We start from the raw sequence: 144,179 nt of genomic DNA on the forward strand, positions 1-144,179 counted from the left end.
TAAAATCACAATTAACAGAAATAAAGGCTTTGAAAAATCATCAGTCTGTGTTAATGTATATAATATAAATAGTGAATTGAGTTACTGAAATAAATTACCCTCTTAAAAATGTTCTAATTTATTGCATGTGACTGCATGTAGATACTGGAGATGTTTTCCATGAAGAAGTGGTCCCCCACCATTCTTAGACTTAGACAACTTTATTTGTCATCCTGCATACACAGAGTGTGTACAGAACGAAAATTTGTTTGCATACAGCTTGGAAAATCACGGTAAAATGCAGTAAATTTCAGTAAATTACAGTGTCCATTTTGTGGCTTCAGCAGTTCAGAGTCCATTTTTTCGCTTCAGCAGTTCAACGGTCTGATGGTATATGTGCAAATGTGCAATATGCGAATGTGGTACAGAGTCCATTTTGCATTTTGCGGCTTTAGCAGTTCAGAGTCCATTTTGTGGCTTCAGCAATTTCGGAAGTTCAACAGTCTGATGGCAACGGGGAAAAAGCTTTTACAGAGCCTGGAGGACCTGCAGCGAATGCTGCGGAACCTCTTCCCAGAAGGTAGCAGGGAGAACAGTCGATGGAGGGGGTGTGAGGGGTCCCCGATGATGTTACGGGCTCGGGACACACAGCGCTGTGATGAAAGGTCCTTGATGGAGGGAAGAGGAGCCCCGATGATCCCTTCTGCTGTCCTCACCACTCTCCTCACGTTCTTCCAGTCGAGGCACTGCAGCCTCCACACCACACAGAGAGACAACTGGTCAGAATGCTCTCTATGATGCTTCTGTAGAAGGTCTTGAAGTACGAAGTACAGTCGTTTCTGTGCCCTCTTCACCAGTGATGTGGTGTTCACAGACCAGGTGAGGTTGTCCCTGATGTGCACCCCCAGGAACTTGGTGCTGCTGACCACCTCCACAGCTGAGCTGTTGATGAGCAGTGGAGTGTGGTGGGGGCGGTTCTTCCTGAAGTTGACGATTAGCTCCTTCGTCTTCTCCACGTTCAGGATCAGGCTGTTGTCTCTGCACCAGCCCACCAGTTGCTCCACCTCCTCTCTGTAGTCCTGGTCGTTGTCTCTGATCAGGCCCACCACCGTTGTGTCGTCTGCAAACTTCACGATGTGATTGGTGGTGAACCTGGGAGCGCAGTCGTGTGTCATCAGGGTGAATAGGATGGGGCTCAGGACTCAGCCCTGAGGGGGAGCCCGTGCTGAGGGTGATGACATTCTGCACGGTTTTCTACCTGCTTTGTTTTATTTTTACCCGCTGACACTTGTCGGGCTCCGTATTATTACAACCAAAAGTGTATTTATTTATTTTTACAAGAGAAAACTATTGTGTCGTCTACAAACATGATAAACTTAGATAAATTAGAAATGTGACAAATGTCATCAGTAAAGAATAATGAAGAGTTTTGGGCCAATCACAGAGCCCTGTGGTGTTCTACGTTATAGTCCTAAATCCAATAATGTTGTAGATTTTACAGGTAACATTTTACCAAAGAATGAACAGTTCCTCTTATTGCGTATTTATCAAGTTTTTTTTCCCAATAACTATTCTGGTCAATAATATCAAAATCTTTTTTTTTATGAGGATTCATCTTTATCTAGGGCAGTGGATAAAGATGAATAATCCTCTATCATGTTTAATAAGGTAAATATTGTGGTTTGATTTTTCCTAAAACCATTTTTTGTTGACGTATAACTTATCTTTAAAAAAAACAACAACTAACTGTTCAACAAAAAGTTGTTTCAAAATGTTTGAAAATGACTGTAGAAGAGAGGCGGGGCTATAGTTTCAAATATTGTATTTATCACCATTATTACATATTTGAGCCAGAGCCTTAGCAAAAAGCTAAAAACCTTTCATTATCATTTCCATGTCAATAGGATTTATTTTAGTTCATCTTTTACTTGGAAATGCTTTAACAGTCTGAATAACATCTGTTTCAATAACCCCAGCTAGAAACAAGGATTTCTTATTTATGCTTATGGTGTTTTTATAAAGACATTATTTTCTATGTTTTCACTATAGTACTTTTTATCTGCTAGTCTGGGTCCATTATTTGCAAAACAGCTATTAAATTCCACAACTATAGATTCTAGATTTTCTAATTTTGTTATTTATAAAACAACTTGAAATCTCAGTTTTAGGTCATCAGTTTGTTAAAACTTGATTCATAATCTTTCAAGTCAATTTTAAGTTATTTTTAAACTTGATTGTAATAAATTTTCTTTTGTCTTCTAAAAATAGAAATCAATTTGTTCTCATAAACCATACAGCTACTTTCATTTTTCACTGTTTCTATTTTTTAAATGCTTCACATGAAGTCAACACTTCAGGCTTCATGCAGGCCTTTTGTCATCCATGGCTTTCCTGGACTTGCATGTTTTTGACAGATTCTTTTTTACTGGCCGATGATTGTTGTGGCATTGCTGCCAATTGGACAAAAAGGCCTCATTTGGTTCTTCTGCATACACTCCATCCCAGTCGCAATACAAATTTTCAGTTTTAAATGTCTCAATTCTTTCATGTGCCTTTAGCCGTACTGGTTAACGTGCAGGCTCTTGAAAAAAGCTTCTTTCTTGTTTATACTTAGAATATTCATAAAAATTGGGAAATAGTCCCTTTTGTCAATGAACAGAAAGCAACTTGTTGTTTTTTTATGCATGTTTGTGAAAATGTTGTCAACAAGAGTGGTGCATAATTGAGTTGTCCAACTTGGTTTATCAGTTATAGGTCTTGATCCATATGTAAACATGTGAATTATAAAATGATCTGTTAATTTCTGTGTCCTCCATCTTATTAAAATGATATTCAAATCCCTACATACAAAAACTGATTCTATAAACGGTTTCTATTAACACGACACAGAAATATATAGTGTAATCTTTGTCAGTGTGTGTCTGAAGGGTCAAGCTCTCCATCACATCATCTATGACTAAACCATGGATAACCTTATGAATAATTGTTTTTTGCATAAAATTTTTCACCACCATCTATTAAACATTCTCTGTTTATATTAAAGGAATCATATCCTTCTAACATAAACTGATCACCGGTTCCCCCAGTTAACCATGTTTCTGTTATTGCAATAAGTTGGTATACAGATGTTCGAGAATTTATTGTTTGTTTTTTTGCTCAAGGTTTGTTCTGAGACTCCGACTGTTGAAATGAAAGTGGAAAACCATCCAAAGATTCACTTTCACTGAGTAATATGCAGCATTGAGATTATGTTCTGTAAGTAAATATGTTTCAGGATGGATATCATTATCAATATTCAATGGTTTAAATCCTGTTAAATCCAAATAATTTAGTGTTTTACTATCTTTTTCAGCAGAACTATCTTCATACTGTGTGAAATCAATACTGTCCTCAGCATCAGTACAGAAAAGTGACTCATTACTGTTCATGCTCTAAGAAAATAAGAGAAAAAGATTACTATATCTTTCCAAACCAATTAAAATTGGTATACTTTTTACCATTGTCTGTATCTGTGTGCATCTTTCACTTTGCTGCCTGGATTTCCCCACTGAGGAACAGAAAAAGATATTTCTTCTATTTCTTTGGGGCCTGCTTGGTTTGGAAAACTTTGTTGTTGGTAAATGCACCGTTTAAAAACGATTTATTTCCCACTCAGGTTATCTCCGTCTGACAATAATTGTATTTGATGATCTGAAACTTTTGTGTGTCACCAGTAATGAAAACAGAAAGAATAAATCTGTGAGGGGGCAGATTCCTTTTAAATGTGCTTCAGAACCAGCCGACTTTGTTATTTTTATTAAAGTATTTTTGTTGTTCTTTTACTTTAGCATGATTTAATTTTAAGAATAAAAAAATGTATATTTTCCTCAGCACCAATCAATAAAACTAAATTATTTTCTTTTAGGTGTAAAGTAGGTTGAGAGGCTAAAGGGAAAAGTGACGAAACATTTTCCCGTTTTCACAGATAAAATGCATCATTTCAAGCTTATTTTCACTAAAAGATTGAACACAAATTTTAAGAAGAATGGAAAAAGCATCTGTTCACATTTATCTTCTTCTTTATTGAGACTTTGTTTTATTTGTGTTGGTATATTGATTATTTTATTAGATTTTTCCCTAAATAAATCAGTTTAAAGCAGGATGAGACCTTGTGTTTCAGTGAGATTTACTGGAATAAATGAAGGTAAAAACCAGTCTATATTACAGATTTAAAACAAAAGCTCCAAACATTAAGATAATTTTTATGTTTTATTGTTTTTCTTGAAAGACACAGTAGTAACAATCTCAGTGACAAGCAAATAAATACATTTTTTCTGCATTTCTCTCTCTCCAAAAAAAACAAAACATCAGAGGATAACTAATATAAAAAAACTCTGATATTCCAAAAATGAATATCTTACAAAACATTTCTTGAAATGTACTAAAATGCAAAAAAATGCAGCAAATTCTGATTTTTTTTAAAGATCACATGTGAAACCATGTTATATACGTATTTTATGTCACTGACATGTTTGTTTCCGTTTCAATTACATTTTTCAATAAAAATAACATTTCTATTTTTACATGGTGTATGTGATTATATCCCCGATACATTAAAAAGACAACATATAAATAAATACACCGATAAATAGCAAAGCGGGGGATCTTTCACTGCCTCTGGTTCTGGACACATGTGCATGCAACAGGCAGCTCGTAGGGACACCTGCACCAGTCGTGGTCCGTCCCGTTGCGTACCCTCTCGAAAACCCATATCTTAATAAAGATGGGCTTGGCAACCATTTTTTCCACGCTGCACGTTCCGCACTTAGCCCCTTTTAAAGGGTGGAGGTGATTGTCAGATTGTGTCCTAAAAAAGCAACAAAAAAAGCAGAAGATCCATGAATGTAATGACAGAGTGAAGCTTAAAGCTGAAGCAACCGAGAGCATCCTCAGTGCCAGACGGTTATCTTTAAAGATTGCATTTATAGATCGGCCCAGATCAGATGAAACCATTTGTCCTACATCCACATCTTCCAATCATTTTCTACAGCATCTATAACTTACAGCCTAGCTACATAAGGAAGAGTGTGTTTTTTTCTTCTTACATGTGCTCAAGTGTCCAGGGCGCAACAGAAGCGGTGTTTAGGTCAGACACATGCGTGATGCACGAGATGGCATGCTTTGCTTTAGTGCAGCCTTGCCGACAGACAGGACTGCCGGCTGTCCCCATCAGCCCCACAACCACCTGGAACGACAAACAACATCCCGTCACAGCCTGCTCACTCACACTGAATGACATTTAGACATTTGACAGATTTCCCCTCTCCTCTCCAGAGGACAGCACGCAGCAGCACTCACCAGGAAAGCAGGCAGGATCATTCTGAACAGCATGGCAGCAGCAGAAGTCAGGGTGAAAACAGGAACTCCTTCTGTTATCAGGGAGAGCCCTCTTGTTATCTTGCAGAGGATGCCTAGAATGTAGCCCTGTAGGCTCTCTCGGCTTTTATCCTGTCAGCGGTGATGTAAGAGTCCATTTGCATGACGAGGAAACACCGGAGGCGTGCGCTGGGAGGGTTCCACGGTTATTTTTGGCATCATTTCAGGTGCTCTAGCAGACGGGATTGAATGTGTATGTAGGTGTCGATTTATATATATATATATATATATATATATATATATATATATATATATATATATATATATATATATATATATATACATAAACGTTCAAAAGTTTGGGGTCACCCAAACAACTTTGTGTTTTCCATGAAAAGTCACACTTATTCACCACCTTACGTTGTGAAATGAATAGAAAATAGAGTCAAGACATTGACAAGGTTAGAAATAATGATTTGTATTTGAAATAAGATTTTTTTTTTTTTACATCAAACTTTGCGTTTGTCAAAGAATCCTCCATTTGCAGCAATTACAGCATTGCAGACCTTTGGCATTCTAGCTGTTAATTTGTTGAGGTAATCTGGAGAAATTGCACCCCACGCTTCCAGAAGCAGCTCCCACAAGTTGGATTGGTTGGATGGGCACTTCTTGCGTACCATATGGTCAAACTGCTCCCACAACAGCTCAATGGGATTCAGATCTGGTGACTGCGATGGCCACTCCATTACCGATAGAATAACACCTGCTTGCTTCTGCTCTAAATAGTTCTTGCACAATTTGGAGGTGTGTTTAGGGTCATTGTCCTGTTGTAGGATGAAATTGGCTCCAATCAAGCGCTGTCCACTGGGTATGGCATGGCGTTGCAAATTGGAGTGATAGCCTTCCTTATTCAGAATCCCTTTTACCCTGTACAAATCTCCCACCTTACCAGCACCAAAGCAAACCCAGACCATCACATTACCTCCACCATGCTTAACAGATGGCGTCAGGCATTCTTCCAGCATCTTTTCATTTGTTCTGCATCTCACAAGCGTTCTTCTGTGTGATCCAAACACCTCAAACTTGGATTCATCCATCCACAACACTTTCTTCCAGTCTTCCTCTGTCCAATGTCTGTGTTCTTTTTTGCCCATCTTAATCTTTTTCTTTTATTGGCCAATCTCATATATGGCTTTTTCTTTGCTACTCTGCCCTGAAGCCCAGAATCCCGCAGCCACCTCTTCACTGTAGATGTTGACACTGGTGTTTTGTGGGTACTATTTAATAAAGATGCCAGTTGGGGACCTGTGAGGCGTCTGTTTCTCAAACTAGAGACTCTAATGTACTTATCTTCTTGCTCAGTTGTGCAACGCGGCCTCCCACTTTTTTTTCTACTCTGGTTAGAGCCTGTTTGTGCTGTCCTCTGAAGGGAGTAGTACACATCATTGTAGGAAATCTTCAATTTCTTAGCAATTTCTCGCATGCAATAGCCTTCATTTCTAAGAACAAGAATAGACTGTCGAGTGTCAGATGAAAGTTCTCTTTTTCTGGCCATTTTGAGCGTTTAATTAACCCCACAAATGTGATGCTCCAAAAACTCAATCTGCTCAAAGGAAGGTCAGTTTTGTAGCTGAAAACAGCTCAACTGTTTTCAGATGTGTGAACATGATTGCACAAGGGTTTTCTGATCATCAATTAGCCTTCTGAGCCAATGGGCAAACACGTTGTACCATTAGAACACTGGAGGGATAGTTGCTGGAAATGGGCCTCTATACACCTATGTATTTCTTCAATGGTAAGACTAGTTTAAAGTTATCTTTATTGAAAAATACAGTGCTTTTCCTTCAAAAATAAGGACATTTCAATGTGACCCCAAACTTTTGAACGGTAGTGTATATATATATATATATATATATATATATATATATATATATATATATATATATATATATATATATATATATATATATATATATATAAACACACTAATAAATATCCGTTGTTTAAAATCATTGTTTAAAATTGTTTTTTTTTAAATGGTTAAATGGAAATAAAAGTGGGAGTTTGACATTGTGCATGATTAAATCTTTTAATAGAATGATCCGCTCTGTTTGAAATATTATTATTTTTTTTGTATTTTATTTTCTGTGTTCATAGAAGTGTAAAAAAAAGAATAAAACAAGGTTTATATGCTGGCCGGTATTGTAGGTTATGGCCGTGTGTTAACGCATACTGCAGAGCATGGTGACAGCTTTTCCTGAAGGTGTGGCCGAGGACACCGGGATACCACCCCTGCACGTCACATTGAAACCTGCACAGCTTCCCATGAACTTGTTTGGGGAAGCCCAGCTCTGACGACTCCCCCGCAGTGGAGAAGGCGGGGCGAGCAGACATGCCTTACACTCCTACATCCCACGCCCAAATTATGTTTACGCTGCTGACTTTTTCTCTCTCTCTGGGTTATTATTATGCTTTCAAAGGACCGCAGGAATTTAATCCTAACCGCGATTAGTAGGATATACACACTTTGAAAGCAATGCACCATGCTGAAGAATTTATTTTATGTTAGGGGACATCGGGTAGTGGCGGCTGCACGGTGGAACAGACGGCGGTTGCCTTGCAGCAAAGAAGGTTCTGGGTCCCTGGGGTCTTTCTGCATTAACTTTTCTTGTTCTTCTAGAACAGGTGTGGGCAAAAAACATGACTGTTGGGTTGAATATAGCCTCTTGCTCACTTAGGTAAGAGTGTGTGCATGCATGGTTGTTTGTCCTGTATGTCTCTGTGCTGCCCTGTGATGGACTGACGACCTGTCAAGGAAGTACCAGATAGTCGGGTATAGACAAACGGTGGATCCTTGGATGAATCAGATATTACCTCTAATAGCACTAAAAATATCCTCAAGTTTCATTGCATCACCCTTAAAAGTGCAGGTTGTTATTGAAATGTCAGAGGCATGTTGCAGTGATGCAAACCGGGATGACATCTCTGTCCTGCTGACTCACCCGAGGCAGGGTGAATCAGTATTTACAGTCTGTAATTCATTCCTTGATAACTGCCAAAACAGATCTGAACTTGCCAGATTTGGCTTGAAGATATTAAAACTATTTTAAGCAACCACTGCACGGTAGTCGTAGTAGTAGTAGGAGATAATTGATCAACTTTGACATTTGCTCTTGCTGATGTTTTGGTTTCTGTGTTGCAATCGCATCTTTCTGCAGCTGTTCAGCTGAAACTCCTTCAGCTGCAGATTACAGGTAAGAAGTATGGTTAAAGAAATAATAATAATAAAATTACACACCCTTGGTTGTTTTTTTTGTTTTTGTTTTTAGAGAATTTGCATAGCTTAAGTAAATAATAAAAATCCAAGAGGGAAAATAGTAGCCAGCTGCTGCAGATTAAATTAATTGATTAATTTATCAATTGTCATGAGATGACATGTATTATGAATTGGCGCTATATAAATAAAATTGAATTTAATTATAAGAAGTGTGGCCACGTCCATGAAGCAAGAGTTTTGTTAGTTTGCAGGTCTTTATTATCAGAGGCCAAGTTAATGCCATCCAGATTAAGTGATTGATTAAGAAGTTTATATTTTGAGGACTCTGGTCCAAAGATTACAACTTCTGTCTTGTCAGAATTTAAAAGCAGTAAATTTAAAGTCATTCAGCTTTTGGTGTCATCAAGCCATGCCTGTAGTCGAAGTAACTGATTGGATTCATCAAGATTTATGGATAAAAATAGCTCAGTGTCATCAGTATAACAGTGGAAATTAATCCCATGCTGTCTGATAATTTTACCAATCAGAAGTATGTATATAGTAAAGAGAATTGGCCCAAGGACTGAACCCTGTGGTACTCCACAGGTGACCCTAGAGTTTGAAATCGATTTATTATTAACATGAACAAACTGCAATCTGTCAGACAGAAAAGATTTTACTGCCCATCTATCTGGGAAGGGCTCCCTCCAATTCCAAATCACATAAAGTTAATCATTGTGCCGATATTCAATGAATTTTCAGCTTTGCAGACCATGTAAGATAGATGGACTCTGCTTCTAGAAATTGCAGCAAATTTCGTCCATGTTTAGAGTTTGACCAAAATACCCACGAGCCCCACATCAAACTCCAAAAAAGGAAGGGCTACAGGAGATAACCTTTCCTTAAAAACAGAACACAACTTGGGTTTGCAAAGTTATCTCTGAATGAACCACGACACATGGACACAAACACCCCGTCCCAGCTGCCAAGCTAGGTAGAATCACAACAGCAGTCTTGGCAAATTCTCAGTTATCCAGGTCAGAGCTAAAGCGCAAGCAGACGGAATAGACAAAGACCCTTGGAGAGGTTTTTAAAGTTTAAAAAATAAACTGAGCTAAGATCTGCCTGAATCTGATTTAAGTCTGTTTGCTGTTGACTTCTTTGATGTTTGGCACATGAAATCTTAAGGTCAAAATAATTTATATCCATCATAACTGTAGTTCATGGAAAGGCTTCCAGTAAAGCAGGACTGTATGCAATCCTTCTGTTAAAGGTGATTCATGAATTCCAGAGGAAGACTTCTGCTCGACTATTAGTAGTAAACGAAGCAGGTCCAGACAGGCAGTAGAAGAAAGATAAAACCTGATTGGAAAACATGAACTGCAGGGTTACTGTTTTTCAGCCTTTTACCGGTTAAATGTAAATTGCATCGCTCATGATGGAATGAACATAACCCACCTGACTTTTTATTTCAGATACTAAATTCACATGCATGCAGAGAAATTAACAAAGCATATACCATAATTAACTGTTGGGCTCCTAATGAAAAAGGTCTCTGACCAGGCTGGTGTTCCGATTTGAGAAGCAAAAGTAAGCGGATTTAATGATAGTCGTTGTCCATAATAAGTTATGCACAACAAAATAAAATGCATCATTCTGACCAGTTCAAGATCAGCAAGAAATGGTTGATAAATTAAGTTTGTATCTACGTTTAACTAGGATCTTTACCTGACTTTTAAGGAACATATTCAGTATAATTTAACAAACTTTAAACTTTTTTTTCTCCTTACAGAAACAAGACTTGTTTTTTTTGTTACTGTAAAAGAGAAATGAGTGGATACAACATTTAGGATACAACTTTTTCTGTCAACATTAACTTTAGCATGCTTGGTAAAGTCAGCACAGGGGGATTGTGGGATGCTGTCTACAAGATATGAATAGTTTATGCGGCACGAGTCCAGGAAAAGTGCCACTGATCCCACCCACCCAGGCAAAGCACTGTTTGTCCCTCTTCCACCAGGGAGATGTTTCAAGAACATTAAATCAAAAACTAACATACTCAAAAACAGCTTCTTTCCAAAAGCTGTGAAGGCTATCGCTCCCTGATGAGAATTTATGGTCTGTTACATGCGAACGCTACTGGAAATGAAGTTTAGACCAAGGTCCAAGATGGAAGACTCACTCCCTGCGCACCTGCATCCACTGATCGCCTCGTACAGTGTCCACACACCAGCCAATCAGCATCAAGTCCTCATCCTACCATCCCACAAGACTCTGCTTACAAGGCTCTCCACCCATGGATTCTCCTGCTCTTCAGCTGAGCTTTGACCCTCATCCACTCTCACAAGCTACACCTGACTACTTCTCCCCTACGGCCTCCACCACCAGTGTCCGGACCCCGGGGGAAGACTTCACTAATCCTAATCTTAAAATAAACATCCAAGCTCTGAAACATTTGCAGCTTTCAAGTCTTCTGCCAGGGTCAGAGCACCAAAGAGCTTCTCTAATTTATGTTAATAAATCTTTCTAATTGCTTATTTTTGTCTGTGTGAATCTCTCAAAATTAAAATGCCTATTTGCACACTTTAGTTTCTAAGGGAATGTCTGGCTGGACATCTATCTATGCAGGTTGCACAGTTCTGTAAAATGAAGGTTTAAAATTATTGCACGGTATTTACTGTGTGCATGGGTGGTTCATCGAGGGAGCGTTGGGTGATTTATTCATGCAACAACACAGTAATTCATATCGTTCGCAAAGGGACTGATATTTGACTTTTTGGTCTTGTATATGAGTCTTACCAGACCCCAAAGACTATCTGCATGCTTCAAGCTTCGCAGGAAGCCTGCTGGTCAGTGCAATCAACTAATTTTATAAAAAAATACAAAAAATTAGATGAATATATCATGTCATTTTTACTGCATATGTAATCTGTGTGCTTCCTGAGCTGGTGTCTGTCTTCAAGAAAATTTCACAATGCTAACACATGGTGACAATAAAGACGCGTAATTCTTAACTAGAGTATATATGATGTGTACGTGTATGTGTATTTTCATGGAAGTTATATAGTATGATGTAAATATGCTTGCCATCCATTCAGTCATTTTCGCTAGAATCTATCTGAATGAGGTTAATCCCACCTGAAGTTGCACAGTGACAGATAAAGAAGTTGAGTCATGAACTATTAAAAGGTGAGAGAAACTACACTTTAATCCCCTTTGATTGCAAGAACTGCAAAAATGAGGCAAGATTGGATAACAGGCAAGACTGGTTTATTTTCATCTGCCTGTACGTGACGTAGAAACTCCTACTTAGGTAGGACATTAAATGCCAGTCTGTCCTGTCTTGCCCTGAGAAAGTGTCACTGTAATTAAGACTTTTGTGCGGTTTGGGAATATGTGGTTGCAATTAGGCCTGAGAAAAGTGAAGACCTGTCGGGATCGCATGGTTTCTTTTCTTTCTTTTTTTTTTTTGCCTTTTAGAACAGAGGCCTAGATATGCATGAAAACTCACCAAACTATACCAAAAGACCTTCAGCACTCTCCTCTCTCCAGAAAGTTGTGTTAATTTCAATGAGGTGAGTTGTGCTTACTCGTCTTGTGATGCGAAGGAATGTGGGATTCCTTAAAGTTTTTTAGGCTATGGCTCAAAATGCAGCATTGTTTTTTGTAGACTCTAATTATTGCTTATGGGCAACATGATTTCTAATAGGAAGAGAGGTTAAATATCCAGGGAATTTGAAGCAGGGACTTACTTAGCCTTCAAAAAAGTGCAATGTGTCTCTGTAACCTGCTAAGGGAGATTTATTATAGTATCTGTGGGAGTGTATGTCTGTATGCATGACATTCACCATGTGTATTTAAGAAAATTCACCATAAATTCAAATGTTTGCATTTATTTCTTGTTTCAAAAAGGTGATTGCAGTTGTTTGCATCATAATCATTCCACCCAGCTAAAGGAATAGTTAAACTAAATCCCTAAAACCCCTAATTAAATGTGATATTCATGACTATGATGAAAACCTCTCATTGACAATGTAAACAGGTAGAATATCATAATCAATAGCTATCTGAGCAAGACCCTCAACCTCAGATTGCGCCCCTAGGGCGCAATCTGAGGTCTTATTTGGTATTTATTTTACCAAATAAATAGCTTAATTTGAGGTGTATGAAATAATTTTTCAGGTCAACATACAGAAGTTGGCGCTTATAGATGCTTATCATTCAACTGGCTACAGTCTCCACCACTATTGATGCATTAGCGAGAGAACACGGTCTAACTTTAATATTTATAACTTTCTTATCTCAGAAGACATTACGCCTCTAAACAAAAGGCCTGCGCAGTCGCAGCAGTAGATGCTTTTTCTCTTTTCGTCAGCATGTGCACAACACTGCTGTCATTTCAATTTATCACCAGAGGGGGCAGACGTCTGCTAAAATCCTGGAACTCATACTATGCTACTTTAATGGTAGTTGTGCTGACATATCAACAGTAAGGTTACTCAACTCAACTCAACTCAAACTTTATTTATAAAGCACATTTAAAACAACCGGGGTTGACCAAAGTGCTGTACAGATAAAAGATAAAAACTGAATGCTAAAATACATAAACACAATGCAAAAAGAAAAATTGAATGCAGATAAAAATATAATAGGATAAATGTTTCAATTTAAATAAAATATTAAAATAAATTATAATTTGCCAAATGTCCACCTAGCCTTGATTAAAAGCCAAGTCTAGGTGGACATCATATCAAACACAGTTACAATATGTTTGATATGAAGCACCCCATAAATAAGCACCCAGACTACAGATGATGTTAGTATTAGTTCATTATTAATTATTAATATAAAAATCATGTTAGAAAAGATGATAAATGCAGCAGTATAGACTTAGACAGACTTAGACAACTTTATTTGTCATTTTGTATGCACAGAGTGCGTACAGAACGTAACTTCGTTTGCATACAGCTTGAAAAATCAAAGTAAATTGCAGTAAATTACAGGATAAGGTGCAGCGATGATTTATGTAAACAATTGAAATGGTATTTGTTTAACACAGACTGTTAAACAACTGTGGTAAGTTTGAGAAAGACAAGGCTGAACGTCATTAAGACTTTTTAAAACTTAAATTCTTAAATTCATGGTTTTAGCTCATGGACATTGACTGAAGGTTTGCTTCCAACCTACATTTTCTCATTTCTAGCCAGAGAAAGAGGAAAAGGTTGGCATGTGGGACATTCTCTCTACTAAACGTGATTTAAAGGAAATTTCTCTTGACAATTGTACCTCATTTAAATATTTACAGCAGTTCTTCTTTATGCAGAGGTGGAAGAAGTAGCCAAAAATTGTTCTCAAGTAAGAGTAACACTACTTCAGTGTTATGCCATCGCGCCATGGCAAAGTTCAGAGGGAATTTTGAACATGTGACATGGGGAAGGAATCAAAATGGATTGTGAGCAAGGAAGTTCACACCCATGCCAAGACAGCCCCTCACAGCAGGGATTCCCTGCTATGAGTCTAGACCACTCCTCACTCTCTATCCACTTCTTCCTGGAGCTCTTGAGGAGAGAGAGAGTCCCCCTGGACAAAGCATCCAGGCATGGGGCCTCATGGGGCCCGAAGACCCACAAGCCAGCACAGGGGAGAAATCTCTCTTCGTCCGGAGGACCTGACAGGGCGAATCAGAGTTAAGTCTGCTGTCTTAACTTTTATGAGAAATTTTACTTAAGTAAGAGTATCGATACTTAAATCATATTCACTAAAGTAAAAGTGAAAAGTACAGTGCAGTAAAACTACTCCTAAAAGTACATTTTCTCAAAAAGTTACCCAAGTAAATGTAACTAGTTACTACCCACCTCTTCCTTTATGATGTTTTAAAGTCTACAGACCACTCAAACAATGAGGCTGCTTTTATTTCTGACTTTTTTCTCTTTGTTGTCCACACAAAGTATCCCAGAATCATTATTGTAGGTGGCTAAAATTACATAAATATAAGAAAAAAATAAGCAATGTATCAATCCATTTTATATATATATATATATATATATATATATATATATATATATATATATATATATATATATATATATATATATATATATATATATATATATATATATATATATCTACACCTACTGGTAGCACTGGTGTTGGTAGCACTGTTGCCTTGCAACAAGGAGGTACTGGGTTCTTTCTGCATGTTCTCCCGTTGCATGAGTGAGTTCTTTCCAGGTGCTCTGGCTTCCTCCCACAGTCCAAAAACATGACTGTTAGGTTAATTGGTAACTCTAAATAGCCCTTAGGTATGAGTGAGTGTGTGTGTGGTGTTTTGTCCTGGTTGTCTCTGGGTTGCCCTGTAGCAGACTGGTGAGCTGTCCAGGGTGGACCCCGCCCCTTTTCAACTGACTTCTGGAGATACTATATATATATATATATATATATATATATATAAGATAATAGATATATAGATATCGAGAATATAAATATAATATATATAAATCTAGAATATATCTATCTCTAGATAGAGATATATATATATAGATCTAGATATCTATATATCTACTATCTATATATATCTCTAATCTCCTCTCTCTATATCTAATATATATATCTATCTCTATATATATATATATATATATATATATATATAGTATATATATATATATATATATATCATCGGGATGCCTAACAAGAGTTTGCAGAAACTACAGTGTATTCAGAACAGTGCTGCAAGGATCCTGATGAGAGTCCGAAAGTATGACCACATCACACCCATTCTCCACTCCCTTCACTGGCTTCCTGTTTCTGCAAGAATTCAATACAAGATCTCAATTCTTACCCACCACTGCATCTATGGAAATGCCCCACTATACCTGAAGGAACACTCAAACACTGAACCAAGCACTCAAACCAAGCACTCCAACCACCACCTCCTCCCCAAGACTAAGCTTAGCACCATGGGGGGCCGTGCCTTCTGCTCTGCGGCTCCTCGGACCTAGAATGCCCCACAGACTATTCAGACTTTTAAAAAAGGATTAAAAACATTTCTTTTTAGCAGGACATATGACTTTGAACATTTCACAATTATGCTATTGATTTTATTCATAAGTGTTTTAAAGCGATGCTAAGTTTTACATTTTGATTTTACCCTTCTATGATGATTTTACCTGCAGCAGTTTGAGATTTTTCTTAAATGTAAAGAGTGCACTACAAATAAAATGTATTTGTAATGCAAATACAATGTAATGTAATGTAAAATGTAATATATATATATATATATATATATATATATATATATATATATATATATATATATATATATATATATATATATATATATATATATATATATATCCACCCTTATCTCCAGAAGTCAGTTGAAAAGGGGCGGGGTCCACCCTGGACAGCTCACCTGTCTGCTACAGGGCAACCCAGAGACAACCAGGACAAAATAAACCTAATAGTCATGTTTTTGGACTGTGGGAGGAAGCCAGAGCACCTGGAAAGAACTCATTCATGCAACGGAAGAACATGCAGAAAAAACCCAGTACCTCCTTGTTGCAAGGCAACAGTGCTACCAACTGCGCCTCTGTGCAGCTCTGTCAGCAATTTAAATAATCTGAATTTCTAAACCGGTCAAATTTCATTAACTTTGTCGAGGATGTTTGTTAACCGATCACAACAGAGGCCACTGCCACTCGTTATAATCCACAGTTTATCTGTTAACATCTCCTTCATCCCAGATGTTGGCCTCTCAGGTCGTTGTTGTGTCAATGAGTGATCTGCTTTTTTCACTTTTTAGTTTACCTTTTTTTGTATAAATGGACATTGAAAATTACATACATAAATAATGTAACTAAAATTGGGAAAACAAGAAAAAAATAAACACTGAACAAACAAAGAAAAGAGAAGAAAAGACACAGTTCATATACATGTACAGCTTTTAAACAAACAAAATGACTGTCTTAATAAATATACAAAGCAGCAATGCTTCAGAACAGAATTGTCTGAGACTTACAACAATCCGCTTCATCAAATTTCTAAATGCATTTCAATATTATGCCACCTTTGGTCAAATAATTCTGTATCCGTTATAGAATGACTGATCTGCTTGGCTGCATTTCCTCAGTTCTTCACCATCTATGATAAATAGATTTATCTCTCACTTTTAATTCTTGAATGTTTTATTATCAATATCATTATTATGTCTTGTTTACTCTGTATGAAACGTGCAGTACAAATCAAGTTTGATTGATTGATATGCGGGATGACCTCAGAGACATGGCTAACCTTTGCACTTTTCTCCTCTTTGGTGGGCGTTCGATAAACAAGCAGCCCAGGCAGGTGTTAAAGGTGTTTCTTAGTCACGTTAAATGCCGTTTGCATCACATTTTAAAACAAACACAGCCAGCATCACACACTCTATGACTCAACATTTGAGGAGTGTCCTATGTGGGAGAGTGAAACTTCTATTGCTTTGATCTTAGCTATCATGCAAGCAAGCTGAATGCACAAAAGGGAAATTTTAAATGAATCAAGGTAAACAAAAGGGAATATAATAAGTGGTATCGCCACTATTTTACTCCCTTATTCTTCTGCCGAGCCTCCTGGAGAAAAATGCTAAACCAAGAATGCCAGTCAGACAGCTAAGCAAGTTCCAACAGGCTTCTTGATTTATTGCTTGGATCAGCTGTTAACTGGCATTTTTAAGAAGCTGTTGATGAAAAAGCTGCAGTGCACTGGATGTACGGACATTGGCAGTGTGAATGCGAAATAAAGCATGAGATTTAAGCTGTCGAGTATTGCCACAGTTTGCAAACCACATGGCGGCTGATAATTTACATTAAAGGATTTCCGAAATGTCCTGATATGATGCGTACGGCCAGCTGTAAACACAGAGGCACTATTAGGAAATTCCTTTGCCCTGGAATATCTTTATCCAAAATAAAGAATTGAAATCCATTTCCAGATTATGTAATCAGCATTTCATGCATCCAGCTGAATATTATTATTTCTTTTTTTGTTGACTGCAGGTAGAATCAGGACAGAGGAGCAAATCAAAACAGAAAGTTTATAACTGTGTTAGTCTCTACATGTCATTACAGGTCTACAAACAACTTTTCACTTTCCAGAAGTGAAAGTAGCAAAAACCATCTTAACATTTCCTTTCACCTGCTCTTTTTCCAGGGTGGAATGATGGTTTAATGTAAAACTTTAGTGATTTGCTAAAATTCTTCCAATCCGTTGGCTGTAGCTACTGTCTAAATGGATCCTGAAAAGGCCTTTAATAGGGTCCAGATCGACTTTTTACAATCAACCTTACACGTTTGGTTTTGGTCATGGTTTTATTAAATGGTCAAACAAACTGCGTAGCAAACCCAAACTGACTCTTTTTAATCTCTCCAGAGGAGCACAGCAGGGCTGCTGACTCGCTCCACTCCTGCTTCTAATTGCCGCGGGGCCGTTATGTGTGGCCATAAGAGGAGTGAGCATAAACTCATGTTTTATGCTGATTATATTCTTTGTTTTACCTGCTAAATCCCCAGGGTGAATACAGCCAATGAATATCAAGAATCATGTGACGAGATGGACACCGGCTCAAGATGCACACAGATTACAATCTTTATAATGTGTTAAAGGGGAAGTTCGGTCAACAAGGAAAAATATAGGGGACCATCAGCTATAACTAAAACTAATACGTTTGTGGTTATTTAATGAACTTATCTTTAATCAATAAGAAAATAAAAACATAAATTGTCATCTGGATCACTGTGTATGGGGGCGGCCATTACTGCCCATATTTGGGCAGTAAGGGGCGTTTGACATCACATCCTGCGACGTGGAAAAGCGAAGCGGCGTCAACATTTCTTCACGCTTTCCAAGCAAAGTCAATAGGAGCTGTTCTACACAGCTGCGATCAGAAACAATTTTTTCGGATTTCCAGAGGACTTCACCGCTGACATTCGCAAGAGCTATTGTTACAGCAACAATGCCCACGTGCATGGCCATTGGATGTTCCAACACAACTGGTAAAAGTAGAATAAAACATTGCTTATTTCAACTTTCTGATTCATGAGCCACCGGGCTCGTTGCTGGATTGCCAACTTGAACAGAGCGGATTTGCCATCTAACTTCTGGCCAGAGAGAAAACATGTCAGATGCAGTGACCATTTCGAAGAAGAATGTTTTGAACATGACATGAGAGCGAGGATTTTCGATAAGTTATTTTTTAATTTAGAATCATTATAACATCCGCTTTTCCAATTTCACATTTAACACACAGAGCAAACAAAATGGGCGTGGGGAGGGGGGGGGGGGGTCTGGCCTTACATATTCATTATAATGTACATTAAGAAGTGTTGATAAAGTGTAACCCCATGGAACCCGGACAGACAGAACAAGTAAATCAAGAACCCAACCATCTCCTAAGACATAATCATATAAAGTCTTTATGGTTTTACGTAGTCTATTTAGACCGAATCAGGTAAAATGTACCGGTATACAGTTGCAGCTTAAGTGAGAAGGAAAGCTTTCCATAATGTAAATGTCAATCCAGTCATCAGCAGTGATGACTTTAACAACTTCTGATTTTAACAACTTTCTGGTAATTACTTTTTTACTGGCGACTAACAATAAATAGCAGTTTTCTATCAAGAGCATTCCAATTTTCAAGAATCAATAAAAGACTTCCATTAAAAGGGAATATCTGAACAAAATATATTATTAATATGTTTATGAATATCAGTCCAGTAATGTTGAATAATTCAGAAACTCCAGAAAATGTGATAATGGTTAGCTTTAGCGAATCCACAGCGTCTTTAACATGCATCTCCAGAGTCTCGATTTCTTGTTTGAACTGGTGTCACAACAAATCTTACTACATTTTCCCATCCAAACTCTCGCCAAACCACTGACCCAGTTGACTTCCATTACTGAACTAAATCTAAGGGAAATGTCAGTATGCTGGTGAAGATTCTCAGTTATCCAGGTCATGGTCATTCCAAAAAAAGTAAAAAACAAAGCAACTGGACTTGTTTTTTGTAGTTGAAGACGTTTTGCTTCCTCTACAGGAAGCTTTCAAAAAGTCTGGAGCAATGTGGAGTAACAAGCTTTATACTACTCCCTAATAAAGGCCTTGTAATGGCTTAGATAACATGCAAATTCAACAGAAACAGGTCCACCCCTTAGTAATGGGCAGTTAAAGTCATTAAGCCAGCAGATTGAACCGAAACTGGTCCACTCCTCTGTAACGAGGAGTCGTTAGAGTTGTTATTGGCCTGGCTTAAAGGAACAATGTTTTGATCACCCGTATGAGGATGAGAATTGAGGTGATGATTGGCTGGAATTAATCCTATAGCTGCATTATAGGTATTTGAGAGTTGGAACCTAAGGCCTCCTCCTCTGTTTAAGGTTGGTCTTTCTCTCTTAACGTAGATGGCTTCCTTCACACCCCTTTCAAAGCATCTGTCTTCTTTGTCCAAAATGTGAACATTTTGGTCCTCAAAAGAGTGACCTTTGTCCTTAAGGTGTAGGTGGACAGCAGAGTCCTGTCCTGAGGAGGTAGCTCTCCTGTGTTGAGCCATGCATCTGTGGAGAGGTTGTTTGGTTTCTCCAATATAAAGATCAGAACATTCCTCACTGCACTGAACTGCATACACCATTCCGCTCATCTTAGGTTTGGGGGTTCTGTCCTTGGGAGGCACCAGCCTCTGTCTGAGGGTCCTGTTTGGTTTGAAATGTTCTGGGATTTTGTGTTTGGAGAAAATCCTCTTGAGCTTTTCAGAGACTCCAGCAACACATGGGATGACGATGTTTTTGCAAAATCATTTGAAAAGGCAAAGACAGTGGAACAGGGTCAGGTTTGGAGTGCGTTTCCATAGAGAATACTCTAACCACACGATTTAATTCTATAAATCTGATATTCCAACATCTGAATGGTAAGAAGAGAGAGGTAAATCCAGTCCTTAGTACTCCTGTGAGGTCTGGGCAAAGGTTCAATGTGCCTCACTCTGGTTCAGGCCAGAAGAAAAATAGAAATGCAGAGGGCGTTAATGCTGGCTAGATCATGAAGATATATGGTAGAGAATCTATATAAACATGCCATTAACTGAACTAATTCAAAAATACAACCTACAATAGAAAGGTAATGTTTCAAAATGACTGCAAGTTAGAAACTACGTTGTTGAGAAGCTTCAGTCAGGCTGAGTAGGTCTCCTGATTATTGCTTGTCTGCAAAACCCTCGTAATCAAAAGGTGTCTACATTTCATAAAGCCAGAGTCTTTCCAACTAGCGACATTTGCCTGTGGGAGACCCTGTGGTGAAACTGCCAGAGACCAAACAGACTTCGTTAACCTTAGATTAATAAATACCAACACCCACTGGAAATGACTCACTAGAGCCTTGGGCAGAAACTCGAACATGGCTGAGTGTTCCAAGAAGCAAACCGTGTTCATGTTTATAAGAGGAAGAGGAAGGGCTCAGTAGAAAGAAATAAGACCGGAGTGGATTTGGGAGATTTTTTTCACATAGTCCCCCTGAAGAGAGGAAGAGCAGATAAGAAGGTCTTGCGCATGCGCAGTCATTCAAAAAGCAACTCGGGGAAACTTCCGGAAAAATTGCTGACCCTAGCTTTAAATATTGTGTCATGTGTTATTCAATTCAATTCAATTTTATTTATATAGCGCCAAATCATGAAACATGTCATCTCAAGGCACTTTACAAAGGGAAGTTCAATCATATTATACAGATTGGTCAAAATTTTCTATATAAGGAAACCAGTTGATTGCATCAAAGTCCCGACAAGCAGCATTTACTCCTGGAGAAGCGTAGAGCTACAGAGAGAGTCGTCTGCATTGTCCATGGCTTTGCTGCAATCCCTCATACTGAGCAAGCATGAAGCGACAGTGGGAAGAAAAACTCCTCATTAACGGGAAAGAAAAACCTCCGGCAGAACCGGGCTCAGTATGAACAGTCATCTGCCTCGACCGACTGGTGGTTACAGAAGACAGAACAGAGACACAACAAGAGAAACAAAAAAGCACAGAAGCACACATTGATCCAGTAATCTGTTCTACATTAGATGGTAATAGCGGGTGATCTGTCTTCCCTGGATGATGTCACAGTTAACAGAGTGGCTCATGTTACTCTGAGCTACCTTTATAGTTTTACTGCTATAGGCTTAGGTTACTGGAGGACATCAGGGCCTATTTTTCTCACTCTATAGAGTTCTACTGTTCTTCAATTATGCATTACATGTTGCCATTTCAGCTTTTAACTTTTAGCTCTCTCTCTTTTTTTCTTCATAGTAGGTACACCTAGTCTGACGTTCTGTTAACTTGGACATCATCCAGAGAAGACAGATCACCCGCTATCACCATCTAATGTAGAAGAGATTACTGGGTCAATGTGTGCTTCTGTGCTTTCTGTGTCTCTGCTCTGTCTTCTCTAAGCCCCAGTCGGTTGAGGCAGACGAGCGTTCACACTGAGCCTGGTTCTGCTGGAGGTTTTTCATTCCCGTTAACGAGGAGTTTTTCTTTCCACTGTCACTTCATGCTTGCTCAGTATGAGGGATTACTGCAAAGCCATGTACAATGCAGACGACTCTCCCTGTAGCTCTACGCTTCTCCAAGAGTGAATGCTGCTTGGAGAGACTTTGAAGCAATCAACTGGTTCCCTTATATAGGAAATTTCTGACCAATCTGTATAATATGATTGAGTTTGACTCGAGATGACATGTTTCATGAATTGGCGCTATATAAATAAAGTTGAATTGAGTTGAATTTTATGTTCTGTGAGAACAATAAACACAAATTGGAAACAATCATTTTAGGGATGTACAGAATTTGATGCTTGAATTATAACTAAAAAGTTCCTGGAGGAAGTGGTCCACTCTTGGATTGGATTTGGTCAGGTTTGCTTTGTGGGTGTGATATTTCCCGAGGAGCAGCAACAGTCTTTGTCCATGACTTTGTCACTTAAGTGGATCATAATGTTTCTCCCATTAGGTGTGATCCTCTGCTCGGTTTTCTGTTGCATATGGTGTTGCAAATCAGTCCAAAAATATTCCTCTGTAGGTACAATGAAAAAATAAATGTGAATTTGTTTCTATGTGTGATTCACTGCAAGAACAAGAGTTGCCAATGCTGATGTTAAATTAGCTGTGAGAGGAAGCATAAGGCTCCTTTTCCTACTTCCTCCCTTACCAGCTGCACTATTCCTCAAACGTTTTACATTTGAATGAGCAACAAACAGAGGTGATCTCAATATGTTGGCCCAGTTATTACAAATCTGGGATTTAAGATGAATGCTGATCATAAACCTGAAAGATTAGGGCTGTTGTTAAATCGAGCCATTTTCATTTGAGGCAGCTAGCTAAAGTAAAGCCATTTATATCAAGGCAGCTTTTTGAAACAGTGATTCATGCATTTGTTTCATCTAGGCTGGATTATTGTAACTCGCTCTATCTTGGGGTTAGTGATGCATCCATCACGCGCCTGCAGGTTGTGCGAAACGCTGCAGCACGACTTTTAACTGGAACAAAAAGGTCTGAGCACAATACCTAAATCATAAACTCCCTTCATTAGTTGCCTGTATGTTTTAGGTCCGTTTTAAAGTTCTCTTATTTGCTTTTAAATCTCTTAATGGTTTGCCCATCTACATTTCTGTGCTGCTTCACTCCCATACACCTGCCGCTCCCTCAGGTCTGCCAACCAGCAGCTCCTTATTGACCCTAAATCAAAGCGGAGACTAAGAGATCGTTCCTTCGCTGCAGCGGCTCCACAGTTGAGGAACAATCTGCCCTTGGATGTCAGAAAAAAAAAGAAAAAAAAACAAGCTAAATTAAAATGTAATTTTTTTTTATATATCATCCTCATGTCCTCTTTTCAATGCCAACCGAGAAAACTTATGACCCCTCATGGTATTTAACAAAAACTGCCACTTGAGAAGATAGGAGGCATATCTGTAACATCAAAAGGAGGAGACATTGTTTTTGTTTTTAGAAACCAGCAATGTGGCATTGTGATTTATCTTTTTTTACTGTGGTTTGAACTTTTTTTAATTTGGTGAACGGACGTCAGGAAGGTGAAGATCCCCTGCTAATACCGGTTTAAACGCTCCAGTTTGATGATTTCCGGGCTACAAACGAGAATGTATGATAGATTTGTTCGATCAGACCTGGGATTTCTTTAGAAAGGTCTAAAGATGAAATCATGTGGTCATGATAAAAAGTCCAACAGGAAGACCAGATATAAAACGTTCAAAGCTTCATCAGATATGTCCAATGGCTACACCATGATGCTCACTTAAGTTTCCCCTTCTGGATGTTGTCCATCAATCCATCCCCACAGGGTAGCTGGCACTTTGTTTGCTTGTATTTGCTTTGACTCAGAGAAACCAGCCACATATTCTGGTGTTATATTTACTCTGAACTTTCCACATATCCATGAAACTAATCTGCCTCCCTCATTTGCCAGTTCTCTTTCACTTCTGTACAACTCCATCATTGATGACTGTTTTTTTTTTCTAGCAATGTGACTGATTTCCTCATTCAATTGTTTCAACAGGAGCAAAAATAAAGTTACATTCCTTTCTTTTTTTTTTAAACGCAGTACAACTTTTCTAACCTGTAATATTTTTTAGATATGGCTCACCTTACCTGGTCAGATCTTCCTATGAACTGCAGCAGACTTTGCATCTACTGTGCTTGAGCAAACACCACAAAGGAGGCAATGTGCAATTTCATGCATGTGTTTGCATGGCAGTATTTTTGAAAATGAAACTGCATCGTGGACATGTGTGCATTAAGAGAACACTTTCACTCATCCTGCTGTTGCAGGGCAGGTTTGACACAATAAGATTTGATTTAAAGTTAGTGTAACAGAGTAATCCAATGTGACCTGTCACAGTACCAATATAACCTTTGGGCCCATTATGTTCCAGGGTTTGAAGTTGGTCTGAGAGCTGACCACAGGTTTACACAGGGTGCTCAAAGGCTGCCTCCTGCTCCATAAGGGACGGGTAAACACAGAGGACAGATGTTGCTGTTCGCCTTGTGCAGGATCAGTGTGTACGTTTTTAACTTGTTAAGCCCTGACGGTGCTCCGGGATCTTACGTGGCCTGTGCCATCGTGGTTGAGTTGCTGTTGCTCCCCGTCACTTTGACTTCATCATAAAACCTCCAACATGTGACTATGGAATACTTAGCAGTGGGTAAATGTCACGAGTGGACTAACTGTTATTATATTATTATTAACTGGACAGGTGGGCATGTTGTGACGGTACCGCGCAGGACTCCAATGAGCTCCTGAGAGGAGCAGAACGGTTCCACCGTTTGTAGACCCGAAGTTATTACAACCCCATCATTCACTCTCATCGATGGGTGAGCAAATACCTTCAGCCATTTAGGGTTAATAGATATTTATGACATTTTGGGCCCTTTTCTGTGTGTTAAATCGACAGTTTCTTGAAATTCTGGCCAATTCTTCCGTTTCCTTCATCACAGTTCTCAGCAGTTTTTAAAAATAAGCACAGCAAACAAAACATGAAGTTGCAATACTATTGGTTAAAAATTGTATTATACTTGCGTACGACTTGAATCCGTTTAAACGTTGGTTACCTTTATTTTACCTTCATCCAACGATGACAGATGTAGAATAATGTACTGATCGACTCCGTACGGTACTTGGGTCTGACCCTGACAGGACACTCAGCAGATCCTGCTTAAGACAAGTAAACTAGAAGACCCGTGTAGAGCAATCTCCGTGAAAAGTCGTGTTTTTAAGAACAGATTCTGTGTTAACTTTTTTTTCTCTTCTTTATGAACATTTTTGAGAGCTACCCGCTCAACCTTGTCCAGAACGGGTCACGGTTCGGTAAAGCTTCATCTCACTTTGGTGGAACCCCGCGGTGAAGTGAAAGTGCAAAAGTCTCTGAATTAAAACACGAAGGCCAGCGTCAAGTTGTAGCCGTTTTAATCCCCCAGCCTGTCACAACACGAGGAGAACCAGAGAGAACATCGTACTTACAGACATGACAGATGGTGTTCTGTTCACCTTCCTGTCACAGAAGGAACAAAAGGACAATAAGAAGAAGATTAAAGGAAAAAGAAACAGGAATAAAACTTGGTTCAACTTCTTTTTCTATTGTGATAAAAGCTACAAAATCTAACAATGTGTAAATCTTTTTGAGAAGATACAGAATTATAATACAGAAACACTACATCTTTATAATTTGCCCCCACATTACTCCTGAAGCCGAGGGCAGTAGGACCAAAGATGAACAAACATCAAGATCTGTACAGAGATACGAGGAGACGGCTCCACCGAGACCAGAACCTTCTTAGGAGAGCAGCAAACTACTTTCTGCTCCTGCAGCGCCGAGCTGCACGATCCTGAGAACGTCCGGCATCATGAACCCATCTGGCTGCCATGACACGCGTGGTTTACCCTTCACCCGAACAGATAAAAGTCTTTCACCGTCTTCCAGCTTGGTAACTTATTTTCTGAAAGCCTTAAGAAGGCTTTCTAGACCAGGTAAGGAGTGCACAGTTTACCAGCTTCATTGTCATTGCAATAAATCTAAAACAACTCCGAAGACGGTTGTTTTTAAATCGGTCCCACCCTTTTCTATTGAACAAAACCGGATCCCCCCCACCAGACACAAAAGCTCTTGTCCAAACATGACTAAAACGCATCTCATTAAATGTTGTTTTGTACTTGCATGGTAGGAATCAAGTACAAAAACTACTTTGATCATTTATGTAATCCCAGAGATTTGCCCGAGTGTGTTTGGGTTTAAAAAATGTGCAATGTGTGTAAATCTATGAGAAAATTTGTTTTTGCTTGAATCAGATTTAGAAAGAATGCGGACTGATGACAGATGATCCAAACGAAGGGAGACTTTTTTGTAACTTGATACGTACTCCAAACACTATTTAGTTATTTTACTCAGTTTTCATTTTCCCAACAGGCTTAATGCACATTAAGGAGAGTTAATATGCAGTTTTTTTTCTTCATGTTAAATTGATAATTTCTTAAAATTCTGGCCAACTCTGGGTTGCAGAACCAACAAGTAGCAACATGTGTTAATATGTGGTTTAACTTCTAGTCCAGTAGTAGAAATCCTTCACAGGGAGATCTGCTTTACTCTAAGAAGCGTCGGGTTCACATTCCCAGCAGGAAACAGGCCCAATTAGACGTTTTGTTTTAGCTCAACTTGCTGCTTCAACCTTTTTGTACTTTTTGTAAAGAGTGTTTTGTTTTTTTTAAAATAAGAAATCCTTTAAAAAAAAGTAACAAGTTTAGCAAAGAGACTGCAACTGTCTGCTTGTCTTCTAAGCCCTTAATTTATTTCCAAGAGCAAGATCCTCTGAAGCTATTTTCTTTATGTCGACTAAGATTACTCGCTGACATTTTTGAGGGAGAAACAAAAAGGTGAAAATATTACCAACTTGAGGAAAATCAAAAGAAAAACAAAGTGTACATATTTGGTCGTCGTGTGTGGCTTAAAATAAATCAGTTCAACACTAAATGGCAGACACTATAACAATCCTAATGGGTTTGTGAATAATAATAATAATAAATAATAATGCAGGAACATTTAAGTTAAATATGTATATGGTCAGATGCACTCCCTCCCCCAACAACAACTGCTTGTGTCTGACTAACTGGGACAACAGAGATTACATCATTACTTACAACAAAATCTGAATGTTTTTTTCCTAATAACACAAACACAGGGTGGATGATGGTGAGATGAACTGCTTTACGTCTTTAGTGGGCTTCCACACCAAAAGCAATACGACCAGGAAGAAATCCACAGCGTGGCACAATCACAGTAAACGGTGAGAGCGGGCCTGTGGTCCAGACTGAACACTACGAATGACCGCAGAGACTGAATCAGCTGCTACAGATGCAGCGCATTCAGACGATTCAGTTATGTTTGGCTGCACAGCGTCAGCTCAAGGCAGGGCCGGTTCTGGTAAAATGCACTAAACGCTAATCTAACGCTAAAATGGTCTTAATATAGGTTTGGATTGAATAAATTAAAGTCATAGCAGGAGATCTGAGTTAATACAATGTCAGTGAAAAACTAAAAAGAAACAAGCTGCGTTTTTAAGGGTTTCTCAACTTATTCTATTAGTTAACTTGTTAAGCTTGTTGGGCAGGAGTTTGGAAATGAGTCATGATATATGGGTTTTCTCTTCATTTTACTGATTTATGCTGCGTATAATGGTACATGATGATGAAACACGAGGTAAATCTTATTACTAAAGACTTTGTCATGTGCAGAAGGAGTCCTACAATGGAAATCAGTATTTGACCTGCTTCACTTTCATAAAATGAAAAAAATAATTTGTTTTACAGTTTTGGCATGTTTTGGTGAACTGTGCCAAAATCACAGGTCCTGCTGACACACTGCCCACTCAGACCTTTGGAGCAAATCTGGACTGAATCAGCTGAAGCATGTTCGTTTCACAGTTATAGTCAAGATGTGGATTTATAAAGTCTGAGGCTTTTCTAAAGGGTTTTCATGTAGTTCTAGTTTTAAAAATATTTAGGCCCTAGTTTTTCTTTTTTTTAGTTAAAGCACGTTTAAATTAGACATCGCGGCATTTGCAATAGTGGTTCCACTTGAAAAATATCCTTCACACAAATATAATAATTATTTTTTTTTTACATTTACACTTTATAACTTCGGAGCTGTACTTAATTTATATCACATATGTAATTTCAGGTGGAAATTGCTCCTGAAACCCTCTGGGCTTAAAGAGTTTTGTCTAAGTTCTTTAGTTAATTTAAAACATTTTTCTATGTCACCAGTTGATTCCAATAAATCAGTGTAAATTAACAAAAACGGACATGGTACTAAGATTTTGTTTTTATACATTCTTAATGTGGGGATTATGATGTTTGCAGATAATATTGTGATTTACTGTTGGAAGAGTCCACAGAGCTGTTGAAAGAGGAATGAAACGCAGAGGTAGCATGCATGTTTGGAGAAAGCGGCAAATATGTAATGAAGGACAACACGAAGAGAGCTGGTTAAAGGTTAAAGGATCGGCAGAAAGAACAAAAGTGTTTCAGCAATAAAGGATGAAATACCAGTTTTTAAATAGCTTTGATATTAATCCACTCTCACTGTTGTCCACCTGAACTAAACCAATATCTACAGCAGTCACAATCTTTTTATAGTTATTGCTTTTGGTGTGGATAACTCACTATTACAGCTGCAGGAATAAATAAAACAAAGCAACCCTAAAAACAATTTCTGTTTAAAAAAAAAAAGGCATTTTTTTCTCTTTTTACAGCATAAGCAACCTAAATAACAACAATCTTTAAAGTAATCTGCAGTAACACACTGTAAAGACATTCCTTGATCCAAGAAAGGGACTGGTCTGATGGATGTGTTTCGTTACACGTCGTCACATACATTTGGTAAATGGATTTACCGTTTACATACATTTGATTCCTGTGCTTCTTAAAACCTCCAAACAAGATAACCAGCTGCCAACCAATAATGCCACGCGGCAGACAGGCAGCAGCGGACTGAAACAGAAAAATGCTTTCCCATCAGCTGGACCTTAAGGGAATGAAAACTGTATTTACATGCAAACGAGCAACAAACTGAGAAAAATTTCTATAAAGTCCCTGAAAAGAACCTGCCTGGTTGTTACTGTAAAAATTTACACTTTGAGTTACTTTGCTTCAGTTAAGGGGAAAAAAAGAGCAAAAACACGTAATATCCTCAGACTATTGTACATAAAAAAACAATAACTTTCCTTCATATTTATCAGCTGAAAAATTGTCTGTTTTTGCTTTGATGAAACAAAAATAAAGAAGAACAAACTAGATTATTAATCTGAGAATCTGATCCTGATGGGTCAGATTTAGTGTCTGAGGTGACATCAGTAATAGTACAAGGGGGGGAGCAAATAAATCCATTACATTTACAGCTGCAGTTCAGTGTCTGTACAGTTTATTCTGGCTGGTGGCAGCAGTTTTAAGACAATTATGCATTTTTTTATTTTTTAAGTATCTAAAATCTTTTTTTTTTTTTTTAAACAAACATTTTAACCAAGCTGTAGGTTGGAGGTGCTTGTACATTCTTCCGATGCTGTCCCACTTGTGAGAAGTGATTTCTTTGACAAAAATCCCAAAGTTTTGTCCTTGGTTAAAAAAAAAAAAAATCCCATGTTCACCTTTGTGTTTATACCTCAGGGCATTTTGGACAAAAAAAGAAAAAAGAAAGCGAGTGCAGTTTTGGTGCGTTGGGTTCCATGAGCAGGTAGTCGTGTCCAGACGGACCTCAGGAGGCGACGTTGAGCGTTTCGTCACACAGCTGACCAAAAGTGTTTTTAAGCAGCGTCATCTCCATCAGGAACTAAGAGGTCTGTAGGGAAGACCAGAGAAGACACGTGGAAATGTTAAACATTGCTTTTTCATGCCCAAGGTGAATAAAATAAACACTTTGGCCAGATTTACAAACACAGCAGCAAAGGGCTGCAGCAGCTATTGATCACGTGGCCATTAGAGCCACGGTGGGCTCTGGAGCTGCAAAGTGGGTCCCAGAGAGTTTATTAACCAACTTCTGAATGACTCTGGAGAGGAATGGAAGGATGGAAACAGGCCTTAATAGGCTCGACACACGGGGAGTGAAATCAAATCAAATTTTATTGGTTATGAAATTGGAGGGCTTTTGATATTTTTAAAGCAGTCCGTGACCGACAGGAATGAAGAGTCAGAAGATTTTGCTGGAATTCAGTGAAATTCTTGCTTTCATGTCTACTCTACAAAAGAAAAAAAACACCCCTGGGTTCATCCTATGTTACAGACAAGGAATCAGCCTGGAGAATATCAGCATTTTCAGGGCTGATCCAGATAAATGGCTGTAGAATCAACCACCGTAACAAAAGTTTAACGTTGTTCGCGTCACAAGCTGGCCTGTGCACGTTCACGTGTACGAGCTCAAATTTCCCCACTCGCAGATTTCTCCGGTCGCTTGGCTAACCCCATGTGTCGAGTCTAAAGTGTCACCCTCCTTAAAGTAGGGAAAACGCTGTACGATGACAGCCGAACATTTCTAATCTGGGTGGAATTTGTGGGTTTTTAGACAGATTAAAATCTTTTTTATTGCTGATCTGATACAGCTAAACCCAAAACGATTCAGATTTAGACTTGAAGTGATCTTTTCATTTGACCAACATGTCTCTTATGACTGGAAGTGAGATTAATGGCTCTAGAGATTCCCGACTTGAATCTGTGGAAAGATTAGGGTGATGGCCAGGAGGCCTTCCGACCTTAGAGTTGAGGATCGTCTAAGTTTTCGATTGCTGTTAACGGCAATAACAGCTTTTCCGTTGATCAAGACTAAAACCTTTAACACGGCGTTTTAAATGACATCATGTGCATCACCTCATTATTATGTTTTGGCCATGTTTTGGTTGTCTCCAAAGAGAAAAACCAACAGGTTCATTGCGACTATTTTCCTGCATTCATTCCATGGTTTCAGCTCATCATGCGAATCATTGTTTTGCATAGTTTTGTCCTGAATTCAAACACCTGCTTTGTGTTTTTTATTGCGAGCAGCTTCATGACAGGTCGACATTTGCCTACCTGACTCCTGTCAACAGACTGCTGGAATAATGGAATATATGTACTTTGGAGTGGGAGAGGAAAGTTCCCATCATTATAGCAGTCACTATTTGTTAGGGTGAGGGTTATGCAAAGGTTAAAAAAAATAAACAATCATAGTGAGAAGCCTTTCCCAAAGGTTATATTCAGCATAGATCTGGAATCAGCTGATAAGTTTATTCTGACTCAAACAGATCTGCATCAGTTTGGGTCAACTTGCAATGAAATGGAAAACTCTTTTCAGATCTATTGTGTAAAAATAGAAATACCGAAATCATAATTAAGCCATCTGATTTTTTAGTTAGAAACATAATTTACTGGTTACACTAAAAAGTTAAACACCCATAATATTATTTCGACTCCCTATCTATTGTAATTTTTCTATAATGTTTCATCTAACGTTGTGTAACCCCCCTCCCCCAGAAAATAAATCCCTCGGTTAGCATCTAGAAGATAAAGATACATTTGTAATAGGGCTGGGTGACATGGCTTAGGAACAAAATCTGATTTTATTACACATAATCCGATTAATCAATATTTCTTCACCTTCATTTTTCCCAAAAGGGTAAGAAGTAATTTTAAAATCTTGCTTTTATGTCAAGCATTTCATGTGGGAGTTCCCTGCCGTTGTAAACAATGAAAATATAACTAAATGTTTACTGCTAGTGGTTTTACAGAATGAGCTGAGAACAGGATTTACTTCCCTTGTGTAACTTCAAACTAACTTAAAACAAAGTAAATTAGTAAATTGAAATGCCTCATTTTATGGTAAAAGAGTTTCCTCTTTACAATATATTTAAACTATGTTTTCCTAAACATATATTCAGCGTTGCTGCTGTTCTCTTGGACTCAGATCCATGGCCAGACAGGACGGTACGTTAGTTTTAAAACAGGAAAAATTAGAGTTTTTCTCTCAACTTTGAGCTTTTCAGTGCTGAAAAGGAAAATCAGTTCATACAGAAAAAAAAGCTATAAATATTAAACTACTGATTTTCTTATTTTGAGATAAAAGCAAGGAGAAATCTATTTATAGATGCATGGATCAGCCTTTACCGGGCGGAAATGATTTCTGTTTTCGTTTACATCATAACTGCCAGTTGACATCGTTTTAATCCTGAAGTGCCTCCAGGCGACGTTTGCTGCCAACTGCCGCTCTATAAATAAACTGAGCTGAAAATAATTTGTGACAGCAATACCGATTGAACAGGTTACTTGACAGAAATGAAAACAGAACTTAGAAATACATATATTGCTTGTATTTTTGCACTTCAGTTTTCATTCAGTTGATGAATACAAAAACTAATTATTTTACATTTTAACTGTTTATCACTGATCAGAGCCGACCAGCGAGAATCGGCTGATTGACTGCATCTCTAGATTTATCGTTACTTTCTAAAAAAAAAAAACCTTTCCACTAGTATGTGGACTCTGGCTTTATGTAAAGAGGTGCACTGTAATCCGGGTCACAGCAGTGATCGTTGGTGCTACTTTCAGAAAGTCTGGCAGGAGTAGAAGGCTGACCTCTGCACTCTGTCTTTGCATTTTGTTCACAGAGCAGGACGCCGGCTCTTCCTCCCCCGACCCTTCACGTTCCGACTCGCGTTCTCGCTTTCCTGTGATGCTGCCCCTGGTGTGCAGGAGGAGGCCTGGAAGTCCCAGAAGGGAAAAGAGAAACACCGTCATGGTCAGAGAGACTGAGAGGAACGACGTGAGTTCATTTAAACAGGAGCTTCTAAATGTGTGCGGCCTCCAAACAGAAACGAATGACTTACTGAGCCGTGGACTAAAGTAAACCTTTATTGACCATTTAACTCTGATGTGTTGACGCTGGGACACATGGAAAGCCTGCATTATAGCTACGGGTTCACAGCCAGGAGCCGGGCACTAGTGTAACTGTGTCGCCCCCTTGAGGCAAAGATGTCTACTTACAATAGAGTAGCAATGTTTCTTCTTCTTACTGAGACGTCCCTTATTAAATGTAGCATCAGTCAGAAACAGAATCCTGTTTAATCCCAGCTCAGCTTTATTATAAAACGCTTCAGGCGAGGTTCTCACCCGGGTGTTGAGGCACAGCAAACTCGTGATAGAGTCGGCTGCTGGTGATGTTCTGGCTGGCGTCTGGCACTGAGTGGTATCCTGCAGAAGACACGGTACAGTTTGGTTTGCTTGTGAGGACATTAACGATCTCAGGTTGGTTCGTTCTGATGTTTAAATTCAGGAAGAATCTAGACTGTTGCATGAATGAACCTCAGGTCTACAAGTACCCAAAGGTTCCACCTTAAATGTTACTGACATCCCGTACAAGTCAATAGAAAGAGAACAATAAATCTTTTAGGAGTGAAAATGTGAAATAAAGTTCAAAAGATGAAATGACCTGCACACTTTGAAACAGCATTAGATTGAATTTCAGGATCCACTGCTCTTTGGGTTAGTTCTGCAGATCCACATCACACCGTGTGGGTTCCTCAGGTTTATAGCCCTCTACATGTTACTCTACAGATCTGATGTACAATTCCATTGCTGCGTTCACACCAAACGCTTCTGAGCGTCAAAATGGCGTCCAGCGCCTCAACTTGGACGCTTGTGCACATAAAAGTCAGACGCGCTGACGTCTAGCGTTGGGAGGAGCTACCCAGTGCCTAAAAAGTGGATCAGACAGCTGCAGCTGATCCAGAACGCTGCTGCCCGCGTCCTCACTAAGACTAAGAAAGTAGAGCACATCACCCCAGTTCTAAAGTCCTTCCATGGCTCACTGGATTTTAGAGAATAGACTTTAAAATCCTTCTGTTAGTCTATAAATCCCTGAATTAGCACCTAAATCCATCACAGACTTGTTATCAGGGCATCAACCCTCCAGACCACTAAGGTCTTCTGGCTCCAGCCTGCTCTGCAGAACCAGAACCAGAACCAGACATGGAGAAGCAGCATTTAGTTCCTATGCTCCACTTATCTGGAACAAACTTCCAGAAAATTGTAAAGGTACGGAAAGCCTGAGTTCTTTTAAATCAAGATTAAAAACACATTTGTTTAAGATTGCCTTCAACTGTTCTAGTTAACTGAATCACCACTTTTTTATTCTTTTTTCTATCTACATTTTATTCCTACTTGCTTTTATTCTGTTTTATTTTGCTATATTTTAATCATGTAAAGCACTTTGCATTGTCTTTGTACTGAATTGTGCTATATAAATAAATTAACCTTGCCTTGCCTGTTCTTTTCCACTGCCGGGCGCTTTGGAAAGTTGCGGATGAAATCGAGGGAGTGTCTGGATTCACCAGATAATTCAGAGGCGTTTTGAGTTTAGTGATTCTCACCACCTACTGCAGAGACGAGGGTTTGGCCGAGCCTTGGTCTGTCTTCTTAAATTTCAAAGCATTTTCTTTATATTTTCAGATATTTGTCAAAATACGGAAATACTTTTATTTTTGCCTGGTTTCACGTACAACAAAGTATTTTAGAAGCTGCATACTTATGCTAACAGATTATTGCATCCTTTATTTTTGCTCCATTTTTCCCTTCTCACAGATTTTTTCTCACATGTGTCTTGTAGTGAGGGTTAGCGGGTGTTTGTGAGTGTGGAAATTAGATCAATTTTGATTTAGGAAGTCAAAACAGCAGTCAGCCATGTTGCGTGTGGCATACTGACATCTGGGTTGATCGGTTCTTACTCTGATGCCAGTTCTGAGCTTCATAATAGGGCTGAACAATTAATCGCATTTTCAATATAATCGCGATTTTAAAAAAACGCAATTTCCACATCGCAGAGGTCTGCAATTTTTGGCTATGTAACAATTAGGGAATAAGACACTTCCATTAGGTGTCAGTAAAATGTTTGAAGTGGGTTTGCTCCACATGGAAGGGAAGACAGTTGCAGCAGTGAGAAAATCTAATTTTATTACTTGTTTTAGACTTTATATAATCATACATAGCATTAAGTACAGGTCAATCAGTTTAATACATAGACTTGCTTGTTTGTTGCACTTTATGTTCAACAAGGATTGATGTCCAAATCAATTAAAAGCCGTTCTCTTGAATAATATTCTGATCAATAGAAACATTAAAAGTTCATGTTTAAAATAGTCCTTGTTTACAAACATCTTTATTTAGAGGCCATTTTTGTTGCTTGTGGTTAATGCGGAGAAAAGTCAAAATTGCAATTTTGGTTGAAATATATTGTAGGCAGAACGCAATCATTACTGCTCTGAGTTGTTTGCATATATTTTAAAACACATGATAAATTAAACTGGAGAAAAAGGTTGCATTAAATCGCAATATTAAGAAAAAAAAAAAAAAAAAAAAAAATCGCAATTAGATTATTTTCCAAAATCGTTCAGCCCTACTTCATAAGGAACTCGCCGACGTCGAAATTGATCTCACGGACCGTATGGAGGCAGATCAGCCCAGGGCAGCAGTGTTTCTTCTCTAAGGAGGAGGGTCTGACCCACAGGTTGGTGACTTACCGTGATGTTGCTGTTGTTGGTTCTGTGGCGGTGTGTGAAGTCGCTGCTGTTGCTGCTGTCCAACATTGCTAGGCCCCGTCTGTTCTTCGCTGTCAAAGTTAAATAAGATGCTCCTACTGCCGTTCCCGGTGGTCACTGAGCTTCCTGAAGCTCCAGGCACTACAAAATATACGAGGAAAATATTAAATAATGTTTTTATATAGATGGTAATCAATACTGAAAAATGGGAACTGCTTAGATTTTTACTTACAATGTGAATTGTTGCCGTTGGTCCCCGACTGCTGCTCTCCAGGAGAGTAGGCCATCATTCCTCCGTTGCCATTCCCGTTTGTGGATGGGACAGATGCTAACAGGCCTAGACGACAGAAACGCTGAGTCATCTTTCTGATAGAGGTTACATTTGCAGAAATGCAGTCATTGGCAAAAAAAAAGAAAGTGTTTCAATATCAGAGTTTTACATATCAGGATATAAAAACGATCTATGTCTGCCTGGTTCTAAAATGATTTCAATCTGACTGGTCCGCCACATAAAGAAAGATAATGATATCTATACTGTTGTTCTGTTTTTCTTTTTTTAAACAAAGATGAAGCGGAAATGGAAAACCTGTGTGTGAAAAGCCAGGCCTTTTAATGGTTCTATGAGAATTTACAGTATGTGCAGAATTACTATATAAGGTGTATTTTTGAGGATTATTACTGTCATTGAACAACTGCAGAGCTCTCAGTTAACATATGATAATAAACCTTAGACTTTAATATTTGGGAAAGTAACAGGAAAGTTTTGACTTTTAGGTGACTACATGGGCAAAATTAATAGGAAACGGTTAGTGTATAAATATTTAAGACGGCAGCGTGTTCTCCAGGGAGTTTGAATATAACAGTAAATTAGGACTAAAGGAACATTTCAACTGTCCAACATGGTAGTCAGGGTTTCTGCTACATGTAATTGATCGTGGCGCACCACCATGCCGAAATAAAACCCGCCACACCTTCAGAATTCATTAAAAAATATGTCAAAACATTGTAAAGCGTGTGATATAGCATAGCTACTGTATATTTGTGCACTTATTCTGATCATAATCAGAGTTTAAAATGAATTTACATATCATGAAATATCAAAATTTACTTTATTTTGGAAAAATCAACACCTCCGGCTCGCTGCTAGTGAATGAAGCTACTGGTGGCTACTGCACTACTCTCGGTAGTGAAGGAAATAGAGACAACAGTCCAGTGTTGACAACTTAGCGACTCTGGCCCTATATCTGGGGACTTTTCAGACCCTTCTAGCAACTTTTATTCAAAAAAGAAAGTAGAAACAAATCTATTGGCTTTTCGGCGATTTAGCAGCTTCACGTGAAAACAGCAATCTTTCTACCATTACTGTCTCACAACAGCAGCTAGACTAGAGCTGCGTGACGTCTCCCTGTTCCCTCAGCGCTGTCTCTCAGGCACATACAGTTTCCCTGAGACACCTCTACTTCCCTCAGCGCTGTCTCTCAGGCACAGGCAGCTGCCGTGAGACAACTGTCTCATCCAGTAAGCCCAGCATGCAGTCAGAGCAAAGACAGCAGAGAGGAGAGCCGCTCCGTTTCCACATTGCAAATTTATAAAGCTAAGCTGTCGGTAAATCTTCACTGGATTACCAAAGCGGGATATAAATATAATGTAAATATAGTTTTTAATGTAGTCTCTTTTTTCCTCTGTAACTGTTGCACTACAATAATTACCCGATTACCACACAGCTTGAATCACTTATTCACGTCGTTCAATGCGTGTGCCTCTGATTACTGCATATTTGGTTAAATTAGACGTATGCAGTGTGGATTCAGGCACACTATATTTTCATAAAGTAATTATGAAAATATAGTGAAAACATATAAAATAATTTATATTTTTCATAAAGTAATGTTAACCGACATTTAAACAGTGACGCCCCCCGTAGACCACCACTATAGTTAAAAAAAAACATCCTAGAGGAAACCCTGGTTGTGCAGAACTGCTGATGTGGGCTTGTTTAAAATGACAGCACCATGGAACCTTGAAAGTAAGGAGTTGACTAAGGCACCTCTAAAATACCATGACAGTCTGTATTTTGCTGTGTCTGATACTTTTTCACAATGACTGCATAACATCCCCACCAGCATGTTTATGAAACAACAAATTGGTTTCACATTATACTGCGTCATTTATCCCTCACCCAGTCCTCTATATCGACTCAGCTGCTGGTAGATCTGCTTCATCCTTTCGATGTTGAGCCGGCTGGCCTCCGCGTGGTGCACCATGGGTTTTGGGTAATGGACTCCTATGATACACTTGGCTGCCGCCTGCACGGATTCGGGAGCGTTCCAAGGGTCGTAGATGAACTTGGCGGGGAAACCTCGGAGGACAGGTAAGTATCGCCTGGGAGCACAAGGAAACATTAGAAGCTCTGGCATTTGCCAACAGGAAGTAGGAGAGAAGCAGTTTTATATAAGGAGTGCATAAAACAAGTAAATTAATGCAAATTCTTAATTATTAAACAGAACCTGTGTTTTCATTGTATGTTTGTAGCTAAAAAATGTATGAATACAGAAAAATGCATTTATATTTTAATTTTGCAGCCCATCAGTGTCCTCTAGTTAAGAGCAGGCTGGCCATCATGCTCACAGGTTAAATAGCTGCTACAAAATGAACGGTACAATCACAACACTGCACGATATGGCTACGGTACAAGAGACTTTGAGCAGAAAACTATTTCCTTCCATTCTGAAGCTCATTAATGAACATTCTTGGCACTGAAGTGAGATACGATGACAGTGCGCAGTGAGAGCTACAGCTTCAAACGTGGCGGAAATCGAGGGGCTGTGGTCCTGAACAAATTTACTGTAAGTTACTGCGACAACAGCCACGCAACTGACAAAGAGTTTAATCCTCCAAGAGATGAAACCAAAAAAATCAACTTCTCGCAATACCAACATCACTGAGCTGCCAGGAGTTGCTCAGCGTGACAAAGAGAGGTCACCTACCTACTGGACTTGGTCCAACCTTACCTATTCCCAGGAGGGGAGACTGACAGGACAGAAGGAGGGAGGGGGGGCGAGTGGAACTGTGGGAAGCAGCACAGTGCAGAGAGGGGTGGGGGGCTGGTGTGGTCCGGCCCTGTGGGCCGACATGCACGCACGAGACGGACGGCGCTCCGCTTGCTACGGAGATCGCACCATCACTCGAGAGAGAAAGAGAGACCACTGCCGACTGAGCAGAAGTTGCTAGGAGACGTCTACTGTAACACGCGGTTAGAAAGCAGAGAGCATTGACCCCCCCCCCCCGCAGCCCCCCCCCCCCCCCCCCACCCTGACCAGAGCGGGTGTATGTTGGGAAAGCTCTGCCATCGCAAAAAAAAAAAAAAATATCTGTTTTCCTCCTTGTCCTGTCTTCACAGCTAGAAAATCAAGTCGTTTTGAACTGCTTGGTGTTCAGCGTCCTTCTGACCTGCTGTTTATTAAATTAAGAATTAAACGAGATCAACAGTGGCTACGAGATGAAAAAAAGATACGTTACCAACAATCTGAATATTTATGAGGAACAGCTACATAAATGTGTCCTAAAGCTTCATAGGAGAGTAATGCTCCTTGTCGATGACAGAAGTTTCCCATCATACCTCACAGCTTCAGGCTTCACCCCCCCCCCCCCCCCCCCCCACACCCCCCTTCCCACCTTCCCCATGATCAGACAGTGGTGGACTGAGAAAAGAGCTCACACATGTTCCCGATCCCCCAGACTGTGGTGGTAACTTTTAAGTGGGCAGTGGTGACTGTCCCCTCCCCACAGCCACAGCACCACACTCTGGGCCGGCCCACTAGGGAGCCCCCTCATTTCACCAAAAAGGACCACAACCCTTTTGCCAGGAAGATCCGCAACCGGCCAGCAGTCCTGGAAGGGAGCAGCGGGCGGTGTTGTGAGAGGAACCTTCACTGAAAGACTGCGCTCTTTGGTTTATTTCAGGAGCACACGATGATACAAGGCAAGATTTCACATCCCCATTTTTAAGAAGACCAAAACACAACACTAATTAAAATTAATAAAGGTTTCAATCAGGTTACAAATTATTATCAGTAATATTATAAGAAGTAGAGCTGGGTTTCATCTGTGCTACAGAAAAGCTGAATATAGTTGCCAAAAAAATGGATTATGGGGTGAATTATAAAATGGAGTGACCCGAGGACTAAGCCCTGGGGAACGCCAAAACATATTTCAAAAGATTTTAAGAAATGTTTTTTTTTTTTTTTTATAATAAATCATCATAATCATGTATTGTAAATTTCGAGTTGGGTACAAATTTATTTTGGCTGCTACAGAATAAAACAATAAATAAAAATTCTACAATAACAATAATAATAGTTAAAGTTTCACATTTCTAGCATATTTGTTCTATTCTACAGTTTTTTAACTTGTTTTACTTTTTTAATTTGCTTCACTTGTTTTTTGCATGTAGTGAGTTTAAAAAAAAAGTTCAAATGAAGAAGGATCTCGTAATATTTCAAACAGTTTGGGGAAGTTGAACCGTGTGCGTTAGTTGGATGAACTAATACGTGTCACACGTGTTATATGTACGTCTGCTAGGGCTGAACGATTTTGGAAAATAATCTAATTGCGATTTTTTTTTCTTAATATTGTGATTTAATGCGATTTTTTTTCCAGTTTAATTTATCATGTCTTTTTAAACATATACAAACAACAAATCATTTTGTTTCCTCGCTGTGCAGATTAGTTGCTAAAAGACCCACAGCATCTAAACTCAGAGCAGAAATGATTGCGTTCTGCCTACAATATATTTCAACCAAAATTGCAATTTTGACTTTTCTCTGCGTTAACCACAAGCAACAAAAATGGCGTCTAAATAAAGATGTTTGTAAACAAGGACTATTCAAAACAAGAACTTTTAATGTTTCTATTAATCAAAATATTATTCAAGAGAACAGCTTTTAGTTGCTTTGGACATCAATCCTTGTTGAACATAAAGTGCAACCAATAAGCAAGTCTATGTATTAAACTAATTGACCAGTACTTAATGCTATGCATGATTATATAAACTCTAAAACAAGTAATAAAATTAGATTATCTCACTGCTGCAACTGTCTTCCCTTCCATGTGGAGGCAAACCCACTTTAAACATTTTACCAACACCTAATGGACGTGTCTAATTCCCTAATTGTTACATAGCCAAAAATTGCAGACTCTGCGATTTGGAAATTGCGTTTTTTAAAATCGCGATTATATTGAAAATGCGATTAATTGTTCAGCCCTAACGTCTGCTGTCAGTTTCTCTACACATGCACACCCGGCCGCTGCTCCAGGCCCCCCTGAACCAACAAGGCGGCATTCGGATGAGCAGAACGCCACTGAACATTTCACAAAGGGCCGGATGAGGGGCTTTGCCCAGCGCCTGGACAACGGACCGGTTCGCGTGGCACCGCGCTGGTAGCGAGTACCAGCGACACCCGTGCAACACTGCGATGGCAGAGCTACAGCTGGTCCAACGCCTCTCTGCACTACCCTCCGGGAAATGCTTCACAGAGCTCTACTTAACGAATGCACGCAAGGCCTTTGCATTTCCCTACCAAGCGATCAGAGTCCCTTTTGACGAAATGAGACGCTACCGAGTCACAAACCTGCCCAGAGGGTGCTGCTGGGGCGTGAGCAAGTGCCCTCCCTCAGGGTTTCACAGGTAAAATAAGAACTAACGGCCACCGATTTCTCAGCTGGATCCACAACTTCTATCCAAGGCGGTCCTGAGGCCCGAAGGCCCAGAGTGCACCTGGGTGGAAGGAGGAGAGCTGGAGAACGGCCAATATACTTAAAAGCAATCAGCTACAATCTAGACAGGGGAGAGGGACAGCTGAACTTTTCCCCCAATCCCCCCCATAAAAAAAACAACAACAAGAACAACTGATGAGCCAAAACACAAACAGGGAGCTACATCCAGAAGAAGAGAGGAAATAATCTGTTTCTGCAGTGAGAGTCATTAAACCTACAGATATACAGCATACGTGTGCACAATCACCAACATTCACAGAAGATTAAAGTTGCACTGTGAGAACTCAGGTGGTTAGAAAAAGACACGCCTGACGTCCCAGTGACTACAAACTGAAGCTGGAACAGACCAAAAGACGGAATGATGGTAAAACGAGAAAACAGTCAGAAGTTTAAGGATTCTTATTCTACCTCATCACTTACCCAGGGATCTGGAGGCCCCGCCATTTATCCCCCCCCCCATCTCTCTCTCTCTGTATCTACTTCTGTTTGGTCAGAAAAAACTTAAGATCCTGTGGGAGCTTCGTGTGCATAAATGAATGAAATAAATGCTAAACTGAGCCTCAGTTTGTATAATATGCACGATTACCAACCAATAAGGTTGGAAAGCTTTCCAAACACTGGGAACATTTTCACATTAGCTGTTTGACAAATGAGTTCATAAGGAGAAATAAAACGTATTCTTCTTGTTTCCTGCACTAATCTACATGGGCATGGTAGCTGAGCTGGTTCCTGAGGCTAGAGGAACATGTTTAAGCTCTTCCTGCGTTCAATAATCTCACATCTAGTCGAGGAGAGAGAGAGAGAGAGGGACGGAGGGAAGGAGGGCAGCATCCACGCAGATGGAATCAGCTGTTGGCACCAAGGGGCGATGACAGGAAAGGTACCCACCTGATGAAGTCCCCGTTGGGGTCGGTGCGCCGGCCGAAGCCCACAGGGCAGTAGCAGTGGAAAAACTGCTGAAAGAATGAACTGCAGGACAGCCACATCCAGCTGCCCGCGTTCACACTCCAGTCCGCGTCCAGAAGCAGCTCCTCGAAAACCTGAAACCACCACAGGATGCATTAAAACGGATGCAGCGGTTCCCGCCGCAGGGTGATGCGCCCCGCCAAGAGTCCAGCACCCTCACCTTCATCCCCTCCTCCCAGCTGATCCACAGGTCCCCTCTGGTGAGGAAGCAGGCCACGGCGTGCCTGGCGAGGTGATGGATCCAGCCCTCCTGTCTCAGCTGAGTCATGATGGCGTCTATCCAAGGGAAGCCCGTCTTGGCCTCTGCCCACTTGGCGAGCGCTTCGGGATTCCTGTCCCACGGGATGCGGACGCAGATGGGGTTTCCTTCCATCTTGTCGAAGCGTGGGTTGTTGGTTGCCGCCGTGTAGAAGAACTCGCGCCACAGCAGCTGGCCGTAGAGGGAGAGGGGAGGAGAGCTGTTCTTCTTTACCTGGAGGGGATTTAGACGGGAATAAAAACATGGAGGGATGTCCAATAAGGCGGTGAAAGTCACCGGCAGGGAGCAGGCCTGTTACTGGTGTACTGTTTGGTGCACTTGGGTGTAGATTTTAAAATGCAAGATCAGGGATGAAACTGTAACAGGGTGCTTGCTCTTTTTCCAAATTAAAATTCCAGACTTTTTTAAAACTGATATTTTTTTTCCCAAGACCTTAACTTTATGTACTTGTATACTTGTGTGCCTACTGCCTACTTCATTGGTTGAGATTGTACAAACTGTTTATTAGAAATGATAATTTTTATAGGCTAGTATTCAATGAACAAATGCATTATTCACAGTAAATTATGCTTTTACTGATGAAAACGTTTCAAAACATGAAAATCACAAGTACACGAATTTCACATCAAACAAGTGTTTGATTCCATTAGGCTAATACAGTACGTGACCAGTTAGTAAAATTATAGTTTTATAGCCTACCTTCCTATTTCTCGTTTCACAATGCCTTTGAGCATACTGTAAAATTCTACCATACATTTTTTTACCATACTTTATTAAGACATTCACACAAAATTCAAAACTTTTCAAGGTCTGGAAAACGGTGTTTCAAAATTCCATACTTATTAAGACTTTCAAGACTTGCGCAAGCACCCTGTGTAAAAAAATTATTGGGATATTTAGCTATTTTTCTACTTTGCTATAATCTGTTTTGCTTCCTGCAGGATCTTCTGCACTTTAAATTTTTTTTGTCCATTTCAACTGAACTTTGGGGTAGTTCTAGTAAACCTTCCCAAAAATAATGGCTAAATGAGTCGTTGTGCAGACCTTGCGGTAGAGGTCAGTGAGTTTGAAGTAGAACAGGCGGCAGGAGAGGCAGCCGAAGCGCAGGTAGGGGCTGAGGCCCGTCGGGCTGGCTAGCAGCGAGTTGGCGTTCATCCGGGGACGCTCAAAGTTCGCCACCCATGCCTGGAGAGAGAGAAGAGGAAAGGAGAAAGAGACGTGACGATGAGGAAAATAAAAGCTTTTTAATTGAAGAACCTCAGATTCCTTAAACCCTCACTTTTCTAAGCAGATAAAAGTAGCTCTGAATGTTATAAATAACAGGTTTTTATCGCCATGTCTACTAATCAGAAATTAACTTTACCGTCAGAAACCAATTAAAAAGATTCAACATGAAGTCTTTTCATCCCCTAGAGTGATAATATTAAATGACTATTACAATTTGGAGTTAATAAATGAAGGATAATAAACCAAATCATCCATTTGGCCTGCAACCATAACCAGAGGGTGTAATACTGACCTTTCTCTCCAGATGGCGCTCTATCCTAGTCAGAGCTTCGGTCTCTCCTCCCGGCCACACCGCTGAAGGGAGGCCCTCAGTGTCGAAACCTGGAAAAGATTTAATTAGATCAGCGTCTTCTTCATCTTGTAAAGGACATCCAGCCTTTAAATGCTGGAGAAGCTTCCAGCAGCCACAAATATATTATTCCTTTCTTCATTACTACAGTCAATCAGCCAGCGACCCTTACTGCATTTTTTAATCAAACAAGTTTAGTTGAAAAAAAGTTTTCATGTCATAAGTCAACATTTTTCAGACGTGAATTTTATATTTCTTTTAAAAAGAACTTCACAAGTAGAGAATAAAACATTGCTATAAAGGTTGATTTCACACCTTTTTGTGGTATATGAATAAATTTAGATCACTTCTGCTTGAATATCTACAAGAAACGTGTAGAAAAACTGGAGTGGATTATGCTACGTTGAACATGGCTCCTTGAAATCAATGGTCAACGGTACATGGGTCGTTTGGTAGCACAGAAATAATAAATAACATTATTTCTGTTAGATTTATTATCCGAGTGGCACATTTTTAATTTTATTTATAAAACTAGACGCTTTCTGTCAGTTTAAGATGGATGAATGTTTCTCTCACGTCAACAGACCTGGTGGTTAACGTGCTGCTAAGGCCAAGAAGCCGTGAGCTATTGGTGAACAACTGATCCGCCACTAAAGACACTTCCTGTGAGGAGAGGTTGCCTAGAGACGCTTTTAGTACGTGAGGATTGTTGCAATAAGAGAAAGTTAAATTACTGAGCAGAGGACATAAACACACTTTGGGTTTATGGTTAGAAACCCGTCTGTGGCGTAAAAATGGATTTGGACCATTTTGTTTAAATCAGGGGTTCCCCAGTTTCTGCCCAAAATAACAGTGCCAGATACTAGCCACCCCATTTTGTCGAGCGGAATTTTTCCTCTTTTTTGTGTGGAAATTACGAGAACAAAGTCATATTTTTGTAAGAACTCTTACAAAAAAGTGAAGCCATACCTGTGTGTTAGAATGAGGAATGTGGGGGAATAAGTGATCCTTTGATATCAGTTTCACAAAGAAGGAAATGCTAAATCTTTTTATCACATCAGCATCAAATTAATGCTTTTAAACATTTAAATCAAAGTAAAAAAACACTTTACTTTTAGAAAATTCTGATTTTCATCAGTGCTGGAATGAGAAATAAAGTCCAAGTGGTCACACCAATATTTTCCAGGCTAAAATAATTTCCCCCCCAATAATTTTCAAGGACTGGAAAGCATAGATTTCTACATTTTTCCTTTTTTTTCACAAATCCGTTAACACCATTTTCTTTTTTTTTTTTTTTTCTTTTTTTTTCTTCTGTTAACACCATTTTCAAGTGCTGGGCCCCAACATCTGGACAGAAGCGTGACATGTGCTACAGTGTGTTAATAAAGATGTTAACATATAAAACATGGCTTCTTTAGGCTGCATGTTTTAAACAGCGTGCAGGTGGCAAGGCTTAGAGTTGCACCTACGTTATCTAGAGAAAAAACACGGGAGTTTTAAACTAGATGATACCTTAATACACAACAAAAAGGCATGTTTCCGATCTGCCAGCGATCCAGCAGCTGCTAGCGGCAGATGGAGGCGGCATCTGAAGAGGACGGGCCCTGGCACTCTGAGTGGAAAAACGCAACGTGTGGACTGCGTCGGGATGAGAAGGTTAGACGCGGCCTCTGGCTAATTTATGGGATAAATAACAGCTCGTGTGGAACAAACTGCTACAGATGGGAAACCAGCTATATTTAGAGAGTTAAAAGCTTAAAGGCCTCATGGATCAGTGAAAGAGTTGGCTTGTGCAGATGGCTGCAGCGCATCCAGATACATGAATGGACTAAGAGTCGGTGAATGGAAAGCAGACATCTGAACGGTGCCTCTAAGTAGCTGAGCTGAATAAGCCAACAGGAAAGAATTAGAGGAGCTTTAAATAGAGAAACTGGACAAACAAACTAAAGGCGGCTAATTCTAAAACGATTTATTAAAAGGTTTGTTGTTGTAGCTGCTAATGGGTTTATCTAAATGTTTAGTGATACGAGACTAGAACATGTGTTGCAACTTTTCAGTGTCTACCACATTCAGATTTTAGTGTTTTAGTCCTTGTCAAACCAAACTACATAGGTGAAACCTGGGCCAATCAGCAGCTGCCCCCATGTTTCTGGATTTCATGGTTGTGAGTTGGTTTCCTCACCCAGCTCCTCTAAGGATGGGACGCCGTACTTTTCCCCGTGGTCATCAGAGACGGGGGTGATGCAGCCGCCCATTAGTGACTCCGACAGCGTCTCTACGGGCATCTCAGGCGGGTCCAGGCGACTTATCAGGGTCTGGAACCGCTTGTAGGTGAGAGGAGGCTGGCCGCCGTTCAGCTCGATGATCCTTTAGGGGTTCAGAGCATTAAATATGCATGAATAAAAACAAGGAAATACCCCAATGTTTCAGAAGAAAATCCTTTAAAAATAAATAAATAAATAAAGTTCATCTGACCAGATTATTTACAGAACTGAATAATTTATAAAATCTCTTTTAAAAAAGTACTGTTATGGAAAAATAAGGACACTCATTAAATACATTAAATATGAAATCTCTCGGTATTTGTGCGTTCACAAACATGAGAATCCATCTTGTGCCGCTCCGGCTTCAACCGTTTGAACCATTTTTGGTTCGAGTGTGTCCGAACCAAAAATGGCTGGGGCCAATCACGTTGCAGTGTTGTGGCGGGACATACCGGTGCAACAAAAGCAAGAGCGGTTGAGCTGACCCAACATAAACACGGCAGTGCATGAGGACACAGGCGTAGCTGCTGCTACCACATCTGATTGGTAAAAATCCACAATTTCTTCTTTGATAGTAGAACAAGAAGTGCCTTGACTAGCTTAGCTTGCTGTGGTTTCTCATGGCGTCTGCTGCTTAAGTTTTAATATGACACCGTGATTGGCTAAAACCAACCTTTGGTAGGCGGGCACTAGGTGTCGCTTCTCCAGATCAGCTCAGAGAGTTCTGCTGAATGTCCCTTCTTTTCCCTAAACAGATTCAGTGGGAGCAGAACCAGACTGATAATGTGCAGAACTAGTGCTACACTTTTTCAATGACTGAAGGGCCAGACCTCGGCATGTGGGCAGTTCTTTTGAATTTTCTCCACTTATAGACTGATTTCAAATAGTTTTGAGGACTCTTTAGATCCCTTACTAGACTTGCCACAAGCTTCTCTCCATTTTTCAGTTTTTTTCTTTTCTTAAAATCCACATTCAAGATATGATATTGTTACTGTAAGAAAAACTTCAGCATTGTATTCGTCAAATTGCTGATGTTTAAATGGTTGTTTTCTTATCGTTTTCCATCTTGTGTTGCTAATTTTCTTGGCAAGGTCACCCTTGATCTGAATGGATTTTATCTGGCTTAAAAAATGTTTAATAAGAAATAATCATTTAAAAAGTAAAAATTATTTTTTTAAAGCCAGGTTGACACATTTTCTGTTAGCCGTCTTACTTGTCCAGGTCGTAGAGCGTGTGGGATATCTTGACGATGACCTCCACCCCTGCCTCCATCGCCAGTTTCTTGATGGCGGCGTCTCGCTCCTTCCCAAACGGTTCCGAGTCGTACTCGAAGGTCAGTCGAGAGATCTTCCACTCCTGAGTCGCAGAGACGAGAATCAACACCACAACACGGGCCGCGCGTGTCCGTTTAAAAACAGCTTTAGAGGCCTGGAGGAAGGCTGACCTTAAAGAGGCGCGGGAACACATTTGCTGGTTGGCCCCTGATGACAAAAAGGCGGGAGTTGAGCTTTCGGAGACTTGCATCCAGGTCCTCTAAACACTGCAGCAGAAACCTGAAGATGGGACAGAGAAACAAACCTGGGCTTTAACAGCAGGAAGTGCAGTGCAAAGCGCGGTGCACGTGAAGCAAAGTTCACTCATGACTTCTTGTTTGTTACTTCATTAGAGAACGTGAAGGAAACATTTTGGCTCCACCTTGGTTCTTTTTCATGTCTTTCATTTTATTTTTACAGTGCTGGTATTTTTTTTTTTTTTTTTACCTTAAGACAAGTTACATATTGCAACATTTCCAGGTTTCTTATATTGTAAATATGCTCCAAAAGAAACATTAACCACAGATTAGACAAAAAGAGCCTGATGGCGGACAATCACAGGTGTGGAAAAAAACAAAATCAATTCAACATGAGCTTCATTTTCACATTTTAGTTAAGTTTACAGCATCTTGTTATACTCTACAGTTTTAGAGCACTTTTTAAGCAGTGTAATAAAAGCGTTATTGTACATCTGTGGTCCACTCCCCCTGCTCTTTATATTCAGATATTAAACAGCCAATATCTTAAAAATATCTTACAAATAGCTCTCCATCAGCTTTACTGCTGTTCTTGCCTAATCTTCAGCCCGGTGCAGCACTTTTACATTTATGAATGTATATTTATTGCTTGTTGAACCAATGAAGTGTGAATCATTTGGACCTTATAAGGCCACTAAACTAAAAGGAAGAACCTGTGCTGGGTCTACTGATAACTTAACGAGATCTTTGCAGGATTATTTTCTATTTTCTATGAAAACAGTAACTGTTCACCTTCAACAGACGAGTTTTTCTGTTGACCCTGTTCAGCATCCAAATTAGTGTAAAGTGGACAATAACCAGATCGCTTTAAAAAGAGAAAGAAAGTCCATCTCATTGGATGCAAAATATAAAGGAATAAAACGTTTGCATGATGCTGTAGTTACATCATGATGTCCAGGGTGAAAAACGTTTTTTGGAGACTCATTAGGAGTGTTTGGAGGGGGTTTGTTTGGAGGACTAGTTTCTAGGGCAGTCAGTGTTAAAATAAATGGGACCATTGAAAAAAAGGAAAGATAACAGGAATTTAACAGGCATCTTTACACCAGAAGAAAATAATCAAAATGGAAAGCGCCGTCAGCAGACGTGTGGGTTTATCTAAGAACGTAATAAAAACACCAACGTCTGGGTGTCGCTTACTGTGAAGGCCAACTGTGACGCACACTTCCGCCGGCCTACAACGTCAGCCTTCGGCCAGGAACTATCTGCGAGAGGTCACCGACGCTGCTGTACGGTGTCAGAAAGCGACACCTTGAACTGAGCCGACCTCTCCGTCTCTGAGGAGGAATGACGACTAACAGCTGGAGCTGAATGAGAGGCAACGTGAGCTGCAGCTCCAAGGCCTGACAGCTGCAAAACGTGCTTCATGTGCATAAGAGACTCACTGCTAATCATCTGAGCTGCTGTTATTCTACCACATTGTGGCGTTGAGCCGCCTCCAGGCAGAGTAAACCGGGACAAATGTTCCAATCCAGACCTACTGGTTGGGTGAGAAGAGGTTCTTTGGTGGTACTTTCAGTTCAGATATGGGATGAGGCAGTTATGAGGGTTTGTTCTGTGTTTAAGATATAAAAAAAAATTTTTTTTTGAATCTCAGCTGGGACTTTTCGGTGTCCAACTTATTTGTTCTGGCTGTACGCATAAAATAAACGTTGGTGAGATTATATGTGCATATATGTTCTTTGCAACTTAAGTCCTTTGATTTCTGCTTTAGAATGAATTATTCTTAAAAAAGAAGAAGATATTTTTGGTCAACCTGAGGATTGTGGAACAGTGCTGCGTTTATAACATTGGTTGTTTTATTCAGGTTGGAAAACATACATACAGAATCACGCAGCGTCAGACTGTCATACTTCATCTATGCAGAGACATGCTGGACTAAAGAATACTGAAACTAGTTTATCGGGACTAAGTTGAACTCTGGTACAACAAGCTAACCCAAGTTTTATGCCTTTTCATTTCTGCAACCCAAGCAACCAAAATCTGCTTGAAATGTTTCACCTCTGAGGAAATGGCGTCTGTGGACCTTTAAAGGTGGCTCACAATTAAATTTTGAGCAAACATTTAGAGGAAAATTAGTACTCGTTTAATTCTCAAAAGGAAAACATATTTTAGAATTTTGATGCAGTAAAGATGTTTTTTTTGTAGAAGAAAAGGATATGGATTGGGACTGATCTACATTTTCCTGACTCCCACGTTTTTCTGTGACCTCCAGCATCTCGGCCGTAACTAAAAATATACAGCCGGCGTGAATCAAGGGCAGAGAGACCACCTCACTGGCCAAATATATCACTGGGGTGGGAATGCACAGCACGTGAGATATGACCATTGCATTTAAGCAGCCCTCTGCTTTGATGACCGATTTAATGAATTATATCATGCAGTTCTAACCCTAAATGTGCTTAAAATCATGCTGTTTCGCGCTGTTTTAATTCAGAACACTACTTTAAACTGTAAAACATTTGAACAGGTGTTGGTTCAAAAGCAATATGTAATATAAGAGGTAAAATAATATGATGTGAATAAGCTGCAGGTTGCAATTGATACCATCTCGGTGAATTTGGCTCAGATTATCCAGTCTAAAGCTTCTAGTTGCCTTTTCCGTTCCTGATTATATTCTTTATGTCTCTTTTTTTATACACTGCTTCAAGGTAAATTTAACAGTAAGTGAAGTTTTAGTTTTGGTTGTTATCGTTTGCTAAATGATAACCTATGATTTGTAGGGAAAAACATAAAAAAGGGGCCTAAATTGATGAAAACCAACGTCTTTAAGTCGACCATTTCTGGGACGAGCAGGAATCTGCAATAAACCAACGAGTTTTTTGTTTGAAAAGGTCGTCTGCCGGCTGAGGAGAAGTTCACCTGACTGGAAAAGTCATTTCAGCGTCTGCTTCAGCAGCACACAGCTGCCTGTAGACATGACTACAGGCGGGAGCGCAGCATCGTATCTGTCCAGTGAAAAGACGTCACGACTGGCCGGACATTAGATCGGAGTTTCCATCCTGCAGTGACGCACTGTGTCGGGGTTCATGGACACTGAAACAAAACGAATTAAGGTTTCCCAGGATCTAAATGACTGGGCCACACTGCAAAAACGGAACTAAAAATTTGTAATATTTTCTTAAAATTTGTGTTTTTGTCCTTGATTTGAGCAGGTAAATAAGATGATCTGCCAGTAGAATAAGACTTTTGAACTTAAAATAGGAACAACTCATCTCCATCATCTTATTTCAAGTGCAGGATGTCTAATTATCTTACTTTAGGGGTCAAAATACTCATTCCATTGGCAGATAACATTATTTACCTGCTCAAATCTAGGACAAAAACACAAATTTTAAGAACATTTTACTTATTTTCAGATCAGTTTTTGCAGTGCACCTCCTTTTTCTCTATATTACTTTGTGCAATCAGTTTGTACGCTTTATTTTACACTACTTAAATAAAATGAATACAAAAAGCAGTTAAAGCTGAGAGTATAATGGAAAACTAAACCTTGACAAGGCATTCAGAACTTCTGTCCAGCTTTATAGCCATTTTTCTTCAATTAATCTATATTTCTACTATATGAGGTTAAATGCTTCGCCTCTGCAGCCTAGACTGACCTGTCCTGATCCTGCAGGGTTATATACGGAGAAGACGATGTAGCCACATGGAGCTCAGCTAACTTCTGCTGCCTCCTGTCTAACTTCTGGTCTAATCACTGAACCGGAGCAGCCTCTGCTCGCAGCCAAAGCTCCATTTGCTCCCAATCCTCACGCAGACGGACAGAGCTGGGAGACAAAGTGTTGCACACAATAAAAGGCACGTGCCTGCCTGTTCATGACCCAGACGCAGCACGCTACCAGACAAAAAACATTTATGGGAACAGCTCAGACACTTTTCATAGCATCCAGAAACGATGATCCCAGTCCCAGTGTTTTGAGACAAAGTTTAAAAACGAAGAGGCTGGACAAAGAAGCCTGCAATGTGGTGCAGTGGGAAATGAAACAGTCATCTGCATAAAAATGTTATTTTTTTCCTGGAAAACAGATCAAATTGGCCAGCAATAATACTTTGTGGTGCCCTCCTGGGGGACGTGGCAGACTTGGAACATAAAGTAATCTCTCAGTCAAGTCTAGAGATTCAACAATCAGTCTGTGTCGTGACAGAAATTTGAACAATTCAGATTTTTCTTTCCAAAGCACTCCTGAAATAAATAAATACCTAAAACTGGAAAAAACAGAAACGATAAGCTGAACGATAAGGAGAAGCTGAAACAGGAGCAGAGAACAAAAAAGTAGAGGAGGAAAATCCTTGAAAACCACATTTAAACTCAAATAGGCTGTTCATCAGCTGATCAAAGAAAGACTTAAACAGTCTAAATCTTATTTATACCGTGCACCTTCATGATGCCTCTGATGGCCTTCTGTCTTTCAGCGTTGCAGGATTGCTGCGCTGCACAAGCTGAGCCTCTTTGGACAGAGTAAAACCAGCCAGAGGAAAATTACTGGCAATGCTGAGCTTCCTCTTTACAGGAAAGTAATTGGGTTAGGGTCTCATGGAGCTCAGGAAGTTACAATAGCTGTGTTTCCATCAGGTTCTCATGCGAACTTTTAAAATGTTGGAAAAAATAAAATAAAATGCGAATGCGACGCGTTTCCATTTACTGGTTTGTAGCTCATTAACCAGGCGATGCACAGCGTAATGAAGAAACAGGAAGTAGCAGTTGCTAACTGACCACGGATCAGTAATGGAGTGAGGTTTTAATGAATGTGCTAATTTTCTTCCCCCCATGGATGAGACTAAGAAATACTCGAGTCTCTAGTTTAAGTTTATGCTTAGTTCAACCAGGTTTCAATAGTAATGTCAACAGGTTAACCAGACAGTCAGGAGCATCTAAGCAGGATTCCCTGTTTAGATGCCTTTCTGAAGGTTTATTGTGCAGTTTTCTTTCCGCCTTTATACAACAGCTCTGGCCTACATCTGATGGAGCGGACACATACAGCTTCAGCTTCAGCATAACAAGCCCTCAGCCCAGTAACCTCATTCCTGCTTGTGCACACACACGCACAAGAAGCCTGAGAAGGGCATAGTCAGATTTTTATTCGCCCTCTCTCTGAAGCTGACTGAATAATGGCAAAAAAAACAAAAAAAAAAACAAACAAAAAAACAAAACTGTAGAGTTGAACTAAAGAGCAGAAAAACTCAATTTTTTATATAAATCTGTCAGTAACTAACCAGAGCCCATGTTTTTGGTTTTAGGTTTCATAACAATGCAGTTTTGCTATCTGGATCAGTCTTATATTAAGGTCTAATATTAAAAGACATTTAAACAAACAGAAGCAATGGTGGAATAAATAAATAAATCAGCTTAAATAAACTCAGTTTACCTGAAGACAGGAAGATGGAAAATATTTTCCTGAAACTTTTAAGACAATTAACATTTCCTGGCATGTGATTCAGATCTAAAGCATATTTATGGCCTATGAAAAGCTATTTATTTAGCAAAAGTAGAAAAAAGATGTTCTGTGGTACCAAAAGTAAGGGTTCAGGGCCCAGTGCGGGTCGGGAAACGTCCAGTTGTGGGACATGTTTCACAATAAATAAGAAATGATTAAAACAAGATTTTTAGTTTTTTGGCAATAACTATAAAAATAGATTAACACTGAAACTATAATTAGGCTGAATTCATGGAGGTTCACTTGTAACTTTGGAGACAGAGATTAGGGTTGTCACGATACTAAAATTTCAAACTCCATATCAATACCCAGGAAAATATTCAATACCACAGGGATAAAAAAAATTACAATTAAAAAGGCATAAAAAGTATTTTCTTAACATGAAAAAATCTTTTCCAGTCTCAACATGGAGCACACCTTCTCAACAGAATCATAGATGCTAGTTAAATTGTTGCAAATTAATACTAAATAACATTCCTAGCAGCATGCTAGCCACAGCCAATCACACAACAGTAATGCAGAACACCGGTCGCAATAACACAAGTAATATTTTAATATATTAAATTATTAACAGGAACTTTAATTCATTAAGCTGTAGGAATTCATCATGAAGGCCAGCGTGTCGGTCCTTAAACATGTTTAGCCAAGTTTGTTGAGCTGCTTTGTTGTCGACACGTTAAAGCACCGTTTGCTCACAGGCTTTTTGAGATCTTTGGGTTTCCCCTCATTCGTTTGCCTAATATGCTAAAATATTTAGCATCCATACCATGCCAAGTTAGTATTGTATCCAGATACAGCGTTTGAGTATCGTTACTTTTCAGAGTAGGGATACTTTTGACACCCCTAACAGAGACAGTGTTGAAACGTTGGTTTCTGTGCCAAAGCTGAAAACTGATTTTTTTTTTTTACATTTCTACGCTTGTTACAACTTTGATTGTGAGTCTGAACTGTGTTAATAAGCTGGTATTTATCCCAAAGGACATCCAGCCCACTGCAGAACGACCAACATCTGCAAACATCCACGTTGTCTCTGTGTGCGGCACGAACGCGTCTTCACATCTGGGAGCTCTGAAGCTCTCAGGATTCAGGACGACCTGCTGCTCTTTGACACGAGAATGCAACGACGTCAGGGACGTCAGGCGGCGTGCTCAGCGGACCCTGTGCATTTCTGGCGGTAATAAACGGCGACGTGTTTTGTTTTGTGTCAGCGAGGGTTATGAGAAGCTCACAGAGCTGCACGCTGCTTTTACCTGCGCTGCAGCGTGGCGTATCCGTTGGGTAACTGGCCACACAGGAAGAGCCTCGCCACAAGTAGGTCACGATCACATAACCGCTCCATGCACTGACACAGTGACCTATATTACACTGATTGCACATACGTTTCTCTTTGTTAGTGGAAAAACGGCGTATTATTTACACCTCTGAGGACTTACTAGTTTTCACCTCAGAATAATAGATATCCCCAGAGAGGTAATGAAGGGTAAAGCCTCCATCTGTTCGCCAGATTCCTCTTACGTGCATCAGATTGTCAGACTAATTTAACGTTTGATGAGCTTTGGCGTACAAATGTTAGTTTGGGTTGTAGGGAAACTGCCAGGCCCCTCTGTGAAAAGAGATTTTAATCTCAACAAGGCTTTACCTGATTAAATAAAGGTCTAAAACATTTGCTCTTCAGTCACAAAAGCAGCTTCCAGCTCAGTGACTTCTGGTTTCTGCAGATTGTTACCAAAAAAGGAAGATAAAAAAACAAAAATAAAAAAATAAAAAAGACGTTTAAATTTGAAACAGCAAACTCCTGCACAAGCAGTAAATCAGAAAACAGACTGGTCAGATACAATAAAAAAACCCGATTCTACCTTCAACCTAAATGCGTCTGCATGAAAACAAACAAATGTGCATTTTAAGTCGCCTTTACAGTAAAATCCCCAAAGCTAATTGGATGATGTTTCTGCCGCTCACAGGTGTCAGAACAGCTCGGCGCAGGTAAGAGTTCAAGCTGCTCGGCGAGTCTTAAAACACGTGTTAAAGATTCGCTTTCTGCAGATTTTACTGAGAAAAAACAAAAACAGCCACCACAATGTCATTAATAATAAAAATGAACTATAAAAACTTTAGTGTTATGAAGGTGCTTGTCAGCCGCATTTACATGTGAACCATAAGAGTTTTTTTTATAAATTAAGCTTCAGAATCTGCCCTTTGTTTCATTGTCTAACGTTTCCTACAGGAACCACAGGTGACCCTCCATCATTATCAGACCTCCTCATCAGCTGGACTGTACTGGGCCGCAGACATCATTGATTTCTGCTGTAATCAGCTAAAAATAGACACATGGAGACACAAACCAGAAAGGCCAGTGACCTCTGAGAGCCCCCCCCCCCTGCAGACTGCACACTCACGTGAACCAACATGCCTGGTTGAGCGTTACATCTACCTGCAGGCTGACCTCCACAATGAGGATTAGCTGAAAGCAGATTTAAACCAAAGGCACCTTGAAGCTGAACGGCTCCTCCAGCTCACAGCCTGTGATATCCGACTTGCGTTTTTAGTTATTTTATGCCGAAACATCACAAAAACTCGAACAATTGTTTTCTACAAACATGTTTAGTTTCTCTGTGGCACTTAAAAGAAAAAAATTAAAGCACTGACTAGTGGAAAAACAAGTAAAAAATAAAAATATTAATTCCAGCAATTAATTTAACTCTTGTGTTTGCCGTGTTTCACCGATTTCTCCCCAACTCTCCATTTCTGATCCCTAACAGTCAGACGAAGCTTGTAAATCAGAGAAATGCTGACATCATGCTGCCAGACGGAGAACTGCAGCCTCCTGGTTCTGGTTCCCAGCTGAAATCTGCTGCAGGATTTACAGTCCTCGTTTCCACATGCAACGCGCCCGATCAGAGCAGATACCACTTTAAGGTTCTAATTTCAGTGGTCTAATTAAATGGTCTAATTTCAGCGTAATTTTGACAACTTTCAGTGTAACGATATGCTGAAATGTGCTGGATAAAACTTTGCTGGGTAGGAGTTGCTAATTTACCCCATTCATCCTCCCAGGTATGTTCCATGTTATTCTGCCAGTTCTGTATGCAGCTGTGTAATTTAATAAGTTGATTTACCAGATTAAATGTCAGTTTTTAGTCTTGGATTGTGTGAAATAAATGTCTGAATAAATGTGTATAGTCCAGTGTGACTTATGTATGTTTTTTCCTCTTTATGATGCATTTTTTGACTCATACGATTTATATTCTGGAACAATTTATAATCCGAAAAATATATTTGTTCCAATTTCTAATTTTTAAGATGAAAGGGATGGTCCATGTGGGACTTAAAATTCTTTTTTAGTTTTTAATAGTTTCAATAAGCTGTTGCGTCTAATTTTTCCAACAGCATGCTATTTATCATTATAAGTCCTTTTGCCCATCTTTAGCATCCATACCCCTCCAACACACAGCCACCGTTCTGCGGGCCTGAACAGGTCGTAGTTCCAACAGTTTGACCATTTTTAATGGATATTTTCCCAAAACACAGCGCTTATACTTTTAAAAGTAATTTTATGCTTTTTTTTATTTGAAACTATGTGCTTCACATTTTTTGATTGGATGTGCATCTTTCTACATTTCCACATTTATAGAAAGTGCTCACTCGCCAGGTATCATTTTACAAAATTAATTTTTTTTCCCCCTTTGTAAAAGTTCTATTTTGTTTTGCAACCTGAAAATATAAAAATATTTTTTTTTGTTTCATTCCCGTTGCTTTCAAAATAAAAGGTTTTATTTAGCATGTTTATAAAACCCTTTTCACTTTCCAATAGGTTGCAGATCCCTGCATTAAACACATCTAAAGGCACCCATGACGGCCATTTTCCTTGCAAAAAACATTACAAATGAGCAAAACATGTTTAACTTTCCCGCAGTTCACTTTATGAGAGAGTGAGAAGCCACTGAGCGAGTGTTTGGAGCCCGAGGTACACGATGCTCAAACTGGGTTCTTACCTCCACCTGTTGACTCCGACATTAGAGGAGCCTGCAAACCACGGGTCCAGGAAGTAAACGCAGCGCACGGTGCCGGCGCCCCGGACCGCCTCCCGTAGTGCGGGGTTGTCGTGGAGACGCAGTCCCTTACGGAACCAGTGGATGGAATTTGGGGCCATCTTGTTCTGGAGAGGAGGAACGAAAACTGTCAAGCGTCTGTGCCCAGAAGGAGCAAACCTGAGACGAAACAGATGAGCTGAGACAGAGACATCGTTTTATCATTGGCCTTCAAAGTATCCAGCAGGTAGTTCAACAGGTGACACTAAGGGATGCACCCACAGTCATGATGTCATTAGATGTTCCTGGAGAGTGAGAACACAACTTAGACCTGCCCCAGTTCTGCTTACCTAACATAAAACATATATAAATCCCCCCCATTTAGCATCAAAACTGCCTCAGACGCAGGAACCGGCTGCAGGGAATGGTGCAGCAGGACGAGCCGTTTCCTGAACCGCTACAGCAGCCACCAGTGCAGAGCTTGCTCCACGCTGCCAGAAGGCTCATTTGAAATTACATTTTGGTGAAAACTTTTGGGCTTTTGGACAAGAAGTCACCAGAAACCGTTAAGGACAGGCTGAGATTGTGCAGGAACCGTGAGGATGGACTGGGGCAGAGCTCCTTCTCTGACCAACTCTCCTTCCGGTGGTCTGGGACGTCTGGGAAACGGTTTGCCCAGAGAAGTAAAGGTCAAAGCTTAAAAAATAAGATACTAAAAAAAGAGAAGCCTAACTTTTGCTGCAGATCTAAAAGCTTCTCCTAAAAGTTGCCAAGTGAAGCCTTTTTTGTCGGAGGAGGAAGCCAGCCTCAGGAAAGCCATTCATGAGCTCATCTCCTGATCCTTGGCTGGCACACAGGAACACAAACAGATCGCTCCCGCCTTTCTGGAGGCATCGCTACAGAAAAGCCCGTCAGAACCAAAGCTGGTATTTTCCCCCGTCTGACCAAAAATATTCAAAGCCCACAGACGGCGGGAGACCGCGGGCTGGAAGCCGGCCGTTGAACTGAACAGCTGAAGGCGGAGGAAGTCGAACAGAACGTCGATGGCAGACGTGCTAATTAGAAACGGCTCATCCATCGGAAGCCAAGCTGCTGCTTGGCTCGTCCTGCAGGTTCTCCTGCCGGCCGGGTTTCTCAATGGAGTTACCAGTCGGTCTAAATCCCACAGTACGCGGCAACTAAGACACGGTACCACATTACTTCCTGCCAGATAGGGCTGGACGATATAGGAAAAAAGCATATCACTAATATAGAAATCATATTGATCGATATCGATAATTATCAACAAATTCATAACATATTTTATGCTGTTGCTTTATTATCTATTTTAGATACAGAACACACAAACACTGAATTCATATTCAAACCGTTATTCAAACAACTTTTTAGCAAAACTGCAAGATTTTTAAAAAGAAAGCTATCTGAACTCTTTAAAGGGGCGGAGCTTGGTTCCTTGGTCTGCGTTGTGATTGGTTGGGAGGATGTAACGACTGGAATATTAACCTATAATGACAGGCTAGAATGCAAAAGGAAGGAAAATTGTTATTCTATTTAACTTTTTATTCACCTTTTTTCTATCGATCGCTACATATTGTTATCGAATTATCGTCCAGCCCTATTGCCAGACACTGAAAATGGGTTTCCACTTTATTTTATTCATTTTGAGATAAAAGGTAAAAAAAAAAAAAAAAACATCTTGTTTAAAGGTTTGTCATTAAAAAAGCCATCAACGACCCCGCGGGCAGAATACGGGACACAGCAGCAACCTCCTTCAGCTCGCAGCAGGGTTCATGACGCTGCCGCGGAGGTGTGCTCCACCTCAGGAGCTTTCTACACCCGCTGCCAAGCAGTTAACAGACGGACTGGGATTACTCATGAAAGGCTGAGAAGATAAAATAATATTAAAACGGCATTACAGGACGCTGGCTCCCGACGAGCCCGGCCGTTCTACTCTTCATTTATACTTCACACACACAAACGCAGCTCTTTCACACAGACGTCGTCGTTTTTCCTGTGTTAAAAAGTCGTTTACTACGCAAACATACTGATTCTGGAGCAACCGTGATTAATTAAATTAATTTATACTGCATCACTTCAACACAAAGTAATGACAACGCACTTTAAAGTAAAAACAGGTAGAGATTGGACTCAAATTAAATTAAATTCACTTGATTTTAATTTAAAACAATCAGATATGTTTTCAACTTAACTCATTCACTCTAAATCCATCAGATTCAATATAAAAACACTAAGATTACATTAATTACTACATTAATTTACCAATCCAGCTTAGTCCAATTCAATAAAACTCTGTCTAATGGCTACAGAATCCAATTCATCCAACAAATTACACACAGTTCATTCTCACACAGTCAGATTTCATTCATATCCTTTTAGTGAGTCAAAACAAATTTGAGTCATTCAAAAATATTCTTACACAGTTTAGCAACATACAGACTGAAATCTTAATTAATCACCCCAAATTCATCCACATAGATTTATTTCAGACAGTTTCATTTATTTACAATCAGAAAACCTTCAATTAAAGTTCATTGATCCATTTAATACGATTAGGTTAATCCAGTCCAATTTCAAGTTCAATCCAGTTTTTCAACCCTAATTAATCCAAATCAATCCATCAAATAATCAAATAATAATTCAAACGTTTTACTATGATTTTAGATATAAATACATCATATTCATTCCAATGTAATACAGTTAGATTCAAATCAAAGTATGTGTAAATTCATTCTGTTCAACCCATTTGACTTTAATACACTTCAATTTAATGCAGATTCAAGTCAGAAATATTAAATTAAATCAATTCTGCTACAATTTAGAATACCTAATCAACTTTATTTATCAGACACTTTAAAAACTACTAATACTTTATTTTAAAAGTATTAAAACAAACTATATAACTCAAAATGAGAATAACACAAGGCTGAATAAGAAGAATTTGCATTTAATAAGTGAAAATCCATTCATTCATAATCAGAAAACCTTTATTTTTAAAAACTTATTTGACTGTTTCAAATTTCACTTTATCATCCATCTCAAGCTTTATTAAAATGTTAATACTGTAACAGAACTTCGTGGATTATTATTACAGGTTTGACCAAAATGACGCCTAGAAAACACATCCTCTTAAAATAGTTTGCGATAATTTTTGATAATAATTGTTGCTAAGGGTAATTACTTTCTTACAAACTATATAAAAAAAGTTAAAAAGCTGCGTTTTGATCATAAAAACAGGCGCTTCCTTCCAACACTAACAGGTCAGCGACTCCGACTCCGAGGAATAGAAATTAGGTCACATCGACTGTTCTGAATGGGGCCTGAAATCTTGCAATATACCTTATATCAACTCGAAAATTACAATTATTATTAAACTAAACATAGATAATAGCTCAATCCCCCGTGTTGACACCAATAACCTTGAAAACAGATGTCAATTTAAGCAGGAGGAAGTTTAGTTTACTTGTCTGCTAGGAAACCGCATTAAGTCGGCCAAAACGGGGTCACCGGAGCGGAGCTTATGTAACCTGTTTCTATCCAGCTGCTTTTTAGCGTCGACTAAAACACACAAAGCACGAATTCCTCCTCGCCTTACCTTGTGCTGGCTCCCCGGGGGTGATATTTATGTCAAGCCCAGAGAAAGAAGCATTTCTTCAGCGTGCAGGTTAACAGCCGTCGCCTGAGAAGCCCACCGTGTACTGTCTGTGCTCCACTTGTCCACTGTGTTTCATAACGGTTGACGCCACTGCGCATGTTCGGCTCAATTTTATACCGGCTTCACGGTGCATTCATGGTCCGTGGGTTTTTACAGGAGAGGCGTCCCCACCCCGCGACCAGCTTTTAGTTTATGAACCGTTGAAAATAAGAAAATAACACATTTTAAACTCTTATTTGTCCACAACTGAATGTTTACATTTTGAACAAAATTCATTTTTAAATATCAAGCAATTTTGCAAAATGTTGCATGACGTTGTGGGTTGAAGCGGGGATTTTTGTGAAGAAACAATATGAATACTACTGGTATAATAAAATGTTTTTGCTTGTTCGTCAGACGGTGTGATTTTGTTTGTTAAGATAACTTAAGGGATGGCAGACTCGGTCTTTTGCTTTACAAGAATAAAATATTTCAATTTAATTTATTTTATTTTTACCTTTTTTTGTATATTGTGCTTAAATGTCTTTAATAAGTGGGACTGAACTAAAAATTGTTGTTGTATGAAGCAACTTAGCGATCAAAACTGGTTCTGATGTCTGCGATTCCGTTTAAACATCTATTAATTCTAACGGTATTAAATGCAACACGAGCCCAATCAAACGTGAACTCGGACGTGTTTTTCAGAGAGACGACGCCACTGGTCGATATGTCGTCACGTGTGTCGTGCCGGTCACGTTTAAGAAGCATGGGAATGCGGAAGTTCTCTCTCACGCTGTATTTGCCGGGTGGCTGTCTCCGGTAGTCGGTAACCTTGGTGGCTAATAAATAAATAAAATAAAAACAAAACAGGTAGTCCCGTTATTGTAACTATAACGTAATGCATTATATGTTTACACTGAAAGAAAACATATTGACTTTCTCTGGGAGATTATTGAAGATTAAGGTTAAAAATTTGATAAATGCCCCTTATTCCAGAGAAGACGTTTAAATCTAAAAAGTAATTTGTTCTAAAATTAATATCATAAGGATTCCTGTAAGAACACCCCTTATAAAATAGATGATTTAGATATGCATTGACTCATAAATGCAATATGGAATCTCAATAACTGTTGCATCAATCAGTCGTAGTCAAATGGTACGTTCTACTGTATCTATTTAGCAAATTTTAATTTGGATCAACACGTTTTTTTAGTGCTCAGAGTGCCAGGTATAGTCCCAAATGCGAATACTGATAAGAAATCAAAATATTTACACGTTCTGTATTCTGTATTGATGTGTTTTTTTGTGTTGTAGAGAAACAAACTGTGCAAAACATTGATCAAAACCATAATAAGATTTACAATAAAAACAAAAATACAATATGACTGCTGATAACAATAAATAAGGTAATTATGTACAAATACAAAAGGGTAACTACTCTAAATAACCAAAATTAGGCGCAATTATGATAAAAGGTAGTTAATGATAACACTATTACTGCACCAACTACTACTCTACCACTAACAATAAAAAAAACTATAGTAGTAGTGTTATTATAGATCAGTTATGTGACAATAAAACTGCATTTAAAGCATCTTCTTTGTATGTAAAAAATTTGTATTACTGTGCTAACAAAAACTAAACAATAACAATAACTGTGGAGATGCTGTTATTCTAATAGTGAACATGGGCTGAAAGGCCACTTAGAGAGGATGACGCCATTACTCCAAAAACAACACTGAAATACAGATCATAGTCTGGAATTTAACACAGGAACCAAGACTCTAATGGGACTAAAATTAAAATATCTGCCATAACGACTTTTCTTACATTTGAGAGAAGGCTGCTAGTCCAAGAACACCATCATAACTGCAAAGTACGGTACTGGCAGCATCAAATTATAGGGTTTTTTTTACTGCAGGAGGGAATGGTGCACTTCCCAAAGCAGATGACATCATAACAGATTGGTTACAACTGAGTCTAACAAATGGACAAAGACCCTGGCGTACAGGCAAATACGTTACAAAGCCAGTTAAGAACAACGGCACTGTTTTGGAGTGGCCTTTGCAAAGCCATGATCTCAGTCCCCAAGAAATTTTGTGAAAGGTGCGTCTAAGGAAAGTGGCCTGCAAAGTTGAGACTGTTACACCAGTTCTGTCAGGATGAATAAAGAAAGTTATACTAATGAATAATATAAATAATGTAAAAACTATTACTGCTATTATTTGGGCATTAAGCAAATATAAATTCTTTTGGGAACCCTGACCGACCCAAACAGGAAAAGTTTAGTCTGATTCAATGTTAGACAGTGAGGTGAAAAAAAGGTCACGTGTGTTTGGTTACAGTGTCTGCAAACATCGGCTTTCAACTTTTTTCAGCTCTGTATATTATAACACCTTCGTAAAAAGTAGATGTCAGATATGTTCACTGAATTAGAAAAACATCTAACGCTTTTATTTATATACAAATATGAATAATATCTCAGAAACCTTCCTGAGTGTCATAAGAAAATGAGTTATGTTCTGAAATGATTTGTTTTACAATAACACAAACAGAAACTTGCCTAGATGTTTATGGATACTGTCAATGAATTCTTCAATTCCGTACCATCTTTTCCGTTTTTTCTCCAGAGTCTTGTAAAAAAAGCCTTATTATATAGGCCACCTATTATCAATAAATGGAATATGGCCCAAAATTACCTTTCAGAAAATAATAATAAATAGAAATCTAAGAAAATAAAATCTGAGAAGAGATGCATTAAATATTTTGGTAAACACATTTTTCACATGTTCTTTATTTTATAGCACATTGTCATAAGAGCCTAATAAGGCTCTTTTAACAATAGCCAGCACACAGACAACATAGCGCAGCCTGGACATGGTTTATTTCTGTCTAATGGACCAGATCCAGTCCTTTTGCCCCTTTGTTTCTACAATCTGACAGTCAGCAGATGGTGACGGATCAGGCTGGAGATGAGCGCTGAAACAAACAGTCCCTGCTTACGCCACTGCCATCAGATACTGTGTCATCTAACGTCTCATTTCCGTCAAGATGCGTAAATATTGATCAAATTATGATGCAGAAAATTACTTAGACCTCCACGGTAATGTCACAGGAAAAGAGATAATAAATGACAACCAGCACCACAGAAGAATAAAACACACACAAAATAAGCGGGTCAGTAAAAAAACAACATAACAAATGCAGGTCTTAACTTTATTCCCACTTTCATTTTCAAGAATCTCCAGATAATTCCCCTCTTTTTAAATCAAAAACATAGTGTATCTGTGAATGTCCCTCACGTAAACTATGATGCAGTTGCCTGATTTTGTTGTGTTTGCTCTGGTGGCTCATTGGTTAAAGACGGAGAACACCCTCCCACCCTGAGCGGCTGTGAAGGTGCTGCTGCCGCGCTGACGTCTTGTCTCAAGGCCATGTGGAGCACTGATGTCAGCGCTGCGGCCCAGAGAGCTCATCTGCTGGACTTCCCTCACATACGGATGCATCCATTATCTCCTTCCAACTGCTGTGGCATCATAGGTCAAGATTCCTTTTGCCTAATAACCCTTGATCTGCGTTTGTGTAGTACAGATGCGTTGGCTACTTTTCTCAGGCGCGTCATTAAGTTCCTCAGCAGCACTTAATCACTTCTGTTTTCCTGCAGCGTCACACTCAACTACTTTTCTTGATCCTACTTTTCAAATCAATTCCAGCTGTTTAAACACTCCGGAAAAAAGTTTATTGGTGAAAGTCCTTGAATTGAGAGATTCAATTAAAATTTAACAGGTTACTTTGTTTGAAGTGATACTTGTAGTTAATAACCATTAAAGAAACACCATTACAGTTTCTCCACGAAACAATTAAAATGTGTGTAATTCAATTATATACTCCTTTTAGCCGATGCAAAACGACTACATCCCTCAGTGAGCAAAGACTTTCTCTGAGAGAGAGACTACTAGAAATGAACCATAGATGCTTTTTTTTTTGATAGCATAATGAAACATTGAAACTTTGTTTTTATGTGATAGACCGACAGGACGTTGTGAAGCAAAAAGAAAAACAATACATGTGTTTCATATGTTTCTACGAATAGAAATTTCAAAGGTATGATCTGTATCTGTATTCAGACCTATTCCAAATACAGTCTACTTCAACCAACACTTCCAGAAGTCATCCTGTGCAGCTGCTCTGCCATGGCCTTGAAGGTTTATAGAAGACAGAAGTTCACAAAGAGCACTAGAAGCCCAGGGAACATGTTAGACAGCTCAGGGACAGAGTGCTGAAGAAGTTCAGCAGTGTAAGTTCATAAAACAGCATCCTGAGCTTTAATAACCCTAGAGGCGCATGGTCACTCCGAAGAAGCTGTGGAGATTCACAGCTCAGGCGGCAGAAAATGTCAACAGGATAGCTATGAATCGTGTGCTTATCAAATCAGGGCTTTATAGAAGAGTGGCAAGAAGAAAGCCGTACAAAGTCCTGCTTGCACTTTGCTGAAAGCTCCCGAAGGTGACTGAAAATGGTGGCTGCAGCACCATTCTGTGTGTGTGTGTGTGTGTGTGTGTGGGTGCCAGAGCATCCTAATTTCAGGCAATACTGGGACTGGGGCACAGGTTCACCTTCCAGCAGGACAATGACCCCGAACAGAACAGCCAGAGTTACAATGGATTACTTCAGATAAAAAGCGTGATCGTGTGTGAGACTGGCCCAGTCAAAGTCCAGACATGCATCTAAATGGGAAAAGTGTGGAAACACTTGAACATTGCTGCTAAGATACGATCTCCATCCAGTCTAACTGAGCTGGAGGCATTCTACAGCGGTCAAAACAATCTTTACACGTGGAGAGCTGTTAGACCTGGGGCCAAAAGGCCTGCAGCTGCAGCAAAGCAGGGTTCTGTAAAGGAATATTTCAGGCTGCGTGAATAGACATGCACAAACTTTTTTCAGATCTTTATTGGTAAAAAGGTTAAAAAACATTTTTAAATTGTCCTTCCACTTCACATTATTGCACTACTTTGTGTTGGTCTATTGCATAAAATCCAGATGAGTTTAAAGCTTTTGGCTGTTAGAAGACAGAAGGGGTAAAAAAGGGGTGTTCTCACAGAAAATGAACGGAGAGTGAAATTATAAGGTGAACAAAACTTTACCAGTCCTAGTTTTGTTGTAAGGGGTCTAGATATTAAAAAGCAGACTGAGGCCAGTAGACCTCAATCTGCATATTACATATTTTCTAAAACACATTTTTTTCATTTGATCTGTTAGCCTACTTCTAAAAAAGCCCCCATTCTGTTGGGGTCTATCTGACTTATGAAATTCATTCAACATAAAACAAATGGACCAATATTAAATGTGACTGATTATTAAAATATCTGGATCATTTATAAAACACGTCACAAATACAGCGAGGAACGATGATCCGCTGTGTAAAACCTTGAGTTGGACTGAAATGGTGACAGCTGTCGTTACGCAGATGGAGCCGGTTCTTCCATTTCTGGGACGTTTCCTAAGCGTGGTGAGAAAAAGACACTGAAAAAGGCAGTCAGTGAGCGAGGCTGCCGACACGATCAGGTGGGTGGGGTCCGTGGTGACGAAGCAGCGACGTGGAGAAAATAGGTGGGCTGGTGTAAGATCCCAGCGTCATCATTCATTCTGTGTACAGTAAAGCAAAGTGCATTTAAAGCTTCTTTATTCTTCGCATGTTTTTTTTTATTACTGATTCCAATGACTGGATTTTTTTAAGTATCCATTTTTAAAACTTAAAAAAAAATAAAGTCAAAATGTTTTTCTAACAAGTGACTGAATCAGTATGGCTACCTGTAAGGTTAGGCTGAAGTCTAAGTAAGAAACTCGTATATGTGAAAAATGGTATTTGAAATATGAGCTGAGGATAGCACCGTCGCTTTAGGCCAAAAAGGTCTTGGCTTCAAATTTCAGCCGATGTTTTTCTGCATGTATGAGTTGGTTTTTTTCCATGTTCACTCTGACTTCCCCTCACAGCTCAAAAACATGCATGCCTGGTTACCTGTTAAAATGCCAACATGCCTGTTAAAAATTTCCACCCATACTGTTCTTATGCATTAAACAAAAAATACTGCTATAGAAATAGTATGTATCAACATATTTATTCAGATTTTTTAAACAGTTGCCATTCTGAATCTTAGTTCTCTTATTTATTTGACAGAGAAATGGGATATTAATCAACAAGTAAAGCAAATGTTCCAGAATTTGCCAAATGCTGTTTTAAAGTCTCCCTAAAATACAACAACATGTAACAGGTAGTGTAAGTAAGCTATAGTAAATCTAAAACTCCATCAACATTTTAAACCTTAAACCTGCTAAAATAACACAAATGAAAAATGAAGTTAAAATAAAATAAGATTCTTTTAGTTCAATGTGGGTTGACCCCGGGATCTGTTTACCGTCTTGGAGCAAAGGTAAATGGCTTGCACTTGTATAGCTAGTCCTTTTTCTTTGAGACAATATAAATAGTTATTTAAAAAGAAAGAAAAAAAGTCGTTTGGGGTGAAGAAATTCTGCAAAAAAAAAAAAGAGAAAAACTTTTTTTTATGTCTGAGTAAGAAAATATTAGAGATGACAATTCAGATATATCCCTGTTTATTATTATTCTGCCAGTTTGTGTATCAGTGATTGTGACCATGAAGAATGTGACAGCTGAGCAGAGCTTCTCCAGCCCCCAATGACTGAAAACCTCGTTCTGGTCGTTGGAGGTAATAATGACATAATAACTATAAAAAAATTATAACATAAATGGATTCAATTACATTAAAATTCAGTTTTATTTATGTAGCTCAAATTCTCAACACATGTCATTTCTTTACAAAGTCAATTCTAATCCAATCCTCCAGGCTGGTGAGAAAGTTTCCTCTCTAAGGAAACCCAGCAGGTTGCATCAAGTCTCTCCAAGCAGCATTCACTCCTCCTGATAGAGCGTAGAAAAAGGCTGACCAATGTTCACCCTTTTGTTCCGCTTGAATCTGAGAAATGTAACGCAGAGAAGAAGCCAATAACAGATCTGGCAACGCCAGAACTCCGCCTCATGTCACTTTACCCTACTATCCCTATTGGTGCTGGATCCTTTGGCGTCTTTGGCATTGTAACCAGAAGTAAATATCTTTATATTTTGGACTCTTCAAAATTTATAAAACATTTAATTCTATACTATATACTTATTTTTCAGCAAAATGATACTGCACAACTCTTTTTGAAAGACCTTTGAACTATGACCTTTAAACATGCAAAATTAATTCTCTTCAATAAGCACTTAAACTACTAGATGTGTGTTTATTCTGTGTTTTTTACTGAGGTCTTTATATAGTAATCTGAACAACAACAAATAATTGATGATTATTTTTGGATCTTGTTGCAGGGTCCTGCTGGGAGGCCCTTCAGTGACCTGAATCCTCATATTAATGCCAGTTAGAGGCAACAAAAGGACACGATTCTCCTTCACAAAAAACTCAAGGAACACGAGAGCGACACGGCGAGGTGCTTCATAGCTCGTCTACGGATAACAGCGGGTCGGAGCCCTGAATTTCAGGTTGCAACACAGGTTGGATGCTTCGTTAGTGTGAGGTGGCAGCTGCCAGATCGGCTGTGCTGAGAAAATGCACCAAAAGGCACCATTTTACAGTTGGTTTCTAGGTTCCCATCGGCGTCAGAAAATGAGCATGTTACATCAGACTAATAAAAACGGATGTTTTTTTAAGCCCTAGCTGCCCGGTACCGGTCCTGGAGGGCGATGCACATTTTTCGTCTTCTCTAAAAGTAGCTCATACCTTTTCCCCCAACAATACCTATATGGAGGAGGCTTTAACATTTCTAAAACAAGTCGCTAAAATAGTTTTTTCACAAATACATTCGCCATTTACCGCATTCTAAACACAGAAGATGCCATTTAAAGGTGTATCGTACGTGGCGAACTCTTCCAGAAACAGGCTTCAGGACAGGGGGGCGGCGGGACCAGAGTGCGAAATATGGGGGGGTCCGGGGGGGTCCGGGGGGGCTCGACCCCCCCGATTAACCCATGAGACCCCCTGAAAGCCTCAAAAGCAAAATTTAAAGGGGGTCCTAAATTGTGTCAAAAAATTTAAAATCAAATATTTTTTGTCACTAATGGTCACTAAAATGTTTTTAAGCTCAACATGTCCAGTATTCAATTACATTTTTTTTTTCACAAATATGTTCTGTTTTTTGCCAAGTGGAACCAGCCAATCCTGTTTGCGTATGCAAATTAGCCATGTGCGCGCGCAAAACAGAAGAAAGACGTAACGTTGACAACAATTAATACTAAAAATGTTTAAATTTTAGTATTAGGGACTGATCTTATCTGTTGTGCCTGTGCACTTTATCTGTTTCACTGTTGGTGAATGAGAAACATCCTCTCGAATCCTTGTATGTCTGGTAAATGTGAAGAATTGACATTAAAGCGGACTTTGGTTTTGACATTATAATGTTATAGGCCTACTGCATATTGAGAAAATTTAGATCGGTATTGCGCAACAATTGGGAGATGAGGACCCCCCCCAAACATTGACAGGTATTTCGCACACTGGGCAGGACCGTAGTGGATGATAGCGCACCGCCCTCCCTAAGGAGTTTATTTCGCCGTTCTAAGTCTTGTCCAATCAGCAGGCTGAATATCGTTGTGACCTTCAGCAGCCACTTCCAACTAGAAGCTCCTCCACATGGGGGCAACTTTAGTCACTTTGAAAATGGTCCCAGGCGCTCCCACACAGTAAGAGTCTTTTTCTCACATTTTGGACACACCAGTTTATCTCTACAGGCTCCGGTGAGACGTGATTTCGTCACACACGGTTGCACGGTAGACCGATACGTACAACGCATATCTGATCTTACAAAAGTACAAAAGTACTGTACAGTATGTGCAAGTCATGTGTTCTGTTGCCATGTAGTGGCTGAACAAGAAACCACATTAAACATTGTAATGTAACAGTGTACAGTTAGCTGTATGACTTTTATTTATTAGTATTTTACCAATGAAACGGGTCATCTTGGCATTCATCATAATACAGCCATGAGGATACCTGACGGCTCTATCCTTGGCAACCAGACAGTCACACCTTTCCTATCGCACGTCTTTTTCTGACGTTGTCAGGTGATGTTTGGTGCTAACAGGGGATATAAAAGTTGTAGTTACTTTAAAAATCGGCATGCTTTACACACGGTTCGCTTTATGAACTGATCTGGGCACAGTTGATGATATACAGCGCAAATTTTGTGAGCAAAGGCTCTGATTTATGCAGGAGTCCATCATTTGATCCATTTTCTACACCTGCCTGTCTGTGCAGGGCTGTGGAGGGAATGGTGCTCATCAGCGGTTCATGGATGAGAGGCGGGGTTGCAGAAGGAGTCCTACAATGAAAAACAGCTCTTTTATTTGACCAGATTTCCTTTTATGAGGTGAAAAACACATTTGGCTAAATTGAGCCAAAATCACAGCTCTGCCTGGCACACTGCCCATTTAAACCTTCGTGAAACAAATATGCCTCAATTGATTCCATCCAGATTTTCTGCAGCTACAGTCAAGATGTGGATCTATGAACGCTGAGGCTTCTCCTGTATTTTCAAAATGGTTTTAATGGTGTTTTGCACGAGGTTATAACGTCTTCTTTGTTTAATGACCTATAAATCAGACGCAGTGACATCTGCAATTGTGTTTCAACTGGAAATAATGTTCTTTAATGCCGTACCTTCACACAGATGCCAAAATGTTGCATTTACACTTTATAGCTGTGGAGCTGTACTTCATTTGTATCAGGTATGTAGTTTCCAGAGGATATTGCTGCTAAACTCCTCGGGGGTGAAGGGAAATGTGATGCTGTGACTGTCATGACCTACATTTTCAGGTGAAAAACTGCTGACATGAAAGCACTCCAACAGACAGTAAAGTCACAGCTTTACAAGGAGTGCTGCATCCAAGCATATTAATAGAGAGTTGAGTGGAGGGACAAATGTGCACAGCCTTCAGAGGATTGTGAAGTTCAACAGTCTGGGAATTATTCACAAAATGTGGTCTGCAACTGAGGTCGGAGCTTCATTGCCCACCGCACTCAGGCCCCGTCCAGACAAAGCCCTGTTCGAATAACTTCTTGGTCACATGGGGTTCCATCTAGACGAAGCTTCATGAAGCGGCCTTGAAACTGACTATATATTAAACCTGCTTCCACGGTGGATAAGTCTTAAACCACCTCTATGTCGTCCCACACTGATGGAGCAATTAATGGAAAAGGAACCCTGATCAGGTATTGAATGCATATACCGTGCTGCACAGAGCAAAAAGACACTTTTTTAGTAAGTCCACATTTCCCGTTTTATTGTAGTCAAGTAAAATGACGTTTTCTGAGAAACAGATGTTTGGGTTCGTCAGCATTTACGACCAACTGGGGTCTGTTGAGGGACACCAACATACAGAACGCTACAGCAATCAGTTCTTGATCTGATAAAAGAGATCATGGCCTTCTCAAGACCAGCACGCTCTGTCACCAAGCTCCGCCCCCTTCAGAGAGTTCAGAGAGCACATATTGTTTTTTCTTTTTTTTTTAAACTTGCAGTTTTGGTAAAAAGTTGGTTAAATAAAGTGTTGGGTTTGAATTCCCTGTTTGTGTCTTTATCTAAAAATAGGTTGGAAAGCAACAGCATAAAATGTCCATCGCTGCACTTAAAATATATGTTTTGAATAAATATAAATAAACTGAATTGAGTATTTTCTCTAAAAGGCATTGGGTAGGATGGAATGTGATGGGATGGGTGGATTTTTTTTTATCTAAGGTATTCCATATTCCACTCAAAACTGCAACCGCTACTTTTCAAGGACGCCTGCAGTTTACTCCCGTTGAAATTCGTTAAATAAAGTGTTCCTCAAGTCAAAAGTTGAAAAGGAAAAATATGATGATGTGGAAATGAAAGTGACCAGTGGATCAAAGAAAACATTAAATAATCTACCTACTGTCTGCTTAGATTGTGAAGATAAAACTGATGTCTGTGTGGAGAACCACGAGGCGTTCAAGCAAGAGCAAAGTTAAATCTGGTTTGGTCCATTTTAGGGGGGCCTGAAATCCAATTCAGCCATCTTTGGCACCTATTACTGATAAATATATGAGATTTAGGTTTTACCCCTGTTTTCTAAAGGTCCTAATTTGATCCGTTTTAATTAATAAAATAGATAAAATCTTTCCTCTGAGTAATTTGCACGATGACGCTCTCTATAAAAACCTCCAGCATCACAGGTCATGCCTACCTAAGGCACATGCATATCCATGTGCCTGTGTCATAAGCGCTCACAAACACCCAGCAACACCTACTCATCATTTGCCTTGTTGGCGAGCTCGGCACTTCCACACACAGGCCTGGTTTTAGCACGAGGACGTCATGCGTCTGAGTGACTCAGTGCGTTAGATGAGAAGCGCTCCTCCTCTCCATCCACTCACCCACAGGCCTTTCCAACAGGAAGCCGTCACAGAACCTTCCTCTGATCATTCTGCTTCTTACCTCTGGTTTCTGATCTTTGCTCATCTTCTTTTCAAGCACTATAAAAATCTTTGACTGAGGATATTTCTCTGGTCTGGTTGGGTGGGGAAAAAACCCCAACAACTATCCAAGACTGTTTCATAAAAACAAAAAAACACAAAAACAAACATTAGCCTGCAGCTTTAGTCCAAACATCATGGAGAACAAAGACTTACGTAGATGAACCAGAAGAGGTACAGATTCAGGTAAAAAGACTGAATTCAGAGTCAAAAATAAGGGAACATGCTTAGTGTCCAGTGGTAAGAAAAGGTAGTTGCTACCTTTCAGATTTCTTCTGTTTAGGCTTTTTTTTGCCACATTTAAATGTTTTAATTATCTGTTTTTAGGGAGAAAAGGGGAAAAGGTCGTCCAAGTAGATCAATGTGGAGCAGCTTTGTCCAACTGTTCTTTGCAGAATTGGTTTAATTCAGCCACATTGGAGGGCTTTCTGCCATGAACAGCTTGTTTAAGCTCATGTCACAGCATCCTAATCAGATTAAAATTAAAACTTTGACTAGGCCGCTCCATATCCTCAATTTTCCCTTCGTTGGACAACCCAGATGCAGTTGAACTTACGGTTGGCAGCTGATGGCCGTTTTTCTGGCCTTTATGATCTCTTTCATCTAAAGTGACTTCCACCTTGAAACTCTCCCATCAAGGCCATTTTTAAGTATCTTTTTCTTAAAGTTAATTATGGCCTCTGACCTTGAGTGAGGCAGAAGAGGTCTGCAGAGTTAGAGATGTTACTCAGGTTTGTTTTGTGACCTCCTGGAGGAGTGGTAGATGTTCTGGATTTAGTCCTTAATGTTTTTCCCATAATTCAATTCAATTCAATTCAATTCAATTCAATTCAATTCAATTCAATTCAATTATATTTATTTAGTGCCAATTCATGAAACATGTCATCTCGAGGCACTGTACAAAGTCAAAATCAATCATATTATACATATCATAATCATAATGTAGATAAATGATTCTTATTGTGGTTCACTGGAGGCTGGACACCTTAGAGATGAGTTTGTAACCCTTTCCATGTTGATAGATTTCAACGTGTTTCTGTTCTTGAATTTCTTTAGATCAGCTCCAAATGTTGCTGAAAAAGTTACATTTTCATTTAATTAGAAATTAATCAAAAACTAATTAGGAATAGGAGCTGTGTAGCTGAATATTAAACGCTTTTTAGATTGCAAGGCTTTCATATTCATTTAGCAAAGGCCATTTTTGTCATACAGTAACAGAAAATCTAATTAAAACTTTAAGAAAGCCCCACTGGAAATACGCCTTTTGCTTCATGAGTAAGTTTTTTTGTTTGGCTAGTGTTTTTGGTGATATAGTTATAATGGTTTTATGAATTACAAAAGGACACGTTTGGAATGCCTTTGTTGTATTTGTAGCGTGCAGCTTCCAAATCAATCCATCCATCCACATTATCTATAGCCGCTTATGCATGCAGGTTGTATGTCCAGCAGTGTTATAAGAATTATTATATCATTAGGGGGTCTCCAGTCAATCACAGGACAAACAGCCACGCACACACTCACACCTAAAGGAACAATTTTTGGACCATAGGGGGAAGCCAGAGAACCCACACATGCAAACTCCATGCAGCCATCTTCCAAATACAGTTAAACAGTATTTCAGGTACAAAGGTGATGTATGAACTGCAGATTTAGCATTTTATTTATTTGAACTACAGTGGCTTGCACACTGTATAATTCCAGCCAAATGAAACCAAAGTGGTGCTGCCACTTAGAAAAACCTGTAACTTGACCTTAAACTACTCTGAATTACTTGCTTCCATCGTAAGGAGTTGCTATGAACTTGTATCAGTCGATAAAAACGGTTGTTGCCTCAGCAGCAGCCGGATCCTGCACTGTTGCTGAGTTCTGACTCCTGCTCTGGGTCAACACGGTCGTCACGTTTGGGTTCCAGCGGATTCCAACCGGACTGAATAGATAAAATCTCCTTCACCAGCCTCCTGAAACACAACAGAGTTACAGAACAATGATTGTGTGTGTCTCTAAATGTATGTAGAGAAGCTGAAATCTGCTTAGCCCCAGAATGCACTGCTCTGCAGCAGCTCTCTGCATCCCTAAGGGACGAGTTAAATGCAGAAGATATTTCATTGCAAAGCATATTGCTGGCAATAAAAATGAAAGATGGCTATTTATATTAATGAAGCATGACGAGAGGAAAGATATGGGAAATAAAGAAATCAATGAAAAAAAATTTAGAAATTTGAGGACAGCACAATGGACACAGCCTTTAAAAAATTAGATAGGAGAAGTTAATATTTTTCTATATTCTATTTTCTCTTTCTATATTTTCTCTATTTTCTCCATTCTTGCCCAGACTCCATAGCATCCGTGTAGATTTGATCCGATTGTCTTGTACAGTACATCTGAGATCACTTTTTTGTGAATTGGTGCTGCATGAATGAACCGGATCAAGTTGAATTTAAAACATCTCCAGTTGTTGCTATTGCTGCTAAATAAAATGAGCGTTGAAAAAAATTAAATAATTGACAGCCTATTTTATTATAATTTATTAAGAAACCATGTCATTGTAGCTTATGTCAAGTACATCGAAACTATTGAAGACTTTTTTTACATTTGATGAATGCTTAAATTATTTAGCAGCCATGTATTAGCATTTGCCCTCAGAGTTTTGCAGATTCCATCAGATTGGTGTAAGATGAGTGCTGGTAGCTGCCTTGTAGCACCATACAAACACGGCATGGTACCTCATAGCCTCTGCAATGTTCTTGTTGTCTTTGACAGAAGTTTCCATCCATGTGACGAAGCCATTGGCTCTGCAGAACTTCTCTATGCTTTCTGCTGACACCTCCCAACGAGAAAGATCACACTGCAGGGGAGTAGATGGAGCAGAAGACACAAGATAAACAGGATTAGTCACTTAGAAAGTAAAATACAGAGTTCAGTTTTTATACAGAATGAACATTTTTAAAGAATTAACCCTGGAAGAGTCAGTAATGGTCCTTCAGATATCTAGTATTAACCTTTCTCTCTTTAAAAACGTAAATTTTCTGTCATTCTTCAGGGGACACCACAGACTCCAAACATACCAGCAAATTCATTCTTGAAGTGGCTTAAGGAGAGCAAAGGCAACATTTTGGACCGACGCATCTTAGTCCCGTGCAGAATTGGTGCACAGCACTAAGAAAGGGTTTTTGTGAGCTGGGCGGCCTGCAGATCGTCCACAGTTAAACTAGTTCTGCTTTAAAATTAATTTCACATTGTAATGAAGACGTCTTCATTACTGGGACTGTTTTTATAAAAGTAATTTTTATTACACTTTAAATTGCTCCAGAAAACTGTAAAAGGGCAGAAGGCCTGAGTTCCTTTAAATCAAGATTAAAAACACATTTGTTCAGGATTGCCTTTGACTGTTCAAGTTAAACTGTTTTACTGAAATACCATTAGTTTAACTTTGTTGTCCAACTGTTTTTAATATTTGCTTTTAGTTTCTATTTTCCCATGTTCTATTTTGTTTCTACATTTTATTCCAACTTGCTTTTATTCTGTTTTATTTTCCTATATTTTAATCATATAAAGCACTTTTCGTTGTCTCTGTACTGAAATGTGCTAAATAAATAAACTTGCCTTGCCTTGCCTTAAAAGTACGTTTGCATTTTAAACTTGCACTTTAACTAGTACTTTATTCAGCACAGCACTTTGAGAATGGATTTGCACAGCAATGACCATTTGCACACAAGAAGTTTTAACTATTTATCGAATATTTATTGGATATTTCAAAAATTAGCATGTAGCCTTTTGTTTCAGGCTCTGCACAGCTGCTCCTCATTAGGAAATGGGGTGGATGTCTGTGGAAAACCATTTATAGGTTCCGGGAAAAACCACGGGAAAACAGGAAGAACGTTTGCACATTTATTTTAAGGTTTTAAGTGAATGTCTAAAATATAGAATATTTATAAAAATAGGTGGGCATGTGTATATGTATATGTTGTTTAATAATACTATATGTTATAGGTGCAAGCAGTAAATTGTCTGCTGCAGAATGGTTTAGCCCTTAAAGAGCTTTAAACATATTTAAGGATGTGATTGTGTTTTTGAAGGAAGTGGAGTTGGTTGTTGTTCGTGAGGCTATTAGGCTGAATGCTGCTGCCCACAAATAAATGTGGTGCTGATTCCACATGATTCTGCCTCCATCATCATCATTATTCAATTCAATTTTATTTATATAGCGCCAAATCATGAAACATGTCATCTCAAGGCACTTTACAAAGTCAAGTTCAATCATATTATACAGATTGGGTCAGATTATACAGATTGGTCAAAAATGTCCTATATAAGGGAACCAGTTGATTGCATCAAAGTCCCGACAAGCAGCATTCACTCCTGGGGAACCGTAGAGCCACAGGAAGAGTCATCTGCATTGTCCATGGCTCTGCAGCAATCCCTCATACTGAGCAAGCATGAAACGACAGTGGGAAGAAAAACTCCCCATTATTGGGAAGGAAAACCTCCGGCAGAACCGGGCTCAGTATGAGGTCATCTGCCTCGACCGACTGGGGGTTACAGAAGACAGAACAGAGACACAACAAGAGAAACAAAAAAGCACAGAAGCACACATTGATCCAGTAATCTGTTCTACATTAGATGGTAGTAGCGGGTGAGCCGTCTTCTCTGGATGATGTCACAGTTAACAGAACGCCAGACCAGGTGTACCTACTATGAAGAGAAAAGAGAGAGAACAGAAAGTTAAAGCAGAAATGACAACACATAATGCATAATTGAAGAACAGTAGAACTCTATAGAGTAAGAAATTAGACCCTGGTGTCCTCCAGCAGCCTAAGCCTATAGCAGCATAACTACAGAGATAGCTCAGGGTAACATGAGCCACTCTGACTAGAAGCTTTGTCAAAAAGGAAAGTTTTAAGATTAGTCTTAAAAGTAGACGGGGTGTCTGCCTCACGGACCAAAACTGGGAGTTGGTTCCACAGGAGAGGAGCCTGATAGCTAAAGGATCTGCCTCCCATTCTACTTTTAGAGACTCTAGGAACCACCAGCAGACCTGCAGTCTGAGAGCGAAGTGCTCTGTTAGGAACATACGGGGTAATCAGAGCTCTGATATATGATGGAGCTTGATTATTAAGGGCTTTATACGTTAGAAGAAGAATTTTAAATTCTATTCTAGATTTAACAGGAAGCCAATGAAGGGAAGCTAAAATTGGAGAAATATGGTCCCTCTTGTTGATTTTCATCAGAACTCTTGCTGCAGCATTTTGGATCACCTGAAGGCTTTGAACTGCATTTTGTGGACTTCCTGATAGTAAAGAATTACAATAGTCCAGCCTTGAAGTAACAAATGCATGGACTAGTTTTTCAGCATCACTCCTGGACAGAATGTTTCTAATTTTGGTGATATTCCTGAGGTGAAAAAAGGAAACTCTGGAAACCTATTTAATATGGGATTTAAATGACATGTCTTGGTCAAAAATAACACCAAGATTTTTTACTTTATTACCAGAGGCCAAGTTTATGCCACCCAGATTAAGTGATTGGTTAAGAACTTATTTATTTTACTGGGCTCTCTTATTGTCTTAAAGTTCGGTCTTAAAGTTCAAACTCTTGATAAACGAGAGCAGGAAGTGGCTCATTAAATCAATCTCCTGTGAATCACTTGCTTTAATTTGAAAGCTTTTTCTCATGCAGCTCTTTAAGAAACATCAGGTGGGGGGGATACTCATTCATCACAGTTCTAAGCCTGCGCGGTCTTTTAACGCATCATGCAGTAACTAAAATGCGCTGAATCACCTTGTTTGCCAGCAGGATGCAGGGGATGGAGCCTCCATTGGGCAGCATGGCCTTGTTGTCCAGGTCTTGTTTCCACAGGCGACAGTTGAGGAAGCTGGATGAGTTTGTGACGTCAAACATGACAACGCAGCCGACTGCACCCTTATAATACAGCCTGGTCATGGAAATGAAGCGTTCCTGGCCTGGAAGGACAGACAGTTCACACTGCCCCAATCTGCTTTTCAATATCAATTTTAATTCAGCGTATTTACGTATAAAGCCAACTCACAACACTTTACAGAGCAGTCCAGTCAAATCATCCAGACAGATTAGTTAAAAGGTTTTCTATCTAAGGAAACCCAGCAGATTGCATGGAGCCAGTGAGCAGCAGCGTTCATTCCTCCTCCACGGAGCCACAGTGGGCCATTGCTGACATTTTATTAACTTTGCAGCAATCCCTACCCAGCGTGCTCATTTCCATTCCTTTCATCCAAATATCCATCCACCTTTGCTCTGAAACTCACTTTTAACAAATGTTTCATACCTGCGATATCCCAAAGCTGAACATTCACCTTTTCTCTGTCAGACCAGTGCAGCATCTTAATGGAGAAATCCACTGGAGAAGTAAATAAAATCCACATCAGGAGCCAATATTAAGTCAGACAGGGAAAAACACAGGTTTACAAAGCACAATGAAAATGTTTTTCTTTCTTTAAACAGAAAGATCAGTGCATGAAAATCCATCCATCTATCGTCTTCTTGCTTATCCAGAACTGGTTTGAAAGGAGAACCGATTCATTGGTGATTCCCAGACATTCTCTCCCGGTGATCCTTCTAGTCATTTCTGGGCCAGAAGGGACACATAGTTCCTCTAATAAATAAAGCATTAGTGTTTTATTGTTTTCTCCACATCGTATGTGCTTGGAAGCCAAAGGAAAGCCAGCACCTCATTGTGATGCTGAGAAGCACTACTGCTCTAAACTGCTCATGGATGGCTTGAGATCCTCACATCATCTATAAGGAGCTCTCCTACACGACCTGGAGACATAGAGACAGACTTGATAGATCCTGTTTTATCCAGCAACTGTTGCTTTAGATGAAGGGTCAGAGCATAGACCGGTAAATCAAGAGCTTCACTGTTTTTCACAGATTCTTCTTCTTCTTCTTCACCACAGGAGACCAAAACAAAGCTGAATTACCGCAGGAGAGGCCCCCATACTCATCTCCTCCGTCTGGTTGATGGAGGACATGTTCAGGTTGAGAACAGTTGCCTCCGATGTAGAAGAGCTGACTTTCATCCCAGTCTTTTCACACTCGGTTTCACACTGGGAACCACATCATGTGTAGAGATGAAAGACAGGAACAAACCGTTCCCCCGCTAAGATCATGTGGCCAAAGTCTCATGACCCAATCAGCCATTAGAGTAAAGGTGTGGTTCCAGGCCGCTACTGTGTGGTGTGGTTTCACTCCCAACCTCAGGAGCTTAGCTGTGTGTCTTCCCCACGTTCTCTCTGCCTCTTTCCTGCCTTGTAGTGACACACAATTATTCAAAAGACAAACTCGCTTCCACAGCCAGGACAAACGTCACGCCGCTCCTCTTGAACTCAATTTTTGACGATAGGTCTGTTTCTCCTTTTTCAGCAGCTGTGGACATGGAGAACTGTGATCTTTCGTTAGTGCGTGCAACATTTGTCAGTGTTCTTCTCTGGCCGGGTTTATTGCAACGGACCATTGTACTTCAAAATCAGCGCTTTGCAAAAAGTCCCATTTCTCCAACATTCAGCGGTGCCAGGAGTATCCAACAGTATGTACACACATCAGAACAGATAAAGAGTTTATAAAACCGTCATTTTTCAGAACCATGAGACATACCTCCTACCGTCATCTTGTAGGATTTGTTGAACTGTCCACTGACATATCGGTGCACAAAGGAAGACTTCCCCACATTCCCATCGCCTACAATCAGTATTTTCAGCAAGTACTCTGTCATTTCTCTGCTCAGTCAAAGAAGCGGAGGGACAGTTCTGCAGAAAGGCTCAAAGTTCAAACCGGAAATATGATTTGGTAAACATGTAAAGTTGTTCTACCTTTATATGGAGCCATAAACATTGGGATCACATAAACATTTTATTGAGATTAACTCAAACTTTGCTTTTGGAAAGCATCACTGGTTTTAAATTGCATGTTATAACGGCTGTGAATGCAGAACATTTGTAACTTTTTTTTAATCAAGCATTTTTTTCACTTAATATGAAAAAGGAATACAAAAAAAAATCTATTTTGTTGAGAAGAGCTCCCTCGGAGCTGCAGCCGTGATGTGGTATTCTCCTTTATAAAGTAGTTTATAAAATAGTTTAGCAGCATGAACCTCACCTTCATGCAACTGAAACCCAGCAGTGAAAGCAAGGCAGCCTGCATGGAGAGCATGGTTTCTGTCTCTATTAATTATAGGCTGCCTTTCTGATCCATTTCTGTATATTAAAAGAAAATGTATCTCTGAGAGGCTTTTCTAAAATAAATCAACAGAGCCAGCGCTGCACCGCTGCTTCACGGCATGAGGAGCCAGACCTCTGCAGGAAGTCAGGGTTAGACTCCAGCTCCTTTGCACCGGCATCGTGCACAAACACACGGGATAAATGAGCAATGTTAACTTTTTGAGATTTTTTTATGAACTTGAACTGAGCGCAGTGTTTAATTCAGGAGAAAATGGCTGCTCTGATAGACCTTTTGAACCAACCTCAGGTATCTGGGCATCTGCAGTTTGTACATATCGTCAAGAACAAACTAATCTTTTAGCTCATGTGTTGTTGAAAGTGTATTACCGTGAACTATTTCTTTAATTTGTTCCATCTTCATTTTAAAACAGAATGTATACTTTCATCAATATTGTGTTGTTGTTTTTTTAAGGATGGAGTGGGGTCAATAATTGTCTAATATCAAAGAAGAAAACATGAAATATTTTTCTAAAACTGACAGCTCTCATATCGCAGGTTCACTGTTGGTTGTTCAGGTTTCTAAAAGTAGAGAGGTTCCTATAAACCTGTAAAACCAGCTCACAGCTTTTTTATTAGTCCGTCAGTCAAACACCCTTTAGGTCTAAGCCTGTCCAGTTCAGATATGCTGCTAAAGGCTTGGTTTCTGGTCATACTGACAGCTTGACTTTCCTGGCTTTTGTTACTGATAGAAAGTGCTCCTGGCTCAGTGCCGATGCGTTTCTCTTAATCCCACCTAATGGCGGCTCACTCTGAGTCTTTGTTCTGTTCTGCAGGAGATTTTCTTCCTGTCATCCAGTGATTCCTCTTAACGAGAGAGCAGCAAATGGAAAACTGGACCTGGATCAGAATTTGCATGAATTGGTTTGATTGTTGGTGAAATTAACTTGGTTAAACTGAAAGAACTGGGTCTGAGTTATTATCCTGTAAGGATGGAGACATTTATTGTGAATTGTTGTTGTTTAAATGAACTAAGCTGTACTGATTTAAATGGAAATTAGCTGAGTTTGTCTGCATGCCTGGTTCTGTTGTCAGAGGCCTGCTCTTACGCAGAGAAACACCAAACTGTGCGCTTTTTTTGATTTCTAACAAATCTTCTTCCTTCATGACTGTTGCTCATAATAAAATGTCTGTTTTTCAGCATTAATAAGGGTTAGGGAGAATAACGCTGACAAAAGCCTGCTGTTACCTGCACCAGATTCAAATCCATTCAGTTTTCTCCTTTTTTTCTTTTATTCTGTTTTGCATCAAATGCTTCAGTAATCCTCTCACAATCATCTTGTGCTTAACATCTTTCATGATCATACAGTGCCTTGTAAAAATCCCCCTTCCCACGGCATTTTTCATGATTTGTTGCCTTGTCACCTTTTTATTGTGGTATTATGTGTTTACCTTGACAATGATGGAGCTCCCAGGGAACACTATATAAGACTATATAACCCCACTTTTATTTGTTCTTCTCAACAACTTTGTCCCTGACTTGTTTGGAGAGCTCTGCTCCGAAGTCCCCTGGAGCCCGGGGAGAGCAATTCAAGCATTGTCATTACAAGCAGAATGCTAGGCAAGGCCTATTTATTTGTATAGCACAATTCAATACAAAGACAATGCAAAGTGCTTTACATGATTAAAATATAGCACAATAAAACAGAATAAAAGCAAGTAGGAGCAAAATGCAGATAGAAAAAAAAGAACAAAAAAGTGGTGATTCTGTTAACTAGAACAGTTGAAGGCAATCTTAAACAAATGTGTTTTTAATCTTGATTTAAAGGAACTCAGGCTTTCCGCATCTTTACAATTTTCTGGAAGTTTGTTCCAGATAAGTGGAGCATAGGAACTAAATGCTGCTTCTCCTTGTTTAGTTCTGGTTCTGGTTCTGCAGAGTAGGCTGGAGCCAGAAGACCTGAGTGGTCTGGAGGGTTGATGCCCTGATAACAAGTCTGTGATGGATTTAGTTGCTTCTCTATTATAGTGATTTATAGACTAACAGAAATATTTTAAAGTTTATTCTCTGAGATACAGGGAGCCAGTGGAAGGACTTCAGAACCGGGTCCATGTTCTCTACGTTCTTAGTCTTAGTGGAAGGACTTCAGAACCGGGTCCATGTTCTCTACTTTCTTAGTATTAGTGAGGACTTCAGAACCGGGTCCATGTTCTCTACGTTCTTAGTCTTAGTGAGGACTTCAGAACCGGGTCCATGTTCTCTACGTTCTTAGTCTTAGTGAGGACTTCAGAACCGGGTCCATGTTCTCTACGTTCTTAGTCTTAGTGTAAGGACTTTAGAACTGGGTCCATGTTCTCTACTTTTTTTAGTCTTAGTGAGGACGCGGGCAGCAGCGTTCTGGATCAGCTGCAGCTGTCTGAGCCACTTTTTGGGAAGTCCTGTGAAAACACCGTTGCAGTGATCAATTCGACTAAATATAAAAGTGTGGATTAGTTTTTCCAGATCCTTCTGAAACATCAGTCCTTTAATCCTGGAAATGTTCCTCAGGTGATAGAAAGCCGACCTTGTAATTGTCTTTAGGTGCTTTTGGAGGTTCAGGTCTGAGTCCATCACTACTCCCAGATTTCGGGCCTGATCAGTGGTTTCTAGCTGAAGCGACTGAATGCTGTTTGAAAGGGATTAGCTCAACTCAAATGAAAGGTTGAAATGACAAATCTGCTTCCTGGTTTGGTGCAGAAAGAGTGGTTTGTATCCGATATTTAAATAAAACAGTACATTTTATTAGGATTATATAAAAACAATTATATAAAGTGGAGCAAGAGGGTAATTAGTCAGTCACTGGTTGTGCAAGTTCTCCTACGTAGAAAGATGAGAGAGTTCTGTAATTTTAGGCAAACGTCATCTATGAGAGACAAAATGAGAAAAAAACAATCCAGGAATTCACATTGTGGGATTTTTAAAGAATTGATTTGTAAATTATGGTGGAAAATAAATATTTGTTGACCCACAAACAAGCTCGATGTCTGGCCCTCACAGACCTGTAACTCCTTCTTTAAGAAGCTCTTCTGTCCTCCACTCCTTACCTGTACTAATGGCACCTGTTTGAACTCGTTATCGGTATAAAGACACCTGTCCACAGCCTCAGTCAGACTCCAAACTCAACCCAGGCCAACAGCTGTTAAAGGACACCAAGAAGAACATTGTAGAACCTGCAGCAGGCTGGGAAGAGTGAATCTCTAGTAGGCAGCAGGTTGGTGTGAATAAATCAACTGTGGGAGAAATTGTAGGAAATGGAAGACATACAATATAATCTCCCTCCATCTGGGAGGAAGATCTCCTTCCGTAGGGTCAAAATGATCCTGAGAACGGTGAGATAACCCCCAGAACTACATGAAGAGACCTGATGAATGACCTGCAGAGAGGTTGGACCAGAGTACCAAAGGCTGCCATCAGTGACACACTACGCTGAGAAGGACTCAGACCCTGCAGCACCAGGCGTGTCCCTCTGCTGAAGCCAGAACATGTCCACGCCTGTCTGAAGTTTGCCAGAGAGCAGACGGATGATCCAGAAGAGGATTAGGAGAACATCGTGTGTTTAGAGGAAGGAGAATGCTGAGTTGCATCCCAAGAACACCAAACATACATCAATGAAGGAAAATTAGAATAATCCAAGGTTTCTTTTTAGTACACATGGCAAACTTATACAGAGTCATAGTTCTCCCTCAGCTTTCAACAGTAATGACTTTAAGGGATTCATTATTAATGAAATCATTTTATTAAAAATAAGATTATAGTATCCTCCTGAACCTGATTGCTACATCTCAGTGGGACAGCAATGCACTGCAAAAATAGAACTAAAAATAAGTAGAAGTTTCTTGAAATGAATGTATTTGCCCTTGATTTGAGCAGGTAAATAAGATTATCTGCCAATGGAATTAATATTTTTAACCCCTAAAATAAGATAATTAGATATATTGCACTTAAAATAAGATGATAAAGATGAATTGTTCCTATTTTAAGAGCAAAAATCTTATTCTATTGGCAAATAATCTTATTTACCTGCTCAAATCAAGGAAAAGTACTCTAATTTCAAGAAAATGTTTCTCATTTTTAGTTCTATTTTTGCAGTGTGGAGGCAACTCTAGAATCTGATCTCTGATTGGTCTGTCTTGATCCCATTCAGCTTTCTGAGTTATCCAGAATATTGTTCATCTAAACCTTCAACCTGTATGTTAGACCTACTCTCAACCAAAATTATTTAAGGAAGTTTTCCTTTTGATCACAGCCCCCATTTTAGATATGATTAATATATTGTTTGTAAATGGATATGTACCACAGGATTTAAGGTAGTTGCCATGACACCTTTACTTAAGAAACCTTCTCTGAATAAAGAAAATTTGAAGGTCCTGGAGCGGCCTAGCCAGCTTCCAGACCTCAACCCTGTAGAAAATTTGTGTTGATCACTTTTGTTACTGACCATATACTTATTATCCACCATAATTTACAAATAAATTCTTTAAAAACTTTCCTGGATTTTTTTGCATCATTTTGTCCCTCATAGTTGAGGTCAACCTATGAGGGAAATTATAAATCTAAGCAGGACAACTTGGCTGACTAAATACTTTTTATGCCCCACAGTAATTTGTGGCTAATCTTTATTTACACCATTTAACTTTGACAAACCTCTGGTTATTAACGTTCTTTTTCCTACGATTGCGGTTGTGGAGCTCAATCCGGACCAGAAATCTGGGGCTGTTCCGTAGTTCGAGGGTGAACGACGGTATTCATATGGAACGTGAATCCATTCTCATTAATTAACGTAACAATTTTAACATAGTTGCTCCGTCAGTCAGACGTGAACGGAGCAATCACGGAGGACGTTTAATCAGCAGGTTAGATGGCACACATGGACTTCATTTCACTACTTAACTAAAATTTCAAGGTTATTGGTTGCATCAGAACTTTTATTGGCTTAATAGCAATTTGGATACATACTATACATATGACCCAATTTTTTATTTTTTTAAATAATTTTTTATTGATATATTTTCTCATATCACCTCGCCGCCTTTGGCTATTTTGTGCTGATCCATCACATAAAATAAGATTAAAAAGCATTTCAATCACTGGTTGGAATGTATCAAAATACATAAGAAGCCAAGGGGGTGAATACTTTTGCAAGACACTTTAGTCATAGTTGCTCACGGAGACATTTTGTGATGAAGGTTTTGCAAAACTTCCTCCCATCACCTTTTTGGGTTTTTACATATTACACAGAGGCAGCTGCATCTTTAACAGATAGATCCTCATCACATCTTATACTGATCAGAAAACTAAATAAAGAGAAATTATTACATAAAACCTCGTATGGAAGCCTTAGGATGTCAGGTTAAGGCCCTACATTCACTGATATACTCATTTATGTGCGGTTCTGGGTGTTCCCTTCAGTTTTTATCCATTTGGTCCATATTGTGAGTCCTCCTGAGCTGCCAAGCAGTTCTTGGCGTCATCGCTCCACTTCGCTGCGTCATCCTCCTGACTCAGTCTGTGAGAGGCTTTCCTGTTTGTGCGGGTCGTCGTGTCTTGGTCCTCTTCCCGACAGCAGATGGAGTACTCTTCAGAATTTATAAATAACTTTTTGGACAGAACCAGATCCAAATGGTGTCATTGTGTGTGAGCCAGCCTGAAAAAAAAAACAGGAGCTTTGCAAAGTGTTTTTCCAGAAAAGGGCCTCTTGTCCTTAAGTAGTTAAGCATTTTACAAACAGGACTACACCATGAAGGATTTAATTTTTTCTTCAGACAGGATGAAGAAGGGATTGTTTCCAAAATACTGTTTACCTTTCAGAGCAACGTAGGAAAGGTTTGAATCTCGCCTCACCTTTCATCCCACAGTCCCATGTTAGGTCACCAATGACTGTAGGCAGCAGGGTGAGTGTGTTTATGCTTATTTGTCCTGAGTGACTCTGGGTTGCACGGCCATGAGCCAGTCTACGATCTACACTTCCTCTTTCCAAGTGACCAATGGGAAAGGCTCAAACAAACCCATCTGCAAATCCAGCCAACCGCCCAGCCTCTCTAGGTGTGATAGAAATGGACGAATGGGTGGATTAAGAGCTGACAAGGAATTTATATATATATATATATATATATATATATATATATATATATATATATATATATATATATATATATATATATATATATATATGCATTCTTAGGAGAATATCTCTGGATAGAAAATTATTGGGAAATTATATTGTGCTCCCATCTCCCTTGTTTTATTTAATATGTTAAAAAAAACAGCTCAATCTTTACGAATAAATACTTCTTATATTTGTTATATTGCTCTCTCCCTTTTTTTCTCTTCTACCTTCCTGTTTCAGGGTCTATTTAACATGAAATAGTCATAAAGCTTCTTGCATATAGAAACCAAGCAGAGTACTATGGTTAAAGCAGTAAGGCTCCACCTGTGAAAGTAAAATCTGTTGGGCTCTTTTTGGCATTAAGATAATTCTTAATGCCACATGGCCAGACAGGACACAGAAAAAACAAAAAAACAAAAAAATACCTGTGATGCTAAAAACAAATCTCTGATTAACGAGGCCCCCCTTCTTTTCACATCATGCAACGTGTCAGCTTCCTGATCTGTTGAAGACCGATGTTTTGAGCAGCGACCACAGCGTCTCAGATGCTGTTCGGACAGGAGAAGTGTTTCCTCCACTTTAATTCAGGCCCACAAGTTCTCTACAGGGTTCAGGTCATTATTCTGTTACCATCAAGGCTTTTACTGGACGAGTACTTGGATGCTTCGTCCAGCAGAAAAAAATCATGAAACCTTGAAGATGCAAACTCCTTCCTGAACGTGTCGTCTCAAAACTGGCCGTTGGTGTGGGAGTCGAAAAGGCCAGATTAACTAATATCAGAACCCCGCCTTCACTTGAATCAAGGTGGAGTGCCATGCTGCATCCCTTTTTACAATTTTTCACTGATACTCAGTTAAATCGAGGAATAGAGAGGGCGTCTAATTGATATGCAGACCTTGATGGCTGGTGTTGGCCTTCTTAGGCAACGCCATCGCTCATTACGCAAATATGCATCACCTCATATGCTTTAAAGCCAATGAGCCATGTTTATAGAGCTTAGAGTCTGAAAATGTGAATAAAAAAGGTGGCATTCAAATTACCATTGACTAACAACTATGTGCATGGTGTAATTTCTTTTAATTCAATTAAATTCTATTTATATTGCACCAGTTGACAACCCCTGTCATCTCAAGACACTTCACAAAGTGAAATTAAAATAAATCACACAGTAACATCATGCTCTGCATCTTTATTGTTATTATTTTATTATTTGTAAAACATCTTTGAGTATCCAAAAAAGTACGTTTGATGTATTATTATGATAATAATAATAATAATAATAATAATAATAATAATAATAATAATAATAATGATTATTATTATTATAAATATTATTATTATTATTATTATGATTATGATTATTATAATTATTATTATTATTATTATTATTTTACGCCTTTGCTGTGTCTTAGCTTCTTTTATGTTGAATGTTTGTGAGAGAATTATGGATATGATGGGTTACTGTCAGATCTCAAACGTTCAAGCGTCGAAGTTCCTTTGTGTGCTTGCCTGACCTCTGGTGGCCAACCTGCAGCATTACACACTCCCGGAAGAATTTAAACGTATTTTCTTCTACGTGAACAACTTTGGCAAAGCGGAGGCTGACCCCCCCCCCCCCCCCCCCCCTATTATTTTCCAAAGCTGGAAGAGGTTCTCTTTTTGGAACATATGTTTAATCCTGTTTCCAGTGATAATGTTCTGCAGCGACAGTTGCCACAGCAAAGCGTGAAGTCAAAAAATGCAGCGGTTTGGTCATTGTGTCTATGTGGCTTCCCGGTGAAGGTGAGTTTATGTCCAGTTAAACTTTGATTAAAGGCATCAGATGAACTTTGCTGACAATTTTAGTTTCCGTTTGTCTACAGTTGAAATCAGAGATAGACATACTCTTCATAAAAAGACATCACACTTTCCCCTGACGGTCAATTCCTTTACTGAAACTGAATCAGAGGAACGTTTTTTCCTGTTTTAGACCAGGTTTGTGCTAGCAGGTGTGCAAGTCAACCAAAAGAGAGGAAAAAAAAAAAACAACTGAAATTGTTGTTGTCATTATAACATCATCTTACTTTTTTTAACCAGATAAACCATCAAGCATCAGGATGCATAGCGGCACCGTGCTGCGTGGTTTCCTGCTCCTCTTGCCTCTTCTCCTCCCTGCAGACATGGCGGAGGAGGAGAAAGTGCCACTAGAGGTCATCACCGACAGCTCTCCCTGCAGCGTAACCTGCGGCCTGGGGGTTAAAACCCAAACTCTGTGTTTGCTGAAGGACAGTAAGACAGCGATGGAAGAGAATGTGAGTAAAGACGCAAACAAGGGTTCCAGTGAAACTAATTTCCTTTTTGTTTAGGAATAAAACACTGATTGGCTAAAAAAGTGTTGGAGCTTAATTAATATTGAGTAAGAAAGGACTGCCCAGCGTCGCTGCACAGCTTCAATGTCAGAATACGCCTTTGATTAGCAGCTGTTACCCTCAGTGCTGCAGCTAAAGCTGTCATCAAAGCTGTGCCTTTATTAAAAATGCAACAGAGAGCTGCTACAGAATACATTTGGAGCTCTGCGGGGATTGCCTTTGTTGGTTTTCATGTTTACTCTTAGCTCCTGAATCTGTCTCTTCAGTTCCTTACATATACATCCTCCCACCTTTCTATCATTAATCCTCTCTCTGATCCATAAACAGTCTCTACCTGCACACAGGTTGACCACACGGCAGGGACTGGGTAACCGGCCTGGCGGGGACCTGGGTTTGCTGATTCCTGGCCTAAAGAACAACAAATGTCACATTAAAGCCGCAGAGAGGGAATATAGTTACAGTTTAGGGTTTATTGATGCTAAATGGAGATATTTGGGCTAGCTTCCACTTTCGCTCTGCAACCAAACTCCCAGGGAGGATCCAGAGTGATTATGAGTGAGAATGGCCCAGAAGGAAATGCCTCGGGTCGGTGGTTCCTACAAACCCTTTCTCAGATGATTGACATCTACGGTCATTTATGGCTGACACTGGTTCACTCTTTCTTCTTCGCTGCATTTTCACGTCACGTTTGTTTCTCTTTCACCTGAAAACAGGGATCTTGGTTCACTTAACCAAGTCCTGTCAGAGCATGTCATCATCTCTCACGCTCGCCGTCTGGCTGCACGGTGGACATGACGGAGAGCTTGCTGGGGGGGGGAGTGAACGTGAAGCTGAATAATTACTATTCCTCTCAGGATGTCAGCCCGCCAGACGTGTCACAGAAGTGCAGGGTCCAAAAGGCGACGTGTGCGGACTCGTGGCAGTGCGGCCTCAGGACGATCACCGTGACATCTGGAGAGAGAGTGGAGATCGACTGTTTGGGAGAAGTCATGGAGGCGATGGGAAGGTTCACCTGGAGGTAAAGACTGGAACAACATCGTGTTTTCATCACTTCATGTTCACATTAAAATAAGAAGCTGTCTCTTTAAAGGTTATTTGAATATTAACTACTAACTATTAAGTCTATTATTGAGGCGGAGAACCAGCATTTAGTTCCTATGCTCCACTGATCTGGAACAAACTTCCAGAAAACTGTAAAAGTGCTGAAAGCCTGAGTTCCTTTAAATCAAGATTAAAAACACATTTGTTTAGGATTTTAACTGTTCTAGTTAAACTGTTTTACTGAAACATCATTAGTTTAAGTTTGTAGTCCAGCTGTTTTTAATGTTTGCTTTTAGTTTCTATTTACCATGCTCTATTTTGTTTCTACATTTTATTCCTACATGCTTTTATTCTGTTTTCCCCCCCTGTATTTTAATCATGTAAAGCACTTTGCATTGTCTCTGTACTGAAATGTGCTATACCGATAAATTTGTCTTGAGGGTTTTTTTTCTTTCTGCTATTCTGGAAATGTTTTAAACCAAAAAAACAAAATCTCGAGTTTCTGCTTCTCATCGCTCAGGGTTTCGTGGCGCTACGCTCGAGGAATAATCAGTTCAGATGATTCTCTGTTTGATCGCTGGGAGGCTCCTCTGTTGGACCGAGTGGTTCTGGACCCTGTCAGAGAGGAGGATGCAGGTAAACACACCTGTGCAGGTGTTCAGGCTCAAAACGGCTCCCTTTCACATGCTGCCGCTTTAAAGTCATCTTTTTAACTAACCAACATAGGTTGTCACTGGGAAGCATATAGAAATGTCAAAATACGATACTTGATGTGCTTTACTATTCAGCAGAAATATAAAAAAACAGAGTTTTGAACTTAAAATAAAATAACATGTAGGAGAAATATTGATGTCCGTTACCATTGGGAGAGTCCATAATGCAAGGTTCTCCAATCTGACAGAATTCAGTTTATTTATGTCACAAACGGCGTCCTGATGCACTTTGCAAAACAAAACCAATATGTATACCAGAATTTTATAGTCAGATTCAGACTTAATGACAGATTTAATGTCAGTTATTCCAATTCAGTCCTGGTTCTGCAACACTGCTGTCAAGTTTAGTTTATTTTGCCAATTGTCAATTTTGTATGCACAGAGTGCGTACAGAACGAAATTTCGTTGCATACAGCTTGTAAATTGCAGTAAAATGAAATTACAGTATAAGGTGCAGCAGTGATTTAAAAGTAAACAATTTAAATGTAGACAATGCAGGAGAAGTCACAGTGTACAGGTGAGTATGGAAACCCAGCTGATTGCACCAAGTGCGTGTTTTAACAGCTGAGAGGAAAAGTGCTCTTAGCTAAACCATTTTAATTAGTCCTGTTCTAAAGCCTCCTGATTACCCAGTAATAACGAACCAGCGTAAATAAATAAAGTGAATCATCAACCTTACCGTCCAAATCATTTTCAGGTACATATCGCTGTGACGTGCAGGACACCAGCTATCGCAGAGTGAAGAGGGCCTACTGGGGCGTCCGGGTTCTGCCCGCCGGGGTTGTCAACCTGGATTACCACAGCTCCCTGACCCAGTGGGAAGTGACCGAAAGCCCAGAAAACCTGGGCGTGCTGCACCTGGCCACCGGGAGAGTTCTTCTCCACGCGGTACGGTTGGTATTATTTTATAATTAACTCGCCGAGACGTTGTGCAATCCATCATAGACCCTGCTGATTGAATTCTCACTGTAAAATGTGCTATAACTATAGACTAAGGCATGACCCAACGTTATTCCTTTTTGAGGATACAATTCAACAACTTTTTCTCAAAACCGTGCACCTGTAACTACCTGCCTCTGTACGCTGTCTGGAACATCTGTTTGACTCATAGTCTAATGGTTGTAGTATAAATTAAATACCATCCAGATGTGCATCCCTTCAGCAATGGATTTCATGCCATCGTTGTCCCGTCCTGTGGCTGAGAGTAAGGCCAAACCTGCAGGTACTGAGCTTGTATACCTCAGTAAATGTCCAGAAGACAGACATGAAAGACCGTATGACGTATCCCTCCCCCGTCCCCTTCGGTCCAGTCTAGGAAGAAGCTGACACCGGGGACAGAAGGCATGAAAGCAGACACCATAAATGGCGTCAACCAATCAGAGCCGCAGCCCGAATGCGGACACTGCAGATGCTCGTTTGCTACTAGCATTACAAACAGCACTGAGCGCAGGCATTTCAGGGTCCAGTGAGTTCCCTGAAGGCAAACACTCAGGACAAACACTGTTGCAGAAGGACAAAATGGCCCCTGAATAAACGGGTCAGACGATCATCCAAATTACAAAGTAACCAGAGGAGGTGTGATACAATAGCCACAGAACCTTGGGCTGGTTTTCATCATGTTACCTTCCCAGACTCCCAACTTGTTAGCCAGCTAAAATGGCCTCAGAGAATCGCCGCCACTGAAATTAGACCAAACACCTTTCTAAACGGACTTTTCCAATAACATAAAGACCAGCGGCTTGACAGCTGCCTGCAGTGCAGGAGAGAAGTTTCTTTGTTCAAACTCAAGGACTGAGTATGAGGAATGAGCCATCATGGGTCCTGCGTGGCTGAGGTCCGGATCAACAGTTCATCTAAACAGGCCAGGATGTTTAGGCAGATGTAACAAGGTGAAATCCTCTAAAATAAGAAACATCACACAGCCTAACGCTGTCTTTATAAGGCTTACAGTGTTCCTGTACAGAGGCAGGCTAATTGGCTGCCACCAAAGGCACACGTGTAAAATAAACTCATTTTAATGCAGGTGCAACATCTCACGAAGAAACCAAAAGAAATATATGTTTAATTTGAAGATATTTATTTAGTAGGGAAAATGTAAAAAATAACCTGGTGCCACATTAATTAATACAATTTCTGTAAATAGATTTAAATTAAGGTTTTTAAATGCATAATTTTTTTTTTCAATGTTGTTCTCAACATCAGGGATACAGGGGCCTGCAAAGGTCACTGTCACTGGTGAGCAGAGATCTTCACGTCTAGCCACAGATTCTCAATTAGATTGAGGTCTGGGCTTTGACTAGGCCATTCCAGCACATTTAGATGTTTCACCTTAAACCACTCCAGTGTTGCTTTAGCAGGAAGCTTTGGGTCGTTGTCCTGCTGGGAGGTAAACCTCCGTCCCGGTCTGACTGACACCGGTTCTGCTCCAGAACATTCCTGTATTCAGCACCATTTATCTTTCCCTCCACTGCTGAAAACATGGTGGCGTCAGCATCATGTTTCACTGTGGTGGTGGTGTTCTTAGGGTGACGTGTTTGGTTTGAGCCACACAGCGTTTTCATTGGAGACCAGCGCACCTACCTCCATGCATTTGAGGAGTTGTCCATCTACCTTTAGTCAAACTCAAAACCCGTCTTCTTGTTTTTAACACTAAGTAATGGCTTTTTTCTGGACATCCTTCCCAAAAGCCCATATTTTAGTGGTCCTATAAACAGATCCTCCAGTCTCTGCTGTGGACCTCTGCAGCTCCATCAGGGTGTCTCTGTGCTGCCTCTCTGATTAAAGCCCTCTTGGCCCGGGCTGGGAGTTCTGGTGGACGGCCGTCTCTTAGCAGGTTCCTTGTGGTACCAAATGTTTTCCATTTGAAGACGATGGATCTGATGAGGCTCTGGGAAACATCAAACATTTGGATTTTTTTACAACTCCACTCCGACTTGTTCTCCTTAACATCTTTGTCCCTGACTTGTCTGGAGGTCTTTGGTCTTCATGGTGTTTCTGCTTCAGGAAAGGTGTGTTTATACTGACAGGTCATGTGACACGTAGATCGCACACACAGGTGGACTTCATTTGACCAATCAAACCTTTACACATGCCAATGTTCAGTTTTCAATATTATTATTAGATATGTATTTTTACAAATTTCATGTAGATCAATTAAATAAAAATTATTTAAAAAATCCTCATACATTAAAAGTGAGCTGGCGTATTTTACACGTCTGGTCCCAGGACTGTGGACCATCCAGATAGATTTTACAAAGAGGAGTGACCAAAGAGCCCTCTCTCTCTGTACAAAACAACCAATTCTGCACATGCATCGTTTTAAACCACCTCAATTTAAATCTACATATTGTATTTTTTACCATGAAATAATATTTCTGCATTAAAAGAAGAATTTGTATTTAGCCTTTTTTTGTTGCTCATCCTTATCAGGGTTGCCAATAAGTGTGAAGAACATTCATTGGTGTCCTGTTTTTGAAAGGGGGGTTATGCAAAATATCAGCAGCGGTCCAATTGGTCCAACATTAAGGAAAAATTCATTCTGTTGGCATAAGATGTCCTCATTACATAGAAGTCCTTCGAATTCTCCATACCCGATTGTGTAACTGCGATCAAGTCTGACTTTATTTGAAGTTGCTTTGCTACAACATCTCTGACAGGAATGCCAGCCGTTCTGGAGGATGCTGTATCTATATTCTGCTCAGCTGCAAACGGTTGGACAGGAGACAGTTTAGACTAGATTTTGACACTTGGCCAAGATCTGGCACAAATTACCGCTGGGAGGGAGACAGACGGCGTTTTGAAGGAGCTAAGGCAGATGCACTGAAGTGATGGAATGACAACTATTGAGTCCAAATATAGTTAAGATGCCTACAGTCTGGTTTAGAGCGAGGAAAGGAGAAAGATGGATTTAAAGATAGAGAGAGTAACATATTTAAGGTCGACAATTTGCACATTTTAAGATTAATCTACTACTGTGGTTTAGAGAAGATGAAAATAAGTCATGATTGTTAGATTGTTGTAACTGTCAATGGTTGTAACAGAGTAAAATAATGGTTTAACTTAGTGGTGGTGTCATCTTTATGTCTATGCAGATGGTGATTAGTTTCATCCTGACAAGCCTCTGGGTCGGCCTGCTGTTCCTCTACAGGACGTTACGCCGGAGACGAAGAGACAAATCAAATAAGACACATGAAAATAGCTTTCAATAATCTCTAAAGTAAGTTCTGGGACAATAAAAACAAGCCATTAAAAAAGATCTTCTTAAAGTGATTCAATTCTATGTACATATAAGCATATAACTTGTGATATACTGGGTAAAATATTGAAGAAGTTGTCGGTGAATAATTGTAAATTGTAAGTTCACTGTCTTGTCCACTAGATGGCAGTGTTGTCTAATGGGAGCGCGTGACCACAGAGACCAATTATCGCCACCCACGTCATAACCACAGCGCACAACGCGACCCAGCTGCCACGCCGGAGTCAGGTTATTAAAGAGGAGAATACAGAAAAGCTTCTTCTCCAAACCAACATGAGGCTCTTTAATGGACTTATATAACACAGCAGAACGTCCCGGAAATGGACACGCCACATGTTTTAGACTTGTTTAAGAAAGGATCAAACGTCTGTGGCTCTGTGAGTCACGAAGAGGCACAAACAGGAGAAATGCTATCAAAAGTCATCTTTATTTGTCATTGCAAAATACATTCCAATGAAATGTGTCCTCTGCATTTAACCCTTCCCCTAGGTAGCAGTGGGCTGCCACTGTGCGGCCCCCGGGGCCATTTTGGGTCTAACCCCATAATTCAACATCCTCAGCTTCCTTATAAAATGGCTCGGGCTCAGTCAGATTGGATGAAAAGCATCTTTGAACATGACTTTTTAAAAAGTTCTCAATTAAACATAGCTCTGGACTTTGACTAGGCCGTTCTAGTGTCCGTTCGGAGCCAGACTGCCTCTTTGAGTCCGTGAAAAGCAAAGCCCACTACATCCGCGGTTACTCCGTCTGGCTCCGCTCCAAAATACTTTGGCACCGTCATTACAAGCAGAATGCAAATCTGTTTGGATTAGTTTGATGTTTAAAACGAAATGCTAAAAAGACAAATCCGCTTCTTTATTTTGCACAAAAACAGTGGTATGCATCCAATATTGAAATAAAACAGTTAATTTCACGGAGAATATATTGATAAAGTTTTTTCATTTGGATCTCTATTTACAGTTTAACTTTGACTTTGTTGCCGTTCTTATGCCAGGGATAGTAAATTGGAGTTTCTCCGTGAACATTTGGAGTAGTCACGGATAATGTGGAACCATTTAATAATAATCAATTGGACGTGAGTGCTGCCCTGAATTTAGCTCCATCCATCCTCACATCGGGTTCGACCAGCTGCTCTCTCCTTACCGGAGAAAAACACCCCATAGCATGATGCTGCTGCCTCCATGTTTCACCATGGGAAGGGTGAGGGTTTGTTCTGGGTCCGATGCAGTACTAGTTTTCCAACACATACGATGCTTTTCATGTAGACCAATAATAATAAAAAAGGTTCAAGAGGAAATCTGCTAGACAGACCCCAGCAGAGTTTGATAGTCATTGCATTTTGGGTTTGCATGAAGCAGAACAGCAGAGAAATAGCTATGTTCCTGCCTAAAACCATCAGAAAGAACAAACCTATCATTTACTTAAAAACCCTCCACCTCAGATAGGGTCAGAAATATCCTTAGACCCATAGAAGTGACAAAGCAACAGGCTGCCGTAGCCAGACAAGGAGAATAGTTAGTAGTTAGTTAGTTTATCAGATATCCCATGTCAGCGTCGTCCAGACCTAAACATGAAGAGCGATTCAGAGGCCATTACGGCTTCATGATCGACGTGTTTGAGGTATTCTGGGCGGAGCTTCAGTGAATGAAGGACTCTGGGGAAATAACAGCAAAGCAATCACGGTGATATCCTCATGATGGCACCCTTATTTACTCGTGGATGCTGCCGTGCCCGGTCCCGACCAACGCCATTTCCCCGTGTGTGCTTAGTTAAAACATCACTTTATCAGACCTAATCGCTTTCCAGGGCAATTTAATCACTGTTGCACCGCAGCATTAAACCACACATGATCCTTACACATGCTGATGTTGCTTTTCAGTCGATATTTGGCTGATGCAGCCGCATGAGCCCCTCGGAAGCCATTTTGGATGATAACGAGGAGCTCATAAGTTAGATATTTAGCAAGAGCACCATAAGCTCTTGGGAAATGAGGGCATCAATTCTTATTATTGTCACTCTGAAAATGAAAGCTAATTTAATACCAGGCTGAGGGGTCACAGCGTTCAGTTGCCGTCTATCCACAGATTAATCTTAACTATGTGTTTTACTGTTTAGTGTATTAACCCTTCGTCTGACGTGATATCTGACTGGAAGGAAGTTGTTTCAAGTCTTTTTTGAAGAATATATGCAAATATCTGGTTTCATCATATTTTTCTATTAATCGGGTTTAATATAACCTTGTTTGGCGCTGAGAAGTCGCCATGAGTTATGACAAGCTTAAATAGTTCTTGTTGAATGCGTTCAGCTGTTCAGATGACTCTCTCGTCTTTGCAGTGACTAAGAAGTTAGTCACACAGGAAGCTCAGCATCCAAAGACATTTGCAATTTTGACAGCGATGACTAAAGCATCCTGATCCCAGGCAAAAAAAAAATAAAATTTAAATACCGTTTCAAACGGCAGGCTCACCAGATGGCAGAAAACCTTGATCTCTGTGCGCTCACGTGTTCTAAACCTTCGAGTCTTGCACTGCTTTGAGGATGAAGAGCCACCAGGATGATGTAAGTTGTGTCGCTGATGGGTAACACTGCACCTGTGACTAACTCTGCTGACCTGGTTTCCTCGCTGCTCCGACACATCCCACAGCAAACACCACCTCATTCGCCTCAAAACAGGCTTACATTGTGAAAGCCAACGGCTGCAATGAGGAAACAGAAAGCGCACGAGCTACAGTGGTCATTGTTTTGGTGTCGGTCTCGTTCCATCCTGTGCTGAAATGTTCACATATTATATATATTTATATAAATATATGTAGGTATCGCCAGATTCATTAAATTACAATGTGCATTCTGATGAGCAATGGATTCAAAGTAGCTTTTAAGCCCATATCTGTATTAAAAATACATTTTTTTCATTGGTCTTATGTAAAGACCAATAAAATGAAAAGATAAGTTTGTGTGATCTATGTAACGTGTTACTTTAATTTTTGTCTACCTTACCCCCACAGCATGGAGCTCGGCAAAACGTCTTGCAGCTTGACAGCTTGATCTCCCTGAGTGATTTTAAAGCTAGATTGATGCTCTTGAAGATGACTTTAAATTGTCAGCGTTTTTAATTCTGTCTGATGTAATATTTTATCCATCCATCTATTTTCTTACACGTCTAACCCTGCTGGTGCCTATCTCCAGCCTTCAGTGGGCGAGGTGTAATGTTTTGTAACTGTTTTTATTTTTATTTGCTTTTATGCCAGGTCTCCCTTGAAAAAGAGATTATTAATCTAAATGGTTACTTTCTGAGTTAAATAAAAGTTTAATAAAAAATTTAAAAGTACTTAGTGCATTGAGTTACTGAAATTAATGAACTTTTCAACAATATTCAAATTTATTGACTGTCGCCGCACACATACATGCATGCATTTGTACGTACGCACATATCAGATAAACCCGAAAACAATAAACAGCCCGTAGTTTATGAGATTAAGCTAAAGTATACTTGGTTTATGTGGCAGAATGATCCAAGGCACTATAACAAGCTCACGTCTGAACCGAGGTGGTTCAGAAAGTAAAAAGCCGGTCCAGAGACCAGCGCCAACCATTTGAATTTCCATCTCCACAGCACCTGTTAAGTGGACAGGATGAAGGAAAACCAGGCTGGGTTTTTACTTCCTGAAGGTGGATTTATCCAGCTCTGCATCTGAATGGCTTACAAAAGAAGATTTTAAAGCAGCCTTGTCAAAGTCTGGACTTAAATCTGATTTAGAAACCATGGGATGACTTTTATCTGGCCATTCTGCTTAAAAATACAACAAATCTGCAAAGAGAAGTTGGTCAAAATGTCAAAGGCTGGTCTTACTGGTGGTGTGGCTATAAGCCGGTTGCAGGTTTAATGACAACGAACAAGAATAAAGCAATTAAGCGCTTTTCTCAAAAAAAAATTCCATCTTTTCTCTAACCTGAATAAAAAAAAACATCAATGGATCAATAACATCTATAGATGATTCACTGCAATCCACAAAGAAAAATACTGGACATGACTCTAGACCAAAGTGTGTTACGAGACTGTTTGCACTAATAATTAACCCTATTAAAGCGCCTCCATTCATCATGTGTACATTTTACTGGAGCAACGTTGAGAGCATCCGGCGTCATCTCTTCATGGGGCGGGAGGACCGCAACAGGAGAAACCCTGCAGTGCATAGTGAACACAACCGGAGGGATCATTGGCGCTCCACTCCCCTCCCCGCAAGACTCATACATCACTGGCGGCTGCCGCAAAACGACTATGATGGTGAACAATGTCCTGCCCTCTGGGAGAAGGCGACTTCCACATTCACAAACAGCTTCATTCGCCAGACCCTGATGAAGCTGAACTCTCTCCCCCCCTAACACTCTGACCCACAGGAGGACCGTCTTTGTGCACTAATACAACACGTCACACAGAAACGTTCAGTGACCAACACTGACTGTCTGTTGCATGTTTAAAGAACCCTACATCATACAGAAAAAAGCCAATTTTACTGCTTTGCATATATATATATATATATATATATATATATATATATATATATATATATATATATATATATATATATATATATATACTGTTAACTCTTTATTTTCTTTTAAGTATGTCATTGCTTTTAATTCTGTTAAATGTCTTCACTTCAGTTGTTGCTCAGTGTTAGGATAATGTCTGTCTTTATCTGTTGTGCCTGGGCGCTTTACCTCTTCCCCGGGGGGTAGGATAAGAAACGTTTTTTTTTTGTATGTCTGGTACACAGGAGGAAATGGACAGTAAAGGTGACTTTGACTTTGATTAATGGCTAAAAGGTCCCTCTCACATTCAGCTGAGGAAGTGAAGTAGCTCCGTCTGGTTGTCCAACACTAGTTTATTTTCACTGCGTCCTTTTGCTCAAACCTTTAAAAAGTCCGACCAAAGTGCCGTGACGATTTTTCATCCCGTGTTTTTCTTTGCAGGCTGGATTTTAATCATCCCCTGGATTTACAGGAGTGTTTCTCAACTGCTCGAGGACCCTCTTCCAACATAATGGCACAGAAATAGCATGCACTGTTTTTCACGCCATCCTGGTTGATATGTGTTCCAGCAGCTTCCTTTCATGCCGGTGACATCTCAAAGGGAACGCTCATCGCTGGAGTATTTTAACACCACCTTGTACTGTGGCGTCTTCTCTCGTTTCGGTTTCTCTTCGCTGTGATTGCAAAGGTGGGTTCAATATATTTTCTTGTGCGGGTTGTCCGTTTGAAATGCTTGAAATAGTTGAGATGTTACACCCGCCTACTGTTTGAAACAGATTTTCCAATAAATCACGTGAAAAGACGGAAATAAGGACGTAAAAGAGAATGTCACTGATTCCAGGAAGTTTCCTGACCCAAATGCAGAGTCAGACTCAGAGTTTAGAATAACGTCTCAGAAAAGAAGTTTTATTTCCAATCAGTATGACGATAACAGGGCTGTGATGGAGGTTACTGTGGACGTTTTTAAAGTCGTCTAAGTAAAGGGGGCAAAGAGAGGCGTGTTTAGATGGAGTGGAGAAGGAGTTGAGTAAAAGTATAATACTGACCGTGTTACAAATCACACAGAAGACCCAGAAATTCAGCCACAACCTAGGAATGTAAGGCACAATTAAAACAGGGTTGTTGCAGCTGAAGCAATAAGGCAGTTCAGGGAATGGCTCGTCATGCAAGCCTCTGATGAACAAGAGAACAGGCTGGTGATTGGGATAACTTTATGAAAAAAGGATCTTGAAATGTTCACTTCCACTAACTTGCAGAGCTTTCCAGCAGGAGGAGCATCAGCCGGGCTGACGTCAGCGTAGGTGGGCGACTGGGAGCCATCAGAGTATGTTCAGTCACATGGTGGTATTCAGCGCTCCTCTTCAGTCTGTGAGGCTTGACGGGAGAGGCGACGCTGACACTGATGATCCTTGTAAACATATCTGTTTTCCACCAATCAAAAGCGAGGGGCACTCTCACAAACACATACAGGTGCTTGTGTTCAGGTGCTTACAGATTCACTTCTATACAGAAAACCCCTGTTATTGTCTTCAGCTGTCACTTTATGCATTTCATATTAATTAATACTGTATATTCCTCAGTGATGGTATCAAGGCGTTGGTTGTTTTTACCTGTAATACCTTATCAGTTTGTTCTGCTGTTCTTTTTATATCTCTCTTTGTTTCTCTACTTTTTTTTCCTCTTCTATCTTCCTATTTCTGTGTCCATTTAACATGAAATAGTCCCAACATAAATTCTAATAAAGCTTCTTGTATATATAAATCAAGTGGCGCACAATGGCGAAAGCAGGAAGGCTCCGCTTGTGAAAGTAAAATCTGTTGGGCTCCATTAAGACAGCAATTCTTATTGCTAAAAAAAAGCGATTTAAATGTTCAGACTCTGGTCCTTCACAGAAATGCAGACAAGGCAATACTATTCGGAGGGTTAAGGCAACGGTCAGTAGTTTAGAGGCAGAGTTACGGTTGGTTTACAGATATTAGATGATCAGTAGAGATCCATCATGGGCAAGGCAGAGGGGTACATCTGTGGTCATAGAATAACAAAAGGCGCACGAGAACATGGAAAGTAAACGCTGGACTTCTCCTGGCACGATGTGGTCAATAATCTGGCAAAGAGACAGCAGCTGTGAAGTGCTTAAGTAGTACAGTACACAGGTGAAGCAGGGAGGCAATCAGGTATGGCACATATGGACTAGATGAGATTGATTACAGCAGGGGGAAGGCGTGAGATGTGGTAGCACCAACGTACACACCTGGCATAAGGAAACGCGAATGAGGCTGACAGGAATAGAGGGGCTTACTGTGTTGCTCTGGGTGGTTGGTTCTGGGGAGCGATCAAGATCCTGATGGTGGCGTGGGAGTGAGGAGGCTTTACGAAGATCTGAGTTCCAGAAAGGGTTTCATTCTGAGCAGAGCAGACACGGTTTGCAAACCAAACAGACAGGTGTCTGTTAGGACACTTGAGCTGCAGAGGGAAACCGTGGAAGGAATTCTGGAGAGATCAGTAACTCGGAGGACAGTAGAGACGGCTCAGGAATGGCAGGAGGCCAACAGGAAAGGTACAGCTGAGAAGGATGAGTATTAGGCGAAGAATGATCGTACAGCTACGACTTAAATCCAAAGAGCCTGATGAGGAGATTGCTGACAGGTGGGCATGTGTGATCGTGGGCCACGCCCTCCAGCAGGGATCCTGCCACTCAAAGTCACTCTCTCATCAGGACAGGATAAACTCAGCAGTTTGCATTGAGTCAGTAGCTACGTTTACACGGACATGTAGTCGGAAATAAAGGACTGATGGGAATAACGTGATCAGATTAAGTTTAATTGGAATTAAATGTGACTCAGAATGAGATGGGTAGTTTATGCTGATCCTTTCTCTGAACACTTCTTCCACTCGTGTCATTTGGATCTGGGCAAACTGCGCTGACTGTGCATGTGGGCCCTGTGTCAGCGTGATGTATTCCTGCCGTCAGCGGCCAGATGTCACGTCGGGGAAGCAAAATGTTAAATTACTCCTACTCTCTCATACTGTAATGCAGGAACACGGAAAAGATGTGTTGCTGAGCTGGCACCGTCATCAGGGAGGTGCAGTAAGGCCTCTGCTGTACGGCCTCTTCTGTGTTTTTGGGGGGAAATGTCACAACTGTGCTTCTATACTGAATAAAGCCTGATGCATGTAAACACACGCCATGTAAATGATGTATTCGGATTACTTTTTCAATCCAAACACAATTCAACCTGAATAAGGAATTTCTGCCAATGTAGAGTGATTAATTACGTCAAGACGCCTTTCCTTCAGTCATTCGCCATCAGCCAGGACGTGTGTCATCAGGTGGTTATCATCAGGCATGGAGATCTTTGACCCTTAACCATAACATCAGCAGTATTGGCCAGCCACTACTCACTCCCTTCTGGTTGCTAGCTCAACTCCTCCCTGCTGTTCCATGGCCAACAGGAGACTCTCTCTGCTGTCAGGCCCACTGCTCGTTTTCTCTCACTTCCCATCAACCCCGCTGCTGTCAACACCTTCCAAGCTGACTGAGCCGGGAAACCTCTACATTCAACCTCCACTGGGTTTTAGGAGCTCCTTTACTCCTTGCCGTTCCTCAGCGTTACTTACTTTGAACCTTCTGTTGAGGCTTGAGAGTTTCTCTGTGTCAGTGCCGACCTTTTTTTCCGTTCTCCCAAATCGTTCTCTCGTGAGGCGGTATGTAATCACTGCTAGAACAAGAACTTACCCGTTCTGCTGTGTCCATTAAGGTAGATTCAAGGATGTTTTCCAGGTCATTGTTAAACCAGTCCCACTCCTTGCTATCAGCCATCTTAGGTCGCTTGACTCTAAACTCACTGCATCCATAGCAAAGTCCGCTTGGCTTATGGGGCCCCTGTCCTGGCCAGAACCATCTAATCCATCCCACCCCCTTAAGCTTAAAGGTATAAACTAATAAAGCAACCCCTAGAAAACACAAACCACAAGAAAACAATGAAAACAGAGACCAAAAAACTGCCTAAGGACCATGACAGCCCTGAATAACAGTTTTTGGATGCAGCCGCAAATCACCTACAGCAGCCTCACTGAAAGGCAGAAGTCTGTTAATTGTGCATTCATGTAAATAAAGAATTAATTAAAACAAGAACGTCTAAATCAGGTGGGGACGTGAGGCGTGAGGATAAACAAAGGTAAGGTAAAAACGTTCCCCGGGCTCCGAGCATTACAGGGGGAGAACAAAACCAATTTTTGTTCCGCTACGACTCCAATGAACCATGTATATTTGTTGTCTATATATTGATAGATTTGATGTGACTGAGCGTTAAAGCAGCAGAACGCCCCTGAGAGCTGTGCAACTGTACTGGGCTTTAGTTTGACTTTGAGGTAGATTAAAAGAAAACACTGAAGATTGGTGCTGAAATTGAGGGCAGATTGGGAACACACACACACACACACACACACACACACACACACACACACACACACACACACACACACACACACACACGTCACATGGTGATTGACCTTTTCTTAAAGACCTGTTCAGGTGCACCTGCTCAGTAATTGGAGACAGGCACAGAGGGGAGTCTCCCTGCGCCCATTTGTGTGTGTCCCACAGTCATGGCCGAGCACTTTAAATTAATTTCATTTGAGCTCTGACATTTATATATTGGAGCTACTGCTGCGAGCTGATCGTTTCAGTGAGACCGTGTTCATACGTACAAAGAAGAAAAAATATATAAAGATGCAGGTAAATATCTCCACTAACCTTTAGGGTTACACATCTACATTTTCTTCCTCTGAAGACAAATTTATTATTAACCGGAAGTGCTGCTTGTTTTGTTACTAAGTTGTTCACAGTTGACATTTCACTGAAACACTAACGTCTGCCATAAATGCATACAGAACATTACTCACCACATATTTAATTTATTTGCAAGTTGCCTTTTTTTTTACTGGTCTAGTATGTTTCATTTTAGCACACAGAAGTAAGAAAACGTGTTTGCCCCCTACAGGTTTCTCCTGCTTTTGCCTTTTTTCATCACACCTAAATATTTCAGATCCTGCAAATATTGATTCAAGACATAGATAACCTGAGTAAATACAAAATGAGGCGTTCAAAGTTCACTTGATCCTGTGCCAAAGGTTATTTACTTCTTTTTAAATCATGAATTACACCGTGAATTAAAGACTTCATAAATGTTGAGCTTTATGATTCTGAGAATATATATGGAGATGTTTCTGTCTTGCTATATTTGCGCTATTTTAGCCAGGAAAGTGGTCCTCTTCATGCAAACGGCTCAGTTAAGTCAGATCCAGTGTACCCAGCACTAAACACTAAACAACAGATTATTTAGAAAAAAACTAACTCAGGCCTGCAAATACAATAAAAACTTAAATGAGATCTCAAAAAGCAACATAATCTAAAACAAATTTAAATAGTAGAAAAACAAAGTCATTGACATCTATTAGTCTGGAAAGGGTTTAACAGCCATTTTGAAGACTTTGTGATATAAACAAACCAAAGTGAGAACCATGATGCACAACTGAAGAAAACATCTAACAGCAAAGTCGCCTGTAATTCATTCAGGGCCCCACTAGATTGTGCGCCTTGTTTTTGTCCAGAGCGTAAATCTTAGCTTTAATGAAAGCTTGTGACACTCTTTCTGTTCTGTCAAGTATAATGGACCAATGTGATGTTAGGTGTTGCCAAACAAACTTTTTAAGTCAGTTCTTTAGAAGAAAGCAGAGTTTAGATACTTGAAAAACAACAAAGTTGCAGACTAGATAGTTTAAAAAAACAAAAACTCTATTATTTTTGGTTTAAAACTTTATGAAGTACAAGACTCTCCTACCCCATGAGTCAGACGAAACAGTTAATTTTCTACCATGTTGATTTTGCAATTGTGAAAAGGTGGGTTCTGCTGCGCATATAGCAGTAACACTGCATGGATTTCCAGCCTGACAGGCGAACGTTTATTCATTAGAACAGACTGATTAACCAGAGCAGCTGCGGCTTCACCTACACCCTGAGTTTATCTCCCCGATCTCTTCCCCAAACACCTGAGCCAAAACGGTCAGTATGTGAACGCTGCTTTAAAAAGAAGTCTGACAATGAAATTGTTTCTCATTCCCCAACACTGCCGGCGGTGAATCCCTGGTTCCTCTCTGATCTCTCCTCAGCATTTGTAATGGCAACGTAAAAGCAACATACATTTAAAATTTTAAAGATCGTTCTCTTAAGGAACGTCAATGAATCTAAATTGAAACTTTAACCTTCATTTTATTTGTAGAATTGTTTTATTCAGAGGTAGATGCAGACACAGGTGCCCTTACCACTCTGGAAATAGCATGGCCTGTTTCCCAAATATATCTATCTTCTCATTAATCAGCTTATGACCAACATAGCAACTCACCCTTTCAGAAATGATTATTGAGATCCGATCTCTGGCACCATAGATTGCAAAGCTCTACACCACTAATCCCACACGTCTCTCTTCCAGGCCGGCGTTAATTATACAATACAACCTCTGACACTGTCTCATGAGCTGTAAGATTGATAGTTCATGTACGTGGTGCATGTATTTATCATTCAGAGTATCATATTCCTTTTATTTGATGGGATTGTTGGGGTTGTGAGTGCCTGGAGTTAAAGATGAGATGCAGTTTTTTTTGTTTTTGTTTTTTTAAAGTTGATCCCCATTTTAGAACTTAATCAAACACCGATGCATGTACATAGACAGATATATTCAATAAATCAGAATACACATTTCTAAGAGGCTTGTTTGTCAGATTACATAAGCACCTTTTAAAAAAACTGGTATTAAACATACTTTTAATCAAGTTTCCATTTCTGAATGACAATTTTTTTTTTTTTTGTTGGTCTGATGGAATATTCTCATCTTAAATGCTGTAATTTTATCAGATGGAGGTGGGGAACAGAACAGAAATAATTCACAGAAATAAAGGTTTCAAAACATCATCAGTTTGTGCTATTCCATATAATATGTTTCTGTTAGTTAATTGACTTACTGAAATAAATTGATTTTTAAAAAAATATTTAAATTGAACATGATGGTACAATTTTATAGATGCTACAATTTGTAACTTACCCAACTGGACCCCATGAATGTTAAGAAATGAATATGTGTTGTTGTGCCATTATGCACTGTTATTTAATGTTTAATGAATAACTCTCTGTCTGTTAGGTATTGTCCGGTGAATATCAGCCCAAACAGCTGATACCAGGACAATAGTTGAAAGGGATGATTCGAGCACTGACGATCTTTTAACAGCAAACTGCACACATGTAGAATAAATGAGAGACAACTTCTCTTCAACTTCAAGAATTTATTAACAGCAATAAAATGAACATGCAGAGAACATCACTATAGAAAGCTGTTTATCTGAATTAACACTATATTTCAATCAACAAATCCTCTCTACTAGGCTAGTGAAACTTAACTAAAACTACTAAGCAAAATGAAGATAAAAAGAAGCTAAGGAACTATGTACACACATAAGAAACAAAAGAACAAACAAAATGGTTGAAAACCATCACCAGAATGATTCAGTGAATTCTGGTTCACTGCAGATCCAAGTTAGAGAAACAAGGTTCATCTTAAAGAATGTGGAATGAGATCAAATTAGCTTAACATTTGGTATGTGTTTCAACCCATTCACAATGCAAATCCTGAGTTAAACAAAACATTATTTGAGGAAATAACAATTTAAAGAATGATTTACTCAGTGAAATAAATAATATCTTTAGGACACTTCTTTTTTTGTTAATGCAATTATTCCTCTGGGAAGCTAGGGGGCGCTGTAGCGATAGGGTGCTTGATGAGTTAACCCTAAAGTTACACAAAAACACGATTAAATCAACATTAATGATGTTGTACTAATGCTCATAGCACTATCCAACGATGGCAGAGTGAAACGAAAACAAACATTATGCTTAAAGCAAACCGTAGTTGTGTTCGGTAGTAACACACGGATGTTATTAGAGAAGCTAATAGAGCTATGCTAGCAGACATTAGGCGCCAATTTAAAAAGACTTTACGTGCAATTTGGTCGTAATGAGCAGAATAAAACCCTTATGGAAATAAAGTTTGTCATTACAGTCATGATTTTTTCTTGGATGATCCCGGACAGAGCACGCACACACAGAGCTAAAATAGAGAGTTTATTGTAAGGAAGATGAATAATGGTAGGTGGAACCAGAGAACCAGCTTTTCTCCTGCACAGCTAAGAAAGATCATAAACAGTACTTAGCTTGGACTCTGCCTGCATATGTGGCGAGTCTACGAACCCCAGTTCTTCCCAGTGCAGAACTCTCTCCTTGAGGGTCCACAGAGAGATCCAAAGAGATGAGAGGGTTCTCCTCAATGCTGCCCAAGCAGGCAAAAGAGAGCGTTTGCCTGTTGCCAGGGGGTTTTATACAGCGGCCCCCTGCTGTGAAAACAGTCCCCTGATACCTGTAAAAGTCTCATGTTTCATGTTGTTTCCAACTTACAGTGTGATTTTATTCCCCATGGCTGTTGCACAACAGTATGTGTGCTTTTCTGATTTTTATGTGTTGTGTGTATGCATTGTTGCCTTGTAGCAAGGCTCAAGTTCCAGGCACAGAGTCTTTCAGTTTGGCATGTTCTCCCTGTACATTCTAAGGTTCACTCCGGTACTCCAACTTCACACCACAGTTCAGAAAATGTGCATGTTCAGTTAATTGGTCCTAATAAATTACCATTAAAAGTTAGTATGTGCATCCATCTGTTTGATAGACAGTGAGTCCTACTTTTCTAGCAATGACTGCTGGACATAGGCACCAACTGCCCTGCAAGGATAAGCAGGTATAGAAAATGGATGAATGGATACTTTTGGTCAGTTGGTACGCACAGTTTCTGTCTGGCCTCAGGAATTAGAGGGGAAAGATGTGTGCACATTAAAAGAGTTACTGCTCCTCACCTCCTCAGGCAATGTTTTCCACTGATGGTTAGCCTTTAAAGAAAAAAGCAGATTGCCCAGTAGCAGCACGTCCAAATGGTATGGTACAATCTCTCAATGATCGAATCGACTCTAAAGGGCAAATAGACACAAAATCAGACAGTGTAGGAGGGCCCTTTAAATTTGCGTAAGAAGAAGTATTGCTGTTACTAAAACTGTACCAAGTTCACTGCAGTGTCACATGGCACAAGGAGTTGATTTATTTTCCTTTCTCACCATCCACTGCAGACTCTTTATAATTCATTTTTTTTCTCAGATCAAATGATGCAGTGGTCGATGCGTCACTGCTCCCCAACACAGACGCTCAAAAGGAAAGCCAAGACTACCAGCTTAGAAGAAGGCAGCGATCATCAGTCTTTGTAATACAAACCAGTTCGCCTTTCAAACTCAGAATACAACATAGGAAAAGATACACATGGATCTGTTGTTTGAAAGCCCCAAGCTTTATACCTAAAAACTTGCCCAGTTGTCAATAATCAAACAAATTCAGGCTCTGTAGAGCTTTGTGACACATGGAGGACGTAATTCAGCCATAATTCAGCTGTGCTGGAGCAAAGAAACTGTTGGTGCCCACCTCCGATAAATCGGCTGCAGACTTGCCAGGTTCCTCAAGGTTCAAGGTTACCTTATTAAAACCCGCAGTTAGATTTGTTTTGCTGGGACTCAAACATTCATACAAATATCTTAACTCTACCAGGACCATTTATTTAGATAAAACAAAGAGCTCCAGGCTTCACAAATCAAACCAAATCAAAGCAGGACACAGAAAAAGAGACCAAGACTTAAAACTAGGATAAATATAGAAATACAATATTTGAAACCAATGGATAAAAACCATAACAAAACAAATAATATGAATTTAATAAAATTTGTTAGATTCATTAAAATGCATGAGAACGGCTGTATTATTTCAGCTCCACTTGAGTAACAGCAGTTAAAACAAAGCTTTTTAAAATGTCTCGTCCCACATTAAGGAACTAAAAAAACTCTTTCCAAAGGGAAGAAGCTGAAACTCCCCGTGGAGGGGATGAAAGTCTTCGTCTATCCGCAGTACCTGCCTGCTGTACAGGGATGAGACTGATGGCCGGGCTCTCCAATCCGTCCAGACGACAGTTTCACAGCCTGCTGGAGGGAGCTGCTCTCATTCAGAGCTGGATGACCAGACCATGACACCAAGGAAAAGGGTAAAACTGATTCAATAGAAGGCGAATAAAAAAGGGTCATTATGGCTCGGTCAATATTAAAATGGCAGTTTCTTCAAGCAGAATAGGTGCTGATGTGGTTTCTTGCACATTTGGGCTTTTATAAAAGAAGCTAGCTTTAACTAAGGAGACATGGTGGAAATGATAGGCACAAAAGATATGCATAAAAATGCGTGCTGGATTTCTTTCATATTGCCTCTCAGTCACAGGTGATGAGCCATTAGTAACGATAGATATCTGCTCAATGCAATGTCCATCAGGCTTTGTTTAATCTTTAAGCATCTCAGTGGAGGAAATAACTCAAACCCAAGTCCAGTCAGCCTTTCTTTCTCCGTCCAGTTTGAATGAATGGGTTGAGTTGATTATATCAAAGTGGTCCCCGCATGCTTTGGCTCCTGGCCAGAGATCACACTTTCAGGCCCTTGGGTAGATTCACTATTTCACTAAACTAAACCTTTTTTATCAAACAGTCTGTGCTTGTTGACCATGTCGATGCCAAATTAGCTTCTGGTTGGAGCTCTGATCCACCTGAACAAACCTGGGAGCACCAGGAGGATCTCTTTCTTAGGTTTCTTTCCCCAGTGCTTTCAACCCCTCCCAACCACAGCTTCTGAAGGAAAAACTGGAGCGGTTAGGCGTGGCCCTCCACCTCTCGCAGTGGATACTGGAACGCCTCACGGAGGCGGGGCTGTGGTTCTGACAGGTTGGTCTGCAGTACAGGTGCACCGCAGGGAACGGTGCTGGCACCGTTTCTGTTCTCTCTCTACACCGCAGACTTCTCCATCAACTTCTTCACAGCGTTCTCTCGGGTGTAGTCGGTCTCATCACAGATGAGGACGTCTCGGCGTACAGACACAGGATCCAGAGCTATGTACACTGGTGCCCGTAGAACCATCTCATGTTAAATGCAGGGGAAATGGAGGAGGTGCTGGTGGGCTTTAATAGCTGCAGACCCACCTCACTGATACCGGTTAACATCCAGGGAACTGATGTTGAGATAGTGGACTTATGTAAGTACCTGGGTAAACAATAAACGGGACTGGAGTCACCACCCTGATGCTCTTTACAGGAAGGGTCAGAGCAGACTCTACCTGCTGAGGAGGCTGAGGTCTACTGGACTGCAGGGGGCGCTCCTGAAGACATTCTTTCACTCTGTGGTTGCATCAGCCTTCTTCTATAGGGTTTACCGGAGCAGCAGCTGATCTGTAGCTGGATAAACATTAATGGACAATGTCTCCCGCTCCATGCATGGAGCTGTTGCAGAGCTGCAGAGCTCCTTCAGTGACCGACTGCTGCATCCCAGAGGCTCAAAGGAGCGCTTCCGCAGGTCCTTCCTCCCAGCTGCTGTGAGACTTTATCATCTCTGCTGCTCTCAGCAGAAACAATAAGTGTTTAGAACAAGCTAATGGTTGAACGGGTTATTGATCTGATCAAAAATCCTTTGCTCCGTCTCTCAGGTGCTGATATCTATTTGCATGAGTGTCAGCTACTCCAAGGTGTTTACTTCTACTATCATGCATGTTGCTCAGTTTTCTCACGCTGCTTCAGTAAATCGGTGGCTGTCTTCCCTCCACCTTAAATATTACATTTTATACTTTACTATCAATCATGTTGATTCTCTTTTGCTTTTAGAACTTAACTTTAAATGAGCTTTTTAGCCATATTAATGATCTAGTTTGCAACTCTGTCAGTGCGTTTTGCCTATTGTCACATCCTAATTTCACCACAGTTGGACAATAAAAGCATCTTTTATGTTATATTAAACACCTCAATTTATGATAGAGGGTGAGAAAGCAAAGCTGTTGAATGAACTTTAGTTTAGTTTGCCCTGATTTTGGCACTGCATTGTTTTGCTGAGCAGACAGTGTGTTATACGTTGTCTATATGTACCATCTACATCACCATCATCTCCATTGGTCATTGGAAATAGTTGAGGTATACCTCCGACAGATCACCAGTTCATCACAGGGAAAGTCATACAGGAAAAACAACCAAACAAGCACATACAGCGTATATATGGTCGGTTTTGGAGATATAAACTAACCTAACGTGTTCTCTGAGCCATGGGAGGAACCTGGAGCACCTTCATGCTCTGGGAGAACATGTAAAGTCCATGCAGAGAGATCCCAGGACCATCTTCCTGCAAGGCAACAGTACATCCAGCTATGCCACTGTGTAGCCTCAGTTCAAAGAACGAAATAGCTAAAGAAAAAAAAAAAGCAAAGATTTTATTTTGTGATTAAGCATTTGAATTTTGTTTTTCGTCTATACAAATTTTCTAATATGAACTTGACCAGTGCTGGACCTTGTAAATTGCGTTTTCTTTTGTTGTTGTGCAGCTTCTTAGCAAGCAAGCTGGTTCAATACAAATAAAATAAAAGTAAGACTTTACTGTGGAAGGATGTTGTATGTTAATATAGGGATTTGTTTTGACATGAAGTCTTAGAAAGCTACTCAGAAACCACCTCCAGCCTTTCTCTGACTCCTTTAAGTTGTGCTGCCTGTCTCTGCCCGGTAATGTCTCTTTGCGGCGCTTCCATTAGGAACTTCTCCCATTGCTTCTCACAATGTTTTTCTTGCCTTTTTGAAAATAAATTAGAGACACTGCTGCTTTTCACACAGTCAGCTAGCCAGACTGCATCCTTTTTTGTTTTTAAAGGCAGGGAAGAAAAAAAAACAAGAAAGCGTCTAAAATGTCATTCACTCCTGTTTTTTTTACCATCAATGTTTTAAATAAGTGCAGGTTTAGTTTTAAGCGTGTCGCGTCACTGTCGGTTTTTGTTTACCTCCCCGGGAGCCTGCTTTTACTGAAAGAGTTTGACGGATGGCAAGATGAGAAAGGATGCAGAGTTAAAATATCAATCCAAATGAATGACATATTCAAGTAAAATAAAAGCAGCTTTAATTCATCATCTAAACAATATCATAATTGAATATGTCATATATGTCCCTAAAAATGTCTTTTTTGCAGTTTCTCTTCTTTTTATTCAGTCTGCCTTCATGTCTTATTTATGCATAATGAACATGTGGTTTGTCTTTCATCATAAGTAGAAAATAACATTTATTAAAAATTGTAAATGATCAGTTTTGCCTTAGTAGCACCGTGTTGTGTTAAACTCTTTCTTTCTTGTTTGTTGACCTCAAAGCTTTAATCAATGTTTTTCATTCTCTCCTTGTATTGAATGGCACGTTTCATGTTAATTAAATATTACAGGTAGTCAGTAAGCTGCGTCAGCGCTGGTTTTCCACATGTGCCCCCCCCCGACAAGATTTTAAGCAAGCAATTAAAGGCTGCGAGACAACAGCAGCAACAACTGTCAATCTTTTTGAAGCGGTTATCTTGGAAAGAAATTAGTTTCCTGATCTGTATCCTCGGTAGCAACATAAAAAAAAAACCCAGGATGGTTGATTTTTGACATTTTAAAATAAATATTTGCAGTTTATTAAACTGCTTCATTGTATAACATTCTGACCATCCTGTATTTGAGTCTGGCTCAGAATTCAAGGATTGTGCTTTGAAAGACTCTTTCAGGGACCTCTTGATCTTTTGTGGATGGGTTTTTTAATGCACATTTAACTGAAGGGCCTTGCATATTCAGTGCTTAAATATCAAGGTTTCCATCTAAAAAAAAAACATTTGAAAATGATTATAATGGTATTTGTATACTTAGAAACTTTGGCATTTGTGTGGCTTGCTTTGTCGGTTGCCCTGCTTTTACCACACATTGAAGTCTTGGTGGTATGACATGCCTTTAAATCATCCCTTCACATTGAAACAAGCTGTTATGTCAAGATCAGAGATGTGAAACTTTTGTACAAACTGAAAAGCCAGGCCAAAATATTTGTTTTTTCTATTCTGTCTGTCTGATTTTTTTTCAAATCAGTTTGATCCAATATTTATAGTGGTTTATGAATATAACTTTGCTCAAATCAAAGAAGAGTATGAACAGCAGGGTCTGACTGAAACGCTGACAGAAATGTATCTTTAAAGAGTCGGTTCTCAGTCACATAAATCCTGCAAACATTCGTCAAACATCTAACAGAGTGACACATGAGCTCCAGAGTATAACGTCTTTTTATGTTCAGAATTAATTTTTATTTGAGTGCCTGTGTCGTTCTTGTTCTACGATAAGTACACTTGAAAACTGGCTCAGATCTTATCTGCTTGGCTTGTTTATCTCCTAGAGGAAGCCAATGAAGGAGCTGCTACTGCCAATACGTATTTACATTAGAAAGTACTCCTGGATCAGTGCTTCGTGTGCTTTTTGTGTCTCTGCTCTGACCTCTCAAACCCCCAGTGGGTCGTGGCACATGTCCCTTTAGCAGGAAGAACACGAACAATCGGAAAGGATCCTCCAGAAGGATGTGTCATTCAATGCAATCTGCTGGGTTTCCTTAGATAGAAAACTTGAAAGGAGAAGTCCGGTCAAAACCAGAATTCAAACTGCTGAAAGTAATTTAAATATAAAATTATTACATACTGTTCAATAAATGATAAGCTTTTTAATTAAGAGTAATTTCCATTTGAATATGCTTTTATGGAGCCATCCATCTTGGTGAAGTACTGCCACCTCCCAGTTTGTGACGTCAGGGTGCGGGACCGGCTGTTGAGCAAGTCCCAATGCCCTATCTGTCCCCTTGTAAATAAATACCTGTTTTCATGCCAAAATATATATTTTAACCTAACTTAAACATAGATAGACACGGCATTAAGCATTTAAATTTAAAGTAATACTAATTTAACATTTTAGAGACATAAAAAGACAATAAATAAACACTAGAAAAATTTCTGAAGAAATTTAGCAAGGCGCCTGCCACTTGGTGCGTACCGTACCGTCAGAAATAGCAACAGGAAGTAACACTGCGAATTTCAGGTTCCTACGGTCTTCACAGCCCTCGCAGCGGCTGTTGAAAGGTGCCATGTTAAGTCAATGGACCTCCTAGGAGCCTCTTGCTAGCAGCGTTGTCATGGACACTCACTGACAGCTACAGCCCTCTCTGTCTGTAAAGGTTGAAGAACTCTGGCTAAGCAGCTGTTGGTAGGACCTTCCTAAAGCTATTTCCGGTTAGCAACATGCTAACGGTTAGCCGCTAGCATGGCTGTGTTCAGTATCACCGGGTGATGTTACTCTGTTAGTTTGGTTGAAATCCTGTACTGAGAAGTGCTTAAAAAGGGAGAAAATCCTAAAATTCACCAAATCTGTCAAGCAGAAGTTTGTACAGGCTTCCTAGAGCTAATTCCGGTTAGCAACATGCTAACCGTTAGCCGCTAACATGGTTGTGTATGGTATCACTGGGTGAGTGTACTCTGTCAGTTTGGTCCAAATCCTGTACTGGGATGTGCCTCAAATAGGGAGAAAAAACGTCATTTATAACGTTGCCATGGTAACTCAAAATGGCGGGTGGTACAAAAAATACTTCATGGGATCAGCACACATGTTTTTATATTCACACTGTGAGGATTATAATACAAAACTCCAAATTTTCCACACCGGGAATCGATCCCACGACCTCTTGCATGCAAAGCTTGCACTTTCCATCTGTGCTACACTGTAGCGCCATATATGGGCATGCATTATTGGAAACATAAGTGGTTTGATCCAAAATGGCACCGAAAACTGACACATGGCTGAAAGTCACATGGAAATTTTAAAATGTTAAGAGGAAGTGACTGTGCGAATTTCAGATTTCTACATTAATCACAGCCACTGCAGTGAGCGATGAAAGTTGCCATTGTATCTCAATGGAGCGTCTAGCTCTGGCCCTCAGAGTTCCGTCGTCATGGAAACTCACTCACACACCTGCAGCGGCCGAAGTGCAGACACTTTGGTCACAATAAGTCCCATTGGATTATAATGGAGAACTTTGCCTCGAACAACGCACGATTTCTCCGGAACCGTAAATGGTAGAGACGTAATTTTTTCTGTGTTTATTTCGTAAAGGATAGGGGAAGAAGACTTGCTATCGGTTTTTGCTGGAAAAAGTTTAATAAAGGCGTAAAAAATTATGATCTAAAGGACATTTTTATGAAATTTCAGAAATCCTCTGAAAATGATCCCGAACAAATCGCTCTGGCTAAAAAAGTATAAGAGATATCAAAATAATTCTTTCACTGTGAGTATCAGCAGGCTTTTGATGACCATGTAGCTCATTTTCATATTTTTACAAAAATCGGTGTAGGCACAGCGACGATGTAAAAAAGTGGATGATGTGGGAAAATGCAGCTCCAAAGCGATTTCAGGATTTTGCACATTCGCTACTCCCGAACAAATTGTTCCTGTGGAAAAACCGTAACAGTTATCCACAAAATTCATTTTTCTTGAGTGCCAGAAGGGTTGGGACATTCATGTGTGAAAGTCTCATGTCTGTACATAAAACGGTTTAGGAGTAGCGACGATGCGAAAACATGTGATGTTTTGGATTTTTAGACGTCATTTTTCAAAACCGCTCCATAGGAAATGAATGGGGGAGGTTTCGGGTTTGTGTCGGTCTGAGGTGATTTGCGAAAAATCTATAAATGCCACACCAATGAGGGTTACATTTCCCGAATCCTGACAAAAATACCCACGTTTTGATGTATAATTTGTCTACGTAGAGTGAAAATTGAGCGAGTAGGCTCAAGTTGTTCGGAGTTTTGAAATCTTTAAAAAAGCTAGAGTGGCCCACTCTAGCGGTTGGAGAATTCCGTCATTGACTTTCATTGTAAACGATGATTTCGCTGATTTTTGGACATGAGCTTTGAGGAGTAACTGTGAAGAGACGATAAAAGATATCCACATCCCGTTTTCACTTCTGAGTAGTTCACAGATATATCTACAAACTGGAAGTTAAACGGTGTTCATAGGTGAAAGCATGGCGACACAGTACAGCGTTGAAAATGGTCATTTTGAGGCTTTTTTGAGGCTTTCTTTCTACCCGACTCCATTCATTCCTATGGGTTTTTTGGGGGTGGTTTTTCGCTAATTTTGTTGCCATGGTAACTCGAAACCCCAATAAAAGTAGTAGCACACATCTCGTAATCGAGCCACAAGTTTTGATACCTATATCGTGGGGGTGCTCGCTACGGTTCGGGCCGCATTTATCGTGATGTAAGAAAAATAAAGAATAAGAAATAAGCCGTTTAGAGGTGAATAGTAATAGGTGCCTCCATGCATTTGCATTGGAGGCAGTGCTGTGCTTCGCACAGCACTGCCTCCTCATTGCAAATGCAAGGCAGGCGCCTAATAAATAATCCGTTTAGAGGTGAATAGTAATAGGTGCCTCCATGCATTTGCATGGGAGGCAGTGCTGTGCTTCGCACAGCACTGCCTCCTCATTGCAAATGCTATGGCAGGCGCCTAATTAAAGTACGGTTTATGGGTTGCGTTCTGCAATGTTATAAGATTAATATAAAACTCATCTTTTGAACCAATCTCTGCTCAAAATGGTGATCTGCACCGTCTAATCTACTTTCAGCAGTTATCATCAGTTATTGCAGCCGTAAACTGCAGAAAATACGGGCAGATCGGCTCTTTCTGAGTTTTCTCTGCTCCTGTCAGGATGAGCTGCAGTGCGTTATGAGGCGGAGGGATATTTCAGCGTCACTTAGTTTAGAGCCCAAATAGCGACTTCACTTTTAGAAACAAGCCCAAAGAACTGCAACTCGCAGCTCATGAAATTTACAAGCGACTTTAGAAAAATAAAACCAAAGTCGCATAAATTAAGTGGGCTTCGCAGCAGTGAACATACTTTCTAAGTGTGTCATATCACTCCGCCACTCTGGTTGGTAAACAAATGTTACGGCAAATTCTTCATTATAAAAAAGAAAAACCTACCTAAAATCCTCGCTCTCATGTCATCTTGAAGACGTTCTTCTTCGAGATGTTGTCTACAAACGACGTGTTTGCCCTCTGGCCAGAAGTTAGATGGCAAATCCTCCCTCTTCAAGTAGGCAATCCAACAAAACAGCCCATGGTGGATCATGAATTGGAAAGGTGAAAAAATGTTTTTTTCACTTTTACCTGATGTATTGGAACATCCAACGGCCATGCACGTAAGCATTGTTGCTTTAACAAAAGCTCTTGCAAATTTCAATGGTGAACAGTTCCTATTGAATTAAATTGTGAAGCGCAGTGCCTCACTGCAACATTACGTCACAGGATGCGATGTCAGGCGGCCATTATTGCCCATATTTGGGCACAGTGATCGAGATGACAGTTTATGCTTTTATTTTCTTATTGACTAACGCTAAATTCATTAAATCACCACGGACGTATTAGGTTTAGGTATTGATGATGATCCAGTGCTTGTTCCTTGTTGACCGGACTTTTCCTTTGTACCAATCTGTCTGGAGGATTTGATTGAATGGACTTTGCAAAGTGCTTTGAGATGACACATGTTGTGAATTGGCGTCACATAAACAAAGTGAACGGAATTAAATTGGTGCATCCATGCGGTTCCCCAGTCCAGCCTTCTACATACAACTGAACATTTTCTCTAAATCAGCCACTTCCTCAGTCTGCTGATAAAACATGCCATGCAGGGGAATGTTTCCTCTATGCAATTTGGTGACTTGTAAGGCCGTACAATGTCTTGAACTTTGTTCTTCCCATCAATCTCACGCTTCAGAACCTCCTTTTTCCACGTTCTGGCCCATTCGACTGTGTTACTCTCACTGCGTCACTTAATCAGGATCATCAGCTGGTCCTGATTTAATCAAACTCATTCCATTCCCCTGCTTTTATTTACTCCTGTTCTTCAGTCAGCCAGGGCCAGATTTTCTTCCATGCCTTGCCAAGTTCTGAATTTCCTTGCCTCGCCTTGCCCCTGTTAGACACATTTCTGGCTTTATGTTTTTCTTTCCTGAGGATCACCGCCAAGCTCATTGCATCCTTTGCCTCTGAGTCTTTCTGTGCATGGGGTCTTTTAGACAGGAGGCGATTTGTGCTGCACTTGTTGCTTTGGTCCAGGGCATTTCTGCAGGCTGTTGAGCGTTACACTGGCTGTGTTGGTGGGTCATTTGTTTTGTTGTGAGCAGCAAATATGCATCTGTGCCATGCTAAGAATCAAGTGCTTAGCACTAGCCCTGTTAGAAGAAGAAGAGCATAAAGGGAAAAGAGGCTATGTGTGCATGAAACCCTCAGGTCGAAACAGCAGCTTTGAGAGTTCAGGTGAAGAGCTCTGCTTGCACAGCGCTACAATCTCAAAGAGTTCAACAAAAGACACACAAAATCAACTTCTCCAGTTTGCTTTCTGGCTGATGGCCCAGTTTCTAATGGCCATGCATGTATCAGTCACCGTGCGCTGCGGTCAAAGTCCAACATAGTTCAACTTTACACTTTGCTCAGTGCAGCGAAAAACTGGGGTGCAAGTCATTGAAAAGAATGGAGTTTACAGCGCAGTGTTGCGTCCTGTCTGAAAGACACAATTGACCCTTGCCTTCCTCATGGACCTGATTCCTGCCTGAGCCGTTCAGCCTATTACCTCCTGCTGAGAGCCTGCCTGCACCACGCCTTTATTATTATTATTATTATTATTATTATTATTATTATTATTATTATTATTATTATTATTAATAAATCTTTTAAAGCTCAAACACAGCCCCTGGCTGAATATTGGGTTCTTTGTTTGTCAGCCCATTACAGCTTTATTCTTTGTGCTTGGTTTTGGCTGATTTCAAGGCTGTTACAAAACACTTTTAACAGAATCAATTCATGTCCAAAGATATGTTTAGGTGATCTTAACGTTTGCAAAGCTGAATCAGTACCACCCATCTCAACAACATTCACTCACACATTCACACGCTGATGGTGATTCAATTCAATTTTATTTCTTTAGCTCCAGTTCACAGCACATATCATCTCAAGGCTCTTTCCCAAGTCAGACTCCATCAGATCCTCCAGGTTGGTGAGAAAGTTTCCTCTCTAAGGAAACCCAGCAGGTTGCATCAAGTCTCTCCAAGCAGCATTCACTCCTCCTGAAAGAGCGTAGAGCCACAGTGGACAGTCGTCTGTATTGTTGATGGCTTTGCAGCAATCCCTCATACTGAGCATGCATGAAGCGACAGTGGAGAGGAAAACTCCCCTTTAACAGGGAGGAGAACCTCCAGCAGAACCAGAACCAGGCTCAGTGTGAACGCTCATCTGCCTCCACCCACTGGGGCTTAGAGAAGACAGAGCAGAGACACAGAAAGCACAGAAGCTCAGATTGACCCAGGAGTACTTTCTATGTTAGATGGTAATAGAGGATAATCTGCCTCCCCTGATGATGTCACAGCTAACAGAACGCCAGACCAGGTGTACCTTCTATGAAGAGAAAAATTACAGAACAAAAAGTTAAAAGCTGAAATAACAACAAGCAATGCAGATTGGAGAGCAGTAGGAGAACTCAGCAGAGTGAGAGAAATAGACCCTGATGTCCTCCAGCAGCCTAAGCCTATAGCAGCATAACTATAGAGGTAGCTCAGAATAAGCAACACTGCAAACACAGCTGCCCTGGGATTTGAACCAGCAACCCATTGGTTACAGGGCAAATTCCTAGCTCCTGCATCAATGTCACATCTGTCACAAAGTGACAAACCACCTCAACATAAAGGCTACAAAGACAATCAAAATGTAAAAAAACTAATTGGAGATAAACTGAATAGGAGAAATATCTGGTTCTGCCCTTGAGGCATAAAAACTGGGCAGCAGTTAAACTTGTAGGATGAGACTGTGTGAATATAATCCAGTCGTTGATAACTTTTCAACTTTTACAGTGTTTTTAAATCTAAACTCCAACGGTGACAAGCACTTTTACTTTTTACTCTCAGTATCCAGCAACGCCCAAAAAGTCTGCAACAACTGTAGAGCTGAAAAGCCCCGTGTCAGCATCTTGATATATCCTTCTGACCAATTGTATCACAACTTGAAATGTCTCAAGACAATTACACATATTTTATTTCAAACTAAAATGCTCCTTTTCTGTGTTCAACAACACGTGCTTCTCAATGGCAGCATCAACAAGTTGGTTTATTCTCCGTCAGAAAACACGCTCACATGTTCTGAGAAGCCTGTCCAAGTGAACCCTTAACAGGAATCATACTCTATGAAGAGTCTGGTGAGTTTGGACAGTAGAGTGTGTTCAGTAAAGCCGCCTGCCTGCATGCCAGATTTTTTTTTTAGCTTAGGGCTAAATCGGAAAGATGACAGTTGGTTGAAAGGTGGTTAGAGCTGCTTGTTTCAGGCTGTGAGAAAAAACAGCTTGAACCCCTTGTTTCAGCATTTCTCTGTGCTGCTTGTGTTTCTCCACTCCTCCTAACAAGTCAACAGAAATACTGCCAATATATTCTCTTTCCTTCCAAGGACCCTGTCCGCTCTTATTTTCCAGTGACTGCGGGGTGTTCTGTATGAGCAACTGGCATGTAATCAGGCCTTGCACAGCAGTTTTCTGCATTCATCCAACATGACTTTCAAATCACTTTGCAGCTGCACAATGATTGGAGCAAAGTGGCAAGAAAAAATATGCTTTTCCCCCCTCTGTGGGAGGTTTTGTGTTAATATGCTTAGGGACAAAAGAAATCCACAAACATGTGCATGCGAGACATTTCCTTTGAAAACCAAATGTATCACAAATGCTGTGCAGGAAATCTCCACCAGCGGTTCAATCAAGGCTCCATTTTTAAGTGTTTTAGTCTCAATCTAAAAATAGCCAATGGACGTCATGAAACGTTGAAAATCACCGTATTTTACTCCTAATGGTGCGACCCAGCCTCTCTTTCTGCTGCAACAACATCATAGGCCACTAATTTCATTCAGTTACCCTTTTTTGTGTGTGTTTGGCTATTAGATTTCAGGTGTGAAGCACGCACCTGCTGTGAGCAGGCAGAAAAATGATCTTCTCGAGACACTGATTCAATTTCTCATCCTCCTCTGAGGTCTGACTAGCAGCCATGGCGCTATCACCTTCCTCTGGTGATTCATCACATAAATGGCTAGTTCAGCATCATCAATGCCAGCGTCCTTTGTAAGCCGGCTGAATGCCGTAACTAAAGCTGCGACATGATCAGCAGCGGCACGCATACATTGGTTCGTGTTTTCCTGCTCCTTATGTATACCTGCTGATACGTTTGTTAGGACGACGTGTGTGTGACGTGTCAGATACGAGGACGGGTGCTGCAGAGCTTCCCATCAGAAATGCATCATTCCTGTTGGGATAATGGATCACGATGCCCGTGTTGGCCTTACTGATAGCAGTCGAGCAGCCAAATTCAGAAGATATTTCCTTTGTGTTGCACAAAAATGTGATATGCAGATATTTTCTTGAGCCTTTGCGTTTTCTTTGACAAGGCGTGTGTCTGTACGGCTGTAAAACTGATGTATTTGCTGAAGGATGTTTTTTTTTTTTTTTTTACCTTGATGGAAGAATGTACAGCTGTTTACTCGCTCACCCTTCTGGCACGATTTAATCTTTAGGTATCATGCAACACTAAATTCTTCAGCCGTTTGTGTCACCTCCAGTCGATCACGCTGATGTTTGGATCGGGTTTCTGCGGCTCACTGGACGCGGAGTGGGAATAAATAGTTTTCATTTCTGTTTGCCAGATTGCACTCGTGGCACTCTTTTTAATTTTTCAAACCCCGCGGCTTTACCGTTGCTGCTAGACGCTTTCTCCTCTCACGCTACGCAGCCATTTAGCTAATTGGTTTATTTTATTTTTTTTTTACTTTTTTTAACTTTCCACTAATTTCTGAAACATGCTGCCCCCTGTATGCTCCGGCCCTCCATGCAGCCCAAAATGGACTAATCAGGTAATTGCATGTTTGTGAACAATCTCTTTAATTTCACAGCCAAAAAACAAAATCAACACAAAACAAAACCAAATTGAAGTGCATCACAGCTTACTACCGTATTAATTTCACACATTAATCCAAACGTTTCTTTTTTAACGTGTTATTTTCCAGACAACCCCCAAAAAGCCTTTTTCACTTTATGCTTTATTACACTATTCCACTTTATGCTTATGAACACCTAAAAATAGCTTTAAGTGTGTCTAAAGGACACGTTTTTAAATGAATGAACCTTAATTTCTGCCTTTTTTGATAATGATTCTGTTCTTTTATCTACAATAGAGAGGGCTCATGTTCAAAAAAAGCTGAGGACTGCTGTTAGTGTCTGAAATGAGCTTTCTCCAGAGCTGGGGTGTCAAACTCATTTCTACATTGAGCCACTTTGGAATCATGAAGTCATTGAAAAGGCCGGTTGCACCTGTATATAAGACTCTAAATTTCATAACTTCAGTCCAGTTTACATAAAAATGTAAAAAAAAATTCACAGTAACATAAGAGTAGCACTTTAGTCCCAGTTTATACAGTTTATTGGCAAACAAGTCAATATTGAGGTGAGTTATACTTTAAACACATCATTCTGCTTCACTTTTTCTCTCTTTGGACATTTCTGGGTTGTTTTACTGTGTTGTGGAAAAACTGACATCTAGTGGCCGGATGCTGTTACTACAACATTCAACATTCGCTACAGGAGGCACAGTTTTAGCCTCTTTATACAATTTAAACAGATAAATGCTTCTACTATATGACATGATATGCCTTTTTTGGTTCTTCAGGGCTGGTTAAATTTGGCCCACGGGCCTCTAGTTTGACACGTGCTCCAGAGGGTGGCCGGGCTCAGCCTTAGAGACATGGTGAGAAGCTCTGTTTTCCAGGTGGAGCTCAAAGTAGAGCCACTGCTTCCCCGCATCAAAAGGAGTCAGTTTATGTAGTTATGATATCCAATCAGGAAACCCCCTGGAGGCCTCCCTTTTTTTTTTTTGGGGGGGGGGGGGGGTTCCCTGCAGGTCCCATTGGAAGAAGACCCAGAACTCAGTGGAGAGACTATATTTCCTCTCTGGCCATCTGGGATCCCCCAGAATGAGCTGGAGGATGTCACTGGGGAGAGGGATGGATGGTTTCCTTCCTGAATCTGTCGCACCCCACGACCTGATCTTGGATAAATGTAAGACAATGGATGGATGGATGGATGGATGGATGGATGGATGGGTGCATGGATGGATGGATGGATGGATGGATGGATGCATGGATGGATGGATGGATGGATGGATGGATGAATGGATTGAGGCATTGATGGATGGGTGGATGGATGAATGGGTGGATAGATGGATGGATGGATGGATGGATGGATGGGTGCATGGATGGATGGATGGATGGATGGATGGATGGATGGATGGATGGATGGATGGATGAATGGATTGAGGCATTGATGGATGGGTGGATGGATGAATGGGTGGATGGATGGATGGATGGATGGGTGCATGGATGGATGGATGGATGGATGGATGGATGGATGGATGGATGCATGCATGGATGGATGGATGGATGAATGGATTGAGGCATTGATGGATGGGTGGATGGATGAATGGGTGGATGGATGGATGGATGGATGGATGGATGGGTGCATGGATGGATGGATGGATGGATGGATGGATGGATGGGTGGATGGATGGATGGATGGATGGATTGAGGGATTGATGGATGGGTGGATGGATGAATGGGTGGATGGATGGATGGATGGATGGATGGATGGATGGATGGATGGATGGGCCGACTGCTGGGGACTCCTGAATGACTGAAATGAAGGCCAGCAACCAAGTAGAGAAAAGCACAGTCATTATGGGCAAATGTTTACATTATCAAGAGCTCAAAATAAAATAAATAAATAAAATAAAAAATAAAATATTGAACCCCTATAATTATGTTAAAGTAAAAAAGCTAGAAACTATCTTATTATAAATCTTATTAATGTATGATAAATGTTTATCAGAATCAGAATCAGAAATATTTTAATAATCCCAGAGGGAAATTACTGTGTATTACTATGTACTGTGAAATTATGTTCTGATTTCCTCCAATGCATACTGAAAAATTTAAAAAGTTCAGTAAGTATAACTATATAGACCCCTTTAAAGATATAAAATCACAAAGTGATAGAGAAAACAATCAAAAGCAGATTTTAAAAGCAAAAAAAACACTTAAAAGTGGAGAATTTAACAAAAGAGAGGTTTTAGTGTATTGGTATCGACCGGCTCAGTGCAGGAAGGAGCGCCGTGGGGGTCTGGGGGTTGCTGGTGTTTTGGATGCCTTGCTTAGAGGGCTCAACATGTCAGGCAAACACTTTAATTTAATCTCTTAGTTTAGTGGCAATCCTTCTCTGTAGCTGCTCTATTAAAAAGATTGTACATCTCAAAATGTTCCTCTGATGGTGCCTTAATTTAGCAACCATAGCATATTCAGTCAGTGGTGATGGTTAGATTTCTGCACGTCTAGCAACAACAACAAGGTGAGAAGTTATAGCAAAGGACCATGGCACACAGTGGGTGACCCTGACAAGGCGCACAAGTTCTGCAAAGGAAGTAAATTTAGGAAGACAATGTTACGGTGCTAAAGCCTGCTGTTGCTTTCTGAGCCTCAAACCAGGACAATAAAGGGGTTGTTTTGGGCACCAGCTGCTCTTTGCAGGATTAAAATTAGTATTAAGACATAAACACAAAAGGTGTCTAACAACTGGGTCGGGGAAAGCGTGTTAGACTCTCTATTAGAGCTCATTCACGAGAGTTAATGAGTTAAACACAAAATGTGCCGGAGAACAGCTGCGCTCGCCAGATGTTCCGAGGAAGCATTTTGTAGAATCAGATGTTTATAAAAAGCAACGTCAGAGCTGGAAGTGATGACCGTCCAAACGGCTAAACGATGAAGCTCAGGAAAAGGAATATTTGGCACAGGCATGACGTTTGTCACACACAGACCTGATGTTGTAATTCAGTGAGTCACTGGATATTTAGAGATCCTCAGAGTCTGGAAAATATCAAGGCAAGCAGCAGAAGATAAATATGTTCAAACTTTCTGACGTTTTTAAGGTAAATGTTCACGGATCAGTTGGAGGTAATGGGTTGTTTAACCCAGAAACTCTAATTGAGGGTTAAAGTGAAGTTTGGAGTCATTTCGGGGTCCAGTTGGTATCAGTACTTAAAAAAAGTGTTAGATTAACAACAGAAAATGACAAATGACACTAAATCTGCCACAAAACTAGCTTAAGAAGCTGGTGAAAACTGGTTTGTGTTATATAATCTTCTTTTGGTTTTGTCCAATTCACATCTTCTTCTTCCTTTTTGAAAAGTAGTGTTTGAACGTTATCATATTTAACTGTTATCATATTGCGTATTTGTTAGTTTCTGTGTATATACTGTACACATATGTTTTGTTATCACTGTGTACAGCACTTTGGACAGAGGTGTCTGTATTTAAAGGTGCTATATAGATAAAGTTGTCATTGATAAGATGAATGAAGGAGGGTTAGTTTGCAGTTTTCCGCATTGCCAGCTGTGCAATGCGTCCTGCTGGCTTATCTCTGACGTTAACTCTTGTGATTGCGTCGTCTCTTATCTTTTCATCCTCAGAGTCATGCCAAAGGAATCGATGAAGATGCACCTGTCTGCCTTCCAGCCAAACAGAGTAGTACATTTTCTTCATGTCCCCTAACGCTGCATAAACTCCTTCTCTGAATCTTAGTAGGGCAGCGTAGTTCTGGTTTAGGACATCCAGGCCTCTTATCAGCAGGACATTCCTACTAATTCTCAGCAGGAGTCATCTCCTTGCTCTCTGACTGACGGTTTCTACAACGACAACCTCCACACTTTGGTTCTCATTAACCTTCCAGGGTCTTGATCATACGAGCTGACATGGTTAGCTCCTCATAAAGTTCTGGATGAGTTCCTCCAACCACTTTTCCTCAGGGGCCGTCTCACAGTACAAGGTTTCCCCACTACTCTTATTCTTTGTGGCATCAGCTGACCTTCACTGTGGCTTATGAGAAGCTCATCCAGTGTTACATCTGGGAGAAATTTGTGCAGCTGTTTTGCTTTCACATACTTCAATTTAAAAAAAAGGTTAAAAATAAAACAACTGGAATTCTGTTCTGAAGCTGAAGACGTTTCTCTTCCCATCCAGGAAGCTTTCTAAATTCAAAATGTCTGGATTAGTGAGGAGTTCCAAGCTTTATAGACCTGCAGGCGAGGCCTCGTTAGAGCTTAGATTCACCTGTACATTCACCTGTAGATTCACCTGGAACTGGTCGCCCCAACAGTGGAGAGTCGTTAGGCTCCTCGTTAGCCTGGCTCACAAGAGGAATGTTGTGGTCACATGCATGGAGGTGTGAATTAGGGTGAAACATATCAGGAATCAAACCTATTGCTGTATTATAAGTTGTTGAAAGTTTAAAACTGAGCCCTCCTCCTCTGTTTAAAGTTGTTTTTTCTCACTTTATGTAAATGGCTTAATTTACCCCTCAGACAAACCATCTGTCTTCTCTGTCCAAAATGTGAACATGTTGGTCCTCACAGAGTGTCCTTTGTCCTTAAGGTGTAGGTGGACAGCAGAGTCTTGACCCGAGGAGGTAGCTCTCCTGTGTTGAGCCATGCGTCTGTGGAGAGGTTGTTTGGTTTCTCCAATAAAAAGATCAGAACATTCCTCACTGCACTGAACAGCAGACACCACTCCGCTCATCTTAGGTTGGTGGGTTTTGTCCTTGGGATGGACCAGCCTCCGTCTGACGGTGCGTTTGGGTTATTTTCGTACGAATTTTTAGGAGGTAACGTTTTGTCTCCACACAAACTTTCATTCCTCCGGCCTTGTAGGTTATATAATTCATGTCTGAGGCCAAATCAATTAACGGGACAACTTCTTGTCCAGCATTTTCAGTTACTTTCAAGCAGCATCTTTGACTCTGGCAGTTCTTGCAGTCCACCTTCCACTGGCCGATTTGTCGGTTCCTTCGTGATGTCGAAGACTCTGGATGCAGCACGCGAAGATAGATCTCTACCATGCTTGGCCAGTTCAGGTGACATTTTTAAAAAGAAATTCCTCTTGATTCTGGGTACTTCCTGCTACTTTATCCTCCTCTGGACCAGCTCGGCTCTTCCTCTGGCTTACGTTGCTTTTCTTGAACCCAACATTTGGGCGTAGATGATAACGATGCTCCAGATTGTCCCCATTCCTGCAACTTTGATTCCTGCGTAAGTACGCGGGTTTACAGTATGACTTTTCATCCCGTACTTCCATTTATACACTTGGTACCCACTCCTACTTTCTTGACAGCGGTTATTTTCTCAGCTGTTGGTGTTCTGAACTGTTTAGAAAAGTAGAGCCTCTTCCTGTGCTTTCTATCACCGCAGCCCACAGGGTCATTCTCTGCATTACCTTACCTTACATCTTGGCTCCATTCGGGTCTCGCTCCTACTTGATTCCTCCTCTCTCAGTCGCTCCAGTTGCTCATAAATATTTTCTCGTTCTTTCTTATCAAAGCGGCTCTCTGGTACCACAGCATTTCTTTTATCAGCCGCACAGACAACCCATTCCTTCTTCAGGAAGCTTAGTCTCAATTGACTTTGTCATGAGAGGATTCTTAATGGCACCAGTATCTCCAAGATCACTTAGTGTGTGTTTTTCCAATAGCTTGGATTAATTCCACTATCTTTCTTGGCTGATGACCTCTAACTGCAGGAATTCTCTGCAGCTCCTCCACTCTTTCTGTCTGGTTTCCATACCTGTTCTCCAGGACACAGAAAATATCATCTGGAGTGTTATAGGAGGTAAGACGCAACTCTCGTAATTTTCTCATCTAAATTATCAATTAGTTGCACCTTTTTTACCTCACCAGACTCAGTTGGCTCACCCAAGGCTTCTCAATATACCAAAAAATACCAACTTATTTCAACTTGATAGCTGGTCAGGATTAATTTGGAGGAATTACCATCTGCTCCTCTCTTTCTCTGTCTTCTTTTAGCCTTGCTTGGATGACTTCTGCTGTCCTAGAAACTAGGGCTGGACGATATAGAAAAAAAAACACATCGATGAAATATAAATCATATTGATCGATAATTGTCAACAAATTCAAAACATATATTTTAAGTGCAGCCCTGGCCGTTTTATGCTGCTGCTTAGTTTGTTTGTTCTTGTATAAAGAACAAACAAACGCTGAATTCAAACTCAAACCTTTATTCAACCAACTATTTACCAAAACTGGAAGTTTTTAAAAGAGAAAAAAATAACGCATGCTCTCTGAACTTTTTTAAGGGGGCGGAGCTTGGTTCCTCGGTCTGCGTTGTGATTGGTTGGGAGGATGTAATTTATGTAATATTAACCTACATGGCTAAAATGCATAAGAAAGGAAAACTGTTATTCTATTGAACTCTTTATTGACCTTTTTTTCTTATCATTGATATACGTCTATCGATCAACATATATTTTTACTGAATTATCGTCCAGCCCTCCTAGAAACCAATTTGGAGACATTCCAGTCCAGCAGTACTCTTAGCCAATCTTGAACCTCCTTCTGAGAGCTGAATTAAGGCATTGACCTCTCTTGAACTTGCATCAGAATTACTCGCGGTTCTGAGCAGGTCAGCTTGCTGCTGTTCAGTCAGCATAATTTCTTTACCTTCACCCTTTTCTGACTTTAGTTGAGCTATAATGGCGCCTTCCAAGCCATCGTTTGCTGTCACGACATTCCCAGCGTCGGTGTTGAGCTTATGGAAATGATCTTTCAGTTCCTCTTCATTCATGTCCTCATGTATCCGAGTTATTCTGTTGATTAATCGAGTTAATGATTTTTTTCCTTTTTTTTTTTTTGCTGTCGCTCTCTCCATCTTCAAATGCTCAGCAGACTTCTAATTAGCTGGTTCTGCCATTTTCAAATCACTCTCTTTTCCAGCTGCTCTCAGAGGTAAAAGCGAACACAACGGTTTCCGTCCTTGAAGTGTTTCTTCTTTTTTTACTGTCCAGTTCCTCCTTTATTTGTGAAGCCTCCCTACTTGAAAATGATGGATGCATCTGTGCAGTATTCTACAACTGGATTCCACGCAGACTGCACTTTAAGTTTAAAGAAAATAAGGTGATTACTTTGTTCATTTTACTTTATGTACGTGCTGTTTGGTCTTTGAGTGGAATCCAGTTGTTGAATGCTGTGTAGATGCATCAAGGCAGGAAGCTGAACAAATAAAGGAGTAACTTGACAGTCACGCCACCAGCACCAACCTAAAAGGGTAAAGCGACGCAGGATGGATCCGTGGTTTCATGGTGTTGATGCCAGATTCTGACCCTGTTGTTGAATCACAATCAGTTTATGTTCTTAACAGATTAATTGGGAAATATTTGCTCATTCTTCTCTGACATCAACGTAGCATTTTCCTCCGCAGAACTGCCGCTCGCTGGGTACTTTCAGTTGTTCTGTAAAACCAAGAGATGGTTGGGATTGAAAATCCAAGCAGAGCCGCCGTTTCTGACATACTGAGACCAGCCTGTCTGTCACCAACTAGTCCTTTAATAATCCCACGATGGAGAAATTAATTTCTTAAATCAGTTTCAAATCATATCAGTTAATCTACATAGTGCCAATTTACAACAGACGTCCTCTCAGGATGAGTTAATTCAGTGAAGTCATACAAATTGTTTTAAAAGTCTTCCATCTGAGGAAACTCAGTGGATTGAAAATGAAATACTGTCTTTTTAGGACTACATTATTAAATAACTAAAGAAATGTGTTTAATAAAGTGGCATATGAAGACATAGCAAGAATTTTGGGAGTGTGCTCTACTCTTTGCTTCTATTCTCTGGTTTAAATGAGACAAATGGTGACGAAATATTTTAGAGTGCTCATGATTTTCAATGAAGAAAAAAAAAAACAATGTCGCAACTTTCTAATCTTCAGCTTCAGACAAAAACAAACTTAAGAGTAATTGGTTGCTGCTATAGGTGACATAAGTTGCCAATTAATTCTGCTGAGATCTATAAAGATTTTTCATGAAAAATGTCAAACTTAATGGCAATAAGATGTGCAGGAGAAAGAGAACAGAGAGTCTGTTCACACTTTGCTGCCCTAATTGCTTCTTCAAACATCATTGATTGATTAGCTGGCGTTGTCTTTAATGTGCTGGCTTTTTATTTTGAAACTCAACCACCTCCATTATGCTGAAAATCCTAAACTCAGCCTGAACTTAGCTCCCTTGAAACACAACTCCTACTTCATAGCACGGACCTCTGGTTTCTGATTTTGTCTGTTTGGTTTGATTATAAAATGTGCTAACCTGACTTTAGAGCTGATTAAACTGGGACAAACAGAATTACAGCTTAGTAGAAATCTTGTGTAATTGTCCTTGAGCTGCCTTGTGACTAATTTGAATACAGTTCGGGTCACTATCCTGACTTATTTTCAGATTCTCACAATGCCATCTACTTTTTTAAAAGTGCCTACTGCAGTAGAACACCCCCACACCATGATGCTGCCTCCCTCTGTAATTCACATTTGGGACGGTGTTATCAGCCTGCAGCCTGCAACCAAATATATCAGTGGTCGTTATGGCCAAACCCTTGAGTTTTAGTTTCCTCGGCCCAAACGACATGTCCATGTGTGCATTTGCTTAATGCATTGTGGCTTTTTATGTTGCTTTTGGAGGAATGGCTTCTTCCCTGCAGAGTGTCCGAACGTCTCACGTCGTGACGACTTGTCTCACTGCAGGTAATGGTCTTGAATGAATTACAGTTACATGGATGGTGTGTCAGATGTGGTCATTTATTTGTAAAGTTTCACAGGTTGTAGTCAACTGAAACTTTTTTTTAATCAAAGAAATGTCAACATTTCTACTGTTTGGTCACACTTGATAGAAATCAGCCTTTGAGTGTAATGATTTGTATATGGAGAACCCAAATGTCAGCCGGACACAGAGCTGAAGCTTAAAAAAGGGTTTATTAACAAAAAGGTCCAGGGGAAAAAAGAACTGGCTTCAGGCAACACAACAAGGCAAACTCCAAAAGCAGACGAGCCGAAAGTTAAACGGGCAAACGGACAGGCAGGCTAAACAAAAACAGTCAAGGGAAAAGTACTCTTACCGGGGAACTTGGACATGAGGATAACACGAGACGTCCTGGCAACAAACCGAAAACTAAAGCGGGCTTAAATAGATGAACGGAACAGAAGAGCAGGGCGGGACTAATTAACCAAAACAGGTGGAAATAATAAAGGGAGCAACAGACTGATAAACAAAAACTTAAGGTAAGAAATAAGGCTAAACAGGCAAGGGCTGAAATAAACTAACAACAAAGGCCAGATAACAAAAACAGGCTAAGCATAACTCTAACACAAGAAACAGAAATAATTCTAAACTGAAAAAATAACCAAAACCACAACAGAACGTTACAGAGCCCCTCCCTCAAGGGCGGATCCTAGACGCCCTCAACCGTCTCTAAAAGTACAAACAAAACAAAAGGAAAGTCCAACCGGGCGGGTGGAGGGGGCTACAGGCTGGAGGGTCAGAATCTGAAAAAGAAAAACAATATCGAAAATACAAGTCCCTCAACAGAAAACAACCCTCAAAGGGCAGGTCATAACAAACAGTCTTTCAGAAAAAACAAGAGTCTGATGGACCTCCCAGAGGACGGCCCCGGCGTGACAGGTTCTCCGGTGGACGTCCCGGCGGACGGCCCAGACGTGACAGGTTCTCCGGCGGACGTCCCGGCGGACGGCCCAGACGTGACAGGTTCTCCGGCGGATGTCCCGGCGGACGGCCCAGACGTGACAGGTTCTCCGGCGGACGTCCCGGCGGACGGCCCAGACGTGACAGGTTCTCCGGCGGACGGCCCCGGCGTGACAGGTTCTCCGGCGGTCGTCCTGGCGGACGGACCAGACGTGACAGGTTCTCCGGCAGATGGCCCCGGCGTGACAGGTTCTCTAGCGGACGACCCAGGCGTGACAGGTTCTCTGGCGGACGGCCCAGGCGTGACCGGTTCTTCGGCGGACGGCCCAGGCGTGACCGGTTCTCCGGAGGCCGTCGGCAGAACTGGGCGACAGGAGGCCGGCGGCGGAGCAGGACCCTCAGAGACCGTTGGCGGGGCCTGAAGAGGGAGAGAATAGAACCTGGCGGCGGACTACAGGGTACGGAATGCGCCGGACTACAGGCTGAGGAGGGCGCCGGACTACAGGCTGAGGAGGGCGCCGGACTACAGGCTGAGGAAGACGCCGGACTACAGGCTAAAGAAGACACCGGACTACAGGCTAAAGAAGACACCGGACTACAGGCTAAAGAAGACACCGGACTACAGGCTAAGGGCGGCGTCAGACTACAGGCTGAGGAAAGCGCCGAACTACCGGCTGGGGGAAGGGGCGCCTGGTTACTGACTACAGGCGGCAGCGCCTGGTTACAGACTACAAGCGGCGGCGCCTGGTTACAGACTACAAGCGGCGGCGCCTGGTTACAGACTACAAGCGGCGGCGCCTGGTTACAGACTACAAGCGGCGGCGCCTGGTTACAGACTACAAGCGGCGGCGCCTGGTTACAGACTACAAGCGGCGGCGCCTGGTTACAGACTACAAGCGGCGGCGCCTGGTTACAGACTACAAGCGGCGGCGTCTGGTTACTGACTACAGGCAGCGGCGCCTGGTTACAGGCGACCGAAGAGGGAGCCTGGCTACCGGCAACTAAAGAAGGAGCCTGGCTACAGGCGACTGAAGGGGAAGCCTGGCTACAGGCGACTGAAGGGGAAGCCTGGCTACAGGCGACTGAAGGGGAAGCCTGGCTACAGGCGACTGAGGATAGAGCCTGGCTACAGGCGACTGAGGAAAGAGCCTGGCTACAGGCGACTGAGGAAAGAGCCTGGCTACAGGCGACTGAAGGGGAAGCCTGGCTACAGGCGACTGAAGGGGAAGCCTGGCTACAGGCGACTGAAGGGGAAGCCTGGCTACAGGCGACTGAGGAAAGAGCCTGGCTACAGGCGACTGAGGAAAGAGCCTGGCTACAGGCGACTGAGGAAAGAGCCTGGCTACAGGCGACTGAAGGGGAAGCCTGGCTACAGGCGACTGAGGAAAGAGCCTGGCTACAGGCGACTGAGGAAAGAGCCTGGCTACAGGCGACTGAGGAAAGAGCCTGGCTACAGGCGACTGAGGAAAGAGCCTGGCTACAGGCGACTGAGGAAAGAGCCTGGCTACAGGCGACTGAGGAAAGAGCCTGGCTACAGGCGGCTAACGAAGGAGCCTGGCTACAGGAGACTGAAGAGAAAGCCTGACTACAGGCGGCTAAGGTGGGAGCCTGGCTACAGGCGGCTAAGGTGGGAGCCTGGCTACAGGCGGCTAAGGTGGGAGCCTGGCTACAGGCTGCTAAGGTGGGAGCCTGGCTACAGGCTGCTAAGGTGGGAGCCTGGCTACAGGCTACAGAGGCCACAGGGCTACAGGCTACAGAGGCCACAGGGCTACAGACTACAGAGGCCACAGGGCTACAGACTACAGAGGCCACAGGGCTACAGACTACAGAGGCCACAGGGCTACAGACTACAGAGGCCACAGGGCTACAGACTACAGAGGTCACAGGGCTACAGGCTTCAGGAGGCCCCGGGCTACAGGCTTCAGGAGGCCCCGGGCTACAGGCTTCAGGAGGCCCCGGGCTACAGGCTTCAGGAGGCCCCGGGCTACAGGCTTCAGGAGGCCCCGGGCTACAGGCTTCAGGAGCCAAAGTCAGACCCTTAGCCACCAGGAGTCTCAGGATCAGCTCCTGGAGGGTCTCCGAAAGAGACATCCAATAAAGTCTCTCCCAGAGTTGGCTGTCCATGAGGGTAATAAGGGGTCTTGGCTTAAGCACACCTCTGAGAGGCTCAAAGTCTCCAGGGGGCCCCAGTTGTTGAATCCCCTTCTGCGGTCCAGGGTGCCCGAAGAACGAAGGATCCCCCTGGGTTCCCACGTCGCAGGTCTGCGACGGACCCCCCTGGGTTCCCACGTCGGTTGTCTGCGACGGACCCCCCTGGGTTCCCACGTCGGACGTCTGCGACGGACCCCCCTGGGTTCCTACGTCACACGTCAGTGACGGACCCCTCTGGGTTCCCACGTCGCAGGTCCGCGAGGGACCCCACTGGGTTCCCACGTCGCAGGTCGGTGACGGACCCCCCTCATCGGACTTGGGCGAAGGCAGATCCTCCCGGACCCCCTCTCGTGACTTGTGCAGAGGCAGGTCCTCCCGGACCCCCTCGTTAGGCTTGACGGGCGCCGAGGCGTCGGCCAGAACCACGGTGACAGACTCAGGAGCCGAGGCATCGGCCGGTCCCTCGGAGACAGGTTTTGGTCGGCAGTAGAAAGCCTGGAGGGCTGACCTATAATGTCCCTCAACCTCCTTTAATTTTTTCTCCAGCTCCTCTGAATATTGGATTAGTAGAGCCTCCCTGAGACGTTTGATGATGGGGGCAAAAGTTCTTATTTTACTCTCCAGAGTAAAATACTCCGAGTCACAGACGCCAGGAGGGGGAACTGTGGGCCTCTCGACTCTGGGAGGCGAGGAACTCCTGTCTGCTGGACCGGAAGTGGGTCGAGCCAGGGATTCGGCAGTCGGGTCAGGCCGGACTGGCTCGTCGGGCGGCTGCCCGCCAACGCTGGATGGATGGCCGGCAGGCGAGCGCTTCTTCCTTCGGCGGCGAGACGGCGGGCCTAGCGGGGATGCCGGTTCCTCCCGACGGGACGGAACCGCCAGCGAAGATTCATTCGCCTCCGCGTCAGGAGGGGGGAACGGGACCGACTCAGGGGATAAGTCGGGACGGAGCTCCCAGATCATCTCGGCGTCGACCTCCAGAAAAAGGTCCGGATCCGGGATGAACGGCGATGAGGCGGACTGACCGGGTAAGTCCAGTGAACAACGGCTTAGAGTGTGGGAGGAAAGTGTTGCACCGGTCTGAGTGAGCTTAGCTCCTCCCGAAAGGAGAGAACGTGTCGGCTTCGGGTTCATGTCTGGCCAGGACGTAATGTAATGATTTGTATATGGAGAACCCAAATGTCAGCCGGACACAGAGCTGAAGCTTAAAAAAGGGTTTATTAACAAAAAGGTCCAGGGGAAAAAAGAACTGGCTTCAGGCAACACAACAAGGCAAACTCCAAAAGCAGACGAGCCGAAAGTTAAACGGGCAAACGGACAGGCAGGCTAAACAAAAACAGTCAAGGGAAAAGTACTCTTACCGGGGAACTTGGACATGAGGATAACACGAGACGTCCTGGCAACAAACCGAAAACTAAAGCGGGCTTAAATAGATGAACGGAACAGAAGAGCAGGGCGGGACTAATTAACCAAAACAGGTGGAAATAATAAAGGGAGCAACAGACTGATAAACAAAAACTTAAGGTAAGAAATAAGGCTAAACAGGCAAGGGCTGAAATAAACTAACAACAAAGGCCAGATAACAAAAACAGGCTAAGCATAACTCTAACACAAGAAACAGAAATAATTCTAAACTGAAAAAATAACCAAAACCACAACAGAACGTTACATTGAGCTGCTAATTCAAACACATATATCACACATATGGATCAATATTTACAGAGAGAGCGTCATGGTTGTTTCATTATGGTAATAAACCTACTGGTGTAACAAAGAGCAAATTTTAGGTAGCGGTTTTCTTTTCTAACTCTGGATAAAACCAAATAACTAAAAACATATTTCAATCTTTGCATCAAATATGATTTCTTGTGCATACAATGATCCTAAGGCAATATGTTCACCATGGTAATTTGTTCTGTAAGTAGCTCAAACCTTCTCTCTGTAAAAATCAAATCCTGATGTACCTTTTTCCCTAAACATGCTTCCTTTGCCCCGTGTCTTATGCAGTTCTTATTTTTTTGTGATATGTTTTCTTTAAGATCTATGGTTTCTTTGATTTTGTTTGCAGGTGTAGAGTTTAAGTTGTTTTAAGCACCTATATTCAAGCATACAGCATCTAAAAAAACTAAAACAGTCATACAGATGCTAGATGTTTTACCTTCTTGCCTTGCAGCAAGAGTGCTGTGGGTTTGAATCTATCCTCTGAGTTGAGTTTGCAAACATTTTTGCATGCATAGTTTCTTTTTAGGTACTGAGTGTTCCTCCCACAGTCCAAAATGCGTGTTTGTTAGGAACACTGCTGGAGAACCCGATATTTAGCCTGACAAAGAGCTTCGTTTTTAAAAAGTTTATTTCAGAATGGGAACAATAGCAGATGAGGCAGGCAGGCAGTAAGAGGCAGAAGACCAGAGGGAACAAGGCAGACTTTGAGCAGCACGCTGACACCGGAAGCACACATCAGTGAGGGCTGAACACGACCAGGGAAATAGAGTCCAGCTGGCTGAGCAAACAGGAACCGGTACAAACACAGCGGTAGTGCACAAGAGGCAAGACGAGACATTCTGGCAGTGAGTGAATGACTGAGGCAGGTATAAGAAGGCAGGTGAACAGGTGAGCAGAGTTGACTAATTAGTGGCAGCAGGTGGAGCTGATCTGAGCTGATTAACTGGAGACTGGTGACTGAGGAGTGGACTGAGCTGATTGGGCGGGGAAAGATGGCTGAGGGGAATGAAAACTAACTAGTCCAGAAAAGTCCAAAACAAACAGAAACCTAAATGATGACAGTGTTAGGTTGATTGGCTGCTGTAAACTGATGGTAGATTTGCGATTGTGCTTGCATGTTGTCTGTGATATAACAGCATCCTAGCCAGGTGGTACCTGTCTGTACGACTCCTTTCAGTCTAGAGCTACGTTTACATGGACATAAGCAGTCGGAATAATGGGCCCAACAGAAGAAATATGTGTCATGTTAACAAGCCAGTCGGGATATTGTGAACGGATTGAGCGACTGGGGGTTTGGATCAGATGGCTAAATCTTGGACTAAATTGGTTGTACTACCATTACAATGACCCCCATCATCAGTGTGTGAAACTTTAGTTATCAGAACTGTAATCATTAGAGCTACTACAATGAGCTCATACTTTTATTAATTATCTGTTTTTCTTCCACAAAAGGCTCCAGACTGAGAAGCAGCTTTTCCTGCAGAATATCAATGTAATCCTGTTTACTGACAAGAGATTATTTTGGATAATATCAAATGTTTTTTGGAGTCATTTTTTTGTCTCTTTTGAGTCAAATTCATTCTTGCATTTACCGCTTTTGTGAAAAAAGTCCAAACCACACAGATATTTCAGAGCATATCGGTCCCAAACGATGGAAGAAAAGAGCTTTGGTTCTGTTCTGCAGTCTGAGTCTGAACCGTTAAACACGAGACGTCAGCGAGACAGGAGCGCCTCTAACGACAATTAAGCCTTCACTCAGCAAGGGATTACAGACTACTGGCTTTGTGATGGAGCTGGAGTTAAACTCAAGCTATTATCGCAGCATTGTTACCAAAATACACTGAAACCACCTGGACTATTGTCAGTCTAGCTGTTATTTTTCCCCGCAGTAATGTTTGCACTGTATTGTGAGGCAGACTCTCAGCAGTAATAACAGCTCTTGAGGACAAGAGCGTGTCAGGAGCAGCTTATAAATCTTTGAAGGTTTTCTGTGGGCAAAAAAAAAAAAGTTTTCCTGTGTAGCTGGAAATTCTGCAAATGCAATCCTAACTCACTTGACTCGGCCCATTTGAGGCTGACAGGTGTAGCATTTTACGAGCGCGCTGAGAAATTTACTTTTTGTGGTGAGATAACAGTGCAAAGAGCTAAACTTACAGAGAAATCATATGTTTCTGATGAGGAATGAGTACATTTCTTTTGTTAACTGGGCTAATGATTATTGCAGGATGAGTGAAAGATAAAAACAGCTTGAACACATGCTAACTCACTTACTATTTAAGTATTTCAGGTTTGCCATTACAACAGGTTTGCTAGGAAAGAAAATTAAACGCATGTAGCTCACTATTACCTGTTTTCAATTATTAAAAAACATAAATCCCAATTACGTTTTGGTGTATCAATAAATGTCTTTTTTTTTTTTGGAACAAATTTAGCAATAATGTGAGAAGCTCTCAATGAATTCTAGTATTACCAGAAAATAAAACATTGCTTTTTTTCATACACTGACAGTTTATGTGAAAAATAAAGCTTTGCGCCAATGTAAACTTGAAAGTAGTCAGTAGTCCGTATAATGATGCAACCATCGTCTATGGCCAACAACAGGAATCTAAAGCTCAAATAAAAGATACCAGTATTTTATTTCATTTAGTTAACACTGCTTGTCTGTCGTCTGTGCGGGATTGGACCTGAGCTACGAAAGGATTCTGCATTCTGATGCCCGCAAGTGTACTTATGAAATGAAGCCGATGGTAGCTGGGCCTAAACGGGAGCAGAAAACAGCCAACACAACATAAGTTCCCTCCTCCCACATCAGATGGGGCAGACTGTGCCATCCTGTGAAGTCATTTTTTACCTTATTACTCTAAATGATGCAAAGGCCATCTTCAACAGGCTGAGGATAACATTTGAATTTGAACAGAGGCTTGAAAACCCCCAGCTTCCTTTGCCAAGCAGTTCATCACCATGTGGACCATACGGTACTCATAAATAAGCCACCACTGCTGCTCCTAAGCTCTGCCATCAGGTTAATGAACCATCATGTTGCTCAATGGTGCGTCACTGATTTCTGCAAAGTCAAATGCAGTTGGTTGGGTTTCCTTTACCAGTTGGCATAATAGAATGAACTTGACTGTATGGTTTTGTAAATAGAATCGATGTAATGTGAGGTTTAGTAAATAGAGTTTAATTTCATATTGGTAAACCTAACTGACTCAAACAGAAAATGTTGAGGCTGAAAGTCCATGTAAATATCTGCTTTCAAATGCATATGCACTAGGTTTTCTGCTGGAGCCGTCTTTTAGTATTAAATGTATAACCAAACTGAAGATAGCGTAAAGAATGGTGAAAACGATTCTTTATTGATGACCGCCAGCCAAAAGAGCATCAATTACAGAATTAAGTAACTCTACAGTTGCTCGGATGAACTATCATCTTTTAATCCTGTCAGAAATCTATATTTACTTTCCATTCAATATGAGGTGAAAGTATTGATGCGGAAATCCAATATTTCATCGGATTAAACTTAGATGGGCATCAAGGGAGCTGTGTTTATTAAAATTGACTGTGAAGAATATAGAGTGATGCCTAATCGTTGTGTTGATTAAAGCTATAGTTAGGGGCCTGCCATAGCATTGCACTGAGGAGGCAGTGCACTGCGACATGCTGCATTACCTTAGAATGGCACCTTTCAATGGCCACTGCTGGGGCTGTGATGAACGTAGGAATCTGAGATTCACAATTTGACTTCCTGTTAATATTTATGGTACGGTATACACCATGAGGCAGGCCCCTCTCTAAATTTTTTCAGAAATTTTCTAGTTGGTAATCCTATTCAGAAACACTTTTTGTTATAATGGGTAAAATGGTCCTTCCATCCTGACAGAAGTTAATACTTTATGTATTCAGAAAAAAAAAAATATTTTTTTTACACCGCGTCATTTAATAATGCCACAATATGCAATAATGTAACAAAATCGGACTTCAAAATGTAATAAAACATAATTGAAACCGCATTATGAAATAATTGATGCAAAATGTAATAAAGAAATTTAATGCATTTTGTAAAAGAGAGCACAAGAGAGAAGTTAAGCACTAGTAGAAACACACAAATGTGCCACATACATTTGTGTGCTTTTAAACTCACACAGCTGGAGTTTCAGTTAAATTCTGTCATTCTGTATACTTTATTTTTCTCTTTGTTTTTTTTGTTTGTTACAAAATTAAGCTTGATAAATGAAACACCAACTAATGCAGGTGGTTTAAAAAGTAGAATGTGGCTTTAATGGACCAACTTTAGCTTCTTTAAAGTTTCAAAGATTTTAATGTGTAGTATCTCTGACTGAGTTTTTACAAATCGGAGGCAACCGGACTTTCATTCTTTCTGAAAATGTTTCTACACCTATCAGGGAGTCTCTGTCAGTTCTGGTGGCTCGCTCTGAGCAACCCGCAGTTGGAGCGCTGCTTTTTTTACGACATGGAAGCCCATCATCCTCGGCACATATTGAGTCAGATGCAGATCAGTGACCCACAGTCACTGTCCTGGTCGTTAGAAGCTATTGCTTGGTGTGAGTGGAGTACTTGGTCACCTGAATCCTCATGAGATGCTGATGTAATCTCTCTGGAACATGTTGGAGGACCGAGCTGTAAAAACTGGGGAGCTGGAAGCTCAATCCTCCTCCTCTGTTTAGGGATGGCTTTTCTCTTTTCACCGTGCAGAGAACAAATTTCATTGGAATGTATGTTGCAATAACAATTAAGATTATTATTAAATATTATTAACCGTATAAAAATGTATTCGTTTTCCCAGATATCCGGTTATGTGTGGACTAGACCTAAACCTCCAGACCATGGTGCTCAATCTTAGGCTGCATTCACACTGAAGGGAAATGCGACCCAAATCTGATCCCTTTTTTTTGTTTTTTACCTATATCTGTCTTTTTCACAGCAGTGTGAACGGCCCAATTCCAATCTTCCCCCCCCCCCCAAAAAAAAATTGGATTTGTTCCACTTCTATATGTGGTAGTAATTCAGATAGGTATAATTTTTTTTTTCAAAGCGACCGCTGTCTTGTCGCATTTTATCCGTCTTTCACGTCTCTCTCCTGTCTCTCACTACACATCACCACAGCAGCAGCAGCTAGCGCTCCATAAAAGACCATTATTAGCTGTGCTGCTTTCTTCTATGATGTGGTCCTAATATTGTTACATTTTCATTTAGCATCTTTTCCTTCTTTTCCACTGCCATCATTCAGTCTGTCCTATCTTCATCCATCACCGTGTGTTTTCGCTCATCCACAAAACAAGACAGTAACAGTCAACTAACTGTGGAGTAATCAGCATATTATTTTCAGATAGAATATACTTTATTCCCTAACCCACTATAAACAAGCCTCTCTCAACAATCAAGATCTTTTAACATGGTGAAAATTCCTTTGATGCAGGCGTTTGCTTAGGATATACACGGATAACATCTTTAACATTTAACTTGCTTACTAGTGCATCCCGAGCCTGAGATGGAGCTCTTGGATCTATTATTTTTATTCCACCAAGCGTTGTACAGCCTGTCCTTTGGGTGAATTTCTTGGTGTATCCACTCCTGGAATTAAATTTAGCACCATGCATTCAGACAAGCGCTGCAGGCAATCGTTTTAGGTTTGTGAGTATTCTTTTTTGAAAATGGTCTTATAATCGTTTTGTCTTCATGGGGAGCAACAATTACCTGTCCAAGGCTGAAGTCTGTCCACCTTGGGATTGTGTTATAACACATCTGTATGCATGCTACTTTTATAGAAGTACATCTTAGAAATTATTCTTTTGTAAGTCATCTATTGTGTCAAACCCTTTTTTAATGTCATTAAACACTTCAAAAGAATCTGTAGTTATTGCTTGAATAGCAAAGCATGGCTAATATTGATGGTTTTAATCTGATACCGTACTAATTTGTTTTCCAGAGTGTTTCCAGTCTGTCACTAAACAGTTTTTCTAATACCTTTGAGAGTTTTGGTAACAGAAACAAAAATGATGCTTATCTCAATTTCTGTGTAATGGTATTACTTTAGCAATTTCCATTTTATTAGGAAATGAAGCAGTCTGAAAAGAAATATTACTGATATACTGCAGTGGCTCTGGGATCCTCTCAGCTACATCTTTTACAAAGGACACGTTAATCCCATGTAATCAGTGGATGTTTTGCTCTTGCATTTGTTTTACAGTATCAATTATTTGTTTTTTCTGTACCGCCACAGAGGAACATTAAGTCAGGATTTATATTTATAAATTTTTCCAGTTCCTGTGCTGTAATGGAAGCGTCAGGGATGTCATTAAATAACCTGATCCAAGATTCATGAAAAGTTACTAAAACTCTCACCCATTTCATTCATTCAATATTTTTTTTATCAACAAAGAAAGTTGTTCTATTCTAATTTATTTGTGCTATTCTTTATAATATTATATAGAATATTCCATATTATTCCATCATATGTTTATATCTAATATTTCCTCAAAATATATGTTATCTTATTTTTATATATTTTATATTCAGTTTTTGCTTCTTTAGATTTTAAACTTTTGTATTAAAAAAGCTCATTCTTTTTTCAGGGTTTTACATCCAGGGACAGTTGTTATTGTGCTTTAATTGTCAAACCTTTTTCAGTGGACATTCTGTTTATTATACATAAATATGTCATCATAAATCATACAAGTTTCCCAGTAACAGAATATATTTTAATGTGATGTTAAATTTTAAAAACACATTGATCTGAATCTTATAATAAAATCCTGAATAAAATGCAGGCTGTTTTATTTTTTATTTTTTGATACAGATAAATACAAAAGCCATTTTAAATACGTCTTTTGAATGGTATGGATTCACAAGAGGTGTAAATCTCATCTCCAACGTTAAACACTTTGAGTTTGTACAATCCTGTAGTAAGAAAAAGTATTTTTTCAACATTGTAATATAATATAATATAATATATATATATATATATATATATATATATATATATATATATATATATATATATATATATATATATATATATATATATATTTAAAAAAGCTACACTGCTCACATAATACCAAAGTCTCATTAAGATGCATTTCATATGTTTCTAATGAATGAAAATGAAGTGCAGGGATCAGGAAGCAGGATTATTAATGTTTTCAGGGATTCAGCAGGCTTCCCTCATGCTGGCGCTCACCTCCGTGCCGTCAATAGGCCTTTCAAACCAAACGACTGAGCTCATGCTCAGCAGTGAACCCTCAGTTCGACATCGGACTCTCATGCAGAACTGCCATAATAGCTGTTTTTACTAAACAAAATGGAAAAAAAAGAAACTAAATAAACAAAACAGCATTTCTTTCTTGACAAACAGACAATGCTGCATCATTCTCAGACAAAAAGGAACAACACAAAACACATGGAGGTCTCCAGAGCTGTATGATAATCCACATGGCAGCATGGGGCCTGTGGAGGAGGTCCATTTCCATATTGACCAGTTGCTCTCTGCCCAGTGGGTATCCTGGGTTCATCAGCTTTGTAGACGCATGTCACAGCATCCTGCAAAAGACAAAGTCCAATCAAATTCCATTCTGCCGGGGACACTT

At 40.5% G+C, this 144,179-nt stretch overlaps 3 protein-coding genes across 3 annotated transcripts; 1 reads left to right on the forward strand and 2 right to left on the reverse strand.

The window, feature by feature from the left end:
- Positions 1-32,625: 32,625 nt before the first annotated feature.
- Positions 32,626-61,326, reverse strand: LOC105938336 (cryptochrome-1). The gene is made up of 14 exons (XM_036142485.1): positions 61,187-61,326; positions 57,538-57,701; positions 47,985-48,093; positions 47,754-47,896; positions 46,459-46,643; positions 44,220-44,308; positions 43,745-43,885; positions 42,602-42,913; positions 42,364-42,515; positions 37,880-38,082; positions 35,933-36,037; positions 35,683-35,841; positions 33,278-33,358; positions 32,626-32,868 (listed from the first exon to the last, which is right to left on the reverse strand). Exons 2-14 carry the CDS (start codon positions 57,693-57,695, stop codon positions 32,657-32,659), a joined length of 2,049 nt encoding a protein of 682 aa, XP_035998378.1. The 5' UTR covers positions 57,696-57,701; positions 61,187-61,326; the 3' UTR covers positions 32,626-32,656.
- A 13,294-nt stretch (positions 61,327-74,620) lies between these two features.
- LOC105938333 (ras-related protein Rab-7L1-like) lies at positions 74,621-80,536 on the reverse strand. Its single transcript, XM_036151010.1, has 5 exons — positions 80,419-80,536; positions 79,091-79,162; positions 78,568-78,749; positions 75,513-75,634; positions 74,621-74,747 (listed from the first exon to the last, which is right to left on the reverse strand). The coding sequence occupies exons 1-5, from the start codon at positions 80,534-80,536 to the stop codon at positions 74,621-74,623; spliced, it is 621 nt and encodes a 206-aa protein (XP_036006903.1).
- An 8,236-nt stretch (positions 80,537-88,772) lies between these two features.
- tmem81 (transmembrane protein 81) lies at positions 88,773-95,465 on the forward strand. The gene is made up of 6 exons (XM_021307304.2): positions 88,773-88,906; positions 89,201-89,415; positions 90,327-90,490; positions 91,034-91,149; positions 91,924-92,114; positions 95,318-95,465. The coding sequence occupies exons 1-6, from the start codon at positions 88,888-88,890 to the stop codon at positions 95,432-95,434; spliced, it is 822 nt and encodes a 273-aa protein (XP_021162979.2). The 5' UTR covers positions 88,773-88,887; the 3' UTR covers positions 95,435-95,465.
- The last annotated feature ends 48,714 nt before the right edge of the window (positions 95,466-144,179 follow it).

The sequence above is a fragment of the Fundulus heteroclitus genome, chromosome 1 (genome assembly GCF_011125445.2).
Source record: "Fundulus heteroclitus isolate FHET01 chromosome 1, MU-UCD_Fhet_4.1, whole genome shotgun sequence".
Lineage (NCBI taxonomy): Eukaryota > Metazoa > Chordata > Actinopteri > Cyprinodontiformes > Fundulidae > Fundulus > Fundulus heteroclitus.

Excerpts from the sequence above, each read along its gene's own strand:
- LOC105938336 (XM_036142485.1), bottom strand. The coding sequence starts at position 57,695 with ATGGCCCCAAATTCCATCCACTGGTTCCGTAAGGGACTGCGTCTCCAC. Across the intron at positions 43,886-44,219 it reads AGCGCCATCTGGAGAGAAAG|GCATGGGTGGCGAACTTTGA; the intron begins GTCAGTATTACA and ends CTCTCTCTCCAG. Across the intron at positions 38,083-42,363 it reads CCCAACGGGGACTTCATCAG|GCGATACTTACCTGTCCTCC; the intron begins GTGGGTACCTTT and ends TTGTGCTCCCAG.
- LOC105938333 (XM_036151010.1), bottom strand. The coding sequence starts at position 80,536 with ATGACAGAGTACTTGCTGAAAATACTGATTGTAGGCGATGGGAATGTG. Across the intron at positions 75,635-78,567 it reads GCATCCTGCTGGCAAACAAG|TGTGATCTTTCTCGTTGGGA; the intron begins GTGATTCAGCGC and ends ACTCCCCTGCAG. Across the intron at positions 74,748-75,512 it reads AACATTGCAGAGGCTATGAG|GAGGCTGGTGAAGGAGATTT; the intron begins GTACCATGCCGT and ends GTTGTGTTTCAG.
- tmem81 (XM_021307304.2), top strand. Across the intron at positions 89,416-90,326 it reads AGACAGCGATGGAAGAGAAT|GATGTCAGCCCGCCAGACGT; the intron begins GTGAGTAAAGAC and ends TATTCCTCTCAG. Across the intron at positions 91,150-91,923 it reads TGTCAGAGAGGAGGATGCAG|GTACATATCGCTGTGACGTG; the intron begins GTAAACACACCT and ends AATCATTTTCAG.